Source organism: Tiliqua scincoides, chromosome 14 (genome assembly GCF_035046505.1).
Source record: "Tiliqua scincoides isolate rTilSci1 chromosome 14, rTilSci1.hap2, whole genome shotgun sequence".
In the NCBI taxonomy this organism is placed as follows: Eukaryota; Metazoa; Chordata; class Lepidosauria; order Squamata; family Scincidae; genus Tiliqua; species Tiliqua scincoides.
Genome location: NC_089834.1, coordinates 12,870,726 through 12,975,725, shown reverse-complemented (window position 1 = coordinate 12,975,725; position 105,000 = coordinate 12,870,726). Strand labels below are relative to the sequence as shown.

The window sequence follows — 105,000 nt, the reverse complement described above, 5'->3', positions numbered from 1 at the left end:
TCCCAGGCGGTCTCCCATCCAAGTACTAACCAGGCCTGACCCTGCTTAGCTTCCAAGATCAGGCATGCGCAACTGCAACTGGCATGAGCGCTAAGGTTCCTTGTGCAGTTGGGTTCATACGTCACTTGCCACATCACAAATTTGGGGCAAAGTTTATGGAGGTGGGTGCCCATTGGGGGGGGGAAGGCAGGCATCAAGATTTGGAAAAGTGCAAGCTGAAAGGACTCTGTTAAGGACCCAGCCATAAGCATGACAACTAATGTATGTTCCTCCCTGTTTCCCCTGCATTCATCTTCCTCCCCTTCGGTTGTCACAATCAAACTTTTTTTTAGACTGTGAGCTCCTTGGGGCAGGGACTTGACCGTGCACATTGACGGGGCTCTGTGAATAACATTAGCTGCTACTTTTATCATCATCATCATCATTAACAAGCATCAACAAACCTGGAAACCAGGAAAATGGGGGCAGGGTGTGCGTGCAGATGGAGGAACCAATTGTCCTCTCCTCTCCCTGCATTTTTGGCAGCGTTCAAGAAGGAAACCGAAATTCAAAGGCTGTGTCAGCATCACCTTCTCATGATCTAAGGCACAGTCAAAGGCACAGATAACCTGTGGCGGCCGGGGAAGCCGTGGCAGCTCAGTGGGCCAAAGATGGTGCCAACACGCATGGATTTCTGATTGTGCCACAGGAAGGCCAATTGCTTAAAAGAGGGAGAGACTTTGTTGGGGCCTTCCAGAGCAGAAGTCTGCACGTGCGTGTGGGCCTCTGTACATGGAGGTAACGCCTGTGAGCTTTTCATGCGCCTAGTGGTTGTGTGAATATTTTCTAGAAGCAGAAAAGATCACACGAGAAGCCAGGCATCAAACCAGGCAGCTCCAGAAGCTATTTCAGTGCCAAGAGCCAGGTGAAGGGCATATAAAGAAGACAACACCTCTGGTCTCGTGCAGAGTGCATTGCTCCCCTCACCACTGAGTGATCACAACACACTCACTCGCCCAGTGTAATGCATGTTCGCACAGAGACCCCCACACATCTGCAACAGAGAACCCCCTTCTTTTGGAAGCAACTGTGCCAAGGATTCTCTGGCTTGCTGCGAGAGTCCAAGGGCTCAATCCCGTGGGACGTCCCAGGTGCAGAAGAACTTCTCATGGGATCATCCCCATGGCAATAGTGGCTCCTTTAGGCAATGGTCTAACTTCTCCTGCGTCTGATGAAGGTTAAAGTTTGGGTGCCTCTAGGACAGGATGGCCTGTGTGCCCCCTCCAGAAAGTGAGGGGCTGAACTTCTCTGTCCTTGGCAGAGTTGGCAGAGCTCCTTGGCAGCTGCTAAAAATCAAGGGGGCGTCCCAAGGAGCTGAGGAGAGCATGGTTGGGGGGGGGGAGAGACGCACAGAATTTACTCACCAGTGGAAGCCGGAGCAGGGAAAGTTTGCTGTGTCCGACTCCTGACTCTGTCCCAGCCTCCTTGCTGCGAGAGACAGCTCCCTCCTCGCGCTCCCTGCCTCAGTTCTGCAGCCTCCCTGGCCAGCTCTCCACTTGGCCAGCCTGTTTGCATTAAATCTGGTTTCATGTGGGGACAGGGAGGGAAGGAAGGGGGAGGGCAGGCCCCAGTGACTCTGCCTCCCCCTTCTCTCCCTCCCCCCTGTTCTTCTGGAGGCAGCCGGCCTCCAAGCTGGGAGGGATGCGAGGCTGGGCTAAAGGCACATGGAAGGAAAGAGGGAAAGAGATTCCTCTCCTGGCGCATGAGTCAAAGAAATAGCATCCTTTGGGGTGCAACCACAGAGCGATCCAGCTGCTTTTTTAAAAACAAGCAAGCAATCTAGAGACTGGGGAGAGGTGTCGCTTTTTCACTCCTCCCATATAAGCCCCCCCCCCCACTCTAATACCCCTTTCATAAACTACACCTCTGTAATGGGGATCAGATACAATGTTAAGGCCACAACCCCACTGGACTTCAATAAAGACCAAGAGTGAGACTGAAGGGGGAAGGTTGAACTTTACGTCTTCAAGGAAACTCAAATGCCCAGATCCGGGGTCTTCCTGCGACCTTTCCCCCAAAGCCCAAGAGTGCATCTGGGCATGAAAAGAGTTCCTTTACTCTTAACAGCCCATCCTTGTCATCTTGGGTTGGACACAAACCTTCTTAGCGCTATTCCTATCCCTTTATTGCACTCTCCATGCAGGTAGCACTCTGTGCAGTAATATATATGCACGGAAAGAGGTTTCTGCCCCCAGGAGTAAACAATCCAAACTTCAGCAGAAGGACAGGGAGAGGCCAGGGTTAGAAGGAATGAATGCGGGCAAGTGGGAGTGAAGACCAAGGAGGTCACCAATGGAAACAATAAAAATGTAATCTCTTTTCTTCTTTGGCTCTGAAGAGTGACTCCTTCGGCTCTTCAACAGCTGTGGCAGACAGTTCCGCTGGACACAGTCACTGGACAATAGGGGGAAAAGCAAGAGTTATTAACATAATAATAATAATAATAATAATAATAATAACTTTATTTCTACCCCGCCTTTCTCCCCGAAGGGACTCAAGGCGGCTTACAACATAATTAAAAACAATTTAAAAACAAATAAAAACATATTAACACATACTAAAAACAGCAATCAGAGTAAAAAAAAATAGATAAAAAGAGCATAGAGCAGCAGCAAGTCATAAAAGAATCAGGCCTGTAAAAAATATTAAAAGATGTTAAAAAGATGTTAAAAGGCCAAGAACTCAGAAGGCCTGTTTAAACAGAAGGGTCTTCAGGCCTTGCCGAAAGGTCTCAAGAGAGGGAGCCATTCTTAAGTCAAGGGGAAGGGAGTTCCATAGCGTTGGTGCCACTACTGAGAAGGCCCTATTTCTTGCAGCCGCCCCACGTAACTCCCTAGGCGGCGGCACTTGTAAAAAGGCCTTCTCTGATGACCTGAGAGGGCGAGCCGGATTGTACGGGAGCAGGCGATCTCTAAGATACCCTGGTCCAGAGCAGTATAGGGCTTTAAAGGTCAATACCAGCACCTTGAATTGGGCCCGGAAACGAATGGGCAGCCAGTGCAGCCGCTGGAGAAGCGGACCGACAGAGTCGAACCGCCTACCTCCAGTAACCACACGGGCCGCCGCATTCTGCACTAGTTGCAGTTTCCGAACCGTCTTCAAGGGCAGCCCCACATAGAGCGCGTTACAGTAATCTAATGCTGTAATTTCATTCTGTTTGGCCATTCAAGTGATAACTGAAACTCCCAGTTTTCCCCTCTGAGTTCCTTTGAGACTAAAGAAGTCTTGCAGAAGAGGACGGAAAAGCGGGTAAGCAAGAGTTAAGAGACGTTGCATTCTTCTCCCCAAACGCCTTATCAGCCCATAAATGTATCACTGTCACATCTCCCCGAGTTCTCACAATCACGGAGGAAAATGTCCCTTTTCCCAGGAGATGTGAAAAGAAAACAGGAAGCGGGATAAACACTTTTCCCTAAGAGTTTCTGCATTTCTTTGCTCTGATAGGGGGGAAATGTTCGCAGAAGAATGTTGAAGAGAGCTGCCCGAGTGCACGGAGAAGGATGAAGTTCACATCAAGCTGGGCATCATTCTCAACAGACCGCCCCCCCCCTTTGCTTAGCAAAGGGATCCATAAGAACACAGAACATCAGAAGAGCCCCGCTGGATCAGGCCAAAGGCCCATCTAGTCCAGCTTTCCGTATCTCACAGTGGCCCACCAGCAAGTCACCACATCCCACTGGACAGCTCAAGCACAACAGCTCTTGTCCCCATACCAAGGCTGCCCTGCTGATGCCTACATCAGGGCATAGGAGCAAGCCCGGGTGGGGTTTTGCTGGTCAGTTGACAGCCCGAGCCCTGCCACATCTCACACACACTCTCTGGCCTTTTTCCTGGCCAGGAAAGTTTTGCTTTTGGCAGAAATGGAAACAGCAGCTTTCCTCTCCCCCACCCCTTGCTTTGTGTTCATTCGTCAGCCACATGAGCAGAAGGAAAAGAATAAAGTTACAGTGGAAGGCTTGTTACTATATACATATATTTAAAAAAAAAAACAACACCAAACCAACTCCCCTCCCCCACCCATGTGGGACAGGGCAAGAATCCCAGCCCCCAAGACCGAAAGAGGAAGGGAAGTGCCCGGCGCATGGGATATGGTGGGAGTCGAATTCCACTTGGGAAGGCAGGCAGGCAGGCCCGGCTCCAGAGTTGTCCGGGCTGCAAGATGGCCAGGGGAGGGCGGGCCAGGCGGGGAAGCCTCCAGCAGCCAGAGCCAGATTCAAGCCTACTCAGCAACTTTGCAAAAGAGGGAAAAAAAACCGCCCTTGGCATGGACTGGCACTGGAGGGTTGGGTGGAGCTGCTGCTCGGAAGGGAGAAGCGGAGATGCAAGACCGGCAACAATATGGGGGCCGGCCCCTCTGTGAGGCCAACTGGCACGGTCGCCTCGGGTAGCAGGTGGGTGGGAAGGCCCATCTCTGGGACAGCCCATCTCTGTCCACCTGCCTGCCTCTCCTGCCCCTCTCTGGACTGGAAAAGGGGGGCAGAAAGCCCAGCTTCTTCTGAAGCGCTAAATAAGCCCACTGGATTTAGGGATTGGCAGCGTGCTGGAATAAGGCGGGCTCTCTGAAGCAGGTGCCCCCCTCTAAGCTCCACCCCTTGCCAGTGGAGGGGGCCCACAGTCAGATTTCATCTCTCTAGTGTGGCTAGTGATATTGGAAGCCCCCTCCCCCCACACACACACACACACCCACACCCGGTCCTGCAGGGCTTGGCATCCTGGCAACATTTTTGCCTGTGGGGTGGGCGGCTCGCCCCAGGCACGGCCTCGCTGCCACCGCTCTGTAATTTCGCTGCAGCTGCCTGCAGCTCTGCGGGAAGCCCAGCTTGCAATTTGACTAACTTTGGCCTGGCGCTGCTTGTAATTTGGTTTTTTTCCTGGACGGGGGATTTTTGCTGGGTCAGCAAGTTGGTGCTGAGGAGTGGCCAACGCCTGGCTCGATGGAGGAAGATGAATGGAGACCGCCCTGCCAGGAAGGCAGCTCCCTCCAGAGCACTAGAGTCAGGGTGGCGTTGGAGCTTCACGGTGGGGCAGGCGGAAAAAGAGGGCAGGAGCCCCTGGGGGACTGCAGGAAACCAGTGAGGGGTGCTGACTTCCAGGCACTGCGCAATGACAGCGTCTGTCACTTCAGCCTGCACTTTGGGGCTGCTTCCTTGCCTCAGTTTCTCCCTGCTGTAAAATGGGATTTACTGCATGCACCGGCAGGGCTCCACCACCCTGCGAGAGTCCCTCCCACATTGAAAAGCAGCACCTCGTGCAGGATCTCGGGGCGGCGAGGCCAAAGAGGCAGAGCGGGGCAGCCCAGTTTGTGAGCATTTTCACCCAGCAGTGCGGCACTCTTGGTGGCCAGGCGTCCTTCGATTGCTGCAGTATACATGGCAATTGCACATGGCAATTGCGCATTAGTGGGCAGCCCCTGGCAGCTCCACAGTGGGTGCCTGCAGCTGGCTTGTGGAGCAGAACACATCAACTTGCAGGAGCCAAAAAAGGCTCCTCCGCACAGATCTGAGTTGAGCCAAGGGCAACAAAGAGCATGGCCCAGATGGCCGAGGAAAGCACACATTATTTTTTACAGATTCCTCCCGTTGGAGACTCACAGCAACCCAAAAGGCGGGGGGGGGGGTGTTTTAAAGGCACACCAAAGGAGTCAAACATTCCCAAAACATCAATGCAAGGATCTTGCCCTGGAACAGCCCATCCACAAGCTGAATGAGACAGTTGCCCCAGGTAGTGGGCTCCTGCTTCTCTTCACCAGGGTCTGGAGGGGTCCCAGGCCAAACACCGTTTCTGGGCCACGCCAGAGGGCACTTGTAAGGGCAGGGCTCCCTTTCTGACTGCCTGGAGAGGGAGGAAGAGGGAGGTTGGCTGGCGCCAGGGAAGAGAAGCAGCCTCCAGCGAGCTGGGGCTGGACCCCTCCGCCTGAAACCATTGAAGGACAGCTTATTGCAGAGTCGGTGGTTCAAGAGCCCAGCAAGGGAGACCTTCAGCAATGTCTGATGGAGCCCAGATCAGGGAGAGGGAGAGGGAGAAGACAGGGTGCCAGGGGTCTGGCTCTGGAGACCCCTTCTCCTCTCCCCCACCGCCAACTCTCCTGCAGAAGGCAACAGGTTGACCGGCAGCCAAGGGAAGGGAGTTGGGTGTCTGCAGGGCAGCCTTGAATTGCTTTGTCTTCCCTGAAACGCATTCTGAGCACTTATCGGGACACTGGCAGCGTTTTCTGCACAAGCCACTGATAGGTGAGCTGTGAGGGCCAAAGCAGGGGGGGGGGTTTGTTGTCGATCCCTCTCACGGGGACAGGCCCAATGCCTCCCATCCTCTGACTGATAGCATTAGACCTTAGGAATTGCCTGGGGAGGCTCACCCACAAATCATGGTGGGAGAGACTGGCATTCTGTCCCCGGCCCCCAGCGAGAAGCACACCCACCGTGTGGTGGAAGGGCCTGGAGAATGTTCACTTGCACTGGAAGGCTGGTGCCTTCCATTGCCTTCAGAACTGAGCTGGGAAAAGGTGCTTAATGAGCAAGAGCTCTTGCACGCCACAAAGGGAGCCCCTTGCAACACACCCTTTGTCGAAAACCCTCCCCCCTCCCGGCAATATAGGGAGGGCGTTTGCTGACTTCATAATTAGAACAGCTGTTGCAGCTGGGGAAAGGCTGCTTGTGAAGACGCCAGGCCCATATTTAGCTGTGCCTCTCTGGACAAGGGGGGAGAACCCAGATGATCAGGGCCCTTCTCTGCACAGAAAGGTGAAGCTCTGGGGCTCGGTGGTTTAGTAAAAGGACCGCCAAGGGCGGGGGCAGGATAGTGGCTTCTAGAGTTATGGGTGGTTTGGAAAGACTCACAATGCAGGGCCACTCCATGACGCTGTTTTCAGGGGGAATCAACAGAATCCTTGAGCAACACACCATTGCATTTGGGGTTCCCACTACATGGTACGGCTGGCTTTAAAGGGCTGCTGCCTGCATGCCTGGTTCGTGATTCCTTTGGAAAGCTCTCAGAGTCGGTGGAAGTGCTGGAGAGGGTTGCTGTTTTCACACCGACTTTGAGAACTTTCCAGGGGAACCAAGTTGGTCCGATGCAACTTTCAGCATGTGTGCTACAAAGCACCCCAGAGCCCCTCGAATCCTTGAGGCTGCTTCTCTCTCTCTTCCTTGGCTGCACAGGGTTCCCCCCCCCCCGAAAACCATCAGCCCACATGAGGCTGAAATATGAACTCTTCTCCAGCTTTGTTTAAAAAATTTCCAAACAGTTCAAGCCTGGCTGGCATTCCCATCTGGCTTCCTGACATGTGGAGAGGAGGAGACCGCAGCAAAAGTGGAGCTGGTTGGTCAGTGTCACAGGGGGGCAGAAGAGGGGATTTAGCAGAAGCCAGGGCTAGTTGAGGCAAGAACTGCTAACATCCTGTTTTGTAGATTATCCCAATTCCCCCCCCCCCCGGGGAGCAGGGTGGAGAACACAGTAGGGGGGAGCCCACTTTCTTCTGAAAGGAGCTCTCAGAAGGAGAGGAGGCCTGACATCACCCAGTGAGCATTGTGGGTGAGTCAGGATTTGAACCTGGGTCCAAGCCCAGCATGCCAGCCGTTACACCACACCGAGAAATTCTCCATGCTTGTCGGTAGCTCCATCAACACACAGGGCACTTCGCAACAGAAGGGAAGACGGAAACCTGCAAGAGACATAAGGGCGACGACCTTGCAGTGTTGTCAAGGGAGAAGAAGCGCCATGATTTGGTGACCCGCTGGATGTGGCGAACGTAGGGGAGAGAGGAGTCCAAGAGACAGCCTGCTCAGTGGGGGGGGGGGCAGAGAGTGGGAGGAGAGGGAGGACAGCCCCCTCCCTTCATCTATCTTGGGAAACGGGGTTTTGGGAGCCCTTGGACGGCTGGCTGGAGAAATTATAGCAGCTGCTATTTTGATGGAGTCTAAAAGCAGAGATGGCGAGGGGGACAGCTCCAGACCTCCGAAGGAGCGAGAATGCCTTGATGTGTGTGTTTTGGCTTGGGGTGCTTTAATTAGGGAAGCACGTCGGCCATAAAAAGCCGTCCAGGCAGGAGGGTGGATGTCTGTCGCAGGCAGCGGGGGCTGTCATTTCAGAGCCACAAGGCTTTCATGTGGACAGAAAGGACGATAGGGACATGGGGGGGTTCCAGGGGTGGCTGCAACCCGTGACAATCAATGCCACATTTTCCTGGGGAGCAACACGAGAAGAGCCCTGCTGGATCGGATCAAACAGATCGGCCATTTGGTTCAGCATCTTTCACCCCACAAATGCCTCTGAGAAGCCCACAGGAAGGGTGGTGAAGGTGACGGAGCACCCCTGCCGCCGCTTCCCTCAGCAAGTGGCACTCGGAGATAGACTGCTTATGCACATGGAAGTTCCACGTCACCAGCACGGCTACTAACTGTTGATAGAGCTCTCCTGCTCCTCTCCCCCCCCACCAGTTTGTCTGTGAAGTGGTGAATGACAGTGTGCCTGAGCATGTGCAAAGGGCTTTCATCACTGACTCTTCTCAGCCAGTTTGCCCCACCACTGAGCTGCGGGGAGGCTGGGCCTACAACCTCTTAGGCGAGAAGCATGAGCCAGTGCAAGAGAGAGCCACGTGCATCTCTTTGCAGGATCAGGGCCTGGCAGCAAGCAGAGCTTCAGTCCACATGTGTAGAGCAGGCCTCTGGCTTGGAAGTTCCTGCCGCAGCTCCCCAATCAAGCCACATTGGCCCCTCTCCACCATCACTAACCAGGAGGCAAAACCACCGCAGCTGACATCTGGAGTTTCTTCACTTTGGTTTTAAAATTTGCCAACAACAAAAAAAGCATCAGGAGAGGGTTGGATCCTGCTGCAAAAGGCAATTGGCGTTGGCAACGATGCCATGACCCAGGACTCAGTGCTCTCCTCCGCCCGGGACTGCAAAAACCTTAGCAGATGCCGATTCACTTTGCTCTCGTCGTTTACATTCGAAGGAAGGGGCCGGCGCGAGCCACGGACCTCAGATGGAAAGTATGCAAAACACAGAAAGAATGTCAAAACAGAGACACTGCGGAGGCCACTGCCAAAACGGGGCCGTGTGCGCGCTGGGAAGCGCAGGCTCCACCGTCCTTCTGCCTCGGAGGGGCTCAGATATCTCACCCGGTCTCTTGTGGGCCCTCAGCCCGGCCTCCCCTCCTTCTAGACATCAGACCCTCTGAAGCTGCCCACCACTGTTCAGTGTTGAATTTACACCAGGCGAGCGGCACACGCGATGCGCCACAGTCGCCACGTAACCGTTATGTGCGCCGTGTGTATCAGAACAGAAACGGGAGGGAAAGAAGATCCTTTTCAAAAGGACTTGTCCAGGCAGCGACCCTTTTGCTTAGTTTTGAGCTTCCGCAGATCTGTGGCAGCAAATGCCTTTTCTCCCAGACGTGCCCCCTTCCCCACTAGCCGTGGCCTCGGGAGTCTGGCAAGCCTTCCTTGTGTCCCTGGAAACATTCCACAAGGCCTGAGAACTCCCAACTTCTCCTGTTGCCTTTTTTCCCCTCTCCCAAAGTTAACTCCATGGCTCCTTTTGGGCTCCCCTTAAAATCGACGAACATCTGGTTTGAATCGGGAAAGCGCTGGAACCCATCAGCCACAGCAAATGTAACGAGATATTGGCTCCCAAGCTCGGGCCAAGTTAACGCACAGGATGCAGGGGGTGGGACGAGATCTGTTTCGATAAGAGGCCCGGCTCTGCACTCGGAAGGCAACTCCTCCTGATAGTAAAGCGGTGTGGATCGTAAGGGGAAGGGTCACAGCCCCCATCTTCCTAGAAACTCCAGCTTCTCAGGACTCTCCAGCTTCTTGAGGAGTGCTCTCTGATGAGCAGCGTTCCAAGGGCACTTGGTGCCCATAAACCTTTGGCGCCCACCCCAATGCCAAAATTATTAGAAGCTCAGACAGTTTCTATCTATCCATCTCTCTCTATCTCTCTATCTGGTTCTCCTTTCCCCCTGTCATGTTGGCAACCTTCAGTCTCGAAAGACTCTGGTATCGCACTCTGAATGGTGGTTCTGGAACAGCGTCTAGTGTGGCTGAAAAGGCCAATCCGGGAGTGACCATCCCTTCCACACCGGGAGCAAGTGCAGTCTGTCTCTGGTCTGTCTCCCTGGCTATGAGCCTTCCTTCTTTGCTTCTTAGCCTCAGACTGTTGGCCAAGTGTCTCTTCAAACTGGGAAAGGCCATGCTGCACAGCCTGCCTCCAAGCGGGCCGCTCAGAGGCCAGGGTTTCCCACCTGTTGAGGTCCACTCCTAAGGCCTTCAGATCCCTCTTGCAGATGTCCTTGTATCGCAACTGTGGTCTACCTGTAGGGCGCTTTCCTTGCACGAGTTCTCCATAGAGTTCTTTGGGATCCGGCCATCATCCATTCTCACGACATGACCGAGCCAACGCAGGTGTCTGTTTCAGCAGCGCATACATGCTAGGAATTCCAGCACGTTCCAGGACTGTGTTGTCTCCCCCTATCTATCTGGCTCTCCTCTCCCCCTATTATCTATTCTATCTCATATCTATCCTTCCTTCCTTCTCATATCTATCTATCAACCAGATTTTTATACCATTTTCTCAAGACACAGGGCAGCTTACATTGGCAGGCTGCTCATAAACCCCACTCTTTCAAATGGAGTTTTTACAGCTACTGTTCTGTATACAATTCATAGAACCCTCAATTCCTCCAGACGCTTTCCTTCCAACGTGCGTTCATCATCCTGGCTGCACTCTTACACCTTCCGAGCCTTCCCAGGCAGATCCCACCTTGTCCAGTCCGCAGGACTAACTTTGGAAGTTTGTATATTTATATACAACTTTGTAACTTCATATACGTAATCATACCAATAAGCAATTGAAAAATAAGTTGTTTTAAAAAAAAAAATTTCTTCTTGAAAAACGTTTAAATATCTTGGGACAGCCTCTTGGACGGCTCCCTGGGGCCAGTGTCCCCCTCCCAGCCACCTTCTCTGTATGCCACTGGAGCTGGGTTACCCCCCTCCCCAATTTGCTACATTACCAAATCAATCTGCAAGAAGCATACGCAACCAGGCAATGGAAACCCGGGGCTTGGCCCAGCTCTGCAGAGGCCGAAAGGGGAGATTGTGCCAGTCGGCAGGCAGTGACACACCCTCACCCCAGAGCCACAACAGGCGCAGAGATTTTGATGGTCTAAGACTCCAAGTGCCATCGCTGCACAGATGTGCAGGCTCTCATTCAGTTCCACTAAAAGTCCCCATAAGGGCACCCCCCATCCTTATGCACTGACTAGTTCGTGAGCTCCCCCTTGTGGCACTAAGAAGGGTTACCTTTCTAAGTAGGGAATTTTAAAAAGTGGGGTGAACTCCGTTTAATGTATTGCGTGGTTGAGGAAGGGCCAAGTAAGGTTTCTTTCCAAAATGGGAAAACAGGACCTGGCTGAGTTGATTTTTCAGGGGGGGGCGGGGGTGGCCTTTCAGACCAGTTGCCTGAACAGATATGGGCAAAACTGAAGGATTCCATTCTCCTCCCCCCTTTGAATTTTTCACATTGTCACAGCTGTGATTCGGTCCCTACCAAAAATACAGGGGTCAGAACACAAGGCATGACAAAGTGGGGGCTCCATGTGTAGTGAGGTGGCCCCACAGTCCCCAGGGCGCCCCCAACCATGTTACCCCAACCTGCTGAGTAAGAGGCTCAGAGCCGAGAAGCCAAGAGGAGGTCTCGGTGCCTGGAGGTTAACTTGGAAGCAAGGACTAGAGGTGAGACTGTAGGAGCTCTTCAGTGGGGCTCACCTGGCACAGGAGTCGAGGGGGGCACCTGACCTCTGCATGTTTTGCAGGGCGTGCCTGAATTAGTCAGAACTGATGTGGGGAAGAATGGGATGGTAGGGCAGTGGTCTTCAGCCTCTTTCATACCACAACCCCAATCAGTCAATCGGCAAGCAAGCCTGGGAATCTACTGCAACTCTGCCCCCTCCCAGGCCCAGATCCTTCCACCCCGCCTTCCCTGTTTCCCCCCCAACACTTGTGACTTCACAACAACCCTGCAAGGTAGCAAATTGAACAGGGCTAGCCTTAAGATCTGTGGGGCAAGACAGCAAGAAGAGGCTGTGCAGGATTCTATCTTGATAAGGCAGCACCATTAGTGTACTGGATCTAAGGCCTTGCTTGCACAGACTTTGACTGGGCAGGAGGTCCGGTCTAGAGGGTTGAGCCTCCATTTGCCTGAAGATAACGTCCGAAGGTCGCCAGTTCGAGGCCACCGGCACCGTGCGACCTTGAAGCAGCTGACACGCTGAGCCGAGCTATTCCATCTGCTCTGAGCGTGGGAGGATGGAGGCCAGAATGTGAAGCCAGATCAAGAAAGAAGCATCTGAATGTTGTGGTTTCTTGAAAGATAGAAACCTTCTTTCAAATTGCAAAAATCCCTATGGGGATTTAAATTGCCTGCCTATGTAAACCGCCTTGAATAAAGTCTGAGGAGAAATCTGAGGACCAAGAAAGGCGGTATAGAAATACCTGTATTATTATTATTATTATTATTTGAATGGCTACCACAAGCCCCCATTGGGGTTGTGACCCACAGGCTGAACAACACTATTGTATGGCAATGAACCTGCAAAGGGCAGTATAATAGATCTCGCTGCGCTAAGCGCATAGAAGCTACTGCGCACGGAATCCTTGTCCACGGCCCAAGTAACCAGTGCCAGGGGAAGCTTTGCTCTCATTGCAACAGTGTCCCCAAGCACATCAAGCCACTTCCCTGACACACTGAGTCATTCTGATTGCAGGACTTCCTTGGCAGAGAAAAGCTGCTGCAGGCTTCAGAGAAGCAACAGCATTTCTCAAAAACAAACAGGTCTTTGTCACTGGCCTGCTCAAGTCAACGGAGAGATGGCCAGTAAAGGGTGGGGTTTGGGTCACAGCCTGAATCGGGGCCCTGCTTCGCCACAAGCTTCGATGCCTTTCCTGTGTTCCACCCAGATGATTTCCTTTTCAGTTTCTCGAGAGACAGAAAAGTCCCCCGTGACTCATCCGGTGCTGGTTACTGAAAGACCCGTTGTCTGGGTTCATTTAACCCTGAGCACAACGGGGAGAAAGAAGAAGAAGACCTGACAATATTTACAGGCACCTGTGAATGAGGATCGGTATTAAACCAGCACCTCCCAAGACAGTCAGGAGAGTTTGCGAGACAAGAAACCAGACACAAGCTTCTCAGTTCCTCCCTTCTGAAGTGGGAGAGATCTGAGCTACAAGGACATTCCTCTTGTGTCCCAAACTGCTACCCACCGCATGACAAACCCCAACCGCCCCTCCTGACATCACTGTTTCATCTGCACTGAGATGCTCCGGCTGCACTTGTCCAGCTCAGCCTATACCTGGAACAGACCACATTCCCCGTCTGACCCACGAAGTAATGAAGCATCTCTGGCCTGGTACAACAGGACTGGTATGTTCTTCTCTCACCCACACCCAAAGCAGGCAAGTACAGGGCTCTGACCCAACCTCAGCTGCCCTCCTCCCCACTCAAAGACATGTTCTAGGAAGCCAAGATTCGTCATTCTGATACCTGCATGGGTGGGCAAGACACATGACAAGAGATTATGCCACACCAGGAAGGAGAACAGCAAGATGACAGCAGCAAGAGGAAGGACAGACAAGACCACAAGAAAGCCAGAGAGGAGGAGACCAGCAAGAAGATAGCAGAGATGGTGACATGAAATGACCAGGGGAAACTCACAGCAAAGGGTCGATGGAGGGGGCCCCCTGAACAGGGCTGACCTTAGGAGCTGGGGGGTCCAATTGGAAACATTTTTTGCAGGGCCCTAGGTGTGCAGCCAAGGGCTGTAGAAGCTTAGATAGAAACAACATTTAGACTTTATGTCTCTAGGGGAGAATGGAGAGCAATCAAAATGGGCACTTTAAAAATGAACGTGAGTAAATGGATCTAAGCAGATTTTCATACAAAACTGCAGGCGTGTCGGCCTCCAAGGAAGCAAACAAAATGCGTAGCTTTGCCTTTGAAAAGTAAATCACTACAAAACCACTTGCTGCAGTGACTGCGAAATGATTTCGTAAAAATATTGATTTTTAAAAATGTTTACTGTAGTCCGAAGGGCCGTTAGGCGCGGGGGCCCAATCGGTCCAACTGGATTAAAGCCGGCCCTGCGCCTGGAGAGAGCAGAACTCCTGCACCAGGCCAAGGTCTGTTTCACTTCTGCCACTGCGGTCAGCACTACCTCCACGCACTGTTCCTGGTTCCCCTTCTGTTCTGACACTCGTACCGGGAACTGAAAATCCGGAACGGAGAGGTGGGCAAGCCGAGAGGCACCTTCCAGGTGGCTCGACTGCCAAGGGGAGACTGAGCAGGGCCTCGGGGTGCAGGGAGATAACACTGTCAAGGCAGCAGCCCTCTCCGCTGTCAGCTCCCCCCAGCAACTGCACATGGAGGCTCACTCTAGCTGTCATGACTTATCCCCAACTTCCTTGTCCGCCTAATTTCCTCTATACCTTGTCTCATCCTTCCTTTTACAGCCAGTGGCCACTGCTGTGATACCAAATGCCACCGCTGTACGAGTCCCTGTGTGGGAGGAGAGGCTGAAGGAGACAGGAGGACATCTCCCCAGCTTGGCTGTGATGTCAGAAGAGGTGCGTTTTTTTTCTGAACGCACACAGCAGGAAAGAAATGCTGGGAGACAGGCAGGCGATAATGGACGCAGGTGCTAAGCACAGGAAAGACCCGACTCCGATTCACACATGCATGAAACACAGACCTCCCTGGGAGTTCTGAGTGGAGATGCACACACCCCTCTGAAAAATCTGGGTGGTGGCGGGTTGTGAGGTCCAGGTTTGCATGTGTTACCCAGGAGAGGAACCCCAATACAAAAACGGCAAAGGAACCCAAGACAGACACACCCCAAAGCCTCTTAGGAATGAATGCACAGCAGCTTCTCTCATTTCCATACATTTAATATTTTAAATATGTGTTACATTGGGGAGCCCTCCCTGACTTCCACCTTTCAAACTTTCAGCTGCCTTCTACAACATCCACTCTTCCTGTTCAGACAAACACTGTCCGGGCACACCTAATGAGCTCCAAGAGAAGACGGGCCGTCACGGCTTCCTGTAGATCTCCTGGGTCCCTTCCAAAATGTACAAGCCTGTCTGGATGCTGAACTGGGGTTTCAAAAGGAGATCAATGGGGGGGGGGAAGCACTCCCTCTCCCCAGCAACACAGGCAATGGAAAAACAGAGCCCACAGGACTTGCAAATGTTCATGGTGTGAGCCTCTCTCTCTCTCTCTGTCCCTCTGCAAAATATTTGCCAGGTCTTTCCTTTGGTCTGGTGCGAGACAAAATCCACCTGCTAGTGGCAGCCACATCCCACGGACTCTGGGCAGGAGATCCCTGATCACGGTGCACAACGCTCCCATTTCTAGGGACGGTGGGTGGGTCACAAGCTCGCCTGGATGAGATCACCCCTCTGAGATCATAAACATAATCTAAGCTGTATGAATGCCATGATTCTACACAGAAAAAAGCATAGAATCTGGACTTCCAATCCCGCCCCCCCCCCCCAAGGCCTCTGTTGGCAGAGCAGAAACTAAGTACAATTCGAGGGTGGGGACCCACTGCTTGACCTCATTCATTTCCGCTCCCCATTGCTAGCAGAGCAACACTTGGTTTGAGCCAACTGATCGCTCGAACTGCGAGTCAGTCTGCCCAGTATATACGGAGCACAGAACCCCACCATCCTTAGGTCAGATCTTGAATGGCCCGAATGCATCAGGTTTAAAGGCACACACGACAGCAGGTGCGTCATCCGTGGGGGTGCCAGAAATGGTAGCATAAGTGAGAATATTCGATGGGGGAGAAGGTTCTAGAAACAAGAAATCAGAGAGAGGCTGGGAAGCCCCAAGGGCAGGAAGAGAGAGCATTAATGGTCTGGCAGGAAACTGTTGAGAGTCAGGTTGTCCATCTCGGCCTCCGAAGCGTTCTCCCCCAACATCCTCATTCTCCTGACTCGTGGGTGCCTCCCTCCGGCCTCCTCCGCCTCGTCCGGGGACAGCAGGGACGAGATGCACACCATCTCTGTGTGGTTCTGCTGCTTCAGCTTGTAGGCCCGTTTCTGGCGCCACAGCAAGGTGGCCAGGACCGTGGTTATGACGATGAAGATGCCGGCAACCAGAGCCAGGAGGAAGATCGCCAGCAGGCACTTGCCAACCAAGTTGGTGACGGCTGGAGTCTTCTGCGAAGGTATCTTCACCGGGATGGTGGTGGGTGTGGAGGAAACTACCTTGGCCGTCGCCGAGACTCCCCGCACCGTTCCTTTGGCTCTGAGGCTGGGCCCAGCGGTGACCGTCTTTTGCCTCAGTGTCGCTGTGGAAACAGCTGAGGTGCCCACCAAAGTCTGAGAGGGTGCCCTGTGTGTTGCCTCGTCCACCGGAGGCCCCGTTCCCGTGGTGACCTCCGTTGCTCCCTTGCGGGCAACAGTGGTCCTTCCTGATCCACCGACGGAGGAGTTTTGAGGGAGAATTGTTCCTGTTGACGTAACACCCTCTGTGGTGTCTGCTTCGAGCATTGAGTCAGTAGTCATTGGGATTGAGCCTGGAATGCCTTCTGTGGTGTCCTCTTCAATGGTCACGTCAGGAGCCATTGGTGTGACGGTTGTTGGCGCATCAGTGGAAATCCTCGTTCCAATAAAACCTGGGCTGGTGGTGTTGTTGAGAGTCTGAGTGGAGACGGTCGTGTCTGGGGGCAAAGTGTGATTGGCTGCCATCCTTTTTCTGCGGGGTTGTCGAGGTAATTCACGGTTTACATCTCCTCCCGTTTTCCACTCCCACCGTCCTGGAGGAGACTCTGACTGGGCACGGAGGCCAAGTGCCTTCACGCTCTTCTCAGAGGCGCCATCTTGGAAAAGGAATTTTAGGATTGGGAGCCTGTAGCCGGCAACTAGGAGAAGGCTGGAAAGGATCACGAACAGCAGGTGCCAGAGTGAAGCCATTTTACCTGGAAGTAAGCAGGGGGAAAGGAAGCAAGGGTAATATTTGTTCTCAGGCAACCTGAGGGCAAACCCCAACCGCCCTTCATGTTTCTCTTGCGCTTCAAAACGGCTGCCCAGCGAGAGAATGGCCTTGCTTTAGTGTGGGTGGGAGGGGACAAGAACCTCGCCTACAAACTGACCTCCCCTTTCTTGTGTAGATAAGGTTTTACTTGATAAACTGCAGGAAGAGGCATCTGCAGGATGGGCAGGGAGCAAACCTCAGGCACTTAACAGCACCGTGTCCAAGGCACCCAGCCCAAGGCAAAGATGAGTCAGATTTCCATCCTGCAAAAGGGCCAGAAGAGAAGGCACTCTGTTTTGCACAGCAGCACCCAGCTATATAGCATCTGACAGAGGCTCATGGACAAAAGACAGTTCCCCACCCGCAACTGGGGTTTACGCTGGAGGTTCCTTTACCCAGCAGCCAGCCACTGTCTATGCCATTCCTCCTCCTCTCACTCATGGGACTCGAAAAGGAAAAAAAGAAGGTGGATCAGAAGAGGAAGTGCGGAGGAGGAGAGGAGAGTCGTGGGCTAGAGCGACTCCAAACAGGCTCCGAGCATCATAGAGTGCTGCCATCCTAACACCCTTCTGCTTGGTACATGAGAACCTGAAAAATTGGGGACTGGAAAAGCCAGCCTCGCCACAGCTCCACCTCAGAGCAAGACTTCCCGAGCTGTTGACTCAGGAGGTCTCCTCCAATGAGGGATTTAGCACTTGGGCTGCTTGTAAAGCAAGCCCAGTTTGCGGTTTTGCAAGTGCGCCGTTATGTGAACCTTGCAGCCCTACCCAGACCAGCACACAGCCCTCTTGCCACGAAAGGCACATACCCGGGTCGGAGAAGCAGCAGGAGAGCACATAGCCAGGCTTCGGCCACAGAAGCCGGGAGCTGCCTGTGCGGGCAGCACTCTGGGCGCAAGAGATGCCACCCTCAGACTGCGGCTGTGAGCTCCAAAAAGGAGAAGCCGCCACATGTACCCACCACGTCCAAGCCAGCCTCCTTACCTGGTACGGAAGAGGGCAGGAAACTGACAGCCGGGTGCCATGAGAGGAAAAGGCGAAGTCAGGAGGGGAGCTGTGGTTTCGGAGAACACGCGCATGATGCAGCTTCCTCTTGCGGGGAGAGGCACAGGCTGCAGAAGCACCAAGAGGAGTGGCCTCTGGGCCCGATTGCTCTGCAAGGAGCGCCTCTGGCTGCATTGCAGGGAGTCCTCAGCCAGCCCCCATTTCCACAGACAGAGGAAGAGGACCAGTCAGGCCCCATCCTTCTGCGTCTGCACACAGGGAAGTTAAAAATAAGAAGGTCCTGCTGCAACTTCTTTCGCTTCCTTCCACTCCTTTCATAAAACCACCTTTCCCCTGAAGTCTTTGGCAGTCCCTACCATCAACGCGGGCAAGCACAGGAAATCAACATGGTGGCATCCTCTTCCTCTGCCAGCATTGCCCTCCCCTGCATCTCTTCCTTCCCCATCTAGACCAGTGATTTTCAATCACTGTGCCGTGGCACACTGGTGTGCCACAGGAGTTTGAGGGAGGATCATGTAGTAGTAGGGCCATTGGGGGATGTGAGCCCCCAGCTGGCAGCTTAGTGTGCCTTGTCCATTGTCCAAAAATGTATTTTCAGTGGTGCTGTCCTAGGTGCTACTCGTCCCGCCTACAACTGGCTCACGACCCACCTAGTGGGTCCCAACCCACTGTTTGAGAAATGCTGGTCTGGGAGTGAGAAGTATGTTGGACTGAATGAAAATCAGCTCCAAAGGAACTGCAGGAAAGGAGCCAATGAGGGCTGGTGCCTTGCTGAGACCCGTTAAGCCATCCAGATGGATGTCTGTTCCACAAAGAGCTTGCTTTCCAGGGTGCCTCCTTTACAGCTAGGGCTGTGTGGCAGCTCTTGCATGACCTCAGTGTCCGATTTCTCTCTCTGCTGCCACTCTTCATAGTCAAGGGAAGTGTTACAAGTTTTCACAGAGCCCAGATACGCAAGGCCCAGCTGGCCCTACTCTCGCTGCAGCTGGTCACGTGGAATCCTGGTGACCCCAGACCTTCTGGGCTTCTCTTGCACTGAGCCCTCAAGAGCTGGTGCAGCCCAGAGGCTGTGCAGCTTGAGCTCTGAATCAGGCCTTCCTCAGGCAAACCATGTCCTTCCAGCCTCAGTCTTCTCAGGCTGCATTATGGGGATAGTAATAAGGGCTGTTAGAAGAAAGTGAAGGCTAACATGTGAGGAGCGTTCTGCGGACCCAGAAACGTCCAGCATTGTTCGTACAGGAAGCACCAGCAGGAACGTGGTGACTGGTAGATCTTGGGAGAGCATGTCACATTTGGAGGCCTCACGCTGGGCCGAAAGCCTCTCATTCATCACTTGGAACCCAAGGCTGCTTCCTCCAGCACATTTCACAAGATCTGGACACTCCACCAGCTGCAGGGAGATATGTCTGCATGAACATCAAGCAAGTTCTACAACTGAGACTAATCGTGGACCTGCAAGTCAGGCTGCGCCCTTGGATTTGGGGGGCCATGTCAAGTGTCCCCCTCCGAGACCTCCAGGGCGGGACCCCAATCAGAACTGGGATGAATTCACCCTCAACTCGAGACAAACGTATACACAGAGAACCATGAATTGGTGGAGTGTCCCAGTTCCCCAAGCAAACCCCCCTTTTGCGTCCATCCTGGCTGGCTCTGATCCCTCCTCTTGTACTCAGAGGTTGGTTCGCAGCACTGCCCCTTCTGGGATGCCGAATGTTGTAAGTTACAGAAATATTTCAAAACGTTATTTGGCCGATACTTCCTCCCTTGCCTGTGCACATCAGTGACGCGACACAGGGCCTGCTCCGTTCCTCCTCCAAGCACCCTCTCAGAGGCTGTCCAGAGGAGAGGGCATCTGCCAAAGGGGCAACGCTGGTGCAGTGCCAACTGGGAGAATGCCTTCCATCTGTGCGGAGGACACAGAACGGCCTCAGGTTGCATAGAAGGGTTTCCATGGGCTATTTTCTCCTGCAAGGCTTTTCCCGGCCACTCTGAAAAGGGAGTAATGGACCTAGTCTAACTGGAAGAGCAGAAGCTCCAGTCCACCTGTCCTTTCTTCTCCAAACCAGGGTGTGGAAGGAGGGGCTGACAACCCCAGATGGTGGGCAGGGTTTGGCACACCCACACCAGGAGGACTTGGGCTGGCCCTGCACGCACCCCTAATTGAGAGGCGGCTTAGGCTTTTGGTCCCAGTGTCACCTCCACCCATACGTGTGAGAGGTATCTGGGAATGAAGAGAATCGACCTCCCTTTCCGCTTAATTTATGGATCTTTTAACCTAGCACCGCCTTCTCAAACGTCTGGTGAGGGGCCACAGATCAGCAACAGAGCACTGCTTCATACCCTGGAAGTCCAGGTCCAGCACCTGTGGTTACAAACCCCTCTCCAAGCGCAGGGCTGGATTAAATCCTGCAGGGCCTCTGCAGTGTGACTGGACAGTCCTGGCCTAGGGGGGCCTCTGGGGGCACCTTCGCCTTGAGCCGGTTTCACACAAGGAAGACCAAGGAGCAGCCGCACCAGAGTGAAACACTAGCAGGGCATGCACGGCTGCAGGAGCACACAGAAGGCAGCTCCTGCCAGTTTCTCGCATTGTCTGCAATGCCCCATTCTAGCCCTGTGTGCAGAGCTCAAGGGCCTGGCGGTGCTTTGGCATCACGCCCACACAACGTCCGCCGTCTCCACAGCCCCCACGCCTGCACACTGAAGCTCCAGTACATACCACTGAAATAAATGTATCACCTTGGTACCACCGAACACCCACTGCCAAGTGGCTTGTGTGCCACAACTTCTCTGTGGCTTGCACCCAGTTGTGTGTGTTTTTTTTTTTCACAGGAAAAGGAGGACGACAACAAAGCAGCAGACAGGTTTCTTTTTGGTAATCAATGATTGTTTTGTTTTTTGTTTTCCTTTTAATCTCTGAATCGGGAAGCAAATATTTGGACAGAACACTATGGCCGCTCTATAAGAGCGCATCTCACAAATACCTCTTCTGGATCTTGCACGTTTGTGGGAAGGGGGGATGACTTCACAGCTAGCAAGAAGCTGCAGGCACTGACTCCTTCTGAGCCCGGTTAGGCATCACCAGTTCTTTTAAATAAAACACAACTTTAGACTAGACATCCAAGGAGGCCTTCCCCACCCTCCGCACCTTAAAAAAACAGAAGCAAGAAACCCACTGCACAAAAGCAAGCCAGCCCTGCTGGGGCAAGGGAAAGAGTGGCAGATGGGGGGGGTGTCACTGAGGCTGGTGTTTGGTGGGGGAAATGCTCCCCCCCAGGTGATGACAACCACAAAGGTCCACGGAACCCGACACTGAAGCACGTGTACAGACTGACAAGGTAGTAACTCCAGCAGGGAGACTGAGCTCTCTCAGTCCTTTTGGAAACGTTCCACTCCACTGCCCCAGTCCAGTGAACAGGCCCAACTCCAAGAACCTGCCTGGACTGCTGGTGCCTCCCATCAGATTTGTGTCCTGCTTCTTTTCCACTCGCATCTTGCAGAAACAAACAGTTTTCGGATTATTTCGTTCTGCTGCGTTATGGGCCCCCCAGGCACATGCACATTCGCTGTCCTTCCAGCACATTCCCCGCACCAATTCACTTCTCTGTCCTGCACGGGACAATCCCCCAGACAGGCAGGCGAGATCCTCCCTAGAGCACAGGTCCTTGTTTTGAACATGCAAGTTTTGTTTGTTTTTTTAAAAAAAGGGATTGCCTTAAAAGCTCTATCTAAGCTACCGGAGAAAAAGGTCACAGCGCAGGAGAAGAATCGCCGTTGCACCAGCATGTTTGCAGACAGCACCTTGGCGGTGTGCATGTGAGAACAAGACAAATGTTGGCCAAACTTCCCGGAGCCTTCCATGCTGGTCGCCTGCTCTCTCCTAGTCTCCGCTTCAGTGGCACCAAGACCCCACAACCAGCCACGTGAAGTGGCAGCATTTAGAAGCAGCCCGACTGAAAATAGCCGCAGGCGCTAGGCAGGGCAAGTGGCATTTGGCAAGAGAACGGCTGAATGTACCTTCATGGCACAAAGAGGCTCCCAGTCTTTTTTTTTGGGGGGGGGGGGAGTCTTGCTGACAGGACCCACCTGAATTCTCAGAGGAGGCAGCAGGGGGAGCAGGCATGGAGCCGGGAGACAGCCCCCACGGCAGCAAAGCCATACACTGCCTGCAACAGGCTGAATGCCCGGACTGATGGCACCAGCGTCTGCCTGGCTTGCAGCAGTCCTATCCTAACAGGAAAAAAAACCTTCTCGGAGGGGCAGGGAAGAATCCTGTGGCTGTTGCAGGCACCCTTCGCTGACGCTTTAAGTCTTTTCTCACAACTTTACAGAGCTGACAAGAGGGATGATAAAGCAGGAAGGTTGGCGCCAGACAAACTGGGCACTCTCGGAAGCCAAAGGAACTGCCGGTCTGATTTCTGCTGTGCTGCAACCACTGCAGGTGGCGGAAGCCCATTCTGCAGTGACCAACCCAGCAGGGATCAGCTGATTCAAGGAGCCAAAGTGCTCCCCCCTCCAGCTGGCTCCATAAGGGATCAGCTGATTCAAGGAGCCAAAGTGCTCCCCCCTCCAGCTGGCTCCATAAGGCTGCTGACTCTATCCCAGCTCTTCAATCCCAGCAGATTCTCTCTCAGGGCAGGCTGAGCTATGTGTGCAGAATGACTTCCTACGGACTGTCCTGCCTCCTGCCAACTCAAGGCTCACCACTGCCCCGTACAGCCAGGGTCAGAGAGAAACTCTCTGCTCCTGCTTTGACAAACTGCAACTGACGTTTCTCAAGCAACGCAAGGGACCCTTTTTCAAACTGAAAATCCCAGCAGATTCTCTCTCAGGGCAGGCTGAGCTATGTGTGCAGAATGACTTCCTACGGACTGTCCTGCCTCCTGCCAACTCAAGGCTCACCACTGCCCCGTACAGCCAGGGTCAGAGAGAAACTCTCTGCTCCTGCTTTGACAAACTGCAACCGACGTTTCTCAAGCAACGCAAGGGACCCTTTTTCAAACTGACACGTTTGCAAAATCCTTGGTGACCAAGACGAGGAATCCCAGGGCCCTGGCCAGAGGTGCAGCTTGGCATGCTATAAAAACAGGTTAAAAGACTTCCCCCCCCCCCAAATGAAACAGTTTCCCAGCATTGTATAAAATTTAGTGGCTGGTCATGTGTCCTCAATGCTCCAAACCCTCCATTCTTAAAATCTGGGTGGTCAACAGAGTAAGTGTCTGCAGAAATCCAGACCCGGAAATCAGTCCTAGATACCCCTTGTCACCGTGAAGGTCAAATCAAAGCACAACATGGCTGAGTGACAACTTCAGCGCACGGTTCTGGAGAACAGCACTTGGCCCCTAGGACAGCAGCAGGGGCGGCAACAGATGTGCCTATATAAAAACATGTCAGGCAGCTCTGAACCTGGGGGCTGGGGATCTCAGACTAGCCTTGCCCACGGTGGTGGGTCTGGGTCTACAACTCCCGACTGTGGGAAGATAAAAGGCGCATACCAAACTGTGCTGTTCTTTGATTGGCACAAATACACAACGCTTGCTTAGGTTACGGCAACAAAATACTGCAAAATGGTAAAAAGGAAGGAAAGGAAAAAAAGTGGCCTTTTGATTCTGGCAACTTTAAAAGTTTAAAAAAGGATGTGTGTGTGTGTTTGTCATTTTGGTCCCAAATTCCAGGAAGTCCAACAGGCATCTGACTCTTCCCTGGAGAGCTGGAACGGTTGGCCGTTCGATCGACGATCACCGGGTGAAAACAGGCAGCACAAGCGGCAGGTCTGAAATGGCCACACAGTCACAAACACGTCAGGAAACAAAACCTTGCACTCAAAAAGGCTCCACATGGTCGCCAGCTTCGGCTGGCACGCACTAATTTAAGAGGAGAACAAGATCTGGACCAGAACTGGCGCCGAAGCGGTGGTGCTGCCCGGTCTTGGCAGTGGAATGTCTTCCCAGTTGGCAGTGCCTCCCCTCCAGCCCCACAGCTCAAGTCCTGCTCCCATCTCTTCCCCACGTCCCCATCCCCTCCCCGCCGCTTGGCTCTCAGACCGCCATCTTCGCCAGCTGCTGTTCTAACTTGGAAATGCGCTCATCTTGATGGGCGATTGTGTCTTTTAGAGATTTGAGCTCTTTCAAAATTTCGTCCAATTTGGCTTCATTTTGCTGGAACAAAGAAAGGAAAAATATATATATAAGTAAGTACTGAAATGACGGGGAAGCGGCCACCTTGCCCAGCTGAACAAGGACGGCCCAAAGCACACCACTCTCTAAGGCCCACCACCTTTGAGGGCCTCTGCTTCTGGAGTGGAGACGGGTGGCAATTGGGCCTTTCCAGCTCTGGTCCCCTGCCCAAGGAACCTCCTTAACTGGGGCCGGGTCTAACAACTTTTTGGCAGTAAAGGCCTTTTTGCTTAGAGGCATTTTAACTTGTCAGGCTGAGGTGCCAGACTGAGCCTGGAGGAAGTATTATTTTATTCCTTCTAGAGCAGGGGTGTCCAAAGTTTTTGGCAGGAGGGCCACATCATCTCTCTGACATTGTGTCGGGGGCCGGGGAAAGAAAGAATTAATTTACATTTAAAATTTGAATAAATTTACATAAATGAATACATTAAAGATGAACTTATATGAATGAGTGAATGAAGGTCTTGCAATAGCTCAAGGCCTATAAAAGGCCTTGCACAAAGCAAGGCTGGCCTTTCCTTTGCTGCCTCTACTGCATCACAGACATGAAGCAGCAAGCAGTGGAGGAAGCCCTCATCCCACAGCTCACGCGAAAAGGTCAAACAGTTGCCTTCACGCTGAGAGTAGTTGTGTCGGGCCAGTGTGGGCTGCAACAAATCTCTGGAGGGCCATTGGAGACTGGGGGCTCCCTGAGGGCCGCATTGAGAGGCCTCGAGGGCTGCATGTGGCCCCAGGGCCAGGGTTTGGGCACCTCTGTTCTAGAGGGTATTTTTAAACATTCTTAAGTGTTACGGTAAGCTGCTCTGAAAGTCTCCACTGAAGGTCGGGTATTAAATGTTTTCAATAAAGCCTGGGAGATGGAGGCTCGGAGCCCAGAGACCACCTTTACTCACAGTGTTGGAGGTGTCCACTGCCTTCTTCGGGGCACTGATGAGGTCACTTTTCTTGTTGGCTGCCGGTTTGTTGTCCAAGATGTTCTTCTTTACCACCTTGAGATCCCTGTTTTTCCCTGGAATGTATCCGTGCTTCAAGGAGATGAGAACAGGGTCGGCGTTCTTGCCCTCAAACCACTCTTCCGCTTCAAGAGGAGCTTCTGGTCCAGCAGTGTCTGGATACAGGTCGTCTTGGAAAAGGTCAGACTGCAAAGGAGGGGTGGGTCAGTGGCGCGAAATGAGGCAAGTTGCCACATAAGATCTGTGGTGCAAAGCAACACACAACAAAATCCCCCCCCCCCCCCACAAAAGACCACAACACACACCTTTCGCGGGACGGTCATGATGATGGGCTCACACTTTCTCTCGTGAAGTTTGAAGAATCTTTGAAAAGGGAAAGAAAAAACCAGAGAATATTCAACTAAAAGTCAGAGCTTGGCTTAGTTTTCCTGCTTACAGGCCTAAAAATAATTTAATGTCAAGAACCAAAAAAATGGGCTGAAACCAAAGAATGCCGGATTTTTCTCCCCAAGGAACAGCAGGGCCTCTCCACATTTATGCCTTGCTGATGACTGTTCTGATACTGAGAGCACTGGCATGGGAGCTTAGAGAAGGAAAAGACCGTGCTGGGCTGTGTGATTTGGCCCTGAAGATATTCGCTTCACCCTCACAGTGACACACTAATTAGGTCTGTCTCCCTAATTGGGGAGGGCAGGAGGTCTGGTCTAGAGGGTAGAGCCTCCATTTGCCTAAAGACAACATCCACAAGGTCGCCAGTTCGAGGCCACCGGCACCGTGCGACCTTGAAGCAGCTGACAAGCTGAAGCCGAGCTATTCCATCTGCTCTGAGCGCGGGAGGATGGAGGCCAGAATGTGAGACCAGATCAGAAAGAAACATCTGAATGTTGTGGTTTCTTGAAAGACAGAACCTTCTTTCAAATTGTAAAAATCCCTATGGGGATTTAAATAGCCTGCCTATGTAAACCGCCTTGAATAAAGTCTTGAATAAAGACCAAGAAAGGCAGTATATAAATACCTGTATTATTATTATTATCATTATTATTATTTAATTGGGGATTTTTGGGTTGGGTTTGGGAGTTCTGAAAATAGCCTTCCATGTACCATAAAACATGACTGGGTGACTTCCTGCACAGAACTGACCTCATGATATGTGCAAGCATCCAATAAAAGAACAGAACAGAACGGGGGAAGGTGGACATGTGGCACACATGGGTTGGAAAAAGATCAGGAGATGTATGTTGACTACGATACAAAAAGGGACACTTGCTGACTGCATCCTGCAGGAACTGGGATGGGTTCTATTGCCAGGGCACCAACTGGTCTGGTTTTGTATTCGACCTGAGATTCCAGGAGGTCAAACCGCAGATTCTGTACTAAGACGTTCAGCGATGTGGGGCCGTCTCCGGTTACCTGGCTATCTCGCACTTGTTCACATCCAGGCCCCTCTTTGGCATGAAGCCCATCCCTCTCTGAGGCTCTTTGCTGCTGAAGGTGTTGAGGTAGTGGACGTAGGGTGACTCATCTGTGATCTCGAAGTAGCGGATGCTGCTGTCCCCCTGGTGGAAAACACAAGTGATGAGGCAGGCAACCTGCGAACCAGTGCCCGGGGGGGTGCACTTCCCACTTGCAGAATCCTGGATGTAGGTGCACAGGGCATCCTGACTGGGACTAAGCAGGCTCTCTGAGGTCAAAGACGCAACCTCTCAAGATGCAACCCGCTCACTACCAAGGGCTACGTTAACAAGAGTCTGACATCATACACAACTTATCCAGCACCCCGCTTCCCACAGCGGCCCACCAGCTGCATCCAAGAAGCCAACAAGAATGAAAGCCATGAGCCTCTCCTGCTGTTGCTCAGCGGGCACTGATATTCAGTGGTATACTACCCCTGAATATGGAAGTTCTACACTGCCACCAGGACTTGAGCCAGCAGCATTGAAAGCCACCTAAGCCAGAGCAAATTTCATCCTAAATTCGTTATTGGAACCATGCAGAGATTCTTGCAAACAAATAATTTGAAAGTCATCAATTAAGAAGAAATTGACAGGAGGAAGGGGCAGAGTTATCTCCCCTCTCTTGAATGTTATTCTCTGCATTTGGGGGGGGGGGTGTTTCCTTGGAAACAAAGAGACAACACACCCTTGCATTGCCATTCCACAACTCTCTTCTTTTCCTCGCACGGTGGATTCCAACCCACAGAGCAGCCACCACCTACCTTCCCACACAAATAAATGATGTTTGTGTCTGGGTCGTAAAAGGGCAGCAAGACGCCATTGCTCGTGTCCATTTCGTGGAGGGCGATGGGCTCGTCCATGGTTTTCTGCAAGACAAAAATGGCACCTTACCACAAAACTGTCACAGCAACTGCACCAGGCTAAAATGCCCACCTGTTCTGATTAAGAAGAGAAAAATTCTACTCCCAAACCAACACACAAAATACTTCAATTGCTGAAATATCATTCTATGGAATGACCCATGGCTCGCTAAATGTCAGCCACGAAGAGTTTACCCCTACGGAAAAGCCTTCAGTGCTTAAGGAACGGGCTCAGGCCAGAACTGTGCCCAAACTCCAGAAATCAGAGCTTCAGGAACACACAGAAGCTTGTGAGACTTTCCAGATGTCCTTACTGGCTGACAGATAGTATCTGCTGAGGATCACTGTGAGAAATAGGGAGGGCAGATAACAGGAAAACATTTTTAAGGGAGCAGAACACAGTTTGTGAGGCTTCTCCATCCACTGCATCATCTGGTCAAAGGGGTTTGGCAAGCTTACGAAACCATGCAAAAGCCAGACCTACTCGGAGAGGGACGGAAGGTGGACAAGCACCACAAGCAGTGATCTCCCTTTCAAATCATCTTCAGTTCTCTAAACACACCATCAGCTGTCTCCAGTCAGAAGTATGTGGGATCCAGGCTGCTAAAGGCAGGGCTGGAGAAGTTCAGGTGCAACTAAATCAGTGTTAAAATGCAAGAGTTCTTGGCTTAAGGACGTGTCTTCTGGGGCACCGGAAATGGACAGGACTGGAGAGAGAGAGAGAGCAAATGCATTTGTTGTCCAAAGCAAAGGAAGCAGCACTTACAGGGTTCCAGAGTGCAAGCTGCCTTTCGCTCATGCGGCTGAAGCCAGTGGTGAAGACGTTCCCGTCTGAGAGGAAGATAGCCCTCATGGGTCGGGCTCCCTCATGGGCCTTCTCTTTCTCCTGGGGGGGGGGGAGAAAAAGGGGGGGAAGAGTTGGGTATGGCTCAACAGTCTCCAATCTGCTTCAGCACAAGAAAAACAGTAATAAGCACTCATCGCATTTTTCCCCCAGGAAACATGAAGTCATTTGCAGTCTGCAGAACACAATTTCCCAGGTCTAGCTGCTCCTTCATCCTGCAGTGGCCAACCAAATATCCCAACGGGAAGCCCCCAGGCAGGACTGCCACCTTTTGATTCTGCTCCCCGAAAGCTGGAAACCAAGAGGCTGCCTCTGAAGACAGAGGTGTCACATAAGAGCATCAGAAGAGACCCGCTGGATCAGGCCAAAGGCCCATCTAGCCCAGCTTCCTGTATCTCACAGCGGCTCACCACGTACGTCATGACCAACGATCATTGACGGTTCTCTCTTTTGCTTCCTCAGCAAAGAATTTCACCAGACACCAGCTGCAGAGGTGTCCGAACCGTTTAGCGGCACAGCCTGGACTCACAGCAACAATTTCCTGCTTCCTGGGGTCAATCACTCGCACTTTCTTGTCTTTGGAAGCTGTGCAGATGAGGCTGCCATTGCGATTCCAGCTCACGTTGTAGATCATATCCTGGTGCAGGTCGTCGAGGTTTATGAGGGGTTCGCCTGTCCCCACGTTCCAGATGATTATGGCGTTGTCGCAACCTGAAAGAGGACAAGATGAAATGAGCACTGTGTGTTTAGAGGAACCAGGTGCTCATCCTTCATTTCCCATTTCTCGCTCGCCCAGGGCGTCAACATTCATGTCGAAGGGAACATCAGAGAATGGAATAGAAGCCTCCCTAGTTCCAACCCATCCTCAAGAGCAATCTGGTCTTGACCACCCAGAAACAAGAGGACAGGATGGCCCTCTTTACCCCAGGAAGTTCATCTGCCCCCCTCGCTGCTGGGTAAAACACAGAAGAGTATTCTTTGGGCCCTGGGCTATAATAACCAGGGCTTGTCCTCTTCTGATGTTCCAGGAGTGTCTCTGTTATATTGTGTCCTGCTGCGTTTTGTTCTGATTGCTGTTCTTTTCATTTTTAACTCTTGATGGCTAGTTGCCCTTGGAAGGGTCCCATTTAGGAGCTCTGGGTAGCTTTTCCTGGTTCCAGGAAAGAACCGAAGCCACTTTGCCAGTGTGCCTGCGAAAGAAGCTACTGGGACAACAAAGGTGAGCGTCAGGGACAGAGGCCTCTCTGGCTGGAGGTGTGGCAGTGAAGAGAGTGGGCTGGTAGCCCCAGGGGAACCTCCCTCTCTGCCCCAACCCCACCTGTTGGGATTGTCAATCTGCCTCACAGGCCAGGACTCCGGGATGGTGTCTGTGAAACACATGAATACCCAAAAGCAGGGAGCAAATGTTGGGTACTGGTGTTTCCCCAGCAGCACCACGTCCTGGGACTGTCAGTGGTCACACCACACTCTGCTCACATGACCCACTGGCCCACGGCTTACCTGCACTCAGCAGCACGTTGCGTGCGGTGGGGTGCCAGGCCACGATGCCCACTCTCTTTGAGTGACCCTCTAAGACAACCACCGGCTCCGTCAGGGACAGCGTCAGTCCGTTCTCAGGAATCTGCCAGACCTGCAAAGGAGGAGGGAGAAATCAGTCTCCAACAGGTGGAGGAGGCCTCCTGACTTGCGAGAGAGTCCTGTCGAGCGACCAGAGGTTGGCGCAAGTGTCACACAGACAACTGCAGCTTGATCGGGAGCCGGATGCCTGCCTGTAACGCAGACCCCATTTCTCCCCAAGCTCTCCAGCAGCAGACATCACAGGCAGGCTGTTAAACAGCCTTTGTTCTGCACACCCGAACAGCACAACCTTACAGCCAGCCAAGAGGAGCTCTCCAAGGAGACCCCTTTGTGGAGACCGTTTGGCTGAGCCGAGGCAGGGAAAGAAAAACACGACCCCGTCCTGCGCCGCAAGACAAATAAGGAATCGCCTCTTATTGGCACATTTCTCACCTGTTCTCACTGTAATGGTTCCCTGCAAGGCTGGTGACCCGGACTGGGGATTCAGCCATGCACCGAATATCCTGGTTTTTGCAGTCTACCTGGGACCGCACATGCCCAGAGATTGCCAAACACCAGCTGGGCTGCAGTATTTGTGATTTGGGAAAGGCTGTATTCAGCCGGTGAGCCCGCAACCTGTGCCAGACTGTCCTTCATTCAGAGCTGCGTTTTCTCTCCTAGACTAAGGGAGGGCGAGGGTGCATTGCTAAAAGGACACTTCATTTTCTGTTCCAGCTTGAATATCACAAATGGCATTGTGTGTGTAGGCAGGCAGAAAAACCCAGCAGGGGTAGACAGGCCACAGCGCTGATCTGCCCGCCCCCCCATCCGTACAGCCTTTGGGTAACAAATTCTTAACTTCCACTCCCTGCTAAACACATCCCAAGCCTTTTAGCCGCCCCCCCCCCCCCAAAAAAAAATCAGGTTAATGGTATTTTTCTAAGGCTGGCAGAACTCCTCAAGAGCAGCCTCCTGGGAATCTTCTCCATGAGTCATCCCTGGTCAATCATTCTTTCTGAACCTGCGCTGGCTTAATGGGGGGGGGGGGCGCGTGGGGGGGGCGGGTGAGAGTCAAATGCTGAAGAAATGCCATCCATCACCAGCAGGTGGCAGCAAAATGACAATATGCCTCTTGCTATCTAATTGTCCATTTCTGGTGGGGAAACAGCACAGGTCCCGAAAAATTGGCTTGCGACGGCCAAAAGCAAAAAGCTGCTGGCGCAATCCTGAGGTCTGGCCAGGACACCCAGTCTGTTGCCTGGAGTGCTCCCTGGGGCATTTGGTGGGCCGCTGTGAGATACAGGAAGCTGGAATAGATGGGCCTATGGCCTGATCCAGTGGAGCTGTTCTTATGTTCTTAACTACAATTCCCAGGAAGCCTTGCAGGTCTCTTGTAATCTGGTGTGCTCCCTGGGGCATTTGGTGGGCTGCTGTGAGATACAGGAAGCTGGACTAGATGGGCCTATGGCCTGATCCAGTGGAGCTGTTCTTATGTTCTTAACTACAATTCCCAGGAGGCCTTGCAGGTCTCTTGTCATCTGGTGTGCTCCCTGGGGCATTTGGTGGGCCGCTGTGAGATACAGGAAGCTGGACTAGATGGGCCTATGGCCTGATCCAGTGGAGCTGTTCTTATGTTCTTAACTACAATTCCCAGGAGGCCTTGCAGGTCTCTTGTCATCTGGTGTGCTCCCTGGGGCATTTGGTGGGCCGCTGTGAGATACAGGAAGCTGGAATAGATGGGCCTATGGCCTGATCCAGGGAGGCTGTTCTTAGGGAAAGACTTAGCCACCTTCCAGAGCAGACGTACCACCATCACCCGCCACTGTCCCAGGTCAATGGCCTGCACTGGCCCACTCAAGGCTAAGAGGAGCAGATTCAAACACTGCCGCCCCGTGTTTTAAGTGGTGAGTCACCTGTGCGCCTGCCCCAGCGCTGACAAACCACAATTCCCCTTGTATGGTTTGGAACCAAAAAAAGAAAACAGGGAGACAAGATGAGGGGAGCCGGTCTCCTGAGCAACATCAAGATGCAGAACAAACCCAAAGCACTCAAGGAAGTCAGCCCCGGCTGGCATAACCCAGACCACTGCCCGGGTGTGAGCTGCAGCAGAAAAGGTGTGCCCCCTGGCACGCAGAAACAGCAGTGCCCTCCACCAGGCAAGGATCTACAACAGAACATCAGCTGGCCCCGGCTCTGGGACTGGCCCTTCACATTCAAGCCCAGTCCTCTTGCTATCGCTACAGCTGCTCATGAAAAACATCCCCCAGACATTTTACCAGCAGAGGAGTGGCCTGACACAAAAGGCAAAAACACAAAGCGTTCACAGAGAGAGAGCTATTTCATTGGCTTGGAGTTGGTAAAAGAGAGAGAGAACTTTGTGGTGCAGGAAGCTTTTCCCAGATAAGGGGTGGGAGGTTGCAAGTAAAGGCAAGGGCCGTGGTGTGAAGGCCAGCAGGCCACGAATCCCTAACGGAGGAACCAGACAAGGGCAGCCTGTGGGGCACCTTGGACTCTAAGGCTGCCCTGCAGAGGGTCTCAGGAGCACAGGGGAAGCCGCAGGATGAACCCTCCATTTCAGAAGTGCTTGGAGTACAACTCATTGGAGAAGGCGGGGGAAGAGTTGGCCCAGAGACTCCCTTGACTCTCTTGGAAGGCCTGGCCCCGAGGAGACCCCTTAACTGCTGCACTACAGTGAACTCCACCTGGTTTTATCTGCTATGGCTCTCTCGGGTGCCAGGCCGGGCCTCACAGGTGGGGGGGACAGGGCTGCAGGTACCAAAACTATCCGTCTCTGGTGCCAAAAAAAGACCCAGCTGCAGCACAAGTTTCATCACTCACACAGTATGCTGCGGGGCAACACAGATCATCGAGCTTTTGTCACAGATAACGTGACTTTCTCAGGCAGGCACGATCTAGAGGACTGCAGCCCCAGGAATTCACAGATGCGTTCCTGGCGACGAGCATGTCTGCCGCTGCTGCTCCGCTGACCGGCCAGGACAAACACGGAGGAGAACAAACATTGCATCATACGCAAACAGCCACGCGAGGTTTTACTCTGCTCTTTGCGCCGGAGCACCAGTACACACACTGCCTCGCACACAACAAACTGAAACAGACGCTCGTGAGCAGTAGGTGGTCAGCGTGAGCAGGGAAAGGGACAAGCACTCATGCGGTCGACCCCACATCTCCCAAGAATTCTGTCCACCACCACCCTGGTGAAAACCACCCAAACAACTGTGGTGACAGAAAATGAGACCCCCTCTTGCACTGGGTCCACATTCAGCCGAGTGCCCAGGCTACAGCAGAGGTGAGCAGTTAAGATCAAACTAGTCTCCCTCACCGCCAGGCTGCAACAGACCTTTACGCAGGCCAAGAGCTGGGCTGAGGCGGCAGGTGGCAGTCCCAGAGTTAGCTCAACTGCAGAGCAGCGACTGGCTCTGTGAGACCCTTTGGCAGGCCGAAGAACTGTAGCCCCAATCATCTCACTCAAGAGTGCAGCGCAAGAAGAGGAACAGGGCGGCCTGAGCCGACCCCTCCATTCCTCAGCAGGGAGGAGCGCCAGCTGCCTTTCTGAGGTATGAAATCGGAGAGAGAGGGTGCCAATCAGGGCACGCAAGGCTGGTTGGCAGATGCCCAGATGTTCGGTCCAGTGCTTTCCTGAACAGAATGAATGTTTGTGTTCAGCGCTTTTCTGTAGTGAGGCACAAGAAGATAAAACCAGAATGCAGGCCAAAGGCATCAATAATTTTGAGAATTTGCTCCCTAAATCGACACGTCTTGCAAACATTTTCAAGGAAGAGACAGAAGCCGTGTCTGGCTCTCCAGAAGGGCTCCCAGTGGGGGAAGCCGCCACGTGGAAGGGGTCGCTCCAGCTGTTAATTCCTACAGGCACCAGGGCCGGAGCTGCAGCAAAGCCACATCCCCTGTTCCAAGATGCTGTCCCTGGTCCCAATTATGCAGGAATCAGCGAGGGAAGCGCCTCGTGCTTGCACAGGGACGCCAGGCCTCAGAATCAGCCCTGAGTGAAACGCCGCCATCGGCGTCTACCAGCTCTGCTTTCTCCATCTCCTTCCTGGCTTTCGCAGCCTTTCAACAGAGAGCACTACGTTTCGTTCCAGACCCCTCTGATTTTTCCATCTAAGGGCTACACCTCCTTACAGAGGTTTGGAAACAACAGAAAATACTTCCAGCCTCACGGGCTGGAGGTTCTGCTTTCCATTCCAGCTGGGTCTTAGTCCACGCCCAGTCACCAAGACAGCGCTTGCAAGGCCACCTATTTGAGGGGCTCGTGTGGAACCCCAAGAGCTGCAGGCGTAAGTGTGCCTGGCAACCTCAGGGGCTTGCTTGGCAGACAGAGGCCAATCGCGTCACCGAAGCCTCTGTGAAGGCAAACCTTCGCTTTGCGCGGACGCTGGACGCCCACCTTCTCCGAAAGGCGGACCAACTGGCTCCGGCTGAAAATAATTCCTCCCATCTGAGAAGAGCCGTCTGGCAACCTCCACAAAACCCTTGTACAACCCGACGCTCTCCAGACAAACCTGCAGTTTATTACTGTCATTCAAAAAGTTCCGAAGAATCCACATTTAAGCAGTTCCTTATTTGCTGGCAGGAGAAAAACCGTTCTTCAAAGTGAACAATCCAGACGAGAAGGCTACACAACATGGCCTAATGGAAGCCTTTCTGGAAGCCAAGCAAGAGAGGAGCCCACAGGGTAAAAGTGCTCACCTTGGTTTTATGAAAAAGCTGCGCATGTGTTTTATTTATAGAAGGCTGGCAAGTCTCTTCTCCGTTAAAAAAAAAAAAGTTGCAACGAGCATCAAACACTAAAGACAAACAGAGCTGAGCCCGGTGGCAGAGACTGGGAAGGGGGCTGCAGCTAAGTGGGTTGGACCTCATTGAAACCCTGGCTGGAGAACTACTGGGAGCCACAACCAAGGAGGTCCTGCTCTATGTGCCCTTGAAGTGCCACCTTTGCAAAAGAAGGAAATTTGAGCAGAGTCTCCCCACCCAGCTTTAAGTGCATCAGCCTTTGCTTTTCCCCACACAAAGCACGTTAATTCAGTGTGTTTTTTTTTAGACCCAGTCCCTGGAAGGCAAGGGGAAGGGTAACCTCGCAATATCACAGCAGCCAACCAATCAGAGCATTCCATGACTAGCTTCCAGTGCAAAAAGGGGGGGGACCCACATGTTGACTGTGCAAAACAGAGAGAAAGCAATTTCCAAGGCGTCTCACTACCCAAACTACATATCTAAATAACCTCAGATGTTTGAGACCTTTGATCAGCAACCAGGGGCTACTCTGAGACAGTGATGGAGTAAAGGGGGCCAGGATTATGCCACTTCCCCTCTGAGTTAACAGAAAGCAAGTCTCATAGCTGTGCAGCCACCAAAACCCTCCATGCGCATTTGCATCCAGAGGACCGATTCAGCCACTTGGCTGCCAGGTCCCAATCCCTCCCTCAGATGTTGCCTGTCCTTACACTCAATCCAATATTGGTTGCCACTACAGCTCTACTGGCCTTTGCTCAAACGTCACCTCCTCCAGCACCACACATGGTCTCCCATGCAGCTTGGATTAGAGGCAAACCCGTCCCTCTGTCAAGAAGCTCCAGAGTTGAGCTCTGCCAAACCGCCCACTGTTCAGGCTTCAGAGAGCATTCATTCCATTTCACGTGCCTTCTGAATTACAGCGCCATATGGAACATTCCGCATCCTGTAGCCCACAAATCCAGTTCAGTGGCAGGCTCTGAAAACCAAAAATTTGTTTCTTTTTTTAAAAGAATACTGTACATTGTGTTAACATTACAAAAGTGTCCCAAGACTGTGAGATCACAGGGGATGGCAATGAGAGGAGATCCCCTGGAGCGGAAGAGAAATCCAAGGGTCATGATGAACAAGCAGCTGCAGCACGAAGAAAAGGAGTCTTCTGACCTGACAAACACAAAACTTTGACCCTGCACAGGCACACACACCCCTACCTTGTTAAAAGCAATTTAGGGGCAACTTCCTCCTTCCTGGCTTCCTAGTCACAGGCAAGATGCAACAGCCACTGCAAGCATCTGCCACTGATTAACTAGCACAGATTCGGTGGCACATGCTGACTGCACTCCAAAGCCATTTCGAGGTTGGTAATCACACACACTTCGATAGCGCAGCATTAAACTGAGGTCTTTCAACACAGGGGACAGGAGCCTTGGGAGACCCAGGCAAACCTGAGTCACTACGGTTTGTGCACTTGGGTTTACCAGCGATGCAAAAGGGACCTTTTTGCCCTGGAGCGTGTCACTGAGAGCTAAAGCAATGCAGAAAGCAGGAGAGACACCCTTTCCAAAATCAAACGTACTTATCTCGTCAGCGTGGCTGTTCAATTCCATTTAAAGAGGCAGGAAATCAACTAGCTACTCCTGCCTGCCAGACCTGCAGTGAGTATGGAGCTGTATTTCTGCCATCTACTGGCACCAAGTTCTGTTCGGGTTTTTGAAACTGAAACAAGGATTTGTGGCTATCAGTCAACACCAGCACAACGAGGTTTGCCCAGCGCACGTCCGCAGAGCTGCTTCTAGAAGGTAAAAGGAGAAATCCATATTTTCAGAATGCTTTTCATAGCCACTTACCATGACGGTGCAGTCTTCTGAGCCACTGGCGATGACGTGGTCGTTGTGAGGACACCAGTCGATGTCGAGCACGGGTCCTGTGTGGCCACATACTGTGGGGTAGGACTTGTCGATTCGACCTGTCTGAAGAGGGGGAGGAGAGAGCTCTGTAAGACACGGGACCAAAGGCACAACCACAGATGAGAATTCTGCACCCCCCCTTAATACACAAAATATACAGAACACCAAATGCAAAAAAAGTCAAGTCTACCATCTTTCGGCACAAAAAGTGCTAAGTTTACATGGAAGGACCTTACAGGCTAGGCACCAACTTGAAGGACTTCCTCCTCCTGCCCACATGTGTGGTTGGTCTGTGGAACTCCTTGCCACAGGATGTGGTGATGGCGTCTGGCCTGGACGCCTTTAAAAGGGGATTGGACAAGTTTCTGGAGGAAAAATCCATTACGGGGTACAAGCCATGATGCGTATGTGCCACCTCCTGATTTTAGAAATGGGCTATGTCCGAATGCCAGATGCAAGGGAGGGCACCAGGATGCAGGTCTCTTGTTATCTGGTGTGCTCCCTGGGGCATTTGGTGGGCCGCTGTGAGATACAGGAAGCTGGACTAGATGGGCCTCTGGTCTGATGTTCTTATGTTCTTAACTACAATTCCCAGGAGACCTTGCAGGTCTCTTGTTATCTGGTGTGCTCCCTGGGGCATTTGGTGGGCCGCTGTGAGATACAGGAAGCTGGACTAGATGGGCCTCTGGCCTGATCCAGTGGGGCTGTTCTTATGTTGAGAGTCCTTCTCTGGATGCTATCACAGATTAAGCAGAGTGACCGGAGGAAGGGTCCTTTCTGTGGGGCTTTTCTTTGGTTTTACTCCATTATTATTACTATTATTATGTTTATATTTTTTGCGAACCCCTTGGAGAATCTTCAGTAAAAGCAGGTCAGAAATCAGTTAAAACATATATTTGTATTCATGTAAGGGGCTGGCCAGTTCATCGAGCTGCTTACTGGCCATCAACCCTCATCAACACGACACCTACCACTGGTTACTCTTCCGCAACCCCTCCCAACTTATGTATTGGAGATGTGATGCCTTTCATTCATCTCACGACCCCACAAAACAAAATCCTTGATTTCCAGCCCACTCAGCCTGTTTAAAAGAGGCTCAGCTGATGATCCTTCCACGAACCATCCTTTAGGAACACCCCTCTAGCCTGCCCTCTTTCAACACCGATGGCTGCAGCATGGTCTCTGAAGCTGATCATCTTTGCCCCTTACACTGCCTGAACCCTGGATCATGGTCTGTTACTACACCACTAATTCCTAGGTGCTGAACATCTCCAATGCAAAGTTCACTATGCATGACTTTTGAGAAACAGTGGAGCTCACAGACGACTCGCCTTAGGCCTGCTTCTCAAAATCAGAAACAAGGGGAAAAAGTCCATTACGGGGTATAAGCCATGATGTGTATGCGCAACCTCCTGATTTTAGAAATGGGTTATGTCAGAATGCCAGATGCAAGGGAGGGCACCAGGATGAGGTCTCTTGTTATCTGGGGTGCTCCCTGGGGCATTTGGTGGGCCGCTGTGAGATACAGGAAGCTGGACTAGATGGGCCTATGGCCTGATCCAGTGGGGCTGTTCTTATGTTCTTATGCAAGTCCTAAAGGGGTAAGAGATGCAAGAGTAACAAGCATGTCCTTCCTACTAAAACTCCATGTAAACTTCATCGCAACTGATCCTTTCTTCAGAGCTGGGAGCCACCGAGAAGGAAAAAGTGTGCTTTTTATCAACACCAGGAAAATGACACTTTCTAAAATGAGCAAACCTGGTTATTTCTAAAAGTAGCTCTTAAAGAAATATCCTAAGAGATGAGACCAAATAGACTAGCTACCTTCAGAGAACCAACATTGAGAAGCCTGAACTATGTCTCACTGTGCCAGTCAAGTTTTTTTTTACTGGGAGGAAAAAATTAGCTGGAACATACATATTATACTTGCAAATGGATCCCAAGTGTATGATCAAGATAAAGGCCGAATATCAAGTTTGCCAACAAACAGCTGAGTGTTCAGCCGAGTTCAGCAGATTGTGCAAAAGAACTGGAATGCGTGTTTTTCGTTATCTAAAATGGCAATTCATTTGCCAACACACAGACCTGCAATTATCTCTCTCTCTCTTGGTATCACTGCCCCCATGTAGTCTTCGGAGGAAAGTCAAACAGAAGCAGGCGGCCCCTTGCGCTAATTGCCTCTCTGTTTGGGATCTGCCCAACAGAGGTTGTCCATTTACATATAATGACTACTTGCTGCAAGCCGGGTAAACAACTCTGGAATCCAAATGGAGTCTTTCCTGCTTGATTGGCACTGCCAGTCATGGACTGGCACCGGCTCCCGCTCAGCACTGCTTTTTAGTCACTGACTTCAGAGCGAACCCACTACAAGCTCACCAGGGTGAAAAGAGAGGCAAGCGACGGGTATGAAGAACGGAAATTAGCCGCCGAACTGCGCGCCATTAATGAAGCCAAGGGTGACAGCCTGTGAAACTTCACCTGAAATGAAAGCAAGTGGACCCCAAGCATGCCACAAAGCCATTTGGCAAGCACACTGGATCTATGCCGTGACCATAGATTAGGCTGCTCTCAGGGCCATGGGGACCAACTCTTGGGCTGAGGCTCTGCTGCCATCGCCAAAGCTGAAGCGCACACGCTTTGAACCCAGGGCCTTTCTGCGTGCCTTTCCAGACAGGGCTGGGAAAGGCCCTTCTCTGTCTGAAGTCCTGGAGAGACACTGCCAGGCACAGCAGACAGTGCTCAGTGTGGCCAACCAGTGATCTGACTTAGGAGAAGGCAGCAGGTTCACATGTTCTGTGCAAGCTCCACTCTCCCTTCTGCGGTTAGGGATAGCCACAGTTTATGGTGATGTCTGAATCACAGTTTGATCTTCAATCAGCAATTTAAAACAGGGCTCTAATCCTGCTTTTAATTGGCCTGAGAGCAAATGATGGTGACCAATTCAGATGTAGTTTTGTATTGTATTGTAGTATGAAACTTTTTAAATAAAAATCTATATCCCCCCCCCCAAAAAAAATCTCTATTTCCCAATTCAGATGTCACAATGAGCCTTCATTGTTGCTAACCAGGAAAGAGGGGAGGGGATGAAATTCACAGTGCTTTACATTGACAGTGAGGGATTCACCAATGCAAGGTTGAACAATTGCCCTGAGCTGTGGCATTCCTTCAAGGAAAAGAGCAGGACGACACCATGCGGTCAGACAGACAGTGGAAGGCATAGGGAGGGAAGAGAGGAAAGATTCGCTCAGTCCGGTCTTTGCTGCTAACTGTGGTCAGTACAAAGCATCAGGTGACCAGGAGTACGAGCTGCAAACACACAGCGAGCAGACTCTGCTCACCACACTAAATAGTATTTATTAAGTGTCTCAAAGCAGACAAACGATGCACCGCACAGGACCGCAACACGGGATGTCGAAAGTGTAGTGCGGAGAAAGTGTCGATGTGGGGCTTTCGCTGGACTCGGTGGAAGCCACAATCCAGCTCCTTAGTAAAAAGTCATTAACGTTTAGAGACAATGAACGACCCCCAATGTAAATAATGAGATTGCAACAAGGCAATAATTCTAAGAGGACTCAGCGCAGCATTTGCTGACGCTTCCCTTATTTTCAGACATCGACCTGCGCATTCCACCAGCTTACGCCAAAGAGGAAGGAAGCCAGATCTTAAAGGGTTTGAGATGCAAATGAAGCTCACTTCCAGACAAGCACTGTTTCTTCTCTAGGGCCTGACATCCAATCCCCCCCCCCCAGCCCCACAGTTCAGAACCCCAGGCTGCTGCTTATCATTTAACAAAAACGGCTGCATCCATAGGGCACCCACATCTACCCACGGCAGATGGTTCATACCCCCGGCGCTGGGCTTCAATGAAGAGCGCGCTTCTGATTCAGACCATGACAAATGGCCATTAGTCATCCAGCAAGCCAGCCAGGCTCCCCATGACTCACTCTTCCTTAAGATAAGGAGACACGGCCATTCCCCAAAGGGGGAAGATAGCACAGCAAGCTGGACATCACCAAAACACTTCTGAAGCCTTTACAGCACGGAGGTGGCACGGGAGAGAGGAGGCCGGCCTCTGCCCTCCGAAATCAGAAACCATGGGCAGAAACACCACAGACAGTAGAAGCCAAGATCCAACAAAGCAAAGAGTTTGGAATGCCGAGCGGCTGGAGCCAAGAGGGGCAGCACCAGATGACCCTGGAAGCCTGAAGGGAGGTGTAGATATATGTCAGGCTAGACTTTATTATGGATAGTTGGGCTGACTTGCTTGCACAATAAAATACTTGTCTTTATATCGGTTCCTGGGGCATGTAAGGGGGGGAAAAGATTGTGAAAAGAACATGTTATGGTGAGATGTGTGTGTGTGGGGGGAGAGTCAAAGATATCTTCCTCCCCATGGCACGGCCATGCCTCTATTAGCTATACAATGCCAGGACGCACAGGGCACTTCTCAAGCACAAGAGAACAGGCCCCTGGCAGGTATTTTGCATGCAAGAATGGTTTGGCTATAATTAGGCAACAGTTGCACTTGTGCGCTGTGCAGACCGGCAACCTGGGGCCCCGATTTCCAATTAGCAGGGCTCCACTGCTGAAGGCGGCACACCACGCTGGAGAGGTGGGGTCCCTACTTTGAAGGGTCCAGAACTAAAACCGAAGAGGGCAAAGGCTTGCCACGTTTCCCCCGTGAAACCAACTTACTCTGACTGATCAGCCACAGGCCAGAATTCAACAGGTACTCCTCTGGCGCAAGCTCTGTGGGAATAAAGGAACAATCCAGACTGCCCACATAAACTCCCATTCATTTCAACAAGGCTGGTGATGCACAGGAGGAATTCTTGGAGACGCCTGGTCTGAAGCGACGAGCGAGCGCTTCAAGTCACGCCGGTTATCGGTTCCTGAGCAACCTAACCTTACACTCCAGGGCTCTTTGGACAGCTGGAGATGCATCATCAGGTCTGCCTGGCTCACAGCAACAACTAGGTTCATATCTCACCCCAAAAGGGAGGCCAGAAAAGCAGCCGATGACTTCACTGCTTTGTGCCATGTGCTTTGCGCCATGAGCAGAGATAAGTACCAGGTAGGAGCACAAAGGGCTCTGTAACTGCAGCAGTTTCCATGGAAGGTCTGCCCTGGAAAATCTGTGGCAATGCACAAAAACCCACCGCAAAATTAGCTGTGACAATCGTGATGCAGACAGAGCGAAACAGACGGCCAACGGCTTGCCAGAGCAAAAGCGGGCACTTGGCACAGCTGCTGCTGTTTCAGCTCATGAACAGGGGTCTGCAGAGGAGGGGGAAAAGAACAAGCTGCCAGGCAAGGACACCTCGTTTTGACGCGTTGCTGGAGCAAGAGGAAGGGAGCGCTTGGGTTGGGTTTTTTCTAAACCCTAAAACAGAACATTTTAAAAAATAATATTGTGGGAAATCGGACAAAACAAACCTGGCTGTGTGCCGACTAAGGGCCTGCGATCACAGCCAAACGATGATCATTGTTTTTTCTAAAACTGCCTGAGTAGCTGTTACTACACTCACTTGAGTGGCAGCAACTGGGGTGCGGGGAGAAGAGTATTTTTGCACTGCAAGCAAAAATACAGGGGGGAAAGGAGCTGCACAAGTATCAGATGCTAATGGGTTTGGCAAAACTCACTTTGCATCTCAAAGCTGACTGTTGAGCTGGTGCAAGGGCAGGATTTGCAAGGCTCACCTTCACATCCAATTCTTGGATGTGACGGTAAGAGGGAAGGGCCAGGGGCAAGAAGGAATGCGATGCTCTGGTGACAACTTTGGGGTGGCGGTTTTGCCTGTGGACTGGCTCAAGGCTTAGACCTTGAGACAGGGCTTCAGCCCATGCCAGAGGAGCTGCAGGCTGGCAGATGTCATCCCTCACCCCTCTCCCCTACAGGCCTTAATATTACAGAGGAACATCTCTGTCGGTTGCCTCCACCCCACTCTCAATGCAGGCCACTCTTTTCTGAAGTCTGGCCAGCAAAGTTTCTGCGAGGACTGAGCAAACTGGCAGTTTCTAATTCTGGAGCCTTCTCAGCAAAGCAAACACTTCAAATCCCCCCAAAACGAGGAAGGCTTTTTCCTCCCAAGCTCTAAACTTATACACCAAGTTTCAAACCCAAACCAATATTTTTATAGGCGAGGTTTACAGCGGAAGCTCGGACGGCCCCTCCGCAGCAGCGAAGCCCGTAGCGCATTTCTGTTTGCATTCCACCTGAGCCATGAAAAGAGCATCAAAGGACAACTCTCCAACGACCTGGTATGCACGCATGTTAAATGGGTTCAAAAGCAATGGCCCCAAAGGAGGTGGGAGCAGGAAAGACTGAGAGAAGGGGGCTGAACTGTCACATGACCGAAAACACAGTTGCAGAGACAGTGCCCCACATGACGCGGTGCCTTTTCTTGCTGCTGCACATGCCATACTTCCCCACAGATTGTCCAGAAGAAATATCTGAAGGATGGGGAAAGAGCAACTTCTGGTACGACGTCGTGCTCTGCCGTATCCACGAGCCCGGACATACTTCCTGCGGAAATGCCGGCGGGACCCTGTGAGAAGAGGCAGCACCGATCGGCAAGAAACCAAGTTAGGCTTTACTCTGGAAGGGAAGCATTCGGCCAAAGCCACCAACAGCAAAGCCTGCCTCACGCTCCCTCGAAAAGGACAACAAATGCAGCCTGAATTAAAGCAACCCTTTCTTTATTTTGAAAGAGGCAAACGTGCAGGGAGGCAAAAGCAATGGTGAGAAAAGTGATTGGAAATTCCACAGAAGTAACAACCTGACCTTACAGAACAGCCTGTGGGCATGACGGAGCAGCGCAAGAGAAGGGAACCACCTCACCATTTCTTGTAGACAAATAACCCAACTAGTGACTCTTTCCTAAATAATGGGGGAGGGGGATCCTAATCAAGACAGAGGCATGGGAGGAGGGGGCTCTTACCCTTAGGCCCACCCACCATCCATCCCAACGCAGACTCAATTTAGAGTGAAAATCAGCCAGGCCCGCCACAGCCCCTTATCAACCACAAGGCGTAGCCTGGCCCTAGGAGCCAAACGGCTTCAACTTCCTTGGCAAGAACATGCCAGTTAATCATTGAACCTGCAATGGCCCCAGGTGCCAGACAAAGGGTGGGGAAGCTGCATTTACTGAAGGACTTTTTAAAGGCAAGGGGAGGAAAAGACTCCGTTTCTCATTAGCCTGACCAGGGGTGACTCCACCTACAAGTACAGAAAGAGGAAAAGCAAGCTACATTAACTGGTTTTATACTTTGCTTGGGAAATTTTTATGGGGCTCCACAACATCAAGGAGATTCCTAACACGGATGCAACTGGACTTCCCAAGCGTAGCTTGCACAGTACTATGGCAACCTCTGATATTTGGTTGGTTGGCAACCTTCAGTCTCCAAAGCCTATGGTAGAAGCCTACAGCACCCAGTATTCCCAGGCGGTCTCCCATCCAAGTACTAACCAGGCCTGACCCTGCTTAGCTTCCGAGATCAGACGAGATCGGGAGATAGTGTTCAGTATAGGGAGATGGTTGACAACCTTCAGTCTCAAAAGACTATGGTCTAAGCCTACAGCACCCGGTATTCCCAGGTGGTCTCCCATCCAAGTACTAACCAGGCCTGACCCTGCTTAGCTTCCGCGATCAGACAAGATCGGGAGATAGTGTTTAGTATAGGGAGATGGTTGGCAACCTTCAGACTCAAAAGACTATGGTAGAAGCCTATAGCACCCAGTATTCCCAGGCAGTCTCCCATCCAAGTACTAACCAGGCCTGACCCTGCTTAGCTTCCGAGATCAGACAAGATCGGGAGATAGTGTTCAGTATAGGGAGATGGTTGGCAACCTTCAGACTCAAAAGACTATGGTAGAAGCCTACAGCACCCAGTATTCCCAGGCCGTCTCCCATCCAAGTACTAACCAGGCCTGACCCTGCTTAGCTTCCGAGATCAGACGAGATCGGGAGATAGTGTTCAGTATAGGGAGATGGTTGACAACCTTCAGTCTCGAAAGACTATGGTAGAAGCCTACAGCACCCGGTATTCCCAGGCAGTCTCCCATCCAAGTACTAACCAGGCCTGACCCTGCTTAGCTTTTTATATTTACTGACGTGTATGTCATCCTAAATTATTTATGTTATCGAGAGATTAACACCTGGTCAACGTAAATCGACTCTCTGTGCCCTCACGATGGCAAAAAGACATATTATTTAACTGGAAGGAAAGATGTCCACCGACGTAAACCCAATGGATGGATGATATTTTGTGTTTATCTGTATTTGAGTGAATGGAATATCAGTGTCAGTTGCATATGGAGATATTGAGAATATCCGAAGGCCATTCCTTGATAAAACATCATAAGCCACACGAAGTGTGCTGATACACTTGATTTAATGTTTTGATCACGTATGTATGCGTTTCCCCTCTTTTTTCTTTCTGCAAATATGTAATCTTTAACATTATTATATCTATGTAAAGCTTTTTTTCCTGATAAATAAAGCATTCAAAAAGAAAAAAGGAAGATCACATTGAGGAGGGAAAAATGGGGCAAGCGTTTTAACCATCAGCCCCAGTTCTGGAAGGCATATCAGAAAAGTACTCCAAGGATGCATTTTGCCCAGCGGGACAACATGAAGGCCTGGCTCTCACAAGAGGCAAATCTGTTTCTCAGCTGCATCACTCCAGACTGCAGGTGAGGCCTTATGTCACTGAACGCTCCTCCACAGAAGGAGAAAAGCATCCCCAGAAAAATCAGATGTCAGGGAGAAGAGTTATGGCCTCACCTTCCCCCAACAGGCCAGTTTCGGACATACAGGGGATCTTCCTCCTACAGAAATATCCAACCATGAAATCTCCCACCTGCAGTCAGAAGCAGAGCAGTCCAAAGACAGGCTGACTGCCCCCCATCTACTGTTTGTGTGAACTCTTAATTACAAATGAGAGAGGTTTTCAGTACAGTTCCATCAAAATGATTTGTGCTCTCTCTCTCTCTCTCTAAGAAATTGGCTGGTTCCACAGAAGGCTGCTTGGCTGAGAGGACAACACAAACCACTTTCCAATGTTATTTACACCAGCTGCCTTAAAAGAAAAAGTGATTTATGCTTCTAGTTCAAGCCGTTGGGCATTCTGAAGGACGTCCCATCAGCACCTTCATCAGGCCACCACCTTACACTGAACACTGAGGTTCACCTACATGAAGAACCTCTGCTCTGAAGAAACCCCACTTGAATCTCTGCAGATTCAGTGGCAACCCACCGGGGGGGGGCAATCTGCTGAGGGGTGATGCAGTTGAGGGGACTCTGCTGAGGGGCAAATGGGAGACCACCTTGTTCACCTGTAGTCGGTCGTGGTTTCCCTTTTTTACGGGGGCTCAAATATTGTCAGGGGCTTCAAGACTCTACAAACATATTGCTCTGTTACGATTTTTGACTTTTAGGCTCAGTCTCTCTCTCTCAGCACTCTGGCAATCTTGGAGTATTTATTTCCCCCAGATTATCTTTCCTTCCTAAAGTAAAAAAAGGCTTTTTAAAAAAAGGAGCGGTAGGGGTGCTCTCAAAAATTCCCAGCGCAATAAGAAAAAGGGAAAATGCTTAGTGATGTGAGCTCTGAAGCACGAACGCTGCTTGCTTTTTGCTGCCATCCCAGGCATTCAGCACCGCCCCTCCCTTCCTGTAAAGGACACGGAGCCAAGAATCAAGCTGAGATGCTCCAACAGCACTGGTTTTTCCAGTGTTTTCAAATCCGTACGTAGCATGTTACGGCCAGAGCCGCCGCCAACGGTTTCACGTGGGACGCTTCCCCGGATAACAATGCGGGAATTATTTTAAACCTCCCACTCGTTTACACTCTCTCACTCGCACGCATGGGGTATCAAGACTGCCGGGTAATTTGGCTGGCGCATGCAGAATAAAAACCCGGGAAGCCAAGAGTTAACCATCCTTTCCACTTGACTCAGAGCAGGCTGCTCTCATGTGCTCTCTCTCTCTCTATCCCACCGTTCTCCGAGCTCAAAGTGGCCAATCAAAGAGAAGCGTGGAAATTATTCAGGACGGCTCCCAACTCAAGGAGCTGCAATGGCCATATATGGTAAAAACCACTGTCAGAGCCCTGCAGTGACGGCTGCTGTTAGATATATCAGTGAATTGCAGCAGCAGCAGAGGCAGAGGAAGAGGTGGGGGCAAGAAAAACACAAAACACACACATACAGGCAGAGGAGCAGCAGCCAGTCTCTTTTAAAAAAAAAAAAATGGGAGACAGGCATTCATTTGCCAGAGCATCTTCAAGGCTACAATCAAAGCAAGCATGTGGATAACACTGCCCAGGTGTAGCGTGTCGGCTTCTTTCGGGCCCACAGCTGCAGGAATACGGTCAAAACATGCTCCTTAGAGGAGCCGCTTCATAAGAACATAAGACTATCCCTGCCGGATCAGGCTAAAGGCCCATCTGGTCCAGCTTCCTGGATCTCACAGTGACCCACTAAATGCCTCACATCTTGTTGGCATCCTTCAGTCTCGGAAGACTATGGTGTCACGCTCTGAATGGTGGTTCTGGAACAGAGTGTCCTCTCCAGTGCGCGAAGCCTGGGTAAAGTAGGTATGGAGGATAGGCTGTTACCCACGCAGCAAATCCCCCCTCTCCACATTGCTGAAATGGTCCAATGGAAAGGCAGAAGCCAATACGGTTGGTTCCAGCGGCGTCGCAGGAGTTGCCAGAACGTGACTGTGTTCAGCCATGAACTGCCTCAGGGACTCCGGCTCCGGATTTTGCCTCGAGGTTGACTCCTGAAGCCTTTTCCATAACTGGATGGAGCCACAAGGCAGTGGAGGTTTGGGATCAGAGTTTTCCTTCTCTCAGATGAGCTGCCTTCCCAGGATGACGAGTCCCATCTACCCGGTGGCTGTTTAGTGGCCTCTTACGACAAGTACAGCCAAACTGAGGGCCTATTCTTATCCCCAGCGCCCAGGGGTAAAACTTGTCTTCACAAGACAAGACACAACCTGCATCCTGGTGCCCTCCCCTGCATCCGGCATTCTGAATTTGCACACCCTCTGGAAGTGCTGGTCTGTAGGTCCAGCACTCTTGAGGCAGCTTCCCCAGCCTGGTTCAGTGCAAAGGACCAGAGAAGGCTTCATGGCAGCCTCCTGTATCAGAGCGATTCCAGAAGATCTGATGTATTCAATTGCCTCTGGCAGCCCCTTTCAACTGCAACTGCTTTGCATGTCTATACACAGAGCCACTGATATGGGCCACATCTGACTGAAGCAAAGAGATTTCTGGCAAAGACTGCATGGGCTTCAACCCAAAGTGTCATGACCGAAGAGCACCCACACTGAGGGAAGGAAGCCTGCCAGGGTGGAGATGAACCGGCCAACTCAGAGAGTCCCAGGGCTGCTTGAAAACTGGCACGTCTGCTCTGTTGTAATAACGCTGGAGGGGGGAGCCTTGGCACAGCTGGGCAGTTAGGAAAGCCACAGGGCTGCTGACCAACCACACTGAAAAAAAGCACTTACCTTGTGTAAAGGCAGAACCAGGAAGGCGCCACCCCCGCTGGCCTCTATTATGATTGCAACAAACTTGGGATTGACGGCACAAAAAGAGCTATCCCAGGTCACACGAGAAACTCGGATGTCGTCATAACACTGGTCATTTTTCACCGCTTGTCCAAACACGTGCCGAAACTTGCTCTGCCGTACCACTCGTCTCATTGTTTCTGGAGGAGAAGAGCACAGGAGAACTCAGAATGTCGGCCTGCGTCAACTGTGGCTCACGTCCCTCCACTAACACAACCAAGGAAACTCCTGCTCTGCTAGACTGCCAAGAGGAAGTCTGAGAGAGGCGGCAGGTTTCCATTCCAAGGCCTAGTTACGGGACCTTCGCAGCAGGAGCAGCGCTGGCAACACACCGAGGCCCTAACTTCTTCCTCTGAAGTCGCAATTCAACTTCTTTTGTTTAAAAACAACGTGGCACTTGTCTTATGAGTTTATTGCATTTTACTGAATTGCTTGCCGTAATCAGCACCTGGGGTTTATTATATTTATTCCCCAAGCTTGGCTCCCAAAGTGGCTCACAATTAAAATCCAGGCTAAGGGAGCCGTGTACCACAGAGTCTTCTGGCCCCCAGGAATTGATGTCATGGTCCCAGGCTCTTCCCATCGATGGGAGGGGCAGAAGCTGCAGACTGAATCAGGAAGAGCTGGTGACAACTTAAAGAAGCAGCCAAGTGGGCTGATCAAGAAGACATCTTTTTAAACAAAAGAGACCCCCATGTCCAAGGCTTGACAGGACTACCCTGAAGTAGGTTTTGGCTTGCAGCCTGTTTTTAAAAAACGATTCAAGTATGTTTTAGAATAGAAATTTTCCCCAAACTGAGAGAAGCCTGGGGCGCTAAATACATCATCGCCATGCCCTAACCACCAAAGGAAAGAAAGGCCCGTTATTGAGACTTGTACACAGCAAATGAGGCCCAATCCAGCGACACAACTGGCAAAGATCAGAAGATGAAACATCAGAATTCAACTCTGAAAAGCATCAGAACGGACTTTAACTATCGGAAGATTCTGCCTCTTATTACCTGCCAGAATTTCAAGACCCCCCTAGCAAGAGCAACAAAAAAAAAGGCACAGCCTCCAGCATGAGACCCTGAACAAAAAACAATGGCTGCAAAGGTGCATTTGTGAAATCCACATGGAAGCTCTTGCAAGCCACTTAGATTTGCATCATCACCACACACAAATCTGCTTGTAAACAAGGATTAAAGAGGTTTGATCAAGTGACAGATACCCTTTCTCTCTCTTCCCCCCCCCCCCCATTTCACTGAGTGCATGTATACAATTCAGATAACCTATCTGGTGAAGTCTGTGATCTGAGAGGTGAATGACCTGCACAGCTACGGTTAGAAAAAAGAAAAGAAAAATGTGGATCAAACAAGCAAGCCTTTGGCTGGAGGTGAAACTAAAAAGCCACGTGCGCTTGAAATGAGCTGAAACACAAAAGGTAATCTCAAGCGCCTCGTGCATCATCAATGAGACGACCGCTTCTAGTTTTGTCAGCTTCCAGCAAAATCCTGCAAATCTTCCCAGTGTCACGTTACAGGTCCCTTCCATTCACAGCATCCAAAACCTGCCACCTCCATCCAGGACAGAATAAAGCACGGCCGGGCTCTCTCCTCTTCTTGAAAACAAGGGTGCAAATCACCGAGACGGGGCTTCGGCAGGGGAGACATCTGTCCACTTGGGAATGGGAGGGAGCCTGCCAGCTGCTCTCTGGCAGGCCAAGCAGCTGCGAATTGATATTGACGTTCGCTGAGCAGAGTTCAAGACGGCGATCCAGGGAAAAAGGCTATCTTATTTCAGGAGTCTCGAGCAAGCCAGCGGCAAGGCTTGTGTTTTTAAATTGCATTTGTGGGATTTTTTTATATTTTCCCAAGCAGCTACACAGATGGGTTCTTGGTACAAAAGCACCATTGACAGTAAAGCTGGCAAAGTCATGCGTGGTAGTAAGTCATGAAATGGGCTATGTCAGATGCAAGGGAGGGCACCAGGATGTAGGTCTCTTGTTATCTGGTGTGCTCCCTGGGGCATTTGGTGGGGCCGCTGTGGGACGCAGGAAGCTGGACTGGATGGGCCTATGGCCTGATCCAGTGGGGCTGTTCTTATGTTCTTAACTACAATTCCCAGGAAGCCTTGCAGGTCTCTTGTTATCTGGTGTGCTCCCTGGGGCATTTGGTGGGCCGCTGTGAGATACAGGAAGCTGGACTAGATGGGCCTATGGCCTGATCCAGGGGGGCTGTTCTTATGTTCTTAACTACAATTCCCAGAATGCCTTGCAGGTCTCTTGTCATCTGGTGTGCTCCCTGGGGCATTTGGTGGGGCCGCTGTGGGACGCAGGAAGCTGGACTGGATGGGCCTATGGCCTGATCCAGTGGGGCTGTTCTTATGTTCTTAACTACAATTCCCAGGAAGCCTTGCAGGTCTCTTGTTATCTGGTGTGCTCCCTGGGGCATTTGGTGGGCCGCTGTGAGATACAGGAAGCTGGATTAGATGGGCCTATGGCCTGATCCAGCGGGGCTGTTCTTGTTATTAAGTCACACGTCTCTTCGGGAGGAGGCTCCCCTGTTCACAGCTCCTGGCAACTTCCACCCCATAAGACTGTGCCATGTTGCTATCTGTACGGAGCAGTAGAATCTCCTCCCTCAAATGTTGTCAGTAGAACTGCCAAGTTATTCAGATATTGTGTGGCTTTGGGATTTGATGGGAGAGATCCTTTCTTGTAGGACAGAGAGCCAGAAAGCACGTCTAGACCACCAACTGAACTGATTTAATAGCACTGTAATTCTGTCTTCCCATGGGGCCCTGAAAAAAGTCTGAGGGTTTATTTGGGGGGGGGGGATGAGCAAGAGACCTCTAATACAGAGTTCTCAGCACCCCTGACCAAACTAGATTTCCCAGCATTCCTAAGGGGTCAAGACAGTTGAACTGACATGGAGCCAATGTGCCACAGGTAAGTCCAACCCATCCCTTCCCTATGATCTCAGATTGCAGGTCTCTGCAGCGCAGGCACAAGCACTCACCTGAATTATCTCACAAACATATCCCAAGGCACGTGAGAGGCCGAGCCTTCTCACTTATTCCTCCTCAAGGTATCTGTCAACCTCCAGCATACATTTTGGAATGCAACACTGAGTTTCTAGGTCAATTCAGGCCTGGCAAGAATCCTAGTCTACGGTCTTCCTCCCCATGACACCAGTAAGGGGAAAGTTGGGGAAAAGAAATAGGGTGGTGGTGGCGGTGGAAACGGGGTCGGAAGTCCTGCGGTGTCGCAACAGCAAAGCGCTACAGGAACTGCACCCATCTGGCTCCGTTCCCGCTCAGCGGCACGCCCATTTGACAAGTACACCCTTCCAGCTCACTGGTCCAGGGTGATTCACTGATGCATTTGTTCTATCATCACAATAAGGTGGGAAGGTACTTGGGCCAGCAAGTTCTCATGGCAGCTTCGTAAGAATATCAAGAGGCTGCATTTCTCTCCAGAGAGTCTGCCAAAAACTAGTCAGTTCAGAGCAAGCCTGAAATGCAATCCTAAAACTAGCAAGGCCAAATCCTCATATTGATACCCTGCTCATGCCTAATCTCATCTGATCTTGGAAGCTAAGCAGGGTCAGGCCTGGTTAGTACTTGGATGGGAGACCACCTGGGAATACTGGGTGCTGTAGGCTTATACCATAGTCTTTCGAGACTGAAGGTTGCCAACCAAAGGGTGGGGGTGTGTGCGTGTGCAAAAGGCATTTGAAGGAGAAAAGGATTTTGCTGCCCAACGTCCTCACGGCTTGATCAGATTCTCCAATAACTTTGTGTAGGGATAACGAGCACAAGTTACTAGCACGTATCCTGCTCTCTTTATGCAGGCACACACACACACCTTCCCTTCCTAATCAGCTGTATCGTCCTCAGCAGAAACTGTACACACATCGAAACACACTTGCTAAAGCCTCGTTTCCACAGCCAAGGAAGCGATTCTTGGCTTTGGATCACGGCCTTTTAAAACAAAAGAGGTGCGGGAGGAGTGGGGAGCAGACAGGAGGTGCAGGCCCTACTTAAGAAAAGCAGGAATGATGGAACACCTCAAATGCATCCAGCAGAGCAGGGTCCGGTGAGAAACTGAAACTCGTCTGTGCAAAAGCCCTGAAGACACTTTCCTAACCCAATTAGGAGTTTTCATATTGCAAAACACACACACCCTCCCCCAGGCCTGGTTCAAAAAAGAGAGGGCTAGTTGACTCCTAAGTGCCACCAGCTTGCTCACTATTATCAAGAGCAGAAGGCTGAACAAACAGAAGGAAGCTGGAATGATTACTTGTTCCAGTGAGAGATTTTTATTAGTATATTGGGGGGGGGGAGAATCTGACACATATGAAAACACTTCCTGTTCAGCAAAAGTGGCCTAACCCTGCAGAATTACCCTGCAGTCTCGCGGATCCACAAGCTCACTCATGTTTCCCAACCAGCTGAAAAGCCTCCAGGAGGCCTCTGTTTCTGCTGCATCCACTATATACTTTGAACTGTAAGAGGAACCAAGCAGGCTCTATTTTTAATTACAGTAACTGTGCAAAGAGGAAGCAATTTGGAGAAACTCACAACACTCATCTTCAGGCAGCACGAACACCGTCCTCAAACAGGAACGCACAACTCGTGACCGTCCAAGCCACACACAGCTCAGCTCACCTTGTTGGCAACCTTCAGTCTCGAAAGACTCTGGTATCGCGCTCTGAATGGTGGTTCTGGCACAGCGTCTAGTGTGGCTGAAAAGGCCGATTCGGGAGTGACGATCCCTTCCACACTGGGAGCAAGTGCAGTCTGTCCCTGGCCTGTCTCCCTGGCTATGGGCCTTCCTTCGTTGCCTCTTAGCCTCAGACTGTTGGCCAAGTGTCTCTTCAAACTGGGAAAGGCCGTGCTGCACAGCCTGCCTCCAAGCGGGCCGCTCACAGGCCAGGCTTTCCCACTGGTTGAGGTCCACTCCCAAGGCCTTCAGATCCCTCTTGCAGATGTCCTTGTATTGCAGTTGTGGTCTACCTGTAGGGCGCTTTCCTTGCATGACCTTGCTCGGTCATGTTGTGAGAATGGATGATGGCCGAATCCCAAAGGATCTCAGCTCACCAGGCGCACAGAAAAGGGCCATCAAGACACCTCCTGGCAAAATGGGGGGAGGCGGGGTGACAGCACCGCAAGGCACCTGGCAAAATGGCTCTCCGATTGCGCAGAAGATCCGCGGCAGGCCTGCCTCAGCTGTGAAATGATGACTTTTTCACCCCGAGCACAGGAACGCCACGGGCTATACTTGCTAAGCACAGGGCAAGCACCGCAAAATTAGCAAGAAAACACTGAAAAGGAAGGTTTGCATCTTCCCAGCATGACAGGCTTAGCCCTCCTGAATGAGGATAATGAAGCGATGCACAGCCCTTCCTGCAGCGCGGTGTCTATACGGTTTAACAACAGAGGCTGCCTGGCAGAATGATCTGGACAGGAGATTCAGCAACAGGAGCCGGCCGTGGGGTGGGGAGAGGGATGCCCCTCTATCCCAAGGCTCAGCTCCAGGATTTCATTCTGACAGCACTTCCGTCAACTGGTCCTTCTCCTTGATGCCGATTTCACATCTGCATCACAAAGCTGAATGAAGCAAGAGCTGCTTTAAGCGGCTGTGTGAAAAACTCCTCCTGCTGTCATTAGCTGAAAGTTGCCTCCACCAATACAACTGCAGTTGTAACTTTCACAGGTGGAGACCTGGCTCAGACGCCAAGTTCTAGTTCTCCAAGCCATGATCTGGAGGCTTGGAATGTGCCATAGGCGGACACGTACCCTCCATTCTCGGGTCGATCAAGCCCGCACTTGCCACCGACATCCTAACTTGGCAAACTCTGGTTATTGCCAACCTGCAAAAGACTGTTTGAAGCGGCCACTGTTAGCAAACTGTGGCTTGGAGGCGCTAAGCAGAGCGCATCCGATTTGGGAATCGCGGCAAGCTGCAGACAGTGCAACCAGGAAATGGAGAAAGGAATTCCTGCAGGAGAGGGAAGGAGTGCACACCAAAGCTTCCAGCATCCTCCTTCTCTGGAGGATTATCTGAACCAAGGGCCTCCAAACCCCAGACTGCAGGTCAGATCTGGTGCGCCAGGAAAATCCCTCTGGGCGAGGTGGTGGCGAACCTTACTGTTCTGTGCCACAGTTGCCTTTCTTTGTGCCCGATCTTCATATGGCCTCACACTGGGGCAGCTGCTTCCCCCAGGAAATTGGGTGCAGAGCCTTCTGGGGCAATGGAAATGGCTGCCTGGCACGAGGCTTATGAAGATCAGGCGCAAAGGAGGCTGCGGTGCAGACTGGGAAGGTTTAGCGCCCACAGCACCCAGAAGGATTTTCCCAGCGCACACTGCAGGCTGGTCTGGAGGCCCCTAATCTAAACCAAGCTAGAGTACCTCAGACTCGGTGACCTGCATCAACGCTCACTCCTATGCAAGTCTCCCCAAAATGTGTTTAAAAGAGGATTTGAACCTTTTCCTGTTTGTAAGGCCTAAAGAGGCAAGCGGACTAATTTCTGCGGCTTGGAGGGATTTCAACCGGTTTATGCAAGAGGAAACACATCCTGCGAGGGAACGCTCACAGGAAAAGCCACCACAAGACCAAAACTCCTGCTAGGCCGTCAAGAGGAGAGCTTGTGAGAGGGCCTGGCCCTCAGCACTAACAGGCAGCTTGAAATCTACACTCACCTCAAGAAACTTTCTGGATAATTCAGATCCCAGCTTGACAGGAGAATAAATAAAAAACCTCTTTCCAGCAGGGTCTGTGAGCTGCCCAAGCCTAAAGGCACCTGGCACTTGTGCAGGTACGGGTGTGCACAGCGGGCACCTCGCTCACCTGGCACCACCTTAGGGACTGCTTTTCCATTTGGCGCGCCAAAAGAAGCCTGTCACAGGGCAGGACGCTGATGCAACACTTCAGACAATAAACCATTCTTCCCAAAAAGGGAACGCTGGAGGTTCTGCTGCTGCTGCTGAAATATCCCACAGCATGCCTCTTCCAGTTATCAAGATGAGACAGACTCTAGGCCCACTTGGGACAGTAATTCGTGTTATTAGGTGCCCGTCTTGGGTGTGGTGGGGGAGTACTGGCAGGGCTCTCCTAGGGCTGCCTGCCCGAACAACCGCTCTTGAGTCCCAGGTCTGGGGTATCCAGGCTCTCAGGTTTCTCCTAGGCACCTACAAGGGCATCCATCAGGCCTCAGGTGTGGCCAGGGGAGAGGGTTGCTGCATCCAGAAGTGTCCAAGCTGTGTGCTGGGGAGCCCTGTGTTCCTTCATGACAAGATCAGAAATGGCAGAAAAGCAACGGTGGACAACCCATTTTTAATAAGCAGTGGTCAGACACAATTCGCACAGAGCCAAGGCGTGGTTTCAAAAGGCCGGACCATGCTCTTCACAACCTGCAAGTGCCAGAGAGCATGTCCTCAAATCCTCCATGCCGCGCAGGGGTTCTGTAGGGATCAGCTGGTGCGGAAGTGGGTCCCTGTAGGCAGGAGGTATGAAATCCACCGAGCTAAGCCCTGCTGCATCCCATCTTTCACTGATTACGTAGACAGCAAAACAGAGGAAGTCAACATCTTAAAGTCACACAACAGGGTATTCAGTGGCACAAAATCTAGACCTCCCATGATCTTAATGAAAACCTTCCTATCATCCTATAATTTAAATCCCAAGGGCAGGTTGTTTAATGAATGCGGCCAAGAAAGTGACAAAAAATCTCCCTCCCATAATTCAACAGAGTTATTCTTCAAGAACGAACAGCAGACCACTCACTGAATATTGCTGCATATGAGATCCTCTAACAAGGACGCTCTGCCTTGTTCCCAGAGTCTAGAGTTCGAGAAAGATCGCCCCACTTCACATTTTAATTCCTTTTACATGCACAAGTTTAAGGACAAAACAGAGCAGCCATCAAGACCTACTGGCACAAGAGCTCTTATGCACAGAGAACCTCGCCCACCCACCATCAGCTGCCAAGAGAAGAATTGTTGCCCACTCCTCCATGGTCAATCTTACAGAGTGAAGGTGCAACCACCTTTCTTTTCAAAGCAGCAATAACCAGTGAATCTGCATGGGACAGAAGTCTTATCTCCAGGAAGTACTCCTGAGACTTGTTTGAATGCAGCGATCACAGATTTATGCTAAAAAGCATTATGCAAAGTACTCAACTTTGACAGATGTGTGGCAAAACTGGACGACTTGGAGGACATCCGACACCTCCACAGCCCAGGCCTCCGGCGCTGACTATTAACAATAAGTGTCTGCAGACCAGAAACTGAGAGGGCATCCAATACAGGCTTCCAGCTGAATTCCATTTTCTTGCTGGGCTCCTGCATTCTTAAACCGAGGCTGGGTTTGTTTGTTGTCTGTTTTAGTTCTGGTCAACCACATGGCTTGACTGTGAATTCTTGAAGATTAAACTGCTTTAAAAGGACTACCTAGAGAAGGCAGCGCGGCTGGTTTACACAGATCATCTTGTTCGCCTAAAGGCACCAGCGACAAACAGCAATAAGGATTGGTCTTCATCTTCAGCAACGTGCTTATTTTCCAATGGGTGTGCTTAGAAAACACAAGCCACCACATTTCCGCATTGCTCTTTGGTCTCAGGTTTACAATGGCTGCAGAGGTAGGCCAATCTCTTGCGAGACTGCTTGCCTTTATTGTCTGACACCGAAGAACAGAAATCACAAGCCCTGCCAACACTACAGCGACTGCTTGTGAACAAGCCAGATCTTACATTTATTCAGCAGAAACAAACATCTACTTCTTTCTGAAACCAAAGCAAGGGGGGGTCAAAGTCTATATGTATTTTTAGAAGTAGCCCATTGTCTTTAAGTCTCGGCAGCTGAGATTCAGAAGCAAAGATTCCTTGAGAAAAACAAAAATCAGCCGCAGAGTTCTGAGCAGGAGACAGGTATGCCGATAACTTAGACCCTTCTGCATTTCTTGCCTTCTCTGCTGACCTAGTTTTCTTATCAGTTGTGGGCATCCTTCAGTCTCGGAAGACTATGGTGTCACGCTCTGAATGGTGGTTCTGGAACAGAGTGTCCTCTCCAGTGCGCGAAGCCTGGGTAAAGTAGGTATGGAGGATAGGCTGTTACCCATGCAGCAAATCCCCCCTCTCCACGTCGCTGAAATGGTCCAATGGAAAGGCAGAGGCCAATACGGTTGGTTCCAGCGGCGTCACAGGAGTTGCCAGAACGTGACTGTGTTCAGCCATGAGCTGCCTCAGGGACTCCGGCTCCGGATTTTGCCTCGAGGTTGACTCCTGAAGCCTTTTCCATAACTGGATGTAGCCACAAGGCAGTGGAGGTTTGGGATCAGAGTTTTCCTTCTCTCAGATGAGCTGCCTTCCCAGGCTAACGAGTCCCATCTACCCGGTGGCTGTTTAGTTGCCTCTTACGACAAGTACAGCCAAACTGAGGGCCTATTCTTATCCCCTAGCCCCCAGGGGATAAGACTGTTGGTCTTATCAGTACCAACAAGGTTAATAAAGCAAATAGATCTACTTCGTTCTTTCAACCAGCTTTTCTCTGCTCTTGCAAGTCTCTTCCAAATTCATTTTTAATGACCGTGTCATCCTAACATTTTCTAACGCTCCGCAAATGCATTAAACTCTCATCTGCTCTCATCAGGAGATGTATTAGGAACCTTTCAGAAGACAGCAGGCAGGGGCTCTTGCCCTCCTGGCACGCCCAGGTTAGTTTCAGACTGGCTTAATAAGCGAAAAGCATAGCATTTCATTTCCACTTTAATCAACTCATCGGCAGCCAAGGCAGGTTAGGAGGGTTAGGCAGCCCTTGCAACGCATTTCAGTAAACAAATATTAAACCTCCTTGCATATGTGGAGACACGTACTAAAATAAAAATGCACCAACCTTTGTGCTCAGAACCAACCATCAATATTGTTTCCTTCTGCTAAAGAAGGCAATCCAGACAATATGGGCTATTTGGCCTGAGGTTTGGGCTGCCCCCAGATTCTCTTGATGCAAAAGTAGTAGGACGGAACACTTGCACATGTTGGATACAAATGCAGGTATTAACCATTTTCACCACTAACAAGCATGATTTTTTTAAGTATCTGGGATTTTCTGGGTCTGCAAGTGACTTCTACCTAAATCAAAAGGTGCAAGGAAGTGGCACTTGGATGCAGGCATCTTGTTGTCTTGTGTGCTCCTTGATGCATTTGGTGGGCCACTGTGAGATACAAGAGGGTGGACTAGACAGGCCCTAATCTTGACCCTTCTGATGTTCAAAACGAATAGAAGCCTGGTCTGAAATGCTCTGGCAGCTCTTAGGTGCTTACCACAGTTCAGAGAAAATCCAGCTCCTCTCAAGACTCGACTCACATGGTTGGCAACCTTCAGTCTCGAAAAACTATGGTGTAAGCCTACAGCACCCGGTATTCCCAGGCGGTCTCCCATCCAAGTACTAACCAGGCCTGACCCTGCTTAGCTTCCGAGATCAGACGAGATCGGGCATCGACTCAACTCAAGAAGCAAAGGTCTTCCAAAATTCAGGGGCTGTGAAATGCAGCGCTGACCCATGGCAACGGAATCCATGGGTCAGAGATTGGGTGGTAAAGGTGGTTCACAATCAGATGATCCGACCAGCTGCAACCAAGCAACCCAGCCCGCAAGGTGCTTTTTTTCTCCAGCCTTGCAGCTGGAAGCCAGCCTGCCATCGCCAACAGGAGCATTTTGCCCTTCGGCAACCCTAACACGCAACCTGTGACAGAGAACCAAACACTGACAACTAAATATTTCAATCTGTTAATTTCACTTGGAACCCTCCACTTGTGGTACCAATTACAGCCTCTCCAACATCTGCTCTGACAAATGCTTTCAAGATCAACCCCACTTCCTCTCCTGTACAGATGTTCTTTATCTTCCAGCTTTATCCCTTTTCATCCACCAGTTACTATTCTGAGCTACCGAAGAGCAGAAGAGTCAACCTCAAGGATCTGCCTGCCTCCGCGGTTGAACATTCGTGTAAGAATAAGCACATTTACAGGATGTCAAGTGAGGAAGAAAAACTGACTCATGGGATGTGCATCTGCTTTCATTACAAACGCTCCCCTACATGGCATTTCAGATGGCAGCGCCGAGGTCCTGCTGCAAATGGAGGAGGGGGATCTCCGACATGAACAGACAGACATTTCAGGGACAGGGCCTTCTAATCCAGGTCCCCTGCCAAGTTGGAAGTGAATAGTTGCCAAGCACACTGCCCAGGCTCACAAAATCTCCTGCATTGTTCTAGACAAGGCCAGGACAGAACAACATCTCACACCCCGCAGGGAGACTGAAGGCACTTCACTCAAGGTGTTTAAACCCTATTCCTACATGTGACTTTTCCAAGCCCTGTACTTCATGTTTGGACAAGCAAAAGCTGATGCTCCCCAGGCAGATACAGAACCCAACAAGTACAGGTTTTAGATAAACAAGAGCACTGATACCTTCAGAAGCTTCTGTAAACACAGACACTTCAAAAAAAAAACAACACCACAACTTGGTGCCTCAGTGGCATCTAAAGGAAGGAACTCGGGAGTAAGAACTGCTAAAGATTTTCCCCACTCCGTGTAGACATTTTTCTACCAGAACTTACAAGTATCTCCCCAAACACACCAAGGGTTCCACCCCATTCACAAAAACAAAAGACGGTTCAGGTTCTTTGGTTCAGATTACCAAACTCCAGGCAATAAATAAAAATATGCCCATAACTCTGAGAAACGTGACACCGCAGGGAAGCATCACTGCTCCCTGTCGTACAGTCAGCGATGAGGCCACAGAGCAGGAAGAAGGAAGAGCACTTTCCTTAGACAACCATACAGATCGTCTTTGGAGATAAGGAGTCACCCTCACTGCAGGCACAATTCAAATATCACACAAGATCATAGTTAAGACAGCTGAACTAGAGTTTGGCGTGATGTCTGAACTGATAAAAACAGTGCTGTAAGAATTGGGAACCGTGGTTTGAAGTGAGTTTGTGCCAACCACGGTTTGCTATGATGTCTGAATTGACATGCTTAGGCTCTAGAACTGGGGTGTCAAACACAAGGCCTGCAGGCTGGATGAGGCCCTTGGGAGCTCTTTATCCAGCCCCCAGACTCTCCCAGCACAACCATTAGCTGCATTTACTGCCTGTCTCCCCTGGGGGCTGGGGATAAGAATAGGCCCTCAGTTTGGCTGTACTTGTCGTAAGAGGCGACTAAACAGCCACCGGGTAGAAGGGACTCGTCAGCCTGGGAAGGCAGCTCATCTGAGAGAAGGAAAACTCTGATCCCAAACCTCCACTGCCTTGTGGCTACATCCAGTTATGGAAAAGGCTTCAGGAGTCAATCTCGAGGCAAAATCCGGAGCCAGAGTCCCTGAGGCAGCTCATGGCTGAACACAGTGACATTCTGGCAACTCCTGCGACGCCGCTGGAACCAACCGTATTGGCCTCTGCCTTTCCATTGGACCATTTCAGCGATGTGGAGAGGGGGGATTTGCTGCATGGATAACAGCCTATCCTCCATACCTACTTTACCCAGGCTTCGCGCACTGGAGAGGACACTCTGTTCCAGAACCACCATTCAGAGCGCGACACCATAGTCTTCCGAGACTGAAGGATGCCAACATAGTAAAGTGCAGCCTGCACGATAATTGGGCTCTCCCATATCTTAAAAATAGGATCAAGATTTGCATATTTTGTCCTCTGTCATTTGCAGCTAATGAGTTCCTACATGCAAAAAAAAAAAAAAGGCTTGTTTCTGGTTATGACCTGCTTAATGACATCACTTCCTGCTTAATGACATCACTTCTCGCCCTCAGGAGGCACCACGAATGCTACTCAGCCTGCTTTTTGAAATAAGTTTGACACCCCTGCTCTAGAAGCTCCTTTTCATTTACACAACAGTGCGGTGCTTCAGCTGAGCAAACGAAAAATAAAAGACCTCACGGGCTAAAATAGGCTCGGCTTGATTCGGTGGAAACTCAAACCCGGGTCCTAATGGGTGGTGCACATCATAGTGTCATGTGATGGCTGAACTGAGTCACAGTCCATAGTTCAATTCAGCCATCATGCTTATCTTGATGCTATGCAGGAAACTAAAGGGGTATCTCGACAGAAGAGCCATGGGAAAGAAAGGAACGGAGCCCAAATTTCCAGGAAGAAATCAAATGACAACAGGCACAATTCCCCAGCAGTGTCTTCTGTTACTAGAAGCTAATTGACATTCCTGACAGATTGGAAACATGGCCACGTGAGAGCCTTAACCCGTCATTTCTTTGACTGGCGATATCACAAGAATGAATTTTGATTCGCTGACCTTCGAGTCGAGATCACAATGCATTGTTGAAAAATAAGCATCGGTGCCATTCACAACACACAGTCCTGACTGCTTGCAGGAAAAACCACAAATGAGCCACGCTTCACGGTTAAAAACCGCAACAAGAGGAAAAGCACGGCGTCCGTGAAGTCTGCTCCAGGCTGTCGCATGAGGAACACCTTCCTGCCCAAAGAAAGGAGGTGGACTGCGCAGAAACAAACACCACAGGGCCCGACTCCCTTCCCTACGCCCCTTAATAAAACTTTACCCCTCGACTAGCCCAAAAAGCAAAGAGAACCTTCTGCTTTTGCCCTTCCTTTCAACTCGGTTTACCCCAAAGTATTGTACGACAATGTGGGCCACAGGAGCCAATGAAACACTGAATGGCGGCAGATTATCCATTATATGCCATAAAAGACTATAAGTTTTTTACAGGCAGTCTGCGAGGCAGCCTGGCCAGCATGCACTCAAGACTTACTGTCTGTATGTAGAGAGGCACATTTTAGAGGGGGACGCCAAGCCCTCTCTTTCTGCAAGCAAACTCAAGTTCTGCTGTTCACCAAAGTTACTACCCCTCTCCAAAGACACGCCTGCTTCAGGGCCTGTGAATTAACAGTTCAATCCTATATATGTCAATGAGGTCAATGGGATTTACCCCCAGGCAAGCGTTGCAGCCTTGGGGTCTCTGTGGTTGTAGAGGGAAACTGACACGAGCAGGGCTTTTCCCCAACTCAGAGCTGCTTTTACCTACAAACCACCAGCATCATCTATTGCTTTCTTATCACACTTGTGGATGCAGTATATGCTAAAACTCTGCCTTCAGTGCAACTATGAGAAGCTGCCCCATTATTCCTGCTTAGCAATTTGGGAATCAGGTCTCTTCTCTAGGTCTAAAACTCCAAGTGATCCGAGACCAGATAACCTGAAGGACCACCTTCTCTCAAATGTCCAAGTCTGTCCATCAATCATAAATCACTGGATGCCTGTCTCTGGGTACCTACATCTTTGAGATTAGGATGACGGCTATAGATGAGTCCTGGCTCTGGACCTTCCTCCTGAGGGCAAACTGGTCTGGTTCCTTCTTTCTCTGCTTTTTGATTCTAGGCAAAATCTGTCCTGTTCTCCATAGCTTTCAAATTTAATGCTGTCTCTGCATTTGAGCATATGAGGTCCTAAGTCATAAAATGCATGTTCGTGTTAACATTGGCCTTGTTTGTTTTTCAGATATTGTTGATATTTTCATAAGACTTGTTTGCAAGTTGCCTTTAAGGCTCTCAAAAAGAAAGGCAGGATTGAGGGCTTTCGTTTTAATTTAATCAACTAGGTGTCTTCTTGGTACTTATGAACGATGCCTGAATGCCATAAGGTTCTTGAATAGAAAATAAGCTGAATGCACAGGAAGAGCACAAGTCTTCCTGACAAACAGCCAAAGATACCATGCAAAGGCTCATGATTTCCTCCTTTAGACACCCGATTACCCTCCGTTTTAATCAGTTTAGGGCTTGTGTTAGCATTATTTTAATTTCATTGCCATTGCTTTTTACAGGGAATTATTTGGGGGTGAGGGCAGCGAGTGAAAGGGAAAACTAATTACATTACAGGAGATTAAGACAGTCCCAGCTCACTGTCAAACTGAATCATGGAGGCTCTTTCAATCCAGGGCCAGGGGAAAGATGCTCCTGCTGCATTCGGGCCAGATGCACCCTCCGCCCACACACACCGGAATGCTTCCTACAGAGCCCCGACACCGACTCTCTTCAAGACCCAGGGCATGTTCTGATGCGGACAGCTTTGCAGTTCATTAACAACAGATGGGCACTTGCAAAGGGCAGAATTAACATTGCTCCGAATACAGATTCAGATACATTTCGCTCTCCTCCACAGGTGGCTGGGAGTGGAATTCTCTTGTGTCTCCCTTCGTTTTGACAAAGGTATTAATTGCGTCCAACTCCAGGTTAGTTCTTTCTGAACCAAAGCCACAGCACCGGAGTTCGTCTTTTGGCGCAAGCCTTCCACATGGCTTATCAGTCAACCGGCACATAAGCTTTTTATTCCTTCTCTCCCCCTTCTTCACCTCTGTATCCTACCCAGCTATCTTTCACTTCATATCAGCTACACCCTGCTCAAACTGTCTCTTGGCTTAGCGTGGCTCATTCTGAAAGCAGCAGCTCTAATAAGGCAAGGAACATGAACTGTACGGAGACCTCGCAGCCAGTTCAATCTTCACTGAAAAAATGTAAGGTCCGGGGGCCAGATGGAGCCCTTGGAAGCTCTTCATCCAGCCCTTGGGGTCTCCCAGCAGCATTATCAGCTGCTCAGCTGTGCTGGGGTGTCACTGCGGAATAGGCAGCCCGCATGATAATTGGGCTCTCCCATATCTTGAAAACATGATCAAAATTTGTGCATTTTCTCTTCTATCATTTGCAGCTAATGAGTTCCAAAGTGCTTATTTCTGGTCATGACCTACTTAATGACATCACTTCCTATTTGATGACATCACTTCGACCCTCAGCGAGCGCCACGAATGCTACCCAGCTCGCTGTATGAAATGAGTTTGACACCCCTGTTCTAGAATAGTGCTGGTGGGTATAATTCCCTAAGTCAATTTAAAGCACATATAAACAAAGCCCCAGACCAGGGGTCTCCCACCTCTGGCATGCATGCCACATCGTCCCACCAACACGTTGGACCAGACAGCTGACCCCAGTGTCATTATAAATTAAATGTGCCCCCACAATGGAATTGTGGGGAATCCATTCACTAGCACCACACCTCTTCCTCCTCCTGCAAAAAAGAGGTGACTGCAAAAAGCAGCCCTCTTGGTGAAAATGTATGTATTTTTTTCTACTGTTGACTCACTCCGGCCCAGCAAAAGAGCTAGATGGAGTAATGTGGCCAGGCTGCAGAAAATCTGGAGACCCCTTTCCCCAACTGCCTTAGAGCCCAATCCTAGGCATGTCTACTCAGAAGTCAGGCCCATTACAGTCAATGGGGCTTACTCCCAGGAAAGTGTGGATAGGATTGCAGCCTTCATTGCCAAATCTTTTTTTCTTTCAGCTAAAACTATCAGGCTCAAATCGTGAAGTGATTATTATGATCAATTTCATCACGCATATAATAAACATTGCAATTCCCTTCTCTTCTTCCAGCCCGCATGGCTAAAGCACACCATTAGCTCTCGGGGCCTTCCATTTCATCACAGCTACATCCGCTCCCGGCCTTGTGCTTGGAGCGCATCCCAGAAGTGACAGATGCAGTAAGCATGAAGATTCAACTTGAAAAACCCATGATGTCTGAAAAGGCAGCTGATGAGGAGACAGACAATCCCAGCGCAGTACGTAAAAATAAACTCTACTGTGATTATGGCTATCTTGCTGCAAGTATATGGAAGACCATTAAAGGTCTACGCCTATATGGCAAGCAGATGCGTGTACTGGGGGGAGGGCTGCACCTTCTTGACCACATTTTGATTCTCTACTACTAAAACCACATTTATACTCCACCGACAACCTATTTATTCTTTCCCAGTCACACCATAACCCTCACACGCAAAGAAAGGAACAGGTGGTACATGCCTTCTTGTGCACCCCGAGGCCCAATCAGGTTTGGTGTTGAACAGCTCTCTTCTGCCTGCATCCTGTCACCCTGTGGTACGAACCACAACCACTCCGGCCTCCATTAAATGGATTGCATATGGGTGCCATGTGGGTCACAAGCCAAGAAGCCCCTCCACTGACTGAGCCACCACACGGCTACCCCTCTTATCTCCAGTTCAATTAGAGGAATGCAGCAAGCAGTCGAAGCGAACAAGCACTGCCCAACTGCAGCCTTTGCGCCACTTTACAAAACAATGAATTATGTGCAACCGCAGGAGTAGACTAGTCTGTTCTGCTTCTAGGCAGCTTCCAGTCCATCTCTCTATCATTTTACTCATGAGTTACTACAATGTTGTACAAGCCTGGTACAATGCAGTTACTTCCCTGCATTGTACCAGGCTGCAAGGGAACACTCATTTGCTTAACAGGTCATTGAAGTGTCAAGATCTTGGAAACCTATCTATTGATTTTAAAATGTGCAAGAGAAGGTTACCGTCATTCACGCCATTATCACCACTGACGTACGTGTCTTTTTAGAGAGCAGCATAAGCTAGGAGACGTCCCTGCCCTGAGGAGCTTACACTCTAAATTTTGACAGTGAGGGTAACAGAAGAGGCGAAGGAGACAAAGTTGTACAAATCTGTACAAATCATATGTACTTAGACTTGCAGAACAATTCAAAGCATGTTTACTCAAAAGTAAACACCGCTGAGTTCAACTGTGCTTATTCTGCGTAGGATTGCAACCTTCTTTCAATAGGGGGTGACATTTTTGCTCCTGCCAGCCCCTCCATGATGTGGAGAAATTCTATAGGTCGGGCACAAGAGTCGTCCAAAGAGGCTTCTGTGCAGTTTAAGCTCCCTTTAGCATTAAAGCCTAATCAGAATTTATATTATTCTAGAAAGATTATCTGCTATACCAACATAATAAAAAAAAAAATTTCCAGGGAATCATTCTGTTCACACACTGCTATTCTAACATGCTTCCTCAAGAGCTAGTCTTATTGGGCTGCCTGGTTCTTACTCTCTAGTAAGAGCAAGCTGCATTTAGTAAGCTGCATTTAGGATTTCAGCTTTCGCCATCTTCCTTCCCCACCACTGACAAAACTACACATCATCACCAGAAACGGCATGTTTGGCCAGGGGACTGACACATACAGGGAGTACAGAAGTGACTAATACCTCCCCTTTGTACACAGGCAATGCTCAGAAGAACAAAAGAACTGTATTCCACCTCCCAGAGAACCGCGGACATGATTCCTTAAGCGTGAGACATGCTACATTGCCCTAAAACCAACTGTTACTGTATGAAGCGCCTAAGCAGGGCACAGGGGAAGAGAGACTGGATTGTTTCCAGAGGAACAATTGCAGCTTACATCTCACCATCCTTCCTCTTCCAAAAGATGCCCAGCCTCCCATCTTCTTTGTGAGCCACAGACTCAGCTGCCCAGCCCAGATGCTCGGCAGACTGCATTACTCACGGGCTGAAAGCATTTGTATTATGAGGTTGTCCCCACCCCTTGGGAAAAAGGCTCGCTTTATCCTCCAGTTAAGAATTCAGAAAGGACTGACAAAAATGTCACCTCTTGCAAGCCTTCTCAGGGCTGCTGTGGCAGCGTCCTTTAAGGGGGGCTTCCCATCACAGGCAACAAGCACCCCCAAGCAATGCTCAGAGCGCCTTCGCTTCTCTTCTCTTAACACCCCCATCGTTTCCTGCGCCCAGCTCTTTGCTCAGTAAGAAGCTATAAAAACCACACACCACTTTCCCCGCTGGAAAGCCTGTTCTGCTGGACAAATCATTTCCACACAGGTAACATCTGCCAGCTCTGCCAGTCCTCAGTGTGAGGCAGGCCGGCCACTCCTACAGCCCCACAGGGCCTCCTCCGTCAGCCACGCTGCACTGAGGCACCTATGTCCAGTTCAAGAACCTGCCACAACCTGTACCTGGCTGCCCCCACCAACTAACCCCACTCTTCTCCTCCGCACCCAATCAGAAGCACACCCAGGTCCTTTCCAACTCTAAATCTGCTCCGCTGTGCTCCCACCCAGCACAGGCTTCCCCTTCAGTACCTTAAGCTGGATGGATTCTGACTCCATTCCCTGACAACGCCTCCCTCCAAGAAGGTAACAAGCTGCCCACAACCCACCTAACCCTTCGGTTTACCACTTACGCTTCCCCCTCACGGAGCATCCCCCCTTCCCAGTCACTCCATCCTTACCCCACCCCACCAGTGCCCCAAGCTCTACATGCCACCACTCCTCGGGAAGGAGGAAATCAGCCACCACATCCCAATCAATGTAACGTCAACCTCTCATCCCATTTGTATGCCAGGCTCTCAACTCCCTTCCTCATTCCTCATCTCCTAAGATCCCGGCACCATCTCATCTCCCATCTCCACTTGTTTATCACACATTTAACTCTTAAACAGCATTCAGCCACATTTTAATAAATGTATTTTACATAAACTGGGGGGAGGGTTCTTCTTTTGACCCCCAACGACAGAAGCAAACATTACATTATAATGATAATTATAAATTATGACACCAACCTTTTAACACAGCCTTCTGCATTACAAACCCACACCCCACTTCTCTCTCCCCCACCTCCCCACCCACATTTAAAACCTGACATCCAAAAGCTCACCCTTTCATCTGCCATTTCAAGAAATATTTTGTGTATAGGATTCCCTTTCTTTCTCTCCATACACACATATATACACACACAAATCTCTCTCATATATATATATATATCTGTACATGCACATATATACAGTACCCACACGCCAACAAACAGATATCCACGACACTCATAAATACATATCTACACAGTCACACATCTACGCTATAAACCCACAAATGGTTCTGAAGAGGATTTTATGCAAACCACCTGGGGGATCCTTTAGAGCCCAAAGGTGGGGATTAAAGTCAACAACCACCAGATGGACCATAAAATTGCCATGCAAAATAGTCATCAGGACAACAATAACACTAATATCATCATCATCATCATCATCTTTACTCATAATAAATAATAATAATGTTGGCAGTCCTGCTGCAAACCACCAGACCCTCTACCTGGAGCCCCTTGCAGTCTCCCCAGCGTGATAACCTGATGAACCCTTCCAGACCCCCCCCCCACGCTCCCCTGCACTCCTTCCAGCCCCCCCACCTGCTTCCCTGGTGACCCCTTGCAGACACCCCACATGCTTCCCTGGATCCGCCCCCACATGCTCCCCCGGTGACTCCTTCCAGACCCCCCACATGCTCCCCTGGAGCTGCCTCCAGCCCCCCCACCTGCTTCCCTGGTGACCCCTTGCAGACACCCCGTCTGCACTCCTGGTGACCCCTTGTATGCTCCCCTGGAGACCCCTCCAGCCTCCCCACCTGCAACCCTAGTGACACCTTCCAGACCCCCAACCTGCTCCTCTGGTGACCCCCTGCAGACCCCCACATGCTCCCATGAAGCCTCCCCCAGCCCCCCTGCTGACCCCTTGTAGCCCCCACACAGGCTCCCCCGTAGACCCAGCCCCAGCCCGGCACCCAGGGACGCTGCTCTCACCTCGCTTCGCCCTCCCTCGGCGCCGCCTCCCAGCCAGCCGCCGCCCGCGCTCCGTCCAGCTCCAGCAGCGCAAACCACCGCCTCCTCCGGCCGCCCGACTCGCACTGACTGGCTGACACGCGCGCAGACCGGCCGCTAGGGGTGGGGGCGTGGCTTGGGGCACGCCCCGCCCACGCCCTCCTCCGTCCCCGCCCCGGCGGCGCCTCACCCGCCCTCCTCGAGCAGGGGGAAATCAAGCCAATCGCGGCTCGGCGTGGGACCGAAGGCTCGCCCACTCCTCGAAACCACGCCCACACTCCCTTCAGGGCGCGCGAGGCGGTCGCGGGGAAAGGGAGACCATGAGGAGGCGAGGCGCCTCTCCTGCGCATGCGCACACGCTGGAGCGCGAGAGGCGTTCAATTGGAGGAGCTATTGGGGTGCGCGCGTGCGCACGCGCGCTGGGGTGCCTTGCCTGGCACCTGCCTGACATCATTAGGCTGAAAGTGACGTCAGTAGGCTGAAAGTGACATAGTTAAACAGAAAGTGACATCATTAGACTGAAAGTGACATCATTAGGCAGGAAGTGAACATGCTGTTCTGCTGTGGAACATGCTAATTACTATCATGGTACTACTGTGGGGGGCAGGGAGAGAAGTCCTGGGGGAGGGTTCTTGCCTTTCAGATATACTTTTAAAATTACTGTATTTGACTTGCATATCTTTCCTCCTGCTGTTACGTAAAGTAAATAAATTTTATTTTAATCTGCATCAATGCATCAGCAATGTGTCATCGACAAATGTTATATAGTTGCTAGATAAATAGGCGCTATATAGGTATTAGATAGGTGCTAGATAGGCGCTATATAGATGTTAAATAGACGCTGTATAGGTGTTAGGTGCTAGATAGGTGTTAAATAGGTGTTATGTAGGTGTTAGGTGAGATAGGTGCTAGATAGGCATTAAATAGGTGTTATATAGGTGTTAGGCACTATATAGGTGTTAGATAGGCACTAGATAGGCGCTACATAGGTGTTAAATAGATGCTGTATAGCTGTTAGTTAGGCCTTATATAGGTGTTAGATAGGTGCTAGATAGGCACTATATAGGTGTTAAATAGATACTGTATAGGTGTTAGATAGGTGCTAGATAGTCGCTATATAGGTGCTAGATAGGCGCTATATAGGTGCTAAATAGACGCTGTATAGGTGTTAGGTGCTAGATAGGCATTAAATAGGTGTTAGGCACTATATAAGTGTTAGATAGGTGTTATATAGGCGCTATATAGGTGTTAGATAGATGTTAAATAGTCGCTGTATAGGTGTTAGTTAGGCCCCTGCTAACTGGTTAAGAGGTACTTTTCAAGTGGGTGCTCCTCTTTTATTTAGCAGGGGGAGAGTAACTGGCCCACCTCACCCCAGCAGTGTCTTTTCTAGTGGCTGTCTGCTGGTGTTGCATTTTTTTAGATTGTGAGCTCTTTTGGGACAGGGAGCCATTAGATATTTGCTTTTCTCTGCAAACCGCTTTGTGAACTTTTGTTGAAAGGTGGTATATAAATACTGTTGTTGTTGTTGTTGTTGTTATATAGGTGTTAGATAGGTGGTAGATAGGCACTATATAGGTGTTAAATAGACACTGTATAGGTGTTAGATAGTCCCTATATAGGTGTTAGATAGGTGCTACATAGGTGCTATATAGGTGTTAAATAGACGCTAGATAGGTAGGCATTATATAGGCGCTGTATAGGTGTCAGATAGGTGCTAGGAAGGCGCTAAATAGGTGCTATATAGGTGTTAAATAGGCATTATGTAGGTGTTAGGTAGGTGCTATATAGGTCTTAGATAGGTGCTAGATAGGTGTTGCATAGGCGCTAAATTGGTATTACATAGATGTTAGATAGGTGCTAGATAGGTGTTAGATAGGTTAGATAGGCGCTATATGTATTTCAATACAACTAAATACTACCTGCATCACAGTGATATGTTTTACTTTTACAGGGTTGCAGGCCTGTGTATTGCACTTGTGTGTAAATGAAAGGATATGTTGCATGTTATTTCTATGTAGGCAAGACATTTTCCATGCATGCAGAGATGCATTTATTCTATGCCAATTATTGTCACCTGGCTTTACAGATAATGAATGCATCTGTCAAAAAAAACCCCACATTATTTTCTCTTCCTGAAATTTGGGGGAGTTTCGGGTCTTTGATGTTTCTCCAGACTCATCCTTTCATTTTGCCCACCAGTATAGATACCTGACATCATTGCCCCCCTTGAAAAAATAGTTGCCCCCCCCCACCTCTAGAATCCTGGCTACGGGGCCGCATTCAGCCCGTGGGCCTCGTGTTTGACACCCCTGGCTTGGAGGGTTGGAGAAAAGTGTCTTTCTTCTTAACACTTCAAGGGGCCCGGGGGGCAGGAAGTGAGATTCCATCCACCCAGACTGCCTCGCACCCGTGCAGGTGAGACGCCTTTGCTTTTTGGCTACTTGTAAATGCTCCAAATGTGTCAAAAGGCTGTTGGGGTTGCTCTGTAACGGGTTGGCTGCCTGGCAGCCAGGACCAGGCTGTCCATGAGGCCAAATGAGGCAGTTGCCTGAGGCCACAGGTTGACAGAGTAGTGCCTGCTTTTGCCACTACTCCTCCATGGATTCAAAAAGGAAGTGTGGAGGAGTAGGACTGGCTTCCGTACGTCTTCCTTTTCAAATTCAGGAGGCAAGAGATGGGGTGACGACTGCCGCACCACCAGATAATGGAGTGTATCTCTGGCCCATCACCTTTGATGCCTATATACATGGGGAGGAGAACCGACTTTTCAGTGTTTTAGTGAAATCAGCAGTTTCGCGTCCTGTCCCAGGGCCCCTTTAGCTGTCAGCAACGGAAACGGCATTCCAAAGTTCTCCATACGCGCCGACCTTGCATTGTTTCTGACCCCTATAGCAATTCCAGGTTAGGGCTTGTCCTATGTATGCAGCTACTTAAGCAAAAAAATAGTTGTAGTCATTTCATTGTGCGTTGATTGCAAACCCCTTCCTTGAATCCCTTTGAATGTTCTGGGCCGCCCTGGAAACACCTGTGCCTTAAAGGGCAGGCTATTAAAGTGTCATTATTTAAAAAAAAAATAAAATGTTAAAGGTGCAAGAAAGTGAAAATGCCATTGCTTAAATCTGGTGGTGGTTTTAGATGCTAGACTGGGGTGCCCAAACCCCAGCCCTGGGGCCACTTGCGGCCCTCAAGACCTCTTAATGCGGCCCTCAGGGAGCCCCCAGTCTCCAACGAGCCTCTGGCCCTCCGGAGATTTGTTGGAGCCCACACTGGCCTGATGCAACTGCTCTCAGCGTGAGAGCAACTGTTTGACGTCTTGCATGAGCTGTGGGATGAGGGCTCCCTCCACTTCTTGCTGTTTTACATCTGTGACGCAGCAGTGGCAGTGAAAGAAAGGCCAGACTTGCTTTGTACAAGGCCTTTTATAGGCCTTGATCTATTGCAAGTCCTTCATTCATTCATATAAGATCATCTTTAATATATTCATTTATGTAAATTTATTCAAATTTTAAATGGAAATTAATTCTTTTTTTCCCCTGGCCCCCAACACAGTGTCAGAGAGATGATGTGGCCCTCCTGCCAAAAACTTTGGACACCCCTGTGCTAGAGTGACATTCAGTGTTGCTTTAGAAAATATTTTATTCACCAGCCTCGAGCAAGACTTTGCTTTTAGGGAACGGATAGAAGGAAACACACTTGGTTTGGCCCTGCTGTCAATAGAACCTCCTGTTGCATTCAGCTCTTGACCAGGAAGGGGAGCTATAGAATTATAAAATGAAGACATGTAGTTGGAGCATTATCAGAATTCGGGTCTGGTTTGCTTTTTAAAGGGGGGCGGGCGAGGAAATAATTTGTGACTGCCTCACAATGATTTGGATAATGTGGTAATGACATGCCTGTCATCGGGGTAGGACATTAAAAGCGCCTGTGGGCTGCAGGGATTCCTTGGGGAGTGACTGTGGAAAAGTGGTAGAGCCCCTGCTTGGCATGCAGAAGATCCAAGATTTAATCCCCAGAATCTTCCAGGAGGGCTGGGAGAAACTCCTGATGGAGATCCACTGCTTATGAGTATAGTCCCTTGGTCTGATTTGATATAAGGTAGCTATGGGGGGAGGGGGAATGAGATAGATTGCATTAATGGAAACTTGGCCATGGGGCAGTTTGTAAGACACACACACACACACAAAGTGCCCCGTTTGCACTGCTTGTTCAATTTCTTCCACAGAACTCAGTCAATGGAAAAGGAACTACCCTTGTCTGTATAGTCCCACCCCAAATTCTCTTGGTCACATCACAGTATGAGAAAGAGACAGCATATATATTACAATATAGACCAGTGGTTCTCACACATTTAGCACCTGGACGCACTTTTTAGAATGAGACTGTGTCAGGACCCACCGGAAGTGATGTCACGACCGGAAGTGACATCATCAAGCAGGAAAATTTTTAACAATCCTAGGCTGCAATACTACCCACAATTACCCAGGAGTAAGTCCCATTGACTATAATTGTTAAAAGAATAAACGTAGTAGCTTGTTAAAAGTACAGGTCTGTAACATTTCCCCAAATGCAGTCACATACCATGGGAGCATCAAGTGTAATATATTAAAAATAAAATATTGAAATGAATGGGGACCTAAATTTGGCTTGTGACCCACCTTGTGGGTCCCGACCCACAGTTTGAGAAACACAGGTATAGACAATATATACATGCATTTTCTTTATGCATGTTATGGAGTTTTCAGTAAGGAATCTAATTGAGAGTGACCATTAATTTTGAAGACTGAGTTTTCTGAGAGATTGGTCAGTCCTGTACCCAGGAATGACCTGACCATCCAAATCAAAATGTCTTGGAGTACCACTACAGCATTTAAATTTCAGCAACTGATACTACATAAAGGACATACAAGCTTTGAACAGCTTTGCCACTTCAGCGAGGATCATAGAGAATTACTTAAAGCTTATGAAGAACGAATAGAATATATTTGTAATAAAATAGGAAGCAATATGACAATGCGCAATTAAAGTAATATAAGGTGTAAAGAGGGCTGGTTCGATGGGGAATGTAAGCAATTGAAAAACGTATTAGAGATGTTTATAGGCCATTCAGAAAAGAAAATGGCCAGTGTTTGCTGTCTGACAGCCCAATCCTATCCACACTTTCCTAGGAGCAAGCCCCATTGACTTTAATGAGAATTACTTCTGAGTAGACATGCATAGGATTGGGCTGCGAGTACTTCAGATTTAAGAAACAAACGCAGGCCCTGGCAAAAGTTAAAATACAGAGACGTTATGCCAATCGATGGGTGGAGACATTTCACTTTCTATTTACTGCTTGAACGGCCAGTTTCGTGATCATCTCCATGCACAAAATGCACCGCACATGGGCACCCTTGCCATTTATGCTCTCTAATGGTTGCTGGACATGCCAGTAGGAGGAAGAGCTCTGTGTCGCTCGAAAGCTGGCAGCCTGGAACACTGGCTGACCTTAGTACATGTTTTCTGACCTGCCCAGTGTTCTCAGGCTCTTTGGGACTAAGGCAGCTGGTAAGATTAGAACAAACATTTCCCATGAACACAAGCAAGCAAGGCACTCTTGTGCCAGCCTCACCTTTCTTAGCAGGTGGCGCCCTTTTCTCCGCAGCGGGCTTCTGCTTCTCAAACGTTTTCTTCACGTCTGCCACTTTCAGCGCCTTCTCGTCGTCCTTCTTCCTTTTCGCCTGCAGCGTACAATCCGTGTCTCCGGGAGGCTCTTCTCCAGCGGCTTGGCTTGGGCCGCCCTCTTTGGGATCCCGAGAAGGGCTCTGCAGTGTCACCACCATGGCCGTCGTGGGCTTGGCCACCTCTGCCGGTTGCGTCTCTCTTTCGGGGGTCAGCAAGCAACTTGCCTGGCTGTCCGAATCTGAACCCATCTCGTCGCAGACCCCAGGGTCTTCCCCGCTCTGTGGAGACTGGCCGTCATCCCCCCTTGTGCACTTCTCGGCCTCTCCAGCAACCAAAGCAAGGCTCAGAGCGGTAGACATCTTTATCTCAAGGCCTTTTGTCACTTTATCCCCCCCAGCTGCCTCCATCATATCCCCTGCACCAGTCTGAAGAACGTGGCAACTGTGGGGAACATTTGGAGACCCAGAGGTACCATCGACAAGCTCTCCAAAGCCTCCCCCGTGAGTCTCAGGAAGTGTAAGCAGCAGCCCTCTCCCTTCTTGTTCTCTCTGCAGTGGAGATGGAGACCTCTCCATCTCACCATTTCTTGGCTTCTCGGACTCAAACCAGCCCAGGGCACCGGCTCCGTTGTCCTCGCCAGGGGAGTTCAGCATCAACCTGTTGACTTGCCGGCCTTCAGCACTGCTTTCTGAGTCCGAGCGCGTTATCTGTCTCCTCAATGTCCCCTGGAAAGTGTTGATCATACTTGGGCTCCCACGTGCAGCTTCCCTTTCAAAATTTTCCTGCTGGCTAAGGTTATTTATTTGAGCCAGTGGCCAGCCGTGCTCTGTCATTTCCCTTTTCCTCTCGGATTCTGGAAAGTCAGATGGGTGGATCTCCCCCTCTCTGGTGGTGATGCTGAGTTCGGTTTCCTCCAGCCGGTACAAAAGCGCACTCACCTTCCGGCCCTTGGCTTCTTCGGACTGCTGCCTTCGAAACACCTGCAGAGAGACTTGGCTCTCAGGACCCTTTTCCTGCACCTGTACGGTGGCGCGCTCTTGCGAGCAAGACACCTCCGCTCCCTTCTCCCCTTCGCTCCTCTCGCATGCTCCTGACATGCTCAAGTGCACATCTCTGGTAGAAACATGAACTCCACAATCCATGCCCACAGACCTGCTCCCGTCTGCAGTCTCAGGCTCCGTCTGCTTTTCGGGCAACAAAGTATAGTCATCGCATTCCACCTTGGTGGTGCTTCTGGTGTGAGAAGTGTCCTTCCTTTTTGTCATACTTGTGCTGTCGAGCAAAAGCCCAGAGTGATGCCATGCAGGGGCTTCCATAGTCGTCTGTGGGGTGGCCGTATCGCTTAGGCCAAATCCTGCGCAGACGAAACCCAGACAAAATCTGATCCCGAAATGCCAAGTAAGTCCATCGACCTTCTGAATCAGCTCTCCCTTTTAAAATTAGTGGAGGGGGAGGTACAAAAAGAGAGACCACAGAAACTTTTATCACTGGCTTATAAAACTAGAATGATTAGAATGACAGTCAGCAAAGAGGGACAGCCCCATGGAAAATCACAGCACCCATCTCTACGCCAGGACAGGTTATAAAGAGGTTTTAAGAGAGTACAGTACACAGATTTTCCCCGCCTGAGCAAGAGTGACCACATCCAACAGGCGAATTCCCACGGGCGTATCTGTGTGGTCCACTGTACAGATAGGATGTCTTACATTCGAATGGATTCCCCACCAGCACCTTCCTCCTTCTCAGGACAGGTTGCAAGAAGCTTTTTGGCAATTTCCAAAGCTTTCCTTTTCTGGTCGACCCCAGAGTGACGATTCACACTCCTCCGTTCGCAGTCATTTATGGTCAAAATTGCGATTGCTGCTCATCCGAGTCAAAACCTTCTTTCGGTGGCCTTTGCAGAGAATCTGAACATCAGCGTCCACACCGTGGTGCCTCTCCAGTGCACAAGTATGGAAAGGCAGGCTGCCTTGACACAGATTCCTTTTCACCCAGAGCCTCCTTTCCTCGACACTGTGCGGCTGAGAGCCTGAGGACGGGACCTTGGACTGGCTCCCTGCGTACAGAGGGAGATAAGGCATTGAGGGCAAAGAGAGGGAGCTGGAGGCTCTTGCAAGAAGATGTTATTGTTCAGTGGAAGACTCCGGTATCAAAAGCATGCAGGAGGTAAACAGCGGTGCCCAGCACCAGTCCGAGGAGTCAGATTCCTTGCAGACACCACACTTATCAAAAACCCTCATTAAAATACTGGGGGTTTGTAAACAAGGTGCTGAAAAACTCTCCCTGCAGATCAAGGCTCTGCTCCTAATAAGATCCCAGAGTGAACTGGTGTGCAGCCCAGAGTGCTTGACATTTCGACTAAAGAGGGAACTCGTCTCAACGTCGCTGCCCGGCTTCCCTTCCCAAAGGCCTTCCTCCACTCCTTGCCTTTTATGGCTGGTTAGGTGTGAGGCTTCCCTTCCTGAATACCCTGCCAAGACTGCCTTGTAGGCATCGAACAAAAAGCACCAGCTGCCTCTTATCAGGCCAGCCTCCGTGGCAGCAATGCTCTTGTCTCTTGGCTTCGCCCAGTGGGCAGACAGCCACCCCCTTCCTCCAGCACCCCTCCGCTAGGAAGACAAGGGAGCAGGTTGCTCTGGAGTCCTTCAAAGCAGCGCCTAACATGGGGGCTGCAGCTGGCCTAGAACAGGAGCCTTCAGTCTCTCGAGCGTGGAGGGGAGGAAGTGGGAAAATGACCCCTGTCCCTCTCTCCTGAAACCAGCAGATACAGTTTGTCTTTGGACGACTCAACAGGCTGGAAGTCACAATCACTGCCAGCTGATAGAAGGGGGCAGGAAGTTGTAATGGACTCTCAAAAGCACCAGAATCCGAGATGGGCCTTCCAGGATTCTGCAAAAGGCCCCTCTGGTCTTGCACCCCTCTTCCCCCAGAGGCCAGCCAGATGGCTGTGGCAGGCTCACAAGCAGGACACAAAAGCAGTGATCTACCCCGTGGCTTGTCCCCTTTACCTGGTATTCAGAGATATACTCTCTCTGTACATGGTGGCTCTATTTACTGCTCATGGCTTACTCTAGCCATTGATGGATCTGTCTTCCTGCCTGAATTGCTCTAATCACCCACATGCCGTTTAAGCTTGTGCCCATCAGTGCATCTTGAGTGACTCAGTTCCATGCTAGTTACGCCTTGTGCAAAGAAGTGCTTCCTTTCGCCAGTCAGCCTATGCCAATTTCATGGGGTGGCATCACCAGCACCCCAACAGCGTTCGCACAGAGTGAGAGAGAGAAAGAAATGCTTTATCAGTGCATAAACCTCTTTTCGTCGCCAACTACCACCCCGACGAAGGAAGTTGGTGGTTGCAAAGAGCACTGAGATGACTTTCTGTGAGTTGCTTTTGTGCCCAGGGAAAACTAAATTTGGAGTAGGATTCCGATTGCCCAGGCTGCCTAGCCCCCCCCGCCCCCCAGATTTTCTCAAGCCTTTGAGAGGACAGGAAACAACACTGGGAGTGAAGTTTCCTCTGTGCCCAGGGGCGAGTGGGTGGATGTCGCTGCTTTTGTTTTCAACAATGCCACACTTAATTGGAGAAATATCAGAGAAATTGGATGTGGAAAACAAGAGATCTCATATGTAGGTCAAGCCATTCCCCCAGGACCCTGAAGAAAGCGGAGTCTCCAGGAACCCATGGCGGGCACTGAGGCTGAATCCTTCTTGCTAATATTCTTGTGCTTTTTCCTGTCCCCCACTGGAAGAAAATAAAAGAACCTGCAAATGTTTTGTGAGTCTTGGCTCCCTGGTTTGTGCTTGCCAGCAGCCTGGATGGCCTGTATGTGCTACAATTCCTAGTTTATCCTGGAGATGCCAATATGGCACTGGGATGCAAGCCTTCCCACTAGCCCCAGGTCTTTGTTGCGACATTGTCAAATAATTGATCTGCCCAGCCCGGTCTCATCCATGTGGACTAGGAATGGTTCTACCACTTCTCAGGAAGAGAGGGGTCTCTCTCAGCCCTGCTGCACAAGGGCCTTGAAGTAGAGATGATCAATTCATGAAGCAGAAACCATCAGCTTGGCACTGGGGCCCCTCCTAAGACTGTGTTCCAGGGAACCCTGGACTTGCTTAGAGGCTCATTGTGTTCTTCAAGGACAACATCAGGCATGGCAGATTGACAACTTGACCACCACTGCTGCTCTCAGTGTGCAACGCACAACCAATAGGAGAGTGTTAGGGAAGTTCTGGAACATGGCCCTCTTGCACAAAACACGTACCCTCCCCCAGAAGTCTCTGCAGCATCCAGAGGGTTCCTTGGTGGTGGATGAGTGGAGAAGGTTCACTGATGGTAGAAAAAATAAGGGCAGCTTTTTTGGGGGGGGGGGTCTGGTCTCTCTCTCTCTCTCTCTCTCTCTCTCTCTCTCTCTCTCTCTCTCTCACACACACACACACACACACACACACACACACACACACACACACGTTTTCTCTCCTGTGAATTTCTGTGATTCCTTACACATTTGAAAACATTTTTTAAAATCTGTTTTCCTTATGAGTGAGATGGTCAGTGTCACCATCCCTTACATAAAACATGACAGGCAGCTACAATTGTGCTGGCTGGGGGGTGGGGGGGCGGCTAAATCCGGACAGCAGTGCGCCCAGCCGGACGTCCCTTGCAGTCAATATTACTACAAAGGCATCCAATTTTGCTTGCTCTCGTTCTTTGGAGTCCACACAGCTCCCAAGACAGTATTTCCTATCCGCTGAAGCACAAGCACAGCAATTCCCTGTGCTGGTTTGTGTTTTTCAGGGCTGTTTTTCCATTCCAGAACAAGCTTGGGGGGAAAAAATCAAATCCCTCCCTTGCCAGTCAAGCTGAGCAGAGGGCGTATCTTTGCTCCAAGATTGTTGTCTGCGTTTGCCATGGCAACCTTCATAACAGGATATAAACTTTCAATCCTCATGCGAAAAAAATAAAATAAAATAAAGCCCTTGTCGGCCTCTGGAACATAGAGCATCCCAAGTTTTTTTTATGGCGCTGACTTGGGGAGGCTGCTGATAAATTGTTTTGCTCATCAATGCAGAGACTTCATGGGGCCATTCTGCGGGCACTCGGTGCAAATTCGGAGAACAAGAGAAGGATCGAGGTTTACAGTGCAACCCAATGCGTGTTTACTTAGAAGTAAGTCTCCCTGGGTTCAACAGGGCTTACTCCTAGGAAAGTGTGGAGAAGATTGCTGCCTTTGTTATCAATCTCATTTCCACTCAATAAGAACTCTCCTTTAACTAAAGCCTGGGATTCAGTACCGGATCTGGTTCGGGCGGGCATTTGATTTGGCGTGGGTAAGGCGGGATATGCTTTTTTCAAGTAAATAACAGCAATATTTGCTGCAATTCCAAGGAAGCAAAGGCCCGTTGTACAAATCTATGGTAAGGCCACACTTGGAGTATTGTGTCCAGTTCTGGTCGCCGCATCTCAAAAAAGACATAGTGGAAATGGAAAAGGTGCAAAAGAGAGCGACTAAGATGATTATGGGGCTGGGGCACTTTCCTTACGAGGAAAGGCTACAGCGTTTGGGCCTCTTCAGCCTAGAAAAGAGATGCCTGAGGGGGGACATGATTGAGACATACAAAATTATGCAGGGGATGGACAGAGTGGATAGGGAGATGCTCTTTACACTCTCACATAACACCAGAACCAGGGGACATCCACTAAAATTGAGTGTTGGGAGAGTTAGAACGGACAAGAGAAAATATTTCTTTACTAAGTGTGTGGTTGGACTGTGGAACTCTTTGCCACAGGATGTGGTGATGGCGACTGGCCTGGATGCCTTTAAAAGGGGATTGGACAAGTTTCTGGAGGAAAAATCCATTACGGGGTACAAGCCATGATGTGTATGCGCAACCTCCTGATTTTAGAAATGGGCTATGTCAGAAGGCCAGATGCAAGGGAGGGCACCAGGATGAGGTCTCTTGTTATCTGGTGTGCTCCCTGAGGCATTTGGTGGGCCGCTGTGAGATACAGGAAGCTGGACTAGATGGACCTATGGCCTGATCCAGTGGGGCTGTTCTTATGTTCTTATGTTCTAAAGGGCCAGGTGTGATCCTGAGCATAGCACAGCTTTAGCTGGAAGAGAATGCCTACTCCGTGTTGCAGCAAAGCTATGCTTGGAAGCACAAGGAGCAACGACTCCTTAGCCAGTAGCTTAGCTAGAGGGGGTGCCAAGCACTAGGTTTTGCAGGTGCCTGAATGCGCCGTGCAAGGGGCCCCCTCCCCTTCTGAGCCATTCCTGGCAGCAAGAGCAAAACAGAGGTGTATGCCTAAGGCCAGCTCTGTCAAGCAGAGCACCCAGGGGTGGTAGATGTCCCTTCCTGTTAAAGATCTGTTTCTCAGCACTACTGGCTCAAGGTGTAGAGGACAGAGGAAGACACCAGTTCAAATCCCACCCCCACCCCTGCCAACCCACAGACAGGTTTCTACCTTGTGGCTCAGCCTACTGATAAAATAAATCATTTGCTTTCTTCCCCCACTGAAAATAAAACACAGCAACGATTGTTCTAACTCCCCACTATTTAGGCATACAGAAGTGAAGCCGTTAACTCCCTCAGATTTACTTGGGAGTAAATGGCTGCTGTGCGCGAGGACCGGCATGGATGTGCTCATCATTTTCCAGGCATTTGCCTCTTCAGCAGTCGAGCTTCCCCTGAAAGGGGATCCAAGAAGCCGGATGCCCTCGTTGACGGCTGCGGCACATCCCATCGTGCAAACAATGCGTTTTTCCTCTCCAGGATATCTGGGTTTGTCGTCACTTCCAGCAAGTGTTGGATTTACTTTGTGGTTCGGGGGGCTTGCATTTAAACAATTACTTTGCTTTTCCACTGACAGAGAACAGCAGCAGTGGCCCACCACCCCACATCCTTTCTCTCAAAAGGATGCCATTTCTAGGATTGACTTCTGTTCTGTTATAGTTCTTGCGCAACGCAAGACTCGGATTCGCAATGAGCCGAATGGAGAGAGACCAGGTTGCGAGAGCATCAGAGCATCTTTTCCAGTTCAGAGAGCGGGAGCAGCAGCATTGGAATGAGTGGTCAGGTGGAAGTGAGTTCCTCTGGACAGGAGGTCTGGTCTAGAGGGTTGAGCCTCCATTTGCCTGAAGATAACATCCGAAGGTCGCCAGTTCGAGGCCACCGGCACCGTGCGACCTTGAAGCAGCTGACAAGCTGAAGCCGAGCTATTCCATCTGCTCTGAGCGTGGGAGGATGGAGGCCAGAATGTGCAACCAGATCAAGAAAGAAACACCTGAATGTTGTGGTTTCTTGAAAGATAGAAACCTTCTTTCAAATTGTAAAAATCCCTACGGGGATTTAAATTGCCTGCCTAAGTAAACCGCCTTGAATAAAGTCTAAGGAGAAATCTGAGGACCAAGAAAGGCGGTGTAGAAATACCTGTATTATTATTATTATTATTTTTCTGTCTGATCAGTTGCCTGAGGCAATTCCTGGCTGGACCAGGCCTGCCTCCCCCTTTAGACCTTGGGGGTCCATCTGGTGAAAGGGGCGGGCAGGAGATTCCGATCAGAGCAAAGAAGACACCTCTTCACACGACACAGATTTATGCAACTCACTGCCACCAGGAACTGGATCTGTGAATTTTAATTCGGGGCCCGGCAGTATTTGGCTGGGGTGTTTCGCCACACTCCTATTGCATGGGCTGATTTCGCTGACAGCGACACATGGTTTCCTTGTTCAAGTCAGCTTGTGGTGGTAGTTCAATTAAACCCCAGAGCAGGGAAGAGAAGCAGCACATGTCCAATCAGCCGGGAAAGGAACAAGAATCCCAGAGCCGTGGGTGTGGATTTAGGCTGCTTGAAACAGAGCAGGGGACGGAGCGTGAGATGACATGGTTCAGCTGGTGCCAGCTGCCCTCCAAAATGTCTGCCCTGAAACACAACTGAGCGTTGCTGTAATCCACTTTTACGTCCCTTAAGAATGCCTCCTGCTCAGGCTTGGCCGCTCTTCTTTTTGCCCTGGAAACTCACTTTCCATAAACAGAAAAAAAAAATAAATAGCACACGTATAACCAGGCAGATTGCACTGCCTGCTCTGGGAGCAGGACTAGGGTGAACCCAGATGATGCCCCATCTTGGAGAAGGAGAAAAAGGGAGCCTGAGGAGGACGAACAGAGAATTACATGGAATGCACTGGAGACCAAGCAGGGGCCATGACCGAAAGCTCCATCCACAGGCAACCTGGGTCAAGAGGCAGGAGGGACGCTCCAGATTCTGACTCCAAAGCCCAACAGGAGAGGAGTCCAACATACTGAGAAGGAGCTCATCATTCAGGAAAGCAAGGAGGGGCAGGTTGAGCTGAACTGCAGAAAGCCACAACCCTGGGAGGAGAGAAGGGGGGAAGCTGGTCCAAAGTCACCCAGGAAGCTTCATGGCTGAATGGTGAAGGCATTGGTTGTCCATGACTTTGTGTACCTTGGCTCAACGATCTCCGACACTCTTTCTCTCGATACCGAGCTAAACAAACGTGTCGGTAAAGCAGCTACCACGTTTTCCAGACTCACAAAGAGAGTCCGGTCCAACAAGAAGCTGACAGAACATACCAAGATCCAGGTCTACAGAGCTTGCGTCCTGAGCACACTTCTGTACTGCAGCGAGTCATGGACTCTCCGCTCACAACAGGAGAGGAAACTGAACACTTTCCACATGCGCTGCCTCCGATGCATTCTCGGCATCACCTGGCAGGACAAAGTTCCAAACAACACAGTCCTGGAACATGCTGGAATCCCTAAGACGCCTGCATTGGCTCAGTCATGTTGTGAGAATGGATGATGGCCGGATCCCAAAGGATCTCCTCTATGGAGAACTCGTGCAAGGAAAGCACCCTACAGGTAGACCACAGCTGCAATACAAGGACATCTGCAAGAGGGATCTGAAGGCCTTAGGAGTGGACCTCAACAGGTGGGAAACCCTGGCCTCTGAGCAGCCCGCTTGGAGGCAGGCTGTGCATCATGGCCTTTCCCAGTTTGAAGAGACACTTGGCCAACAGTCTGAGGCTAAGAGGCAAAGAAGGAAGGCCCACAGCCAGGAGACAGACCAGGGACAGACTGCACTTGCTCCCGGTGTGGAAGGGATTGTCACTCCCGAATTGGCCTTTTCAGCCATACTAGACGCTGTTCCAGTTCCAGAACCACCTTTCAGAGCGCGATACCATAGTCTTTCGAGACTGAAGGTTGCCAACAACAAAAGGTGAAGGCAACCTGAGTCTCTCCAGGCCTAGTTTAACCTGCACACCTGCCAGCTCTATACCCCAGGACTTCTTCCCAATACTTGCTTCTCACAGCAAGTGCTTCACTTCCTGGAGTATCTCCGAAGCAGGGAATCACTGAAAAGCATGTGGGAGGGGGGGGGCTGCTTCACAGCTCCTGTTTCCTGGTCCTACTTGACCTCTCTGGTGTCACAAAGACAGACTAGCTGCAAGCTTGCCTCCAAATATGTCAGGGAATTCCAATGCTGAAGCTGAAGCCACCTGACAGTAGATTAGATTGCCGTGGTCCCATGTGACTTCATGGCCCTGAAACTATTAGCTGTATTGTCATGCCTGGTCCTTGCGTCAGTGATGTGCTCTCAGCATCCAGAGCCCCCCTGCTCGTAGACACCGAAGGGATGCTTGACAGAAGCATCTTCTGATCATCACCTGTATAAACCCAGCCACACTAGACGCTGTTCCAGAACCACCTTTCAGAGCGCGATACCAGAGTCTTTAGAGACTGAAGATTGCCAACATGGATAAACCCAGAGCCACATCATCTCTAAAGCCAATTCAGAGCATCCCTGATCTCTGTTTATGTCCTTTAAATGGTCAGTCAGAGACTCTTCTGGACAATCCTTGGCTGGAACTTCACTGCTGTGCTTAAGATAAACACCGACAGCTTCTTTCCCTCAGGGCAGCGCAAAAACTCCTTCCAGGCACTGGAAGCCTTTAAAGGCAAAACTCGGTGGGGCTGCAGAGGAGCCGACTTGCCGTGAAATGGAACGAAGCTGACTCAGCTGGAAATTTTTACAAGCTGGCCTTTAGTCCAGCAAGCTGCAGTTAAGGACCTAGAATGCCCAATGGTTTGGTTCTGGCTGGACACACTTTGGATGGGGTTCCACTTAATGGAGAGTACAGAACGTGGCAAGTAAACATGTGCTAACAAAAGGAAAACTAGGAGCAGTCTTCGGAGGTCCATTTCTTGGTTATCTGGGCAAGGGAAGAATGTCCCTCCTTAACCAAAAGAGGTGTTCTTCCATCTTGGGGTCGGGACCCCGATGGGGTCATGGTAAGTTAGGGGCAATCAAAATAGCAGCTGGCTTCCAAGCAGCACTTGGGCTACTTCCTCTGGTGCCACTGCCGTGCCACCCTTGAGCTCCTTCAGCTGCTGGGCCAGTCCTGTCCTTGTTGCAGGTGGGCAGAGCCCTAGTGGGGAGGGTACAGACAGACAGACAGACACTCCTGCTTACTCTGCTGCATGCCATCCTGTGTCACTCTGTAGTAGCCTGTCCAGCACCAATTGAAAAGTCAAGAGGTTTATCTTGGCAAGCAAAAATGGTTGTGCAGAGTTCAAAAAGAGCCTTCCCCACTGTGGCCTGTGGGAGTGCGGAGTGGGCTGCGACAAGGCAGGGGGGGGGTGCATCAGGTCCCAGGAGCAGGCAGCATCAACAGTGGGTCCCCAGCCCCATTTCTTATTTATTAGGGTAGCGACACAAAAAAGGTTGAAAACCGTTGCCCTAAATGACAGAATACCAGGATACCTTTCTGTGCTTGGCTACTAAAAGTCCTAGAAAATGGAGTTGCTGGAAACTGAGCCTGAAACCTTCTACACACACATATGTTGTCCACAAACACTTGTACTAAAATAAATGGGTCGGTCTTGAAGGTGCCACAAGACCCTTGTTTCTGCTCTTCCTACAGTCTCTAGTATAAAATAACACAGATATCAGGGGATGTGGGGCTGAATACAAGGTTGCATGGACCCAGTGAGCAGCCTGCTGTTCAAACAAGCCATGGTAGGGGGTGGGTCATCTTCCCCTGCAGTGCAAGGCTTGGCTTGCTTGCTTAAGATACCTGGCTGGGCACAATTTATTTCTGCCTTGTAGGTACATCTGCAGTGATGTTCTGGGTGATATGACCTGCGCGAAGGTGACTCATCTGTGCCTGTGCGTGCTTGCACACTAACCAGTACTGTGGGGTGATTCTACCCCAGGGCAAGGGGTTGAATTTTGCCAGTCATTTTCCCTTCCAATTTTATGAACACTAACTGTTCATAATCACATACTTGATTACATCACGATCACTTACTCACGTACAAAGTTCAAATACTCACACCCAAGAGAATGAAGACATGCCATGTTTATTCCTAGCTTTAATCACATTATATAGTCCACCTGTTTAAAACAAGTATTCTGCCCCAAATGATTCTACACAAAACCCACACTGAAAAATAGTGCTGGGAGACACAAGCCACCAAATGCTCTTCAGCGAATTGGATGGAAATTCTCCAGAACTTCTGCCATGGTCTTCTTTTCTACAGGAAGAGCAAATGTTGTTTAAAAAGCTGAACAAACCATGTGAATAGCCCTGTTTCCACGCCTACAAATGTCTCAAAATTCATGTAATTCGATCATGCACTAGAGCAGTCGTTTTCAACCACTGTGCTGTGGCACCCTGGTGTGCCGCGAGTGGTCCACAGGTGTGCCACAGGAATTTGGGGGAAGGTCATTTATTAATAAGCCCAACGGGAGATGTGAGTCCCCACTGGCAGCATGGTGTGCCTTGTCAATTGTCAAAAATCTGGTGGTGTGCCTTGACCATTTTAGTGCCTTGTCAATGTGCTGTGAGATGTAAAAGGCTGAAAATCACTGCACTCGAGTCAGAGGTTAGGAGCGCTGCACTGTTTAGTTATGATAGAGCACAATCGACATACATGTGCTTTACTGAGAAGGAGAGGGCAGGACCCTGCCCCAAGGCATCTACAGTTTAGCTAGTTTTTTCCTCTCACTGGTTTTACCAAGCTTCTTTTCCAGCCATGTAGTTTTTCTCTGAATTATCTTGCGCTGCTGTTAAATGCTGCCTTTTGGAGCAATGTTTTTGGCTACTCTGGCCTGAATGGGTTTCAGAATTGGACCAAATAAACATGGTGATGTACTGTTCTCCTCAGGTGCATAATGGACAAGGGGCAGGGCCCTAATTCTTGGCCTCCCCAAGCCCCACTCCAGAAGAGGAACCCAGAAGAGGAACAGAGCAAAATGCCAGCTTCCACAGAGCAAAACCAGACCTCCAACAGCTTCCTCGGGAGGCCTGTTACACTTTTACAGCCAAATCCTAGCCACGTCTGTTCAGAAGTCAGTCCAGCTGAGCTCAATGGGACTTATTCCCAGGCAAGTACAGCTATGACTGCAGCCCTGGGGCATCTCACACCAGGCTGCACCTGTACAAAAAGAGATATCCTGCACCCCCTAGTGGCATGTTTGTGTTAAGAGGCCTGTAAATGCCAAGGCACCTGTTGGCAAGCAAGACTTGCTTCTACAGGACCAAACAGGCAGAAGGTGATGGTGATCTATATTCAATATATGAGTACACAAAAAAACATCCAAAATTCCTTTACATTTAACAAGCAAGAGCTACCACTCACTATCAGAAGGGTATCCTCAATGGCTTCCCTCCTCACCCCCACACTAAACACACTTTGTTGTTCAGACAGTGCACACAATAAGAGACCTGTATGCTTATAGCACCCATAACTTTGCAAGATAGCTTAGTTGCATGTGGGGGGGGGGAATGGGACATTTGTCTGAACCATCCCTCTAGTCACACTGCTAATTATTAGGAGTACATATAGGACAGGGGTGCCCAAACCCAGGCCCTGGGGCCACTTGCGGCTCCCAATCTGGCCCTCAGGGAGGCCCCAGTCTCCAATGAGCCTGTGGCCCTCCGGAGACTTGCTGGAGCCCGTGCTGGCCTGATGCAACTGCTCTCCTTGTGACGGCCAACTGTTCGAACTCTCGCATGAGCTGTGGGACGAAGGCTCCCTCCACCGCTTGCTGTTTCACATCTGTGATGTAGCAGCAGCAGCAAAGGAAAGGCTGGCCTTGCTTTGTGCAAGGCCTTTCACAGACCTTGAGCTATTGCAAGACCTTCATTCGTTCATATAAGTTCCATCTCTAACATCTCCATTTATGTAAGTTTATTCAAATTTGAAATGTAAATTAATTCTTTTTTCCCGGCCCCCAACACAGTGTCAGAGAGATGATGTGGCCCTCCTGCCAGAAAGTCTGGACACCCCTGATATAGAGGGACGGTTTGGACAAACACCCACCACTCTGTAATTAAGCAAATGCAAGGGAGCGGGGCCTGATAAGTGCACATCACAAATGTGTATGCCCATTATCACTGGGGACTGGTTTGTATGATAAAACATCATTCGTCTGGAAGCCCAAGAACAGCCTTAAGAACTGACTAAGCCTGCTTTTAACTTTCAACTTTGGTAATCAAAACTGCTCCCAAAATTAATTGCCAAGGATATTTGAGAACCTGCTTCTTCACCACCCTCGGCTATCACGACTACTGGGAAGTTGCCTTAGAAGTAAGTTGCCTTCTAAGTAATAAGTCAGAGCGCCGGTTGTATTTTCTACTTTGACTGGTAGCGAAATGTGTTCTCTGTGGTGCTTAACAATTCATGAATGTGCATGTTATTATGGCTTCTTCATGACCCCAATAGACTTTTCCATTGATCACATTTGTTTCAATCTATAAATCAAATAATCGTAACGTTTACATAATTTGCTCAACTTCCTTCACTTGCTGCAGTGAAACCTACAAAGGTTTGCGCCCCAAAAGAATTATAATTTGCAATTAGGGTGCAATAATTTGCAATGATTTAGGGTCCAATCCAATCCAAGTTTCCAGCTCCGAGGTAAGGGAACAAACATTCCCTTACTTTGAGAAGACTTCCCCACCACAGGATGCAGTGCACGCCCCATTGGCACAGCTGCACTGGAAAATTGGATAGGATTGGGCCCTTAATCACTGCATTTTGACATTCTTCCTTGAGGCAGCTGATCTTAAGCACACCTTTTGGCTTGAAGTCCTCGGGATGGTGCCTGATATACTCCGAAATGTCTCTGTCTCTCGCGGCGAAGTTGTAAATTGCTCGTTTGTTCATTTGATAGCCAATATAAAAACCCACAGTGGCCCACAGGAGCTGGCGATGAACACCTGGAGCAGAACAAAGAAAAAAGAGCGGGGCGGGAAAGTAACAGGAGAGGAGAAAAATGTATGTAGCAGTTAAAATTCACTCCTCTTGCAGACGGGGAGGCTTGCAGAAGACCAGCTGTGGTGCAATTTGTAGTACAGTGTTTCTCAAACTGTGGGGCGGGACCCACTAGGTGGGTCGTAAGCCAATTTCAGGTGGGTCCCCCTTCATGTCAATATTCTATTTTTAATATATTAGACTTGATGCTACCATGGAATGTGACTGCATTTGGGGAAATGTTACAGACCTGTACTTTTAACAGACTACTATGTATATGCTTTTAACAGTGATAGTAAATAGAACTTACTCCTGGGTAAGTGGAGGAAGGATTGCAACCTAGGATTGTTAAAAATTTCCCTGCTCGATGATGTCACTTCCGGTCCTGACATCACTTCTGCTGGGTCCTGACAAGATTCTTTTTCTAAGAAGTGGGTCCTGATGCTAAATGTGTGAGAACCACTGCAGTGCGGTATCTGCAGTTCTGCCACACAGGACCCATCTGAGCTCAGCTCCATGCTGGGTGCCAGCCTGGGAAGGGAGGCAACCTGAGGACGCTGTGCCACAGAAAGAATTAAATCCATCACATCGTTCTTCGTTTATATCACGCCTTCCTACGGTATAAGAAACGGCTCATGACAATAACACAACACAACACAGTGCAGAAATGTCATGTGTCAAAACAACCACAGATCACCTCTGAAGACAGTGGGGTGAACAGACCTGCTCCACGCCCGTCCACGCCTGAGTGGGCTTCACCTGCCCTCCTCCTGTCTCTGATCCCTGCAACGCCACCCCTGGCAACCCCAGAGACCTTTTCCTTCACTGCCAGGGCGGTCCCAGCCCAGACACATCTGACCACGTACAGAGCGATGACGCCCACCTGCCTGCCGACACAGACCACCCCACTCCGATCCTCCCTTCCGCCCACCCCAGACCCTTTTTGCCACTGCCAGGACCCAGACAGAGCGACTCTGAGCACGTGCAGAGTGCTTTTGCCAGGCACCCGCTGCCCTGCACTGGGAGGACTCACAACCTCCCTCTGACCATGTGCAGAGTGCCGATGCCCCTGGGGACTGCGGAAAGAGTGCCTCTGAGCGGGTGCAGAGTGCCGACGCCTCTGGGGGCCAGGGAAAGTGCCTCTGAGCACGTGCAGAGTGTTCTCCCTGCACTGGGGGGGCCTCCCAAGCCCTCTGCCCATGTGCAGAGTGCCAATGCACCTGGGGACTGGGGAAAGAGTGCCTCTGAGCAGGTGCAGAGTGCCGACGCCACTGAGGGCCGGGGAAAGTGCCTCTGAGCACGTGAAGAGTGCCCTCCCTGCACTGGGGAGTCACGGGGGCCTCTCAACCCCCGCCCTCTGCCCACGTGCAGAGCGCCACTGACCGGCGCCCAGGACGGGCCTGCGCTGGACGAGGTTGTCGGCGAGGGCGGCGAGCCAGCCCACGAAGCCCATCCAGGCCGAGCCCTTGTTCACCAGCGGCGGTGGCGGCAGGGACAGCACCTCGGCCGGCACCCGCACCTGGATCCCCATCGCTGCGCTGCAGGCCAAGGGCGCCGCGTCCGCCCCGCCCCGCCCCCTGACGTCACAGGCGCCTCCGGCAGGCGGGAGGGGCGGGGCTTAGGCTCTGACGTCACGGCGCAGGCGCCGAGGGCTGCCTCCGCCACGCCCCCTGACGTCACAGTCGAGCGAAGGGACGCAGAGGCTGCTGGGAGTTAAAGTCCTCGCGAGCATCGCTTCCCTGCAAGCGCCGCTCGCAAGGACTACAATTCCGGCAGCCCCCGCGCCCCTCCCTGGGAGCAGCAAGGCAGGCGCTGGGCTGCACGAAGGAAGTCTGGGAAGGCGGGGCAGCCACGCCCTCACTTAATTAATTGAGACTTAATTAATTAGATGTAATTAACCAGAGACTAAATTAATTAAATTTAATTATTTAGATTTAATTAATCATTTAATTAATTAATGAGACTTAATTGTTCCTTAGTTAATGAGGGGTGATTATGATTGGTTTATTAATTTAGGATTAATTAATTAGGATAATTAATTAACTGAATTAGGCACAATCAATTAAGGTTGATTAATTAATTTAGAATTAGGGATTAATTGAAGTCTCTTAATTAACCCTAATTAATTAGCGCCCTCTGAGCTGAACTGAAGGCCTGGTGCAGGTGCTGATGGCGCCGCTTGATAAGTCTCTTCATTAAATCGATTAGTTAAGATATTTGGGGGCTGGGCTGGGCAGGGGGTGTCCGGCTGCCTGCGGGGACCCCCCGTCCTGCCAGCCCTGGCTGCTCTGCCTGTCCTCCAGCAGCAGAAGGGGAGGCTGTGGGGAGCAGGAGGGGGCTTTTGCCCCAGGATCAGGGCAGGTCCAGTGGGGCTAGAGGGGGCCACGGCTGCCCTCCCTTCCGCAGGCCATCTCAGGTCCGTCTGCAGAGGCCTGGCAGCACCAGTGGAAAAGGAGAAGAGAAGGGGCTGGATGAGCCTGGCCAGAAGAAATGGGGGTGCAGAGTTCAAAAACAGCCTCCCCCACTCTGGCCTGTGGGGGCTGCGACAAGGCGGGGTGGGGATGGGGTTCAGATCCCCGGGGCAGGAGCAACGGTGGGTCCTCAGCTACCTCCTTCCTTCTGTGGTTCTCAAACCTTTTAGCACCAGGCCCCACTTTTTAGAATGACATTCTAGCAGGACCCACTGGCAGTGATGTCATTCAGCTGGGAGTGATGTCATGGCCAGTCGTGACACCAGCAGTTTAGGCTTCAAACCTATGTCTCAATCAGCCCCATTACACAGCATACTCGTGCTGTTGTTCTGCATAGCTCAGTTGCCAATTATTCCAGCTTGGAAGTCCAAGCACAATAGACTTGGCTCCTTCTTCAGCCACACAGCCCTTCAGCCCCCTTTCCCGCAGCTTTGGGTCAGCCACTCTCAGACTCACCTGCCTCACCACCTTGTTGTGAGGACAAAAGGAAGGAAGGAACCAGGTACAACATAAACACGTGAGTGAAAAGCTGGGTGCCTGGCAGCCTGTGGCCCGTGTAAATTATGCCCCAGCAACCAGCCCAACTCAGGATGAGCCAGTCCTTTTCTTTCCATTTCCTCCCAGCCAGAGTGTCAAACAAGGGCACGTACAAGCAAGGTAACCAAGTCAAAATCATTGACTACTGTGTGTTGTGGAAGTCTCTGCACATCTGCTCCTTTGCAGTACAAAACACAATCTCAGCAACTCCGGAGCGCACACGGGGAACAGTGACACCAAAACAGCAGGCTGGGGTTTGTAAATAACTTCTTTTTTTGTTTCCTCACAAGAAGCACATCATACAGTACATTTTTTACCAACAAAAAGTAAAAAAAAAAAGTGCATTATGCATTCCCCTACTGTGAATGTACAGTACAAAAAAATACTGCGCTTTTAAATATAAAAAAAACCCAACCAGAGTTGAGGAAACAATGATGTGCCATGAACATCGTTGACAGAACACAGCGGGTTGCTCCCAGTTTGACTGCCGTCTCAGCCGTTGACAGACCCAGTTCAGAGGCTGATGGACCTGCTAGTGGCCTGCGTGCGCTGGGTGAGCACCAGCTCTTGTGGAGTTCCACAGGCCGACGAAGAACAGCAAAGCCAGGCCTGGATACAGAGCTCATCCTTGATGCCACCCAACAGTCAGAACTGTATGCTTCAGCTCACTTGTCTCCATCTTGCTCAATGCCTGTGCATGGTTCTTGGCACATGTGGTCGTGAGGCCTTGAGGCACGTTGTCTAAAGGGTAGGAGGCTACCAGGTCTTGTCAACATCTGGATCAGCCCATAGTTTTTTCTCCCCCCACAAAAGTTCATCCATGGAACTAGATTTACACTTCAGCGAGAACAGACATCAACCTCCTTTTGCAACACAGACATTTGGACAGTGTGGCAAACTGAGTAAGAAGCCAAGAACCACAACAGGCTACTTATTAAAAGCATCCTGGCTGGAATTAAAAAGGTACCCGTTTGTGCATTTCAGATTTTAGGCTGGGACACACCATGGCGTGGAGACCGAAGGATCCGGGTTCACCCGCTGGAGCTTCCACCTTTGGGAAGCCTCCTGGAGTCCCCATAATTGCTGCATAGATTAATCCAACAGTTGTGTGATGTGTGGAAAAGAAGGTCCGCGTGAGGACAGCCGTTGTGTTTTTAAGACCACGTCCAATCTTGACAGCTTCTCACGTGGCAAAAAGGAGACTGCTTCGTGGCTGCAAATAAGAGGATCAACCCAAAGGATTTAAGCCTGATTTTTACCCATTATTATGCAGGGTCACAGAGACACCATCAACACCACAGAACTAAGTTTGGATAGAATAACAGCATCACATAAATACACAGTATTTGTAAACTATTGGCAAGGCACTCTGATATAGAAGAAACAAAGAAAAGGAACATTCCACCAATACATAAAGGAAAAAGAGCAGCCACCTCTTCATGCATCTGTCCAAAAAAAGAACAATTGTTGCTACTTTGGGGATGAGAAGATCTCTCTTCAAAAATGGTTTGCTAAAGGCTAGAGCCTCCTGTTGGCATTTAAAAAAAAAAGAATTTTCTTTAAAACAAAGTTCCATGTAGACCTGAGATACACAAAGCAGAGCTGGACCTTCAGTTGGGCAGGACGGAGAATCAAACACAGCCACCCTCCTCCAGAAAAACCAATTAAAGTCTATTTGGCCCATGCAATTGCTTCTTACAAGTTAACCCCTTGGAAAGAAGCATCACAAAGGGAGAAACTGTATTTTCTCTTTCTCTCCCTCTCTCTCTCTCACACATACACACACACACACACACACCCCCACAAGGTGTTGTCTGGCAAACGACAAGTGCTCTGGGGAAAGTGGGTTGCTGGGGGCTTGGAACCCCACCCCAGCAATGGAATGATGGCTCCCCAAGCACCTGACAGGAATGGAGAAACATCTCCAAAATATAACATTAAAAAAGGAGTGGGAAGGAACCAGGTGGCCAATAGGATGGCCGTGTTAGGTATGGAAACTGCTGCTCAACCAATGGGGACAGCGGCAGCTTGCTCAGCCACCAACTGCACTCACCCCAACAATGGCCAATTGTGGCAGAAAGGACAACAGACTGGCAAGGTTGAGAGGAGAGACAGAACAGGGTCATCACTGCCTCCCGATGTCCAGCTGTCACACTGGAAAGTTCAGGTGACCCAAACCACCACGGTTTGTTGGTCAGGAGTGAGTTAAGAAAAGAGTGGCGTGCCCGTACATGTCCTTCTCTTCCCGTCACATGCCCAGCTAAATGGAACATTTGCTGGGCGCTACACCAGAGTTGCCCACGAGGAAACTGGTTTGAATGCTCCCTACCATCCTGGATCAAACCAGGATCACTCTGCACTTTGACATCCTGGCTTACTCAAGCTACGGTCTACTGACTTGGGCATCACAGGAAACTGTGGTTTTAATAAACTAGGAAGTTTTCCATTTTAGCCAGCGGTGCAAGGAGAGGGGTTGGAGGGGGTGCAGAGGCTTGTCACACCAAATTTTGCCCCTAGGCTTGTTGGATCATCTGAACTGGGCTGTGTGGCTGGAAGACAGGGTCAGAAAAGAACTTGGAGAAATCCCCCCGTTTCTGAAAAAGGCAAGTACAGCGAGGAAACATGCAGCATGTTTTGCCAGGGAACAAACAAATACTAAATGCATTTAATGCTACGTGAGCCGTGAACCCTGAGCATGTTCTCTACAGTACTTGGACATGCCAGGCAGCCTGAAGTGCCGGTAGCTTTGTGCGATCAAACCCCGTCCCCCTCCAAATGAACAATGCCCCCCCAGAGGTGATGGGAACGGCACACACCTGTGGATTCAGTGTGCCCTCAACCTGCTTGTCAGGAGAGGAGAGCTGGCAAGGACGTGGCCATCATCAAGGATCTTGCCACCACTTCAAGAGATCCCCCATGTTGAGCATCGCTTATGAGGATTTGCAGATTCCAGGTGATCCATGCTGAACACAGTTTAAGAGCAGACTCTGGAACTGATCCAGAGTTTTTCCCCCTCCAACAAGCACTGCCCAAGGTTTTCATATGAAGAGACTCTGGTGTCCAACAACTTCAAAATCACCGGTAATGTCACCCATTGCCCACAACACCCTTTTTGCAGCCAGGTACGTGACAACGGTTTTGAATGCTGCGAAGACCCACACAGATGAAGCAACTCAGAACAGCACTCACTAGCCGCAAAAACGAAGTTAGCGCGGCACAAACAAGCCAAACCTGGAAATAACAAGGACTCGCTGCAAAACAGGCTTTGCTAGACCCCACAGCAACCCAAGGAGTCCTCAGGAGTCTTTTGCACTATAAGAACAAATGTTCACACCTAATATTGGCCACAGAAGACAGCTGGTGGGAGAGTCACCGACAGACAGGAGGCTCTGCCGTGCTTGGACAGGAACAGAGGACTAATCTGGGAACGGGACACAGATGTCAGGATTCATATCACCTTTTCTTTACCTGGTGGAGCTTTGCACTTCCATGGAAGGAAGAAGGTTTTTGGCTAACACAGCATGTGGAAACAGGTCTCACCAGTTGGCGCCTTGTTTTGACATGCCGTTTTGGCTTCTCGGCGTTTCCTTAAATTCTTTACTCCCTCCAAAGAGAAAAGAATTGAGGAATTTCTGTCCAAGGTCTCGGGGCTACGCCGAAAAGCGACCCACGAAAACCCTGAGCAGAACCTCTTTCTGAGCTTCCTACTCAACCTGCTGGAGAGACATGTCTTGTCTCTGTGGGGCCAGGGTCTCTGTGGGTCCCTGTGTGGCCAGTGGCTCAACTGGGCTCACCACCCACACAAACAGAAAGCTTTGCAGCTGAGTTATCTCTATGTGCAGAATGTGAGGAGCACCCTGGCATCCTGACACTCTTGGCCTCTGTTGGCAGATCTCAGCAAATGGGGTGAAAGGGAGGTCCAGAGACCTACGCGAACTCCGCAGGAGCACCCAACCCAGAGTCACGAATCAGGCCCTTGGACTCCGGATTGGCCATTTGGATGGGGAGGACCTAAAGAAGATCTGGAGTCTTCCAACGGAGAGCCTCAGAATTAATACTGAAGGTTCCTGACCTGTCGACACATCTGCCTGCAGCCTGAAACAAAGAGACGGGCTCGTCCCCTTTCTGCAGCATGTTCCTTGCCATGAAAAGCTCTATAGACTTCCATGGAAAGGGCTCATCTTTTCCCGGTACCCAAATCTGGCTTGGTCTGACTAGGAAGCTCCAGCAAGGGAGCAGGAAGCCTTCACGTACCACTGTGGAGGGGACCATCCACAAGGGTACTTACTGCATGGGGTCCTCTCGGCAGTGCTTGGAAGTCTAGACTCCCAGCCTCCATCGGCATGACCTTCGGGAAGGACAAGTGCTTCAAGTAACTTTTGCCCCATGACACAAAGCATGAGAGCAGAGATAAGCAAGACAGTACAGCTCTTCTGCTTCCCCCTCCTCATGGCACCTAGGTAATTTTTTTTTAAAAAGGGAAGTCACCCAACCCATGTGGGTGACACCCATGTGGGTGACACAAAGAGCCCGTTCAGAAACAGCTCCAGAGCCTGGCCTAGACCACTGTCGGTTCCTGAGACCACTCACAGCAGTCTCCTCTCTGCGGCATGTGGAAGAAAGCGTGTCTTTTTTTCTTATAAAAATTAAAAGCAAGGGGGGGGGAAATTAACACATCCACATCCCCATTTCCAAGGTAGGCAAAGAGCAAAAACCCCATCCCCACCCCCTGCGCTATCTGACATGGGATTGGCAACAAACACCTCCCAAGGACTCGCAATCAGTTTCTAGATCAGCTGTGCTGAAACACTGACTGCAGCTCCGCGGGTCTCTGGCGTGGTTCACGTCACGCACATTGTCAGCACTGACAAAACCGCTACTAATAGTATATCAGCAGAACTACCCAACCAATAAGACAATCCTCTGTTGTAGCACAAGGCCAGAAGCCCAAAAAGTGGACCTGCCAACCCAGACCTAGAGAAGTAACTCAACCCCTACAGTGGAGCCGCCAGCCCAGAGCCCATTTCAGGGAATTCTCCACAGGCGGGCCTGGATCAGGGCTTTCCAAACTCTGGCCCAGGGGCCAGATCTGGGGTTTGGGGGAAGCCCTCCACTCACTGAGCGCAGCTTGCCGTTCTACCTTCATGCTGCATGACCTGCCATGTAGATCTGGGCACAGGGACATGACAATGTTGCATGACATGTCGGGCAACAGGCATGACTGCCCAGAGCATCCAGGTGCCCAGATCTACACGGCGGCTCACACAGTGCGAAGGCAGAACGTTAAGCTCTGGTCTGAACAGGGACTGGTTTTGTGGTGTGAAACGGTCGTGAATTTGGCAACCGCTGTCCTGGATAACAGAGGTGGGGGGTGGGGCTGAACCGATGCATCACTGATATATTCTAAGCATCAATGACATATATGACTTCACAAAAGTCTTTAGAAACCAACTTGCAGCCACTCACACGCGCTCTCTCTCGCTCTCCTGTATGTATGTATATATAAATCCACGGAGGTAGCACGGAACAATGACCTCTCAGGTTCTCTCCACAGGGCCCCTTTGCCAGGACTGTGCCCGCCATCCTTTAGGACACATCCAGAGAGGTGTTGCCCCTCTGCTGCCATGAGGGGCTTTTTCCTTCGGTTGCTCAACCCTTGTCAGAGAGTCTCCCCCTTTCTGCCCCTCCGCTTAGAGCTTGCGCATGGAAAGGGGGTGTGGCTTTTTTTTGTATAGGACGATCAAACTGCATTTAGCAGAGACAAACCCCGAAGTCTGTAAAAGGTGAGGGGTGCGTCAACTTTTCCCCATCCACAGTGTGCCCTTCAGCTTTCCCATGATGGGTTTTGCCAACAGTTTGGAGCCCGCTTCTGTGCTTGTCAACGAAAGGTGGATGTCACGGCTTGCTGAAGACTCGCTTGACCTGGCCTCTCTCGAGTCCACCAGCGCAGACAGTTCTGAGTCGCTCGTGAGGTCCTCTGAGGACAGGTTGAGGCTCCCCAGCTTGGCCAGAGAGTTGGAGCGCTTCAGCGGAGACGAGACCGTCAGGCCGGCCAGGCGCAGCCTGGTCTCGATTTCCTGGGTCCGCTGCTTGACCAGGCCAGGCTTCCCGCGGACGCTGTGGATGCTGTCGCTGCTGGAACTCCGCGTCAGGTTGGAGCTCCGAGAAGACGACGGGGTGTAGCAGATGGTCTTGAGGAAGTCTCTCGTGAAGTTGCTCACGTGGTCCGTTCCGCCCAGGGCAGGCGTGGACGTTTTCTGAGCCCCTCCACACACCGCGGGTGTCTTCTGCAGCCTCTCAGGGACGTTCGCAGCGTCTCCCGGAATGGCAGGCGACAGCCCCAGAGGAGGGAGCTGGCCTGGGTGTGCCACCATCAAGTCTTGTGTCTCCTCAGGGATGGATGCAGCATTCATGGGGCCACCAGGGCTCTCCTGGCTCTGGCCCATCAGCTCGGATGGCACGCTCTTGAGGCGCTCCAGCTCTTTGGTGTGCTTTCGGACCAAGCCCGCTTTCTGGAGCTGGAGGAGGGATTCCTGGTGCTGCATCAAGTAGCTGCTGGGGGTCGGCTTCTCCAGGTCCTTGCTGAACAGCAAGTACTTCAGGTCCTTTGTCTGCCTGGCATCTTTTCTGGGCTCCTCCTTCAGCCCTTCACTAAGGACGGGGCTCCTCTCGCAGAAAGAATTCCTCTGGCTGAGCAAGGCCCCGGGGGGCATTCTGGGCACATCTCTGGCCTTCTCTGAAGCCTCGCACTCCCAAACAGCGGCAGGTTTGCTTGCCTCAACCTCCTGCCCGTTGCTTCCGGCCAGCGCTGAAGGCACGCTGTTGACTTTCACTCCGTGGGTCTCCCTGGGAGGAGGCTGGCAGAACGCCTGCCCCAAAAAAGCAGGCGCCCTGTGCAAGAGGAACGAGGGCTGCGTGCAGACTGCAGAAGCGTGGCACGGAGGGCTCGCACGCAGGGTCTCGCAGGGCTCACTAAAGGCCTCTGTGACGGAGGTGCCAGCCGAGGAGTACATGCAGTTGGCACAGGACTTGTAGGACGGCTTCACTTGGTGGAGGATTCCAAAGATGGCGTCGCGCTGAAAAGGACAAAGCGGGGAATTGAGAGACAAGGCAGGGAAGAGTGAGGGGCAAGCAGGACACAAGGGGGACATGATTGAGACATACAAAATTATGCAGGGGATGGACAGAGTGGATAGGGAGATGCTCTTTACACTCTCACATAACACCAGAACCAGGGGGCATCCACTAAAATTGAGTGTTGGGAGAGTTAGAACAGACAAGAGAAAATATTTCTTTACTCAGCGTGTGGTTGGTCTGTGGAACTCCTTGCCACAGGATGTGGTGATGGCGTCTGGCCTGGACGCCTTTAAAAGGGGCCTGGACTCCAGAGGGTCTCTGGAGGAAAAATCCATTACAGGTTACAAGCCATGACGCGTATGTACAGCCTCCTGATTTTAGAAATGGGCTATGTCAGAAGGCCAGATGCAAGGGAGGGCACCAGGATGCAGGTCTCTTGTTATCTGGTGTGCTCCCTGGACATTTGGTGGGCCGCTGTGAGATACAGGAAGCTGGACTATATGGGCCCTTGGCCTGATCCAGTCGGGCTGTTCTTATGTTCTTAACTACAATTCCCAGGAAGCTTTGCAGGTCTCTTGTTATCTGGTGTGCTCCCTGGGCATTTGGTGGGCTGCTGTGAGATACAGGAAGCTGGACTAGATGGGCCTATGGCCTGATCCAGTGGGGCTGTTCTTGTGTTCTTATGTTCACGGGCAATCAACAGCCTGAGGGCACCACCTGTGCTAATTCACTGCATGCAGTTAAGGCCACCGAACCTGCAGGTGAGGAAAAACGCAGGTTGGGGAGAGCAAGTCCGCTTTCTGCAGTTCCAGCAGGCATCTCAGATGAGGCGTTCTGCTGGCAGGACAGCAATTGGGAACAGAAGAGCAGAGGCCCCCTGAACTCCTCCAGTCTCACCTCTGCTTGCTTTGCCAGGAGGGCCAGAGAACAGAAGGAGCCTCCTGCCTGGTGAAGGGACCTGACAGGTGGGCACCTCCTGCCTCCACTCTAAGCAGCCACCTCACTTCGCCTCCTGGCTTGCAGGCCATGTCTTTTTGCTGCTGGCCTGGCAACCCCTGGGAAGGCGCCACACAGGCCTGGCAAGTGGACTTTCCCTGGTTGAGAGGCAGAGGACACAGCCTTCTGGCATCCCTGAGACCACAGACAGAACCAGGCATCAAACGAAGGCAAGTCAGCTCCTCACTGGGCCCTCTGCAAGTCAAAGTGAGACTTCCAGGACCTTGGAAGCCAAATTCATCACGAGGAGAGCCAGTTCTGCAGGCTGCACAAGGGGCAGGAGGCTGGGAGCTGCCCTGGAGCCTGGACCTGGGGAGACTTGGGGTTCTGCCCCACCTGGGTCTTGGAACACTGCTCTGCCAGACTCCTCCTCCAATTGGGGGGGGGGGCAAGACTGTAATAAGCACAAACAGGCAGTCTAAGATAATAAACAATTCTTGCAAATTTAGAAGGACATTCCTATAGCCAGCACACGTTAACTCATTTTGAGATAACAGAAAGTTACAGATTTTACTCGAATGGTTCAATTACTGGGCAGGCTCTGGAACCCTTGGAGATAGCGCCACCTACAGGGTGCAGAGAAAGAGTGAGAGATACCCAGGAAAATTGGGCTCCGCCTCGTGATTTCTCAGTGATTACCCTGAAAAAAATGGAATCATCCATCATTTTCTCCCCCCTTGGTTACTAGGAAGGGAGCAAAGAACTTGACAGGGGAAGCGCCACGGAAATGAGCAAAAGCTGCTTCTTGAGAAGAACGCAAAACCCAAAACCAGAAGCCGGGGCTCGGAGGGGCCGGCAGCAGGAGGAACTGATGCCAGAATGCCCAGCTTCCTCTGGATGAGTCAGGATTTCCTCCTTGCTGCTAGATTGACAAAGCCACAGAAAAGCTGCCTTGGTGAGGCGGTGGACACAGAAACAGCCCCCCTCTGCGCCGCATGGGAGACGCGCCTCGGTTGGCAGTCCCCGGCGACTGGGTGGGCAAAACACGGCTTGCTTCTGAGCCAAAGCCCCAGGAGAGTCTCTCACTGCCCACAAACAGATTATCTGGCCTGACCCATTCTTAACATGCCCCCCTTGTTGTGCTCTCAGGCAAGAGCAGATGAAAACAAGACTTTCCTCCTGCCCCCCCCCCACCGCAGACGACCTCCTCTACCTGTGCTAGAGGAATCAAGTGGGATCAGGTCATCCAGAGGGTCTCAGGGCAGCAGCCCCCATCACATCACGTCAGGCAAGCTACAAGCGGTTAGCCTTGCAATGATTGGTGGCTGCGGAGTCCACTGGATTCATTCAGCGGAACTGGTTTTGCTCAGTCCCCAACACAGGGCGAACATGCTACGGTGGGGGGGTATGTGTGGGGGGAACCCTGGACCATTCAAATGTGCTCCAAAGCTGCATTGCAACAAGGAGAGAACAGGAACTCTTCTTTTGAAGCAAAGAGCCTGGCTCATTCTCTGCCCCTTCCATGGTGCTTCTGTCCATTGCAGCAGAGGAGGGACCCCGGAAAGGGGACCCAGAAAGGCTTTGGGCTCAGGGACTCCTCCTTCCTCCACTCAAGGCTGCCTGTCAGTGGAGGTTTGTCCGGAGGCCCTTCTCCAAAGCCCAACCTCCCAAGGTCAGGTGGGCAGAGGCAGAGAGAAGGCCATGCCAGACAGAGACAGAACTCACTCGGTTCACCTTCAGGGGCCTGTGAGCACCTGGTGTCCTCCCTCCATGTCCCCCTGCCCGTCCCAATGGCCCTGATGCAGGTGACTCAGGTCACAACTGGGCTTTTCACTTCCTGGTTTTAACGTTTCAGCGGCTGCTTCCATGACCCTTTTATTGTCATCGCTTCTTTATTTTTGACCAGGTTTTAAACCTGGTCATTGGAAACGGCCCTCGGTTTGTGGCCAAACAGGCTCCCCCTCGCAGAGAGGATGCCAGGGAACCTGCTCAAGTGCTACCAGAATGGCAAACCCTTCGGAAGAGAAGCACTCCTTTCCTCAGCAGACCCTCCTGGAGCCCCTGCCTGCTCCTGGGACGGAGGGCCCTCTCCCGCTGACACTGCTCAGCCAGCCACCCCCAGCGCCCCAGATGCACCTCAAAGTCCTCCGGGCAGCTCCGCTTGCTGTTGTTGTTGTTGAGGTTCTCCCAGTTGAGCCGGCTCCCCTCCTCCTGGGCGGGCGAGCGCCGCTTCCACCTCTCCAGGGGCTTCTCCTCTGGGACACCCCCCTGCTCAGAGGCCGCATGCCTGGGCCCCGCTCCCTCCTTGGGGAGGCTGGCTTCGGGCTTCCTCTTGGCCGCCTTCTCACCGAGGCCGGGTCCTTCCACTCTCTCTGGGCGCTTCAGCTTTTCCGAGAACTCCAGGAAAGGCAGGTCCACGGTGGCGTCGGCCTCCTCCAGAAGCACATCCCTCTCCAGGTCCTCCACCTGGAAAAACGCTTCCCTGCTGCCAGGCAGGGAGTCGGACAGGCGCCTGAAGCAGTAGTGGCAGCCTGCAGCCTCCTGGCTCAGCCTGTCGTCCGGGCGCGGGGACTGGCAAGGAGGGTCCAGGTCAACCTCCAGGCTCTCCAGCAGGAAGTCACTTGGCCCACTGGAGCCATCCGTGTTCTGGGGGAGGCTGTCCTGCGATTGCTGCTTCCACAGCTTGTTGTGACGCTGCTTACTGCAGGGGGGAAAAGACAAGGCACCCGTTAATGCCACCCAGATTCTGCCACCCATCAGTGGCAGCCTCCGAGCCTTGTTTCCAGCGCTTCCAGCCAACGCCAGAGTAACCATGTTGAGAGGAACAAGGGTCCACTGTGGTTGTTTGTACGGCACCAGCAGTGTACCCCATGCTTCACAGAGTGGCATATCCCTGCCTCACGCAGATCCCTGCCCCAAAGAGTTTACAATCCAGGAGCAGGGGAGAGAAGGCAAGTGTTTCGAGAGAGGAAAGCAAGGAAAGGCAGCTACAGACCCTGGTTTTCTTTCTGTGCAGGAGCAAGTGCTGTTAATGACCACATCTGAACTCATGGAGCTGCCCAGCGCCAACCCTTGGTCTGCATAATTCAGCACGGGCAACACAGACCGTCAACAGACAGAGAAGCGTCTTTCACAGCCTTCCCTGGAGGTGCTGCCAGGGATGAACCTCGGAGCTTCTGCGTGCCAGGTATGCGCTTGGTGATGGAGCTACAGCCCCTGGGAAGAGCCACACCAGTTTAGGGGAGGAAGCAAGAATCCCCCAGGAGCCTACCTGCAGTGTGAGATGTGGGGGCAAGTGAGGCGCTCCCTCAGGCGCAAAAGTTAAAAGCACAAGCCCCTGACGCATGCAGGAGATGTCGGCTCCTCCGCAGATCAATGTGCTGAGCTGTGCAGTTCTTGCCAAGCGCTGAGTCAGAGGGGAGCTTCCCAACCAACCAACCAGACCAGACAGGCCTTCCCATCCGGGCAGCCCTCAGACACCACAACTGCCGCCGTGCCTCAAATAACCTTCTGCAGCAGCAACAAACCCTTGCCTTGGGAGCAAGGAGTCAGCCGTGCCAAGGCCCAGAGCGACACCAACAGCTCCCTCCCATGGAGCAGGGAGGCCGAAAGACTATGGATGCAAGAGCAGCGAGCTCAGGCCAGGGTGGGGCTGCCAGCTTGCCAGACCTGGAGCCAGGTGCAAAACACGGGCTCAGGAAGCAGGAGAACTCCTACTCCTCTGCATCCAGTAAGCCACGCACAAGGCTGCCCTGCAGATGCGAAGGACAGGGGTCTTCACACAGCACTCACACTGGCCAACCGGGCTGCACAAGACCTGGTCAGTAGCAACCAGTTTGCACTCCTGTGCTATAAGTGTGGGGCACCAGACCAGCTGCAGCAGAGGGCCTGTGGTTTCTCACATATGCTGTTTTGCTTGCAGTTATTAAACTCTTAGGAGCTGGGCACCCTGCTGTCCTGCTGCAAAGCACCCACAGATCCCCTCTTCCCACCCTTACAGCAAGGGGGAGAACTGAACAAAGGCACCATTCTATAGCTGCCTGGCTGGGTCAGACCAGAACCACAATCCTGATAGGTCCTGCTATGGTAAGGCAGGGCCTAAGAGAGCGAACTGTGACCCAGGAGGCTTGGGTTCCCGTTTCACCTCTGCTGTGAACTCAGCTGCTTTCCCTGAGGCTACATCTCTCTCAGCCACTCCTCTGAAACCTGGGAGGTGAAGACAACACACATCTCCCTCATGGGGTTGCTGAGCTAGCTTTCTATGTGCAGTGGAGAAGGCTGGCCCTTTCTTGCTCGTTTTCACATGGACAACCCTGCAAACGTGACCCCCTGCGCACACTGGTATGTTACAGCCACACAGGGGAGGGCAGCACCTTCTCAGTTCAATTCCAAGACCCACAGTTTCAAAAGCAATTGGGGGAGGGGGAGGGAGGTCAATCAGACACAAGCTTTCCACACCCCTTACCTGGCATCCAAGATGCCTTCGTACTCCAGGAGCTGCCTCATGAAGCCGGCGTTGGGCCTTGCGATGCTGCGCTTCTGCTTCACGTAGTTGTAGGCCTTCTCCAAGGACCAGCCGAACTCCTTCATGGCGTAGGCAATGACCGTGGACGCGGAGCGGCTGACCCCCATTTTGCAGTGCACCAGGCACTTGGAGCGGTTCTTCCTGGGAGGGGGAGGGAGAGCGGGGGGGTGAGCAGGAAGACCTGCAAGGACAGCGGACCGTCCGCGACGCACACCGGAGGGGGAGGGACAGGCACGAGAACCAGCGGCATGAAGCGTCTGCGGAACTCACTTGGCCTTGTTGATGAAATGGTAGGCTTCGTTCCAGTGGGCCAGGAGGTCCGTCTTCTCTTCGTCGTAGACGCGAATGTTGTGGTAGGCAAACAAGCCAGGGAAGAAATTGTCAATCTCCCTGGTCACGTTTAAGATGTAGTCCACACTGCAAGGCCGGACACCGACAGGACCCAATGAAGAAGAACACGTGTGGAGTTAGCGAAGGGAGGGGTGCCTGATCTTCCCATGAACCCAACAAGGCCGACGTCCGCACTAAGCCTACTCAACACTAGCGCACAACCAGACCTCGATCCTGCAATCTGTCTCAAGCCGCGTTTCTCAAGACCCACTAAGTGGGTTGTGAGCCAATTTCAGGTGGTGGGTCCCCATTCATTTCAATGTGCATTTTATTTGTAATATATTAGGCTTGATGCTACCGCGGTATGTGAGTGCATTTGGGGAACTGTACTTTTAACAGACTACTATGCATATGCTTTTAATAGTCAATGGGCCTTATACGATAATAACACAGGCCTACAAAACTGAGGGTCAGAAAAGCTTTTCCCGAACTTTATGGTGGCTTGATATGAATTTGGGGTGCCGA

The 105,000-nt window shown here is 50.9% G+C and overlaps 5 protein-coding genes and 1 pseudogene across 6 annotated transcripts in view; all 6 read right to left on the bottom strand.

Annotated features, from left to right (window-relative positions):
- TMEM119 (transmembrane protein 119) overlaps positions 1-1,563 on the bottom strand; it is a 7,176-nt gene extending 5,613 nt beyond the window's left edge. The window contains exon 1 of the mRNA XM_066609877.1: positions 1,404-1,563. The gene's annotated coding sequence lies outside the window, so the exon portion shown is untranslated. The remainder of the gene's footprint in view (positions 1-1,403) is intronic.
- Positions 1,564-15,003: 13,440 nt separating this feature from the next.
- On the bottom strand, positions 15,004-18,135 carry SELPLG (selectin P ligand). The gene is made up of 2 exons (XM_066609970.1): positions 18,062-18,135; positions 15,004-17,022 (listed from the first exon to the last, which is right to left on the bottom strand). The coding sequence occupies exon 2, from the start codon at positions 17,015-17,017 to the stop codon at positions 15,950-15,952; it is 1,068 nt and encodes a 355-aa protein (XP_066466067.1). The 5' UTR covers positions 17,018-17,022; positions 18,062-18,135; the 3' UTR covers positions 15,004-15,949.
- Positions 18,136-20,958: 2,823 nt separating this feature from the next.
- CORO1C (coronin 1C) lies at positions 20,959-76,641 on the bottom strand. Of its 2 annotated transcripts, none has more exons than XM_066609588.1 (11): positions 74,260-76,641; positions 48,111-48,310; positions 36,538-36,660; positions 29,867-29,996; positions 28,896-29,077; positions 28,289-28,408; positions 27,424-27,528; positions 26,619-26,764; positions 25,514-25,571; positions 25,149-25,394; positions 20,959-24,237 (listed from the first exon to the last, which is right to left on the bottom strand). In XM_066609588.1, exons 1-11 carry the CDS (start codon positions 75,626-75,628, stop codon positions 24,118-24,120), a joined length of 2,799 nt encoding a protein of 932 aa, XP_066465685.1. In that variant the 5' UTR covers positions 75,629-76,641; the 3' UTR covers positions 20,959-24,117. The 2 variants fall into 2 exon arrangements, with proteins under 2 accessions (XP_066465685.1, XP_066465686.1); XM_066609589.1 differs by lacking the exon at positions 74,260-76,641 and adding an exon at positions 68,631-68,715.
- On the bottom strand, positions 44,018-44,140 carry LOC136634863 (5S ribosomal RNA; annotated as a pseudogene).
- A 9,041-nt stretch (positions 76,642-85,682) lies between the features above and the next one.
- Positions 85,683-90,198, bottom strand: NDUFC2 (NADH:ubiquinone oxidoreductase subunit C2). Its single transcript, XM_066610059.1, has 3 exons — positions 89,983-90,198; positions 88,422-88,565; positions 85,683-85,875 (listed from the first exon to the last, which is right to left on the bottom strand). The coding sequence occupies exons 1-3, from the start codon at positions 90,128-90,130 to the stop codon at positions 85,826-85,828; spliced, it is 342 nt and encodes a 113-aa protein (XP_066466156.1). The 5' UTR covers positions 90,131-90,198; the 3' UTR covers positions 85,683-85,825.
- A 4,798-nt stretch (positions 90,199-94,996) lies between these two features.
- Positions 94,997-105,000, bottom strand: part of SSH1 (slingshot protein phosphatase 1) — a 31,255-nt gene continuing 21,251 nt past the window's right edge. Inside the window, exons 12-15 of the mRNA XM_066609600.1 lie at positions 104,416-104,562; positions 104,086-104,286; positions 101,757-102,321; positions 94,997-98,683 (exon numbers count right to left, since the gene is read on the bottom strand). Coding sequence (XP_066465697.1) covers positions 97,403-98,683; positions 101,757-102,321; positions 104,086-104,286; positions 104,416-104,562 — 2,194 coding nt within the window. The 3' untranslated portion in view covers positions 94,997-97,402. The remainder of the gene's footprint in view (positions 98,684-101,756; positions 102,322-104,085; positions 104,287-104,415; positions 104,563-105,000) is intronic.

Bases quoted from the DNA above. Each gene is read 5' to 3' on its own strand.
- SELPLG (XM_066609970.1), bottom strand. From the start codon at position 17,017: ATGGCTTCACTCTGGCACCTGCTGTTCGTGATCCTTTCCAGCCTTCTC.
- CORO1C (XM_066609588.1), bottom strand. From the start codon at position 75,628: ATGGAAGCCCCTGCATGGCATCACTCTGGGCTTTTGCTCGACAGCACA. The intron at 36,661-48,110 runs GTAAGTGCTTTT...CCCCCTCTTCAG, and splicing joins TGGTTCTGCCTTTACACAAG to ACAGGTCGAATCGACAAGTC. The intron at 29,997-36,537 runs GTAAGTGGCTAT...CCTCCTTTGCAG, and splicing joins CAGAAGACTGCACCGTCATG to GTCTGGCAGATTCCTGAGAA.
- NDUFC2 (XM_066610059.1), bottom strand. From the start codon at position 90,130: ATGGGGATCCAGGTGCGGGTGCCGGCCGAGGTGCTGTCCCTGCCGCCA. The intron at 88,566-89,982 runs GTCAGTGGCGCT...GTTCTGCTCCAG, and splicing joins CAGGCCCGTCCTGGGCGCCG to GTGTTCATCGCCAGCTCCTG. The intron at 85,876-88,421 runs GTGTGCTTAAGA...CTCTTCCTGTAG, and splicing joins CGAGGACTTCAAGCCAAAAG to AAAAGAAGACCATGGCAGAA.